This window comes from Muscardinus avellanarius (genome assembly GCF_963383645.1).
Source record: "Muscardinus avellanarius genome assembly, chromosome: 3".
NCBI classification, from domain to species: Eukaryota; Metazoa; Chordata; class Mammalia; order Rodentia; family Gliridae; genus Muscardinus; species Muscardinus avellanarius.
The window spans coordinates 26,317,896-26,451,084 of NC_137788.1; the positions used below are offsets into that span (position 1 = coordinate 26,317,896).

The following is a 133,189-nucleotide window of genomic DNA, read 5'->3' on the forward strand; positions in this document are numbered from 1 at the left end:
ACAAAGGCGGCCACAGGGAGGCGAGGTCTGCCAATGGGCTCTAATCGTGACCACCGGAGGCACCTAGGATCTCAGCCTTTCCACACACCTCCACCTCAGCAGCAGATACCCCAAGGCACTCTCCAGCACACCTGTCCTGGTCAGGGCACTTTGGGCTTCCAGGAATGAACCTCAAGCAAGCTTAAGGCAGTGGTTCTTCAAGTGTGGTCTCAGGACCAACATCATCACATCATATCAGTGGATTCTGATGCAAACTAAATTTGAGAGCACTTTTAAGATTTGTCTAAGCGGATATGGTGCCACATAGTTATAATCTCAGTACTTGAGAGGTTGTGACCGGAGGATCCAAGTTCGCAGACAGCCTCAGCTACTTAATGAGGTCTTCTGCAACTAAGTGAGACCTTGTTTCAAAATAAAGAATAAATTGGGAGGCTGAGACAGGAGAATCCGGGTTCATAGACAGTATCTGGGTTCACGGACAGCCTCAGCTACTCAGTGAGGCCCTTTGCAACTCAGTGTGACCCTGTCTCAAAATAAAGAATGAAAAAATAGGGCTGGGGATGTAGCTCGGAGATAGAATGCTCCTGAGTTCCATCCCCAGTACTGCAAAAAATAAAAAATAAATAAATAAAGACTAAAAAATAGGGGGGTATAGCTCAGAGGTAGAATGCCCCTGGGTTTCATCTCTTGTACCAATTAAAGGCATGATTTTATGAACATCCTAGGAGAGGCAATAAATAGATCACCTAGAATTAGAATATAAAGGGCTGAATGATTCACAAGAGTCAAATTACAGAACATCTGAGGTGTCCATCAACAGACAATGGGTAACGACAATGTCGTATGTACACAATATGGAATTTTACTGTGAAGAACAAAACATATAATTTTCAGGAAAACAGCTGGAAATAGAGAATATTATGCTGACTGAGATCAGTCTTAAAAAGTCAAGAGGGGAGCCGGGCGTGGTGGCGCACGCTTGTAATCCCAGCATTCGGGAGGCTGAGACGGGAGGATCGTGGCTCGCGGACAGACTCAGCTACTTAGTGAGGCCCTCTGCAACTCAGTGAGACCCTGTTTCAAAATAAAGAGTAAAAAATAGGGCTGGGGGTGTAGCTCAGAGGTCGAATGCTCCCGGGTCTCACTGAGTTGCGGAGGGCCTCACTAAGTAGGTGAAGCTGTCCGCGAACCGTGATCCTCCGGTCTCAGCCTCCCGAATGCTGGGATTACAAGCATGTGCCACCACGCCCGGCTTTCTTTCTTTCTTTCTTTCTTTCTTTCTTTCTTTCTTTCTTTCTTTCTTTCTTTCTTTCTTTTTCTTTCTTTCTTTCTTTCTTTCTTTCTTTCTTTCTTTCTTCCTTTCTTCTTCTTCTTCTCCTTCTTCTTCTTCTTCTTTTTTTTTAACTGGGGATGGAACCCAGCGGTATTGTATATCTGAGTGACACCCCCAGCCCTATTTCTTATTCTTTTGTACTCATGAAGGTTCTTATCTCCACAGAGACTGGCCTTGGCTGATTTTAGCAGAAATGAATGTATTAAAAGTTGACAGAAGCCAGGTGTGGTGGCACACTTGTAACCCAGTACTTGGGAGGCTGAGACAGGAGGATCGCAGATTCTCAGCAAGCCTCGGCAACTTGTGAGGCCCTTTACAATTTACTAAGATCCTATTTCAAAATAAAGAACAAAAAATTGATCTGGGGTGGAGCTCAGAGGTAGAATGCCCCTGGGTTCAATCCCCAGTCTCTCTGTCCTCTCTCTCTCTCCCTCTCTCTCTCTCTCTCTCTCTCTCTCTCTCTCACTCACACACACACACACACACACACACACACGTTGACAGCTTCTAGGTGCAGCGGCACATGCCTATTGCTATTACTGGGGAGACTGAGATAGGAGGATTGAAGGTTCAGAGCAATTTAGCAAGTGCTTCAGCAACTGAGACTCTGTTTCATAATAAAAAAACAAAACTGCTTAGGTGTAACTCAGGTAGAATGTCCCTGGGTTCAATCCTCAGTACCAAACAAACAAATTAAACATTGAGAGACTCACAGGAAGGGGCAGAGCACAAGACTTAGAAGGTGTGCCAAGTAGCCAGAAACAGTAGCCAAAGTTGCGCCTCAGAACTGGCCTGGAGAGGAAAGCAACAGAGAACTTGGTAGCCCACCTGAGAGTGCTGGACCTCCACAGTGGATATGCCCACGGGAAGCGCTGGCACTGTGGCACCAGGACATATTATCTTCCTGCAACTGCCACTACTGCCAGAAGAGATTCTTTGAAGTTCCTCTGTCTTCTTTCTTTCTTTTCTTTTCTTTTCTTTTCTTTTCCTTTCCTTTTTTTTTTTTTTTTTTTTTTTTTTTTTTTTTTTTGCGGTACTGGGTATGGAACCCAGCAGTATTCTATTTCTGAGTTACACCCCCAGCCCTATTTCTTATTCTTTGTTTTGAAAACAGGGTCTCAGCCAGGTGTGGTAGTGCATGCTTGTAATCCCCGTGCTTGGGAGGCTGAGACAGGAGGATGGCACAGGTTCAAAGCCAGCCTCAGCTACTGAGTGAGGCTATCAGCAACTTAGTGAGACCCTGTTTCCAAATAAAGTATAAAATAGGTCTGGGAGTATAGTCCGGAGGTAGAAAGCCTCTGGGTTCCACCCCCAGTACCACAAAAAAAGAAAAAAAAAAGAAAGAAAGAGAAAAAGAAAAGAAAAGAAAAAAGAAAAAAGAAAACAGGGTCTCACTGAGTTGCAAAGGGCCTCACTAAGGAGCTGAGGCTGTCCATGAACTGTGATTCTCCTGTCTCAGCCTCCCAAATGCTAGGATTACAAGCATGCTCCACCACTCCTGGCTTGCTCTTCATTTCCCCCCATCTCTTCTGCTTCCACTCTAGTTCAAGATCCCACTACCTATCAGCTGGGCCACTGTCACCTGCCCTTCACTCCCCCTACCTTATCCTCCACTCAGTCACCTTCTCATGTCACGTACACCCCACTCAGGTTAAAACACATTAATGCAGCTGGACATGGTGGCGCACGCTTGTAATCCCAGCATTGGAGAGGCTGAGACAGGAGGATCATGGTTCGAGGACAGTCTCAGCTACTTAGTGAGGCCCTCTGCAAGTCAGTGAGACCCTGTTTCAAAATAAAGAATAAAAATTAGGGCTGGGGGGGTTGCTCGGAGGTAGAATGCCTCTGAGTTCCATCCCCAGTACTGCAAAAACAAACAAAACATATTAATACTTCCAAAGTTCTCAGCATGGCCACAAAACCACGATGGTCTGACTCCTGTGTACCTCTCTCACCCCACCCCACTCTCCCTCCTCTGAATTCTAGGATCATAAGTCTTTATGCTATATTCTTCCAACCAACCACCTTTGGACATTCTACTCCTTCTAGCTAGAATGTTCCCGGCTGCTTATACCTTTGCTTATTAATTTCCAATCAAGATAACTTCTTAACTTCTTCCAGAGCCAGGTCTGGTGGCTCATACTTGTAATCCCAGTATTTGGGAGACTGAGACAGGAGGATCACAGGTTTGAGGACAGCTTCACCAAGTAGGAAACTCCCATCAACCTAACAAGAACCTGTTTCAAAATAAAAAAATAAAAAGGTCTCATGGTGTAGCTCAAAGGTAGAATACCCCTGGGTTCCATCCCTAGTACCGCCCCCAAAAAAAGGAATTTGGACTTCAGCCAGGTGTGATGGTACACACCTGCAACCCCAGTACTTGGGAGGCTGAGACAGAAGGATCACAGGTTTAAGGACAGCCTAAGTAACTTAGTGAGACCCTCTTTCAAAACAGAAAATATAAGAGGGCACACATACAAAAAATTGACCTTCAGGGGACTGGGGCTAGAGCTCCACAGTAGAGCCCTTGACTAGCATGCCGGGTTCAGTCCTCAGCAACATACACACACAGTGTTTGAACTGAAGGTGATCTCCCCGAAAAATTAACTCCCCAGAGTTTAAGAGAATAAGTACTGTTTGGTGGTGGAGCGCCAGCACTGAGCTCCTGAAGCTAGGAGGATGAGGGGAAGGGGACAACTCCTGTTACTTCTCACAACGCATCATTGATCACCAACCCGATGTGCTCTTAAGCAGCATGTCCGCAGAACTCTTGGATTCTTTTTTTTTTTTTTTTTTCGGGTCTGGGCATGGAATCCAGGGGCATTCAACCTCTGAGCTACACCCTCTGCCCCATTCTTTATTCTTTATTTTGAAACAGGGTCTCACCGAGTTGCAGAGGGCCTCACTAAGTAGCTGAGGCTGTCTGTGAACCACGATCCTCTGTTCTCAGCCTCCCAAATGCTGGGATAACAAGCGTGCGCCACCGCGCCCGGCCCTCTTTGGGATATTTTAATTCACTAAAACTGAAATAAAAGCTTTTGCACCAGCCAGGTGTGGTGGCGCCCGCTTGTAATCCCAGCATTTGGGAGGCTGAGACCGGAGGATCGCGGTTCGTGGACAGCCTCAGCTACTTGGTGAGGCCCTCTGCAACTCAGTGAGACCCTGTTTCAAAATAATGAATAAAGCCGGGCGTGGTGGCGCACGCTTATAATCTCCGTGCTTGGGAGGCTGAGACAGGAGGATCGCGCTGGTTCGAAGCCAGCCTCAGCTACTTAGTGAGGCTTTCAGCAACTTAGTGAGACCCTGTTTCCAAAAAAAAAAAAAAAAAAAAAAAAGGTCTGGGAGTATAGCCCCGAGGTAGAAAGCCTCTGGGTTCCACTCCCAGTACCACCAAAAACAAGAATAAAAAATTGGGCAGGGGGTGTAGCTCGGAGGTCAGATGCCTTTGGGTTCCATCCCCAGACCCACACACACAAAAAAAGCTTTTGCACCAAGCACAGGCACATGCCTAAAACTCCAGTTACTCGGGAGGCTGAGGCAGGAGGATGGTTTGAACCCGGGAGCTCAAGGCCAGCCTGGGCACCAGAGGAAGAACTAGTCACAAAAACCCTTTTGCTCTAACAATGTCCAGGTCTTTCTGGGGAACCTGAAATGGAGGTACGAGTAGAATCACTTGAGTCCATTTAACACTACTAATACCTAATGACTTTCTTTTCTTTTCTCCTTTTCATCTTTTATTTATTTTAGCGTGAGTGTGTGTGTGTGTGTGTGTGTGTGTGTGTGTGTGTGTGTGTGTGTGATGTGGTACTGGGGATTGAACCCAGAGGCATTCTACCTCTGAGCTATACCCCCAGCCCAGCCCTATTTTATTTTTTGTTTTGAAAAAGGGTTTCACTAAGTTGCTGAGGCTGGCCAGGAACCTGCGATCCTCCTGTCTCAGGCTTCTGAGTACTAGGAGCAGAGCTGTGGGCCACTATGCCCTGTATAATGGTTTTCAAATATGTTACCACTTACCTACACCGTCCAGCTTCCAGCGTGTTGGCGCACGCTTGTAATCCCAGCATTTGGGAGGCTGAGACAGGAGGATCTCATTTCCTGGCCAGCCTCAGCTACTACTTAGTGAGGCTCCATGGAACTCCATGAGACCCTGTCTCAAAATAAAGGATAAAAAATAGGGCTGGGCCGGGCGTGGTGGCGCACGCTTGTAATCCCCGCGCTTGGGAGGCAGAGACAGGAGGATCGCGCAGGTTCGAAGCCAGCGCGCACGCTGGCTTAGGAGACCCTGTTTCCAAATAAAAATGTAAAAAAAAAATAGGTCTGGGAGCGTAACCCGGAGGTAGAAGGGCTTCCAGGAACCCCAGTACCACCAAAAAAAAAAAAAAAAAAAAAATAGGGCTGGGGGTGTAGCTCTGAGATAGAATGCCCCTGGATTCCATCCCTAGTGCCGCAAAAAAAAAAAAAAAAAAAAAAAGTGAAGAAACACAACTAAATAGCAACATATTCTAGAACGTCACAGAAGAGAACAGTCAAGAGGCAGTCTTGAATATTTTGTATCCTTCTCACAAGGGAGGACCCCCAAATGCATAACAAGTTACTGATGAAACCAAAGTAATAGACTTTGCCCAACAAACATAGGAATAGAATCCATTACAATATTATATGTCTGTTTTGAAATTTTACGTCTTTTTTCTTAGCTGTGTTATACGCTCCCTTCCAATACCTGACCCCAGCCAAAGTACCTAGAGAACTAATTTAGTTTATAGAATTTACATTTTTGTAGTAGTAACCATGAACACTCGGGGACTCCCTGATGCTTGGGACAGGTAAGAAGAGAAACTTGATGTACAACGAATTTTTGTATTTGCAAACACAAAACCTGTTGTTGTTATTAATTTTATATTAACTAGGAATGACGCTCTCTTTCTCAGACTTTTTTTTTTTTTTTTTTTTTTTGGCTCTGGGGATGGGACCCAGGGGCCATCTACCTCCAAGCCACACCCCCAGCCCGATTTTTTTTTTTTTTTTTTTTTTTTTTTTTTTTTGCTTATTCTTTATTTTGAAGCAGGGTCTCACTGAGTAGCTGAGGCTGGCCGAGAACCGCGATCCTCTGGTCTCAGCCTCCCAAATGCTGGGATTGCAAGAGGGCGCCACCGCGCCCGGCGCCTCCTTGGGTTTTCCTCTTCAACTGAAATGCTTGTGCCCTGTAGAGGTTTCTAAAAGGCTGATCCCGCCTAAAAGAACCGCTTCCAGAAAGGGGGGAAAGCCTCCGGCGACGTCTTACTTTGACGTCGCTAAACTTAAGTACCCTAATGCCACACGTACTTCCACAGTAATGGTCGGCACGCCCACGCCCCTCCCTCCTTCCTAGGCGATCCCCACGGCCTCGCCCTCCAGCCCCCGGCCCTCCAGCCCTCGGCCCTCCAGCCCCCGGCCCTCCAGCCCTCGCCCTCCCGAGGCGCCTTCCCCCGCCGAGAGCGCGGCCGGGCGCAGCCGGGGCGGGTCCGGCGGGCGGGCGGGCGGGCGGCCGGGGGCGCCTGCAGTGCTGCTGCCCGTCATCGCGCCCGGCCGGCGGGCGTCCCTGCCCGGCGCCCACGTCAGCGAGCGCCTTTTGTTCCCCGCGGCCGGGCTGCGCGGGGCGCCGACGGCGGGAGGCGGCTGTGCCGGGCGCCATCCCCGGAGCCCGGCGGCGGTGAGTGCGGCGGGCGGGCGGGCGCGGGCGGCGCCATTGCAGCGGGCGCAGCCTGCACGGGAGGGGCCGCGGGACAATGGCCGGCGGGCGCGGGCCGGGCGGAGGGCGGGATGGAGCCGCCAGCGCCGGGCCCCGCAGCCCGGCTCCCGCCCGCGGCCCCGCGCCCGAGCGCCCGCGGCTCCGGGAGCCTTTGTATTTGCAGAACTTTAGCAAATGGAGCGCTGCTTTCCACCACGGAGAAGGTGGAGTCGTTTTATTTTTTATTTATTATTATTATTTTTGGTGGTACTGGGGATTGAAACCAGGGGCGTTCTACCTTCCAGCTACACCCTCAGCCCCCCCCCTTTATTTTATTTTATTTTTTTATTTTGAAACATGATTTCTGGCTAGGTTGCTGAGGCTGGTCTAGAACCTGTGATCCTCCCGTCTCAGCCTGCCCCCCCCCCTCTCGGTACTGAGGATTGAATTCAGGGGCATTCTATCTCTGAACCCCCAGATCTATTTTTGTTGTACTGGGGATGGAAACCAGGGACGTTCTACCTCCGAGGTACACCCTCAGCCCGCCTTTATTATTTTTTAATTTAATTTTATTTTTTTGCGGGTCTGGGGATGGAACCCAGGGGCACTTGACCTCCGAGCTACACGACACCCCTTGCCCTATTTTTTATCCTTTATTTTGAACAGGGCCTCACTAAATTGCGGAGGGGCTCACTAAATAGCTGAGGCTGTCCTCGAACCGCGATCCTTCAGTCTCAGCCTCCCCAATGCTGCCATTACAAGCGTGCGCCACCTCTTGAACCTGTGATACTCCTGTCTCAGCGTGCCCCCCCCCCCGTGCCTTTTTTTTTTTTTTTTTTTTTTGTTCTGAGGATTGAATCCAGGGACGTTTTATCTCTGAATCCCCAGACCTATTTTATTTTCAATTTTGAAACAGGGTCTCACTAAGTTATAGTGTTGGCATCCACCTGCCTCAGCCTCCCAAGTACTGGAATTACAGGCAGGGTACCAGCCAGTCTGGCTATGTAGAATCTTTCACTTAATTTCACATAAAAAAACTACCCAGTCAGGCTATTGGTTATTCCACTTAACAGAGAAAGGAGTGTGTGTGTGTGTGTGTGTGTGTGTGTGTGTGTGTGTGTGTTCCTGGGGATTGAACCCACAGATTCTACCTCCAAGTCACACCCCCAGGTTTTTTTTCTTATTTTTACTTTGAAACAGGGTCCTGCCAAATTGCTGAGGGTCTTGCTAAATTGCTGAGATTGGCCTCCAGCCTGCAACCTTTGTCTCAGCCTTTTAAGTACTGGGATTATAATATATCTTATTTTTAGGTAAAACACTTTTTTTCCCTTTCTTTTCTTTTTTCTTTTCCTTCAGTACTGTGGATTGATCCCAGAGTGCTCTACCATTGAGCCCAGCCTTTTTTTTTTTTTTTTTTTTTTTTGTCGAACTGGGGATGGAACCCAGGGGCATTTACCTCCAGGCTACACCCCAGCCCTATACTTTATTTGGAAACAGGGTCTCACTAAGTTGCTGAGAGCCTAAGTAGCTGAGGCTGGCTTTGAACCTGTGCGATCCTCCTGTCTCAGCCTCCCAAGCACTGGGATTACAAGTGTGTGCCCCCACGCCCGACTCCCAGCCATTTTTTTAATTTGTCATAGGGCATTGCTGAGTTGTCCAGGCTGCCCTGGAACTTGTGATCCTCCTGTCTCCGCCTCCCAAGTAGCTGAGATTACAGGTGTGACTAACAGACTTAACTCTTGCAGTGACATAGTTATATGTTAATATTTAAAGAGTGTGATGTCAGCCGGGCATGGTGGCGCACGCTTGTAATCCCAGCATTCGGGAGGCTGAGACAGGAGGATGGCGGTTCGCGAACAGCCTCAGCTACTTAGTGAGGCCCTCTGCAACTCAGTGAGACCCGGTTTCAAAATAAAGAATAAAAAATAGGGCAGGGGGTGTAGCTCGGGAGGTCGAATCCCCTTGGGTTCCACTCGCAGACCCGCAAAAAAAAAAAAAAAAAAAAAAGTGTGATGTCAATTTTTTGATGCCCTAAAGGGAAGTTTTTATTACTTCTCTGCTCAAAATTAGGCAATGGCTCCTCCTTTTATTCAGATTAAGCCAAGTGCCCAAGCAGTTTCTGTGGCCCTACAGGAACTGGTCTCACCATGTCCTACCCCAGCCCTCCCTTTCTGATCCCCTCTCCCACGCTCTCCCTATCCCTCCTTTGATGTTCCTCCAACGTCCACTTCAGGGCCTTTGCACAGGCTTCTGCACTGACCTGAAATGCCTTTCACCCCGACACCCACATGGCGCTCTTACCTGCTTTAGACAGGTGCCATCTTCGCAACGAGGCTTGCCCAACTATGGCTTTGATTCTATTAAGTTTTGATTTGTTTTGTTTTGTTGTTTTATGTGGTACAAGAGATGGGACCCAGAGGCATTCTACCTCCGAGCTGCACCTCCAGCCCTATTTTTTTTTTTATTCTTTATTTTGAAACCGGGTCTCACTGAGTTGCAGAGGGCCTCACTAAGTAGCTGAGGCTGTTCGCCAACCGCGATCCTCCTGTCTCAGCCTCCCAAATGCTGGGAATACAAGCGTGCGCCACCACACCTGGCTCTCTTAAGTGTTTTAATGCTTAATTTTAAATCTTTCCTGTCTCTGTCTATTTGTGCCGCTAAATATAAAAAAGACCCAAGACTGGGTAATTTATAAAGAGTAGATACTTATTACTTAATAGCTGTGGATGCCGGGAGTCCAAGATCAAGGCCTTGGCAGTGCTGCTATGTCCGGCAGAGGCTACTCTCTGCTTTCAAGATGGTATTTTGTGGCTCCATTCTCCAGAGGGGACAAATGCTGTGTTCTCATCTAGGAGGGATGAAAGGGTGAATTCGTTCGGGCAGGCTCTTTTATAAGGGCACTGTTCTAAGAGGGCAGAAATCTAGGGCGTAATAACCTCCTCGGGCTCCACCTCTCTTAATACTCTTGCACTGGGAATTGTTTCAACATGAATTTGGGAGGGAACGCAAACATTCAAACCATAACTCTTAAATGTTTTTGAGCTTAATTCGAAATCTTCCCAGAGTTAAAAAAGATGTTTATCCACCAAAGAATATAATTACCATTCCAGTTCGCTCAAGTTTATACCCAGGGATTTTTGCTAAGGTGGTTAACGAGGTTTGTTTTGGTGGCCCCAATGGGAGCGAATACTTAAATTCTACATGAATATGTATGTCTTTTCTTTTCTTTTTTTTTTTTTTTTTTTTGAGGGGGAGTAACTGGGGATTGAACCCAGGGGCATTCTACCTCCAAGCTCCACCCTCAGGGCTATTTTTTATTCTTTATTTTAAAGGCATGGTGGTACACATTTGTAATCCCAGAATTTGGAAGGCTGAGACAGGAGTTTGAAACCAGCCTCAGCTGCTTAGGCCTTTTGCAACTCAGTGAGACCCTGTTTCAAAATAAAGAATAAAAAATAGGGCTGGAGGTGTAGCTTGGAGGTAGAATGTCCCTGGGTTCCATCCCCAGTAGAAAGAAAGAAAGAAAGAAAGAAAGAAAGAAAGAAAGAAAGAAAGAAAGAAAGAAAGAAAGAAAGAGAAAGAAAGAAAGAAAGGGAAGAAAAGAAAAAGATTAAAAAATAGGGTTGGAGCCGGGTGTGGTGGCGCACGCTTGTAATCCCCTCGCTTGGGAGGCGGAGACAGGAGGATTGCGCAGGTTCCAAGCCAGCCGCGCTGGTTTAAGAGACCCTGTTTTCAAATAAAAAATATATATATTTAAAAAATAGGTCTGGGAGTGTAGCCCGGAGGTAGAAGGGCTTCCAGGAACCCCAGTACCACCAAAAAAATAAAATAAAATAAAATAGGGTTGGAGGTGTCGCTCGGAGACACAGAATACACCTGGGTTCCATCCCTAGTACCACAAAAAAAAAAAAAAAAAAGAGGTGGCCTTCTAGCCTACAACCTTAATTCAAGTTACATGTGTTTCCTAAATATTCAGTTTACTCATAGAAATGCATGTCTGCTCTTTCTAATCCAAAAGATCTTTAAATTTAATGTTTTCTAAAATATGTAATTGTTTTTTCCAACCACATTTTTTCCCCTCTAGAGGCATACAGATTCATTTAGGAAAGCAGATACTCACTCAAGCAAGAACACGGGCCATCTCCAGAGGGAGAGAGCCAAACTCCATGGTCTGGGCTGTTGACTTTGGGAAGGACTGCAGCTAGAGGAGTCAGGGTAGAGTTTTACAATTTTGCTCCAGTTTTTCTAGCACAAGTACACTGCCCTCCTGTTACTTTTGCTGGCCAGGGCTTGGGTCAAGGACACAGGCTGGGCTCCTCTGAGTGGCTTATTTTGCATTTCGAAGGTTGTTGGGTTTTTCCTTTGTTTCTATAGTTCTTTGTGTGTGTGTGTGTGTGTGTGTGTGTGGTGCTGAAGATGGAACCCAGCGGCAGTCTACTTCCGAGCTACACCCCTAGCCCTATTTTTTATTCTTTCTTTTGAAACAGGGCCTCACTGAGTTGCAGAGGGCCTCACTAAGCAGCTGAGGCTGTCCACAAACCGCGATCCTCCAGTCTCAGCCTCCAGAATGCTCGATTACAAGTGCAGGGGGTGTAGCTTATAGGTCAGATGTCCCTGGGTTCCTCCAAACTTGCAAAAAACAAAAACAAAAACTGAAGCCAGGCATGTACTTAGACCTGTTTCAAAATGAAGAATAAAAAATTGGACTGGGGGTGTTACTCGGAGATACGTATAATACCCCTAGGTCCAATTCCTAGTACTGCCGGAAAAAAAAAAAAGATTCAATCCCCACTACAAAAAAACAAAAAATGTTTTTTTAGCTGGGTAGGGTGGATCATGCTTATAATTTCAGTACTTGGGAAGCTGAGACTGAGGGATTGCAGGTTTGAGGACAGCCTCAGTCAGCAATTTATTCAGGCTTTCAGCAACTTAGTGAGACTGTTTCTAAAAAAAAATAATAAAAAGGGCTCAGAGATAGAGTGCTTCTGGGTTTAATCCTTCGTACCAAAAAAAGTGTTTTATTCTTTTCCTTTCTCTTGTCCTTTCTCCTTCCTTCCCTCCCTTCCAACCTTCCAATTTTTATTTTTAATTTTTTTATTTTTTTGCAGGTCTGGGGATGGAACCCAGGGGCATTTGACCTCCGAGCTACACCCCCTGCCCTATTTTTTATTCTTTATTTTGAAACCGGTTTCACTGAGTTGCAGAGGGTCTCACTAAGTAGCTGAGGCTATCCGCGAACTGTGATCCTCTGGTCTCAGCCTCCCAAATGCTGGGATTACAAGCGTGTGCCACCACGCCTGACTACCAATTTTTATTTTTAATTTTTTTATTTTAAGACAGGATCTTGCTGGGCGTGGTATACATTTGTAATCCCAGTACTTGGGAGGTTAAGACAGGAGGATCACAGTTCATGGACAGCCTCAGCTACTACTTAGTGAGGCTCTTTGCAACTCAGTGAGTGAGACTCTGTTTCAAAAGAAAGAATAAAAAATAGGGCTGGAGGTAGAATGCCCCTAGGTTCTATCCCTGGTACCAACAATAACAACAAAAAATTTCAAGTCCGGGGGTGGTGGTGCACGCTTGTAATCCCTAGTACTTGGGATGCTGAGACAGGAGGATCACATAGGTTCAAAGCCAGCCTCTACTATTTAGTGAAGCTCTCAGCAACTTAGTGAGACCCTGTTTCCAAATAAAATATAAAACAGGTCTGGGAGTATAGCCCAGAGGTAGAAGGCCCCTGGTTTCCATCACAGTACTACCAAAAAAAAAAAAGATGATTTAAGGCCAAAGATGTTTTTATTAATAATCTGTGCCAAATTATCTCAGTTCATTGGCTAAAAAATGATAGCCTGTAGATCTTCCATATAATTTATTTAAAGAAATATTAATTATGAGCTTTGCATGCTTGTAATCCCGACATTTGAGAGGCTAAGACAGGAGGATCCAGTTCACAGACAGCCTCGGCTACTTAGTGAGGGCCTCTGCAACTCAGTGAGACTGTGTTTCAAAATAAAGAACAAAAAATAGAGCTGGAGGTGTAGCTCAAAGGTAGAATGCCCTTGGGTTCCATCCCCAGTACCAAACACACAAAAAAGAAGTATTTTATTATGTTTCTGTCTCTTAATATGAGTGCTTTATAAATAGCTATATCCTCTTTCCACAGAACAGTTCTCCACATGAAGACTGTTTGACTTGAAATCTTCCCTTTTTACTCTGTTGAACTGATTTAACAGGGCTTCCAGAGCAGCATTCATACATTTCCAGGTATTAATTTTTTTCTCTTTCTTGCTTGTTTGCTTGCTTGAGACTGGACCCAGGGCCTGAGGATGCTAAGCACAGGTTCTACCACTGGCTACACCTTCAGCCAGGAAGAAAAAATTTTAAATATGTCTGTGTGTGTGTGTGTGTGTGTGTGTGTGTGTGTGTGTGTGTGTGAAGTATATTTTGCTACTGTAGATTTTTTTTCAGAAGTGGAAATTGAACCTAGGGGCATTCTACCTCTGAGCCACACCTCCCCAATACTTTTTTTTTTAATTAATTTATTTATTTGTTTATTTATTTATTTATTTATTTTTCGGTGGTACTGGGGATGAAACCCTTCTACCTCCGGGCTATACACCCGGACCTATTTTCTATTTTATTTGGAAAAAGGGTCTCTTAAACCAGTGAGGCTGGCTTCGAACCTGCGTGATCCTCCTGTCTCCACCTCCCAAGCATGGGGATTACAAGCGTGCACCACCACGCCTGGCTTTTATTCTTTATTTTGAAACAGGGTCTCACTGAGTTGCAGAGGGCCTACTCACTAAGTAGCTGAGGCTGTCTGCAAACCGTGATCCTCCTATCTCAGCCTCCAAAATTCTAGGATTACAAGCATGTGCCATCACACCTGCCTATTTTATCTTTGTTACTGGGGATTGAACCTAGGGGCTTTCTACCTCAAAGCTACATCCTTAGCCCTTTTTACTTGGAAACAGGGTCTCTGTAAGTTGCTGAAGCTGGCCTTGAACCTGCGATATCCTTTCTCAGCCTCCACAAGTACTGGGATTACAAGTGTGAACCACCACACTTGGCCTAAAAATATTAACCTTTCTTTCTTTCTTTCTTTCTTTCTTTCTTTCTTTCTTTCTTTCTTTCTTTCTTTCTTTCTTCTTTCTTTCTTTCTTTCTGCCTGCCTTCCTTCCTTCCTTCCTTCCTTCCTTCCTTTCTTCCTCCTCCTCCTCCTCCTTCTTTTTTGTGGTACTGGGGTTCCTGGAAGCCCTTCTACCTCCGGGCTACGCTCCCAGACCTATTTTTTATATTTTTATTTGGAAACAGGATCTCTTAAGCCAGCGCGGCTGGCTTCGAACCTGTGCGATCCTCCTGTCTTCGCCTCCCAAGCGTGGGGATTACAAGTGTGCGCCACCACGCCCGGCTATTCTTTATTTTGAAACAGGGTTTATTGAATTGCACAGGGCCTCACTAAGTAGTAGCTGAGGCTGTCTTCGAACCATGATCTTCCTATCTCAGTTTACCAAATGCTGGGATTACAAGCATGTGCCACCACACCAGATTCTCCCGTCTTTTTCTTTTATCTCCCAGGCCCCGGTTTGCAACTATTCTATGTTCTATGTTTCTTTTCTTTCTTTTTTTTTTGCAGTACTAAGGATTGAACCCAGGTGCATTCTACTTTCAAGATACACCCCCAGCCCTATTTTTTATTCTTTGTTTTGAAACAGGGTCTCACTGGATTGCAAAGGGTCTCACTAAATTGCTGAGGCTATCCATGAACCGCTATCCTCCTGACTCAGCCTCCCAAATGCTGGGATTACAAGCGTGTGCCACCACACCCAGATTCTAGGTTTCTTATTAATCCTTCCAGAATTTCTGATTATTTTTACCTTGTTTTTATATGTCTTTATATCTCAATGTGTGTTTGTGTGTGTGTGTGTTACTGGGGATTGACCCGTAAGGATTCTGAACCTGAGATCCTCCTGGCTCAGTCTCCCAAAGTACTGTAAATATAGGCATGTTTCACCACACCCAGCTTTGTTTTGCTTTTTTTTAAACTTCATTTTTATTCTAGCCATCTTTCATATCAGTAATATTTTCTCATCTTTGTTTATAGTTTTTAATAGTCCATCATATGGCACAGCATGTTGGCATATGCATGTAATTCCAGCATTCAGGAGGCTGAGACAGGAGTATTGAAGTTAAAGGCCAGCAGCCTCAGCTACTTAGTGAGGTCCTTTGCAACTTAGTGAGACCCTGTTTCTTTTTCTTTTTTTTGGGGTTGTAACCCAAGGGCCTTCTACCTCCAGGCTACACTCCCAGACCTATTTTAGATTTTTATTTGGAAACAAGTTCTCACTAAGGTGCAGAGAGCATCACTAAGTATCTGAGGCTGGCTTTGAACCCATGTGATCCTCCTGTCTCAGCTTTCCAAGTACTGGGATTACAAGTGTGTGCCACCATGCCTGGCCTGAGACCCTATTTCAAAGTAAATAAGCCAGGCATGGTGGCACATGCTTCTAATCCCAGCATTTGGGAGATGGAGACAGGAGGATCACAGTTTGAGGACAGCTTCAGCTATGTAGTGAGGCCCTCTGCAACTCAGTGAGACCCTGTGTCAAAATAAAGAATAAAAAGTAGGGCTGGAGGTATAGCTAGGGGGTAGAATGCCCCTGGGTTCCATCCCCAGTACTGCAAAAAAAAAAAAAGAAAAGAAAAGAAAAGAAAAAGAATAAATAAAATAAAATAAATAAGCTGAGCATGGTGGAGCACGCTTGTAATCCCCGCACTTGGGAGGCTGAGACAGGAGGATCGCACAGGTTCAAAGCCAGCCTCAGCTACTGAGTGAGGCTCTCAGCAACTTAGCAAGACCCTGTTTTCAAATAAAATATAAAATAAGTCTCAGAGTATAACCCAGAACCAGAAAGCCTCTGGGTGCCACCCCCAGTACCACTAAATAAATAAATAAGTAAGTAAGTAAATAGGGCTGGGGGTGTAGCACAGAGGTAGAATGCCGCTGGGTTCCATCCCCAGTATCGCAAAAAAAAAAAAAAAAAAAAAAAAAACTATCATATGAATGTAGCATAATTTATCCTTTATTGATGTGCATTTTAAGTACCTTTTGGTATTGCAAACAGTGCTGCAGTAGATACCCATGTATATATGTCAGTTGGGCACAGGCAGGTGTACCTGTAGGGATATGTTCCCAGATGTAAAGGAATGGGTTGGAGATTATATGCATTTGGGATTTTGAGAGATATTTCCGAATTGCCCTCCCTAGGTTTGCAGCACTTTATATTCCAGCCAGCAGTGACTGCACGTGCCAGGGTTGAAAAAGCAGTGGCTGCGAGCGCGCTCCCATGGCCTGGTCCATAGGGTCCATTTCAGGTTTAGTTTGCAGTGGTGAGGCCCAAACCAAGGCCTCATGTGTGCTAGGCACACGCTCTACCACTAAGCTCTGCCCATAGCCATTTTTTTTTTAATGAATTGAGAGGGAAAAATGATCTATATATAAGGTTGAACATCCTTTCATATCATTAAGAAACATTTATATTGTAATTTTTGCCCTGCCAAAGTTTTAATTTTTTTATAATCAAATATGTTAATATTTTATTTTATGCTATCTGTATTTGGGGGGGGGTTCTGGGGATGGAACCCAGGGGCATTCAATTTCCAAGCTACACCCCCAGCCCTATTTTGTATTCTTTATTTTGAAACAGGGCCTCACTAAGTTGCAAAGGGCCTCACTAAGTAGCTGAGGCTTTCCGTGAACTACAATCCTCCTGTCTCAGCTTCCCAAATGCTGGGATTACAAACATGTGCCACCACGCCCGGCTCCAGCTGGCTATCTATATTTTGAGTCAGTTAAAAAGTCCTTTCCTAGCTGGGTGTGATGGCCCATGCTTGTAATCCAGTACTTGGGAGGCTGAGACAGGAGGATTGAGGTTCTTGGACACTCTCAGCTCCTTAGTCAAGCCCTCTGTAACCTAGTGAGACCCTGTTTCAAAGTAAAGAATAGCCGGGTGTGCTAGTAATCCCCGCCCTTGGGAGGCAGAGACAGGAGGATCGCGCAGGTTCAAAGCCAGCCGCGTGTGCTGGCTTAGGAGACCCTGTTTCCAAATAAAAATGTAAAAATAGGTCTGGGAGTGTAGCCCGGAGTTAGAAAAGCCCCTGGGTTCCACCCCTAGTACCACAAAAAAACAAACAAAAAATTTTATTTACTTATTTATTTGCAGTACTAGGGGAGGAACTCAGGGGAGTCTACCTCCAAGTGACACCCCCAACCCTATTTTTTCTTTTGTGGGTCTGGGGATGGAACCCAGGGGCATTTGATCTCTGAGCTATACCCCCTGCCCTATTTTTTTATTCTTTATTTTGAAACAGGGTCTCACTAAGTTGTGGAGGGCCTCACTAAGTAGCTGAGACTGTGAACCACAATCCTCCAGTCTCAGCCTCTCATGCTGGGATTACAAGTATGCACCACCATGCCCGGCCAGCCTCAGCTACTTAGTGAGGCCCTTTGCAACTCAGTGAGACCCTGATTCAAAATAAAGAATAAATCCGGGCGTGGTGGCGCACGCTTGTAATCCCAGCATTCGGGAGGCTGAGACCTGGAGGATCACAGTTCGCGGACAGCCTCAGCTACTTAGTGAGGCCCTCTGCAACTCAGTGAGACCCGGTTTCAAAATAAAGAATAAAATATAGGGCAGGGGGTGTAGCTCAGAGGTCAAATGCCCCTGGGTTCCATCCCCAGACCCGCAAAAAAAAAAAAAAAAAAAAAAGAGAGAATAAAATGTAGGGCCAGGGATATAGCTTGGAGGTTGAATGCCCCTGGTTCCATCCCCAGTAACCCCCCCCCAATTTTTATTTATTTATTTACTCACTTATTATGGTACTTAGATTGAACCCAGGGGCATGCTACCTCCGAGCTCCATACCCAGCCCAATTTTATTATTTTTATTTTGAAACAGGGTCTCACTGAGTTGCAAAGGGCCTCACTAAGTAGCTGAGGCTGGCTTCATACCTGTGTGATCCTCCTGTTTCAGCCCCCCAATGCTGGGATTACACGCATGCACCACCATGCCTGGCTCCCCAGCCCAATTTCATTCCTTACTTGGAGACAAAGTCTCACTGAGTTGCGCAGGACCTTGTTAAGTTGCCGGAGCTGGCTTCAAACCTGCGATCCTCCTGTTTTAGCCTCCCAAATACTGGGATTACAAGTGTGCACCACTATACCCATCTTGAAACTGTAAACTGATATAATAATTTGGGAGGATAGTCTATCAGTGCCCACTTAGAAACTTCACTTCTAAAAACCATATTATTTTTACAAATGCTCAAGGATTTATGTGCAAAAGTATTTGTTTCAGAATTATTTGTTTATTTTTGTGGCTGTGGGGATTGAACCCAAGTGATTCCACCTCCAAGCTGTCAAGTCCTTTTATTTTTTTGTTTTGAAACAGGGTCTCACAAAGTTGCTGAGGCTTACCTCAACACTGGGATTCTCCTGTTCCAGCCTCCCATGCACTGGGATTACCGGTATGTGCCACCACGCCTGGCTCCAAAGTAAAATAAATTTTTTTTGCTGGTATTGGGGTTCCTGGAAGCCCTTCTACCTCCGGGCTACACTCCCAGACCTATTTTTACTTTTTTTTTAATTTGGAAACAGGGTCTCCTAAGCCAGCGCGCTGCTGGCTTCGAACCTGCACAATCCTCCTGTCTCTGCCTCCCAAGCGCGGGGATTACAAGCGTGCGCCACCACGCCCAGCTAAAATAAATTTTAAACATAACAGGTGGTCATGGTCATAGTCATGCACACTTGGTTTTTTTTTGTGTGTGTGTGGATGTACTGGGGATGGAACCCAGGGACATTCTACCTCCGAGCTTACAAGCGTGCAGTACCATGCCTGCTTGTTTCTGCAGTTGTCTGACATAATCCTAAATATATTCTACCTCTATTGGCAGAGTATGCTTGCTTTGTCTATACTCTGGAGACATGGTCATATAAGGAATCGGCAGGCCTGGGTCTTTGGGCACATAATGAGTACGTGAAGGCCTGAACCTCTAGCCAAGTGACCAAGTCCTTTTTTTTTTTCTTTTCTTTTCTTTTCTTTTTTTCTTTCTTTCTTTCTTTTTTTTTTTTTTTTTTTTTTTTTTGGTACTGAGGAGTGAACCTGTCAGGGGAAAACATAATTCTGTGGAGTCCTGAGGAGTTCCAAGGATTGGGGAAGGGAGACTCACCTCAGGACTTGGGGTCCTTGGCTTCTGTGGCAGAAAAAAAATTTCAGCATGTTCAAGTCAGAAACAAAGACAGAGGCCGGGCGTGGTGGCGCACGCTTGTAATCCCTGCGCTTGGGAGGCAGAGACAGGAGGATCGCGCAGGTTCGAAGCCAGCTGCATGTGCTGGCTTAAGAGACCCTGTCTCCAAATAAAAAAATGTAAAAATAGGTCTGGGAGTGTAGCCCAGAGGTAGAAGGGCTTCCAGGAACCCCAGTACCACCAAAAAAAAAAAAAAAAAAGAAAAAAAGAAAAGAAAGAAAGAAAGAAACAAAGACAGAGATTTACTTAGGAAAGTGAGAATACACATTCAAGGGAGAATGCGGGCCACCTGGGGGGCATGAGAGCAGCTTCTTATGGCTTCACAGTTATTTTATAGGGCCCAATGTGGCAGTGGGTAGGGTAGCACAGGAAGGGTGGAGGTCTGGACTTCCTCTTAATGTAGGTGGTGCCTGACCTTGACCTTCCTATGGATGAGGCTTCTACCTAAAGATTGAACATACCTAGTGGGGTAGAATTAAAGATTATGAAGTTTCTAGGTTAGAATTTCCCTTTCCAAGCCTGGTGTGGTGGTACATGCTTATAGTCCCGGTACTTGGGAAGCTGAGACAGGAGAATTGCAGGTTTGTGGCCAGCCTTAGCTAAGTGAGGCCATCCGCAATCCTCCTGTCTCAGCCTCCCAAGTGCTGGGATTATAGGTATGTTCCACCATGCCTGGCTTTAAGTCTTTATTATATAATAATTTTGGAGTGGTTTGTGATTGTGTGTGTGTGTGTGTGTGTGTGTGTGTGTGTGTGTGTGTATGATACTGGAGGTTGAACCCAGAGGCATTCTGACTCCAAGCTATACCTCCAAGCTATATTCCCAAACCTTTAGATTTTTGTGTTGAAAGAGAGTCGCGCTAGGTTTCTGAGAGTCTCACTAAATTGCTGAGGCTGGCGGTGAACCTGTGATCCTCTGTCTCAGCTTCCCAAATATTGGGATTACAGGCATGCACTACCACACCTGGCTAGGTTTATAATTTTGAAACCCATTATTAACTAGAACTTGGATTATATTAAATTTGGGAAAAACCTGATTATAGGCATAAATTCATCATAGTACTCTTCATCTCTATATCTGTTTATATTTATAAAATTGATACAATGCTGACTTGTACTTAATGAATTGTGAAAATAACTTACCAGAGCTGAGCATGGTGGCACACATCTTTTGCAGTACTTTTGCAGCTGAGAAAAGATTAAGGATTATGAAGTTTCTAGATTAGATTTTCCCTTTCCAAGCCTGGTGTGGTGGTGCATGCTTATAGTCCCAGTACTTGGGAAGCTGAGACAGGAGAATTGCAGGTTTGTGGTCAGCCTTAGCTAGTTAGTGAGGCCGTCCGCAATCCTCCTGTCTCAGCCTCCCAAGTGCTGGGATTATAGGTATGTTCCACCATGCCTGGCTTTAAGTCTTTTTCTATAATAATTTTGGAGTGGTTTGTGATGTGTATGTGTGATACTAGGGATTGAACCCACAGGCATTCTAACTCCAAGCTATACCTCCAAGCTATACTCCCATGTTTGAGGCCAACCTCAGCAATTTAGTGAGACACTGTTTTCCAAATAAAAAATAAAAAATAAAAATAGACTCAGGGTGTAGCTTAGAATAAAATATCCCTGGGTTCAGCCTCAGGTACAAAAATATATATATAAAATAAAATAACTTATCAGCCAGTTCGGTACAGTTTCGCATCAATTAGAGGAGGTTTAGTAGACTGTGCCAGAGATTAGGGGCCTCAGAAATTTATTTGTGTTCCTAAGCCATGTTCTCACTTTCTGCTATTATTTCATGTTCTGCTAAATGATTTTGACCCATAATGACTTAATAACAGGTTTGCGAGTGTTAAAATTACTATTAAACTGCTACACAAAAATCTTACTTTGGATGTTAAAATGGTGTTTTAGTCAGCTTTTCTGGCATTGTACTAGAATATCTGACAAGCACAACTTAGAGAAGGAAAGGTTTATTTGGTTGGCTCATAGTATGTATGTATGAGTGTGAGTGTGTGTGTGTGTGTGAGAGAGAGAGAGAGAGAGAGAGAGAGAGTGTGTGTGTGTGTGTGTGTGTGTGTGTGTGTGTGTGTGTGTGTGTTTGAGGTACTGGGGATTGAATTCAGGGGCATCCTATCTCCGAGCTGCAACTTCAGTCCTGTTTTATTTGTTAGTTTGAAACAGGGTTTTACTAAGTTGCTGAGGGCCTCACAAGTTGCTCATACTGGCCACAAACCTGTGATCCCCCCAGGAGGGCCTCTCGAGTACTGGTAGAATGCCCCTGGGTTCAATCCCCAGTACCACAAAATAAATAAATAAGTGAATAAATAAAAGCTTGCTAATGAGCCAGTGGTGGTGCACACCTGTAATCCTAGTACTTGGGAGGCTGAAGCAGGTTCTCAGCCAGCCTCACCAATTAAGTGAGCAATTTTAGTGAAAATTAAAAAACAAGTCAGGCATGGTGGTGTGCTTGTAATCCCAGTACTTGGGAGATTGAGAAGAGGGATCTGGTTTCATGGCCAGCCTTACCTACTTAGTGAGGAAGCCATTCACAACTCAATGAGACCCTGTAGCTCGGAGGTCGAATGTCTTTGGGTTCCATCTCCAGACCCGCAAAAATAAACAAACAAACAAACAAACAGCTGGGCTTAGAGGCACATGCTTACAATCCCAGCATTTGGGAGGCTGAGACAGGATGGGATCACGGTTCGAGGACAGCCTCAGCTACTTAGTGAGGTCCTTTGCAACTCAGTGAGACCCTGTTTCAAAATAAAGAATAAAAAATAAAACCAGGCATGGTGGTGCATGCTTGTTGTAATCCTAGTACTTGGGAGGCTGAGATAGGAGGATTGCACAGGTTTGAAGCCAGCCTCAGCAACTTAGTGAGACCCTGTTTCCAAATAAAATATAAAAAATAGGTCTGGGAGTATAGCCAAGAGGTAGAATGCCCCTGGGTTCCACCCCCAGAACCACAAAAAAAATAAATAAAATAAAAATAAAAAGACTAATAAATAGGGCTGAGAGTGTAGTTCGGAGGTACAATGACCCTGAATTCCATCCCCAATACTGCAAAAAAAAAAAAAAAAAAAAAGGGGGGAAGGGTATAGATCAGAAGTAAAATGAATGACCCAGGGTTTCATATCCAGTACCGCAAAAAAAAAAAAAAAAAGAACAAATAAAATAGGGCTGGGGGGTATAATGCTCCTAGGTTCAATGCCCAGTACAAAAAAAAAAAGGATTATGGACAAAACGTGTGTGTGTGTGTGTTACTAGGGATTGAGCCCAGGGGCATTCTACCTCCAAACTTTACCCCCCAGTCCTATTTTATCTTTTTCTTGAAACAGGGTCTCACTAGGTTGATGAGAGTCTCACTACTCCTGAGGCTGTCCTGAACCTGCAATCCTTCTGTCTCAGCCTCCCAAGTACTGGGATCATAAGCCTGTGCCACCATGCCCAACTGAAACAAACCGTTTTCTAAAATAATAATAACTAGTAGTTCTAATAATGTCTTAAAACCTATTATCTTCTGTATCTTGGAAACTATATTCTCCAAGAAAAAAAGTGGTTTTGATGGGGAGGGGGAGAAGCTTCTGGTCATGATGTCCATTTCCTCCTCCTAGGAAGGGATTATTGTCACTTGGGGGAAGCCTGAGCGTCTCCCCTGCAGGATGGAGATCTCCTCTCACCAGTCACACCTCCTACAACAGCTGAACGAGCAGCGCAGGCAGGATGTCTTCTGTGACTGCAGCATCCTAGTGGAAGGGAAGATCTTCAAAGCCCATCGAAATGTGCTGTTTGCTAGTAGCGGTTACTTCAAAATGCTGCTTTCTCAGAACTCCAAGGAGACAAGTCCGCCGACCACAGCTACATTTCAGGCTTTCTCCCCCGACACGTTCACGGTTATCTTGGACTTTGTCTATTCTGGCAAACTCTCTCTCACTGGACAGAATGTCATAGAAGTGATGTCCGCCGCTAGCTTCCTTCAGATGACTGATGTCATTAGTGTCTGTAAGACTTTTATTAAGTCTTCCCTGGACATTAGTGAGAAAGAAAAAGATCGCTACTTCAGCCTGTCAGATAAGGAGGCCTGTTCAAATGGCGTGGAGCAGCCTGCGTTTTATAGTGGCGGCTGGCAAGAAGAAGGCAGCTCCCCGCGTTCTCACTTCAGCCCGGATCAGGGAGTGAGCATGGTCAGTGGAAAGTCGTGGAGTAAATATAATTACCATCCAGCCTCCCAGCGGAACACTCAACCTGTGGTCAAGCAGGAGCAAAGGAAGGACCTGGTTAAGAAGACCAAACACCCGAGGCTTCCGCTGCCTACTGACGCCTCTCCCTATAAGTCCAGCAAACGCGAAGTGCGGCAGCCCGACTCCTCCAGCCGAGTTTCCCAGGCTGACGAGCTGGCACGCTCGGATGCTGAAGTGGACTCTGCTCCCGACAGCTATCAGTACGGGCAAGGACCTGACATCACGTCCAGGAGCTTCCCAGGTAACCAAGAAAAAATAAATAAATAAATGAATAGTAGAGCTGGGGTTATAGCTTGGAGGTAGAATGTCCCTGAGTTCAATCTCCAGTACTACAAAAAATAAAAAAATTAGCCAGGCGTGGTGGTGCACACTTGTAATCCCAGCGTTTGGGAGGCTGAGACAGGAGGATTGCACAGGTTCAAAGCCAGCCTCAGCTACTTAGCGAGGCTCTCAGCAACTTAGTGAGACCCAGTTTCTAAATAAAGTATAAAATAAGTCTGGGAGTATAGCCCAGAGGTAGAAAAGCCCCTGGGTTCCACTCAGTACCACACACACACACACAAAATAATAATAATAATAATAATTAAAAATAGGGCTGGGGGATGTAGCTCAAAAGTAGAATGCCAGCTGGGTGTGGTAGCGCACGCTTGTAATCCCAGTGTTCAGAAGGCTGAGGATCACAGTTCTCGGACGGCCGTAGCTACTTAGTGAGGCCCTTTGCAACTCAGTGAGACCCTGTTTCAAAATAAAGAATAAAAACTAGGGCTGGAAGTATGTGACTCAGAGGTAGAATGCCCCTGGGTTCCATCTCCAGTACAGAAAAAAAAAAAAAAAATGCCCTGGGTTCAATCCCCAGCACCACAGATTAACTAATTAGTTGATTAATTAATTAAAATAGGGCTGAGGGTATAGCTCAAAAGTAGAATGCCTGTGAGTTCAATCTGTAGTACCACAAAAAAAGTAAAATAAAATAAAACCTAATGTCTCGGTAAGATGTGGTACACATTATAATTATACACAATTGTAATCCCAGTATTTGGGAGGCTGAGACAGGAGGATACCAGGTTCAAGGACATCCTAAGCAAATAGTGAGACTCTCATCAAACTTGAGAAATTCCATCTAAAAATTAAAAAATAAAAAGCCAGGCATGGTGGGTCACACTTGTAATCCCAGCATTTGGGAGGCTGAGTTCGTGAACAGACTCAGTTACTTAGGCCCTTTGCAACTCAGTGAGACCTTGTTTCAAAATAAAGAATAAAAACTAGGTCTGGCTGCCAGGCGTGGTGGCGCACACTTGTAATCTCAGTGCTTGGGAGGCTGAGACAGGAGGATCACACAAGTTCAAAGCCAGTCTCAGCTATTTAGTGAGGCTCTCAGCAACTTGGTAAGACCCTTTTTCCAAATAAAGTATAAAATAGGTCTGGGAGCTGGGCATGGTGGCACATGCTTGTAATCCCTGTTCTTGAGAGGCTGAGACAGGAAGATCGCATAGGTTTCGAAGCCAGCCTCAACTACTTAGTGAGGCTCTCAGCAACTTAGTGAGACCCTGTTTCCAAATAAAATATAAAATAGGTCTGGGAGTATACCCAGAGGTAGAAAGCCTCTGGGTTCCATCCCAGTACCTCAAAATAAATAAATAAAATAAAATAGGTCTGGGAGTATAGCCCAGAGGTAGAAAAGCCCCTGGGTTCCACCCCCCCCCCCCGTACCACCAAAAAAAACCCAACTAGGTCTGGGGGTGTAGCTCAAAGGTAGAATAGCCCCGGGTTTCGTCTGTAGTACTGCAAAAAAAAAAAAAAAAGTAATAATAATAATAATGGTCTGGATATGGTGGCACATACTTGTAATCCCAGCATTCAGGAGTCTGAGACAGGAGAATATCAGTTCAAGGACAGCGTTAGCTACTTAGTGAAGTCACTTGCAACTCAATGAGACCCTGTTTCAAAGTAAAGAATTAAACCGGGCGTGATGGCGCACGCTTATAATCTCAGCATTTGGAAGGCTAAGACAGAAGGTTCTGGGTTTGGGGACAGCCTCAGCTACTTAGTGAGGTCCTCTGCAACTCACTGAGACCCTGTTTCCAAATAAAGAATAAAAAAAAATAAGGTTAGAGGTGTTGCTTGGAGGTAGAATGCCCCTGGGCTCCATCACTAGTACCACACACACAAAAATAATTTTAATAAAGAAAGAAAGAAAGAAAGAAAGAAAGAAAGAAAGAAAGAAAGAAAGAAAGAAAGAAAGAATTAGCCAGGAGTAGCCGGGCGTGGTGGCGCACGCTTGTAATCCCAGCATTTGGGAAGCTGAGACCTGGAGGATTGCGGTTAGCAGATAGCCTCAGCTACTTAGTGAGGCCCTCTGCAATTCAGTGAGACCCGGTTTCAAAATAAAGAATAAAAAGTAGGGCAGGGGGTGTAGCTCGGAGGTCGAATGCCCCTGGGTTCCATCCCCAAACCCGCAAAAAAAAAAAAAAAAATTAGCCAGGAGTGATGGCACATGGTTGTAATCCCACCTTTTGGGAGGCTGAGACAGGAGTATCACTGTTCATGGACAGACTCACTTTCTTAGTGAGGCTCTCTGCAACTCAGTGAGACCCTGTTCCAAAATAAAGAATAAAAAACAAAAATAGGGCTGGGGGTATAGCACGGAGGTAGAATGCCCCTGGGCTCAATCCCTAGTACCACAAATAAATAAATAATAGGGCTACAGGTGCAGCTAGGAGGTAGAATATACCTGGGTTCAATCTCCAGTATCAATAAATAAATAAACTCATAAAATAGGGCTAGGGGTGTAGATTGGAGCTAGAATGCCACTGGGTTCAGTCACCCAAACCACACACACAAGAAAACTAATGACTCTACTGTGTCAAATAAAAACTATGGCACTCCAGATTTATCTAAACTTTGTAAATATATCAAATGCAGGAGTTATAGTTCTGTACCTAGGATTATGTTGACAATCTAGTTGTGTGTGTGTGTGTGTGTGTGTGTGCGCGCGCGCGCACACTGGATTGTACCCAGGGGCATTCTAAGACAAGCTATACCCTCCAACCCATTTTTGTTGTTATTGTTGTTTGCAGTACTGACGATTGAACCTAGGGGCATTCTATCTCCAAGCTACATCCCCAGCCCTCTTTTTTTATTCTTTATTTTGAAATGGTCTCACTAAGTTTTGGAGGCCTTCACTAAGTAGCTGAGGCTGACTGCAAGCCTGGGAGCCTCCTGTCTTAGCCTCCCAAGTACTGGGATTGTATGTGCTTATAGGTGCATGCCACCATGCCTGGCTGACAATCTAGTCTTAATACGTTTTTTCTTTTTCCTTTTGTGTGTGTGTGTGTGTGTGTGTGTGTGTGTGGTACTGGGGTTCCTGGAAGCCATTCTGGGCTACACTCCCAGACCTATTTTTTTTGGTCGTATTGGGGTTCCTGGAAGCCCTTCTACCTACCTCCGGGATACACTCCCACGGGCTACACTCCCAGACCTATTTTTTTTTTAACTTTTTTATGTGGAAACAGGGTCTCTTAAGCCAGCGAGGCTGGCTCTGAACCAGTGCGATCCTCCTGTCTCCACCTCCCAAGCGTGGGGATTACAAGCGTGTGCCACAAGCGTGTGCCACCACGCCTGGCCTATTTTTTTTTCCTATATATTTTTTTTAATTTGGAAACAGGGTCTCTTAAGCCAGCAAGGCTGGCTTCGAACCAGTGCGATCCTCCTGTCTCCACCTCCCAAGCGCAGGGATTACAAGCATGCGCTACCACACCCGGCTTTTCCTTTATCTTTCTATGATGGGGCTAACAAGCTTCTTTGGGAGTGTGTTTGTGTGTGTTTATGTGTGTGTATATGTATTACTGGGGATTGAACCCAGGGGAAACCTACCTCTGAGCTACATGTACAGCCATATTTTATTTTTTATTTTGAGACAGGCCATCACTAAATTGCTGAGTCTGGTCTTGAGGCTGCAATCCTCATGTCTCAGCCTCCCAAGTACTGGGACTGCAGGTGTGTGTCAGCACACCTGACTTCTTCTGGATTCTTTATGTCAATGGAATTGTTATTATGATCTCTCTGGTGAATTAATCAAAGTATCTTGTGACAGATGACCTTCCCAGGATGCGATTCAAGTGCCCATACTGCACACACGTGGTGAAGCGGAAAGCAGACCTCAAGCGTCACCTGCGCTGCCACACGGGAGAGAGGCCCTATCCATGCCAGGCTTGTGGGAAAAGGTTCAGCCGGCTGGACCATTTGAGCAGCCATTTCCGCACAGTATGTATGACTTTTCAACATGTTACTTCTTGAGAAAAATGCTCATTTATCTGCCTTAGGATAATCTATTTATGGAGGGAAATCTTTTCACACAATTCTGCCATATTAAGATTCTTCCAAAGCCAGGCATGGTGGTGCACACTTGTAATCTCAGTACTTGGGAGGCTGAGACAAAAAGATCCGGTTTCTCCTACAGCCTCAGCTACTTAGTGAGGCCCTTTACAACTGAGACCTTGTTTTTTTTTTTTTTTTTTTTGTGTGTGTGTGTGTTGTTGTTGTTGTTGTTGTTGTTGTTTTGGTGGTACTGGGGTTCCTGGAAACCCTTCTACCTCCAGGCTACACACCCAGACCTATTTTATACTTTTATTTGGAAACAGGGTTTCTTAAGCCAGAGAGGCTGGCTTCGAACCTGCGTGATTCTCCTGTCTCCACCTCCCAAGCACAGGGGACGGGGGGGGGGGGGGGGGGGGGGGGATTACAAGCGTGCGCCACCACGCCCAGCTTGAGGCCTTGTTTCAAAATAAAGAATAAAAAATAGGGGTGGAGGTACAGCCCAGAGGTAGAATGACCCTGGCTTCCATCCCTAGTATTCCCCGCAAAAAATTCCTCCAAGTTATTAACTTTATACATAATGCATGTGTGTACACACACGCACACACACGCACACACATGCACACACACACACAATGTAGTGCCTTGTGATTAGAAAGGAATTATTTTTGTGGAAGTATTTTGGCATCATACAATTATACACTTTCCTACCAACAATTCATTTAATGGTATCAGCACCAACTGATAGTCTCTGTCAAAATTAGGATTAATAATTTTACTTAGAGTTAAGAAATGGTTTATGACTTTATCATTCCTTCTACACTATTAGCTGGAATTCTATAAAGCAAAGCTTTCCTTCATTACCTGTTATCTGTTTACTCTGAAATATAATGCCTACAGGAGAAGGATAAATGCTTTTTTTTCTCTCTCTCTTTTATTACTAATTTTCAAAGTTGACTTAAACTAGGTGCCTGGCTCATGCCCAGCTGCTGGAGAAGCTGAAGAGGAGGAGGATCTCAAGTTCAAGACCATCCTGAGCAATTTAGTGAAACTTTGTTTCAAAAGGGCTGTGCAAGCAGGGTATGGTGGTGCTTTTATAATACTAGTACTTGAGAGGCTGAGACAGAAGGATCACAGGTTCACAGCCAGATCAGATTCATCTACTCAGTGAGCCCCTCTACAACTTAGTGAGACCCTGTTTCAAAATAAAGAATAAAAAATAGGGCTGGGGTTGTAGCTCAAAGATAAGGTTCAATAATCCCCAGTAGCAAAAATAAATAAATAAATAAATAAATAAATAAATAAATAAATAAATAAATAAAGGACTGGATATAGCTAAAGAGTACCACTGGATTCAGCATCCAGTACCACATGCAAGCACACAAGGAGTTGTCTTACTTTTTTATTATTGGTACTAGGGATTGACCCAGAGGCTTTCTACCTCCAAGTTATACCCCCAACTCAATTTTATTTCTTATTTGAAAACAGGGCCTCACTAAGTTGCCGAGGCTAACTTTGAACCTGCCATCCTCCTGTCTCAGCCTCCCAACCCCATTATGTGTGTGTGTGTGTGTGTGTGTGTGTGTGTGTGTTACTGAGAGTGGAACCCAGGGGCTTTTTACATCCAGGCTACACTCCCAGACCTATTTTATGTTTTATTTGGAAATAGGTCTCACTAAGTTGCTGAGTGCCTCACTCAGTAGCTGAGGTTGGCCTTGAACCTGTGTGATCCTCCTGTGTCAGCCTCCCAAGTGCTGGGATTATAAGTGTGCACCACCACACCCATCTTATCCTTTATTTTGAAACAGGGTCTCACTAAACTGATGAGGGCCTCACTAAGTAGTTGAGGATGGCCCAGAATCTGTGATCCTCCTGTTTCAGCCTCCCAAGTACTGGGATTACAAGCTTGCACCACCACACCCTGTAAGCCTCGTTGTTTTACAATATCACAATGTCAGGAATTTTCATTGGTTCATTGTGTTTTGATTTACAATAATTATTCCATATATATATGTTCCGTGTATGTGTGTGTGTGTGTGTGTATGTATATACTTTTATATATATATACTTTTTTATATACTTTATATATATGTGTGTGTGTGTGTGTGTGTGTGTATATATATATATACTTTTTTTTTTGCAGTACTGGGGATGGAATCCAGGATTATTCTACCTCTGAGCTACACCCTCAGCCCTATTTTTATTCTTTAGTTTTAAAATTTTATTTATTTATTTATTTATTTTGCAGTACTGGGATGGAACCCAGGGGCATTCTATCTCTGAGCTACACTCCCAGCCCTATTTTTTATTCTGTATTTTGAAACAGGGTCTTACTGAATTGCAAAGGGCCTCACTAAGTAGCTATAAGTTGCAGAGGGCCTAAGTAGCTGAGGCTGGCTGTGAGCCATGATCCTCCTGCCTCAGCCTTCCCAAGTACTGGGATTACAAACATGCACCACCATGCCTGGCTTAATCTTTTTATATTTCACACGGTTTTTATTTTTTTTTCTTTTCTTTCTTTCCTTCCTTCCTTTCTTTCTTTCTTTCTTTTTTTTTTTTTTTTTTTTTTTTTTTTTTTTTTTTTTTGCGGTACCGGGGATGGAATCCAGGGGCATTCTACCTCCGAGCTACACTCCCGGGCCTATTTTTTAGTCTTTTTATTTTTTGAAACAGGGTCTCACTGAGTTGCAAAGGGCCTCACTAAGTAGCTGAGGCTGTCCACGAACTGTGATCCTGTGGTCTCTGCTTCCCAAATGCTGGGATTACAAACCTGTTTTTTGTTTTGGTTCTGGGGATTGAACCCAGAGGCATTCTACTTCCCAGCTACACCCCCAGCCCAATTTTATCTTATTGGAAACAGAGTCTCAGTAGGTTGCCTTGCTAAGTTGCCAAGGCTAACTTTGAACCTTTTATCCCCCTGTCTCAGCCTCCCAAGTACTGGGATTACAAGCATGCGCCACCAAGCCTGGCTCAATATATTTCACAGTTTTATCTGGTGAATTTTCTTTTGTTGTTGTTTTTTGTTTTGTGGTGTTGGGAATGGAACCCAGAGGCTTTCTACCTCCGGGCTATACTCCCAAACCGATTTTCTATTTTATTTGAAAACGAGGTCTCACTAAGTTGCTGAGAGCCTCACTAAGTAGTTGAGGCTGGCTTTGAACCTGCGCTATCCTCCAGTCTCAGCCTCCCAAGTACTTGGATTACAAGCGTGTGCCACCACGCACGGCTTGAATATTCTCTGTCTTGAAGTGGCTCTTGTGTCCTTTTATCACAACAATTTACATTTTGAAAGTTGCCCCAAAAGAGAGGCCTAGGTTCACCTTATACCTCCCGTACTATAAAACTATAGTCAGATACTTCTCAAGAAGTCTTGATGCCATGCAGGGGAATGAAATCAGAGATCAAACTTTGTTCATTCATTGTTATGGGAGTATAATTTCTTTTATACTATTTCAGTGGGCAGAACAGCGTGTGTGTGTGTGTGTGTGTGTGTGTGTGTGTGTGTGTGTACTGAGTTCACGTTGGTATTTTCAACTTAACATCATGCTGGTGTTTCACTATATTTTGTTAAGTTGATAATATTTCAGTTAGAGGGAGAGAGATGAATCTTATCATGGGAGGAATAAATATTCATTCCAATTGTATTTTCAGTATTTACTGATTAATATGTCAACAGTTAAGCAGAAGATAACCATATTGAATGTTGTTCCATACATTTTCTTAGATATTTACCAGACACTAAATTAGGTTTTTTTGTTTGTTTGTTTGTTTTCAGTACTGGGGAAGGAACCCAGGGGTATTCTACCTCTGAGCTACACCCCCAACCTATTTTTCAGTTTTTATTTTGAAACAGGGTCTCACTGAGTTGCAGAGGGCCTCAGAAGTAGCTGAGGCTGTCTGCAAACCGCGATCCTCCTGTCTCAGCCTCCGAAATGCAGGGATTACAAGCGTGCAGCACCACGCCCAGCTTCCTACGATCTTTTCTAATAATTTGGTGTGAATTTGAGTTTTATGCATGACTTTATGAACTGATAACCTACGATAGCCTAGTGTCCTGCTTTTGAAACAGCATTTTCATCACTGTTTAAATCTCTACACAGATTCACCAGGCATGCAAACTAATCTGCAGAAAATGCAAACGCCACGTGACTGACCTCACAGGGCAAGTGGTCCAGGAAGGAACCAGGCGCTACAGACTATGTAACGAGTGCCTCGCTGAAGTGGGCATAGACAGCCTCCCCATTGACCTGGAAGCTGAGCACCACCTCATGTCCCCAGCTGAAGGAGATAAGGACTCGCGGTGGCACCTGAGCGAAGATGAGAATAGATCCTATGTGGAGATCGTAGAGGATGGGTCTGCTGATCTGGTCATACAACAGGTTGATGATAGTGAAGAAGAAGAAGAAAAAGAAATAAAGCCCAACATTAGGTAGCTGTAACAGAACCAACAGAGCCGGCATGTCTGCAAGGCATGTCTGCAGTGTACACGCACTTCCTGTATCTCTCTTTTCCACAGTCAGAATTCGGTTAACAAACTATCATACTGACTGAAATGACTCAATATAACTTGCATGCTCTCTGGACAGGCCACTGTATCCATTCTGAACTGTCTTACTCAAACATGTTGCTGCACTGGAAAGTAAGACTTAGCTTGAGTTGGCATGATGAACAAACAACTATCCTCATACTTTACTACAGAGGTACTTTTTCTAAAAGATATTGGAAAATCTACTTAGCAATCTTTTTTTTTTAAAGAGAAATTTTAAATAAATTTATCACACCAAACTTTATGGAAGACAATTTTAAAGTGTTTTAAAAATATATGCAACTAAGCCGGGCATGGTGGCACATGCTTGTAATCCCTGCACTTGGGAGGCTGAGACAGGAGGATCGCGCAGGTTCGAAGCCAGCCTCAGCTACTTAGTGAGGCTCTCAGCAACTTAGTGAGACCCTGTTTCCAAATAAAATATAAAATGGGTCTGGGAGTATAGCCCGGAGGTAGAAAGCCTCTGGGTTCCACCCCCAGTACCACCAAAAAAAAAAAAAAAAAATTATACACACACACACACACACACACACACACACACACACACACACAACTACCAGTATTGAATTTTGCAGAGAACCAGGTAACAGCACATTCAAGGGTCTGAAAGTCAACCTGCCTGGACTAATAAATCTATTAATTTCAGATATAAAACATACATATCAGTATTCCAACCTCCTAAATGGTTTGGGATGATAGTGGCTAAAGACTAATCTAAAATGCTTGACTGGGCGTGGTGGCACATGCTTGTAATCTCAGTACTGGGACACTGAGACTGGAGGATTGCAGGTTCAAAGCCAGCCTTGGCAACCTTGTAAGCGCTCAGCAATTTAGTAAGACCCTGTTTCTAGAGAAGAAATAAAATCGGGGCCATGCGTGGTGGCACATACTTGTAATCCCCACACTTGGGAGGCTGAGATAGGAGGATTGCACAGGTTCAAAGCCAGCCTCAGCTACTTAGTGAGGCTCTCAGTAACTTAGTGAGACCTTTTTTCCAAATAAAATATAAAATAGGTCTGGGAGTATAGCCCGGAGGTAGAAAGCCTCTGGGTTCCACCCCCAGTACCACAGAAAGAAAGAAAAAGAAAGAGAGAGAGAGAGAGAGAAGAAGGAGAAGGAGAAGAGGAGAGGAAGAAAGAAAGAAAAAAGGAAGGAAGGAAGGAAAGAAAGAAGGAAGGAAGGAAGGAAAATCAGGCTAGGGGTGTAGCTCGGAGGTAAAAGCCTCTAGGTTCAATCCCCAGCACCACACACACACACACATACAACACACATACATAAACACACACGCGTGAAAAAAAAAAGTCAAGGTCTTTTTTAAATTATTTGTTTGTGGTACTGGGGATTGAACCCAGGGCATTATACCTCCAAGTCATATCCCCAGCCTTATTTTTGTTCTTTATTTTGAAACAGGGCCTCACTAAGTTGCGGAGGACCTCACTAAGTAGCTCAGGCTGGCAGTGAACTCTCAATCCTTTTAGCTCAGCCTCCTAAATACTGGGATTACAAGCATTAGCCACCAAGCCCAGCTTTATAGATTTTTTTTCTCTACATAACAAAAAATGAAACTAGGAGGTTCTTACTAATTCTTAAGAATAATTTCTTACTATATGTGTTGGTACATGCCTATAAACCCAGTGCTTGGGATTGGGAGGCTGAGACTGGAGCAGGCTTGAGACCAGCTTCAGCGATTTAGCAAAAATCCCAGTACCCTAGTAAGACCTTGTTTTTATTTATTTATTTATTTTGCGGCACTGGGAATGGACCCCAGGGACATTCTACCTCTGAGCTACACCCAAACCCTATTTTTATTCTTTATTTTGAAACAGGGTCTCACTAAGTTGCAAAGTGCCTCACCAAGTAGTAGCTGAGACTGTCTTCAAACCACAATCCTCCTGTCTCAGCCTCCTGAATGCTGGGATTACAAGTGTGCGCCACCATGCCCGGCAAGACCTTGTTTGTTTGTTTATTTATTTATTTATTGTGTGTGTGTGTGTGTGTGTGTGTGTGTGTGTGTGTGTGTGTGTTTGGGTCTGGGGATGGAACCCAGGGGCGTTTGACCTCCGAGCTACACCTCCTGCCCTGTTTTTTTATTCTTTATTTTGAAACAGAGTCTCACTAAGTTGGGAAGGGTCTCACTAAATAGCTGAGGCTGTCCATGAACCATGAACCGCAATCCTCCGGACTCAGCCTTCCAAATGCTGGGATTATAAGCATGCGCCACTACGCCAGGCTTGAGACCTTGTTTTTTGTTGTTATTGTTTTGTTTTTTTTTGTGGTACTGGGGGTGGAACCCAGAGGCTTTCTACCTCCGGGCTATACTCCCAGACCTATTTTATATTTTATTTGGAAACAGGGTCTCAATAAGTTCCTGAGAGCCTCACTAAGTAGCTGAGGCTGGCTTCGAACCTGTGCGATCCTCCTGTCTCAGTCTCTCAAGCGCAGGGATTACAAGTGTGTGCCACCACGCTGGGTTTAAGACCTTGTTTTAAAACAAAAATTTTAGCCAGGTATAGTGGTGTACACTTGTAATACCAGTACGTGGGAAGCTGAGACAGGAGATTGCAGGTTTGAGGCCAGCCTCAAGTACTTAGTGAGACCCTCTGCAACTTAGTGAGACAGACCCTGTTTCAAAATAAAGAATAAAAAATAGGGCTGGGAGCCAGGTGTGGTGGCGCATGCTTGTAATCCCAGCATTAAGGAGGCTGAGACCATGGTTCACAGACAGCCTCAGCTACTTAGTGAGGCCCTTTGCAGCTCAGTGAGAGCCTGTTTCAAAATAAAGAATAAAAGAAACAGCCAAAAAAGAAAACAAAACAAAAAAAAAAAGAAAGCAAAAGAAAAAAACAACAACAAAAAAGAAACAGAGCCAGGCGTGGTGGCGCACACTTGTAATTCCAGCACTTGGGAGGCTGAGATAGGAGGATCACCCCTGTTCAAAGCCAGCCTCAGCTACTTAGGCTCTCAGCAACTTACTGAGACCCTGTTCCCAAATAAAGTATAAAATAGGTCTGGGAGTATAGACCGGAGGTAGAAAAGCCCCTGGGTTCCACCCCCAGTACCACACATACACACACAAAACAATTTAGTTTAAAAAAAAAATCAGGCTGGCCGGGTGTGGTGGCTCATGCTTGTAATCCTAGCATTTGGGAGGCTGAGACAGGATGATCCAGGTTCGTGGCCAGCCTCAGCTACTACTTAGTGAGGCCCTTTGCAACTCAGTGAGACCCTGTTTTATTGTTTTATTTTTTTTTTTCTGGGTCTGAGGATGGAACCCAGGGGCATTCTTCCTCTGAGCTACACCCTCTGCCCTATGTTTTTATTCTTTATTTTGAAACCAGGTCTCACTGAGTTGCAGAGGGCCTCACTAAGTAGCTGAGGCTGTCTGTGAACCGCAATCCTCCAGTCTCAGCCTCCCGAATACTGGGATTACAAGCATGCGCCACCATGTCCAGCGAGACCCTGTTTTTGTTTTTGTTTTTGTTTTTGTGGTACTGGGGGTAGAACCCAGAGGCTTTCTACCTCCGGGCTATACTCCCAGACCTTTTTTACATTTTATTTGGAAACAGGGTCTCACTAAGTTGCTAAAAGCCTCACTAAGCAGCTGAGGCTGGCTTCGAACCCATGCGATCCTCCTGTCTTAGCCTCCCAAGTGCGGGGATTACAAGCATGCGCCACCACGCCTGGCAAGAGACCCTGTTTTATTTATTTATTTATATATTTTATTTTTTTATTTTTTGCGGGTCTGGGGATGGAACGCAGGGGCATTCGACCTCCGAGCTACACCCCCTGCCCTGTTTTTTTAATTTTCTTTATTTTGAAACCGGGTCTCACTGAGTTGCAGAGGGCCTTACTTAGTAGCTGAGGCTGTCCGCGAACCGGGATCTTCCGGTCTCAGCCTCCCAAATGCTGGGATTACAAACGTGCACCGCCACGCCCAGCCAACATGTATCTTTAATCTAGAGTTATTCAAATAGTACGGAGTAATGTCCCTGTGATACCTTTTGAAGTTTTGTTTTATTTGGTGGGATTGGGATTGAGCTCAGGGGCATTCTATCTCTGAACTACATCCCCAGCCCTATTTTTATTGTTTGAAACAGGGCCTCACTAAGTTGCAGAGGGAATCACTAAGTAGCTGAGATTGGCTGAAAACCCAGATCCTCCTATCTCAGCTTCCCAAATACTAGGATTAAAGTATTTGCCACCATGCCTGGCTTCTCTTGTATTTTTATGTCATGTTATGCATATTAATATAAAACATAACATTATGATAAAATGCTTTGAGCATTTTAGCTTATCTTTTTCTTTTCTTTTTTTTTTTTAGTACTGGGGATTAAACGCAGGGGAATATTACCTCTGAGCTACATTTCCACTTTTTTTTTATTGGTGCATTGTAATCATACATCACATTGGAATATAAGACTTGAGAGGATATACAAGCACATATCATCCAATTAGCCCTCATCCACTCCCCATCCCATTCCCTCCCCCTCCCTCGATCCCATGCTTGTTTGGTGATTAACTTTGATACATATGTTTATGTACCTCCTGCTTTTTAAAGAGGCTCCATCCTCCCCTTTTCCATACCCTCTGACTGGTCACCTTAATTGCTTCACTATAGGGCCCTTTCTATAGCTCGACCACTTCCTGTTGCCCCTTTTCTCCTAGTTATTGCTGATTAGGGGAAGCATCTGGTTTTAATTTTCTGCGATATTTCTCTGTGCATGCTGTGTTGCAAATACCGATCCCACTCTTGACGGCCCCAGTTGTGGCCTGGTTACCCGGTGGACTGATCCAGATCTTGCTGGCTCAAGCAGCGGCCTTGCCTCATGGGAGGCCCCGGTTCTGGCCTCACTGGCCCCGACACCGGCCTAACCCCTCAGCTGGCTCTGATCCCGGCCTCAGAGGCCCCAGCTCCGGCCTTCCTCACAGCAGGCTCCGATGTTAGCCGATGGCCCCGGCACCGGCCTAACCTCTCAGCAGGCTCATATCCCGGCCTCAGAGGCCCCAACACCTGCCTTGCCTCACGGCAGGCTCTGATCCCAGCCTTGCTGGCCCCAGCACCAGCCTAACCCCTCGGCAGTCTCCGATCCCGGCCTCGGAGGCCTCAGCACCGGCCTTGCCTCACGGCGGGCTCCGATCCTGGCTTCGCTGGCCCCAGCACCAGCCTAAACCCTCGGCAGGCTCCGATCCAGGCCTCAATAGCAGCCTTGCCTCACGGAAGGCTCCGATGCTGGCTAGTGGCCCTGGCACCGGCCGAACCCCTCAGCAGGCTCTGATCCCAGCCTCGGAGGCCCCAGCACCAGCCTTGCCTTGCAGCAGGCTCCGATCCCAGCCTCGCTGGCCCCAGCACTGGCCTAACCCCTTGGCAGGCTCCAATCCCGGCCTCGGAGGCCTCAATAATGGCCTTGCCTCACGGCAGGCTCTGATCCCGGCCACGCTGGCCCCAGCACCAGCCTTGCCTCACGGCAGGCTCCGATCCCGACCACACTGGCCCCGGTACTGGCCTGACCCCTCGGCAGGCTCCGATCCCGGCCTTGGAGGCCCCAGCACTGGCCTTGCCTCATGGTATGCTCCGATCCCGGCCTCGCTGGCCCCGGCACTGGCCTAACCCCTTGGCAGGCTCCGATCCCGGCCTCAGAGGCCCCAGCACTGGCCTTGCCTCACGGCAGGCTCCAATCCCGGCCTCGCTGGCCCCAGCACCAGCCTAACCCCTCAGCAGGCTCCGATCCCAGCCTCAGAGGCCGCAATAGCGGCCTTGCCTCACGGAAGGCTCCGGTGCCGGCCAGTGGCCCCGGCACTGGCCTAACCCCTCAGTAGGCTCTGATCCCGGCCTCGGAGGCCCCAGTACTGGCCTTGCCTCACGGCAGGCTCCGATCCCAGCCTCACTGTCCCCAGCACCGGCCTAACCCCTCTGCAGGCTCATATCCCGTCCTCAGAGGCCTCAATGACGGCCTTGCCTCACGGAAGGCTCCGATGCTGGCCGTTGGCCAAAGCACCGGCCTAACCCCTCAGCAGCCTCCGATCCCGGCCTCGGAGGCCCCAGCACTGGCCTAGCCTCATGGCAGGCTCCGATCCCGGCCTCAGAGGCCTCAATAGTGGCCTTGCCTCACGGAAGGCTCCGGTGCCGGCTAGTGGCTCTGGCACCGGCCGAACCCCTCAGCAGGCTCTGATCCCAGCCTCGGAGGCCCCAGCACCAGCCTTGCCTCGCAGCAGGCTCCGATCCCAGCCTCGCTGGCCCCAGCACTGGCCTAACCCCTTGGCAGGCTCCAATCCCGGCCTCGGAGGCCTCAATAACGGCTTTGCCTCACGGCAGGCTCCGATCCTGGCCACGCTGGCCCCAGCACCGGCCTAGCCCCTCGGCAGGCTCCGATCCCAGCCTCAGAGGCTGCAATAGTGGCCTTGCCTCACAGAAGGCTCCAGTGCCGCCCAGTGGCCCCAGCACCGGCCTGATCCCTCAGCAGGCTTTGATCTCAGCCTCGCTGGTCCAGCACTGGCCTAACCCCTTGCAGGCTCTGATCCCATCCTCGGAGGCCTCAATAACGGCCTTGCCTCACGGAAGGCTCTGATGCCGGCCGTTGGCCCCAGCACCGGCCTAACCCCTCGGCAGGCTCCGATCCCGGCCTCGGAGGCCCCAGCAACGGCCTTGCCTCACGGCAGGCTCCGATCCCAACTTTGCTGTGTCTGTCGCCAGCCTCAACCCTCGGCAGGCTCTAATCCGAGCACCCTCTTCGCCCAACTATTTGTCCCACGTTCTCGCGGGTGTGTGGTGGTGGTAGCATTCTGCCTCTGGGGTCATTACTTCAAAGGTTCCAGGTGTAATGCATCAGATTTCTGCCTCCCCTGAGTACTGGCCACTGCCATTGCCACTGCCTCCACTATTTCAAATCTTTCCCTAGTTCTTTTTCCACTCTGAATGTTGTCCAGTCTTCCTAGGCATGCGTGATGGTAGCATTCCACCTTTGGTGTAATTTCTCAAAAAAAAAAAATAATAATAAGGTTGGTAGGCTCCGATTTCTGCTCCTCCTGAATACAAGTCTCCACCGCCAACACGGAGACCACTTTCAGCACTGCCTTTCTCCTTGGTCTCTGCTAAAGTCTCTCTCCTTACAGGTGATGTCCAAGATTCCTAACAGTGTAGAGAAGAAACAGTCCTCCTTAGCGGGGAATTTTTCCAGTAATTCCAGTTCATTTGAATAAGTTTTGTCTGCATCTCCAGTATCCTGGCATCCGCCACCTCCTTGACCCCTCTCCGATATTTTCCTTTTTTCTTTTTCTTTTTTTACAGGGTACTTCTGGGTGGAAAGAGGGTCGCCTAGGGGTGCCCCCGCCAGCGCCTGCCCACCAGCCCAGGGTCGGGGCCAGGGGGCCCGGACCACGGTGTCCTTCCGGGTGGAGAGGGGGGTCGCCTAGGGGTGCCCCGCCAGCGCCTGCCCAACCGCCCAGGGTCTGGCCAGGGGCCGGACCACGGGGTCCTTCCGGGTGGAGAGGGGGGTCGCCTAGGGGCGCCCCGCCAGCACCTGCCCACCCGCCCAGGGTCCGGCCGGACCGCGGGGTCCTTCTGGGTGGAGAGGGGGGTCGCCTAGGGGCGCCCTGTCAGCGCCTACCCACCCGCCTAGGGTCGGGGCTGGACCAAGGGGTCCTCTACATTCCCATTTTATCCTTTATTTTGAAACAGAATCTCACTGCATTACAAAGGGCCTAAGTAGCTGAGGCTGGCCACGAACCCGGATCCTCCTGTCTCAGTCTCCCAAATACTGGGATTATAAGCATGAGCCACCACATCTGGCTTATCTTTATTTTTCTTTTCTTTCTTTCTTTTTTTTTTTTTTGTGGTATTGGGGGTGGGACCCAGGGGCTTTTCTACTCTACTTCCAGGCTATACTCCCCAGACCTATTATTTTATACTTTATTTGGAAACAGGGACTCACTGAATTGTTGAGAGCCTCACTAAGTAGCTAAGGCTGGCTTCGAACCTGTGCAATCCTCCTGTCTCAGCCTTCCAAACAGGGGGATTACAAGCGTGCACCACCACACCTGGCATTATCTTTATTTTTCAAAACATATGTTTCTCCTAGCATAGAAAGTTGTTTACTGCTGGGCATGGTGGCGCACGCTTGTAATCCCCGCGCTTGGGAGGCTGAGACAGGAGAATCAAGTAGGTTCGAAGCCAGCCTCAGCAACTTAGTGAGGCTCTCGGAACATAGTGAGACCCTGTTTCCAAATAAAGTCTAAAAAATAGGTCTGGGAGTATAGCCTGGAGGTAGAAAGCCCCTGGGTTCTACCCCTAGTACCGCCAAGAAAAAAAAAAAAAAAGTTGTTTACTATGAAATATTCCAAGATTATAGCAAAATTGGAGAAGCATTATTTGAGGTCGAAGGTTAAAAATATCAGAAGAACTGAACTTCATAAAGCTCTCTGCCAGTCAGGCGTGGTGGCGCTTGCTTGTAATCCCAGCATTCAGGAGGCTGAGACCTGAGGATCACAGTTCGCAGACAGTCTCAGCTACTTAGTGAGGCCCTCTGCAACTTAGTGAGATCTTGTTTCAAAATAAATAATAAAAAATAGAGCAGGGAGTGTAACTCAGAGGTAAAATGCCTCTGGGTTCCATCCCCAGACCCGCAAAAAAAGAAAAAAGAAAAAAAAAGGTCTCTGCCAATTATCACATTGAAACTTACTCTATGTATTATACTGTCTTTTTTTTTTCTTTTCAGTACAGGGGATTTAACTCTGATCTATACCTCCAGCCCCATTTTTATTCTTTCTTCTTCCCTCCCTCCCTCCTTTCTTTCTTTCTTTCTGGTGGTACTGGGGTTCCTGGAAGCCCTTCTACCTCCGGGCTACACACTCCCAGACCTATTTTATTTTTTTGAAAACAGGGTCTCCTAAGCCAGCGTGCGCGGCTGGCTTCAAACCTGCGTGATCCTCCTGTCTCCGCCTCCCAAGTGTGGGGATTACAAGCGTGCGCCACCACGCCTGGCTTTATTCTTTATTTTGAAACAAGGTCTCACTAAGTTGTGGAAGACCTCACTAAGTAGCTGAGGCTGTCCACGAACCTGCAATCCTTTTTCAGCCTCCCAAATATTGGGATTACAAGCATGCATCACCATGCCCTGCTTATACTGTATTTTTAAGTGTCATGATATATCTCAAGATGATACTTTTTGTTATCATTTATTCTTTAATGATTACCTTTGATACCAATTTTTGGGCTACAATGCTTAATTTCTCTAAAAAAATATAAATAGATAAATACTTTGTTTTATGATAATCAAGTCCAAGGCTTTTCCAAGATTCCCCTTGTGGCATATTTCCAGTTATTTCAAGTCTGGCTGGTACACATTAAGTTCATTGTTCTCCCAACAGGACCATTCCTAAGTCAGGATGCCTAACAAGCCATATCCTCCTGAGGGAGTCACTACCTTCCATTCTCTATTTTTTTTTTTTCTCTTCTTTTGGTACTAGGGATGGAACCCAGGGGCATTCTACCTCCGAGCTACACGAGCTACACCCCGCGCCCTATTTTGTGTGTGTGTGTGTGTGTGTGGTACTGGGGATGGAACCCAAGGGCTTTCTACCTCCAAGCTACACTCCCAGACCTATTTTATACTTTATTTGGAAACAGGGTCTCACTAAGTTAGTAGCTGAAGCTGGTTTCCAATCTGTGTGATCCTCCTGTCTCAGCCTCCCAAGCGCTGGGATTACAAGCGTGCACCACCACACCTGGCTCCCAGTCCTATTTTTTATTTTTATTTTTTTTCTTCTGGTACCAGGAATGGAACCCAGGGGCCTTCTACCTCCAGGCTACACTCCCAGATCTATTTTATATTTCATTTGGAAACAGGGTCTCACTAAGTTGCTGAGAGCTTCACTAAGCAGCCGAGGCTGGCTTCGAACCTGCGTGATCCTCCAGTCTCAGCCTCCCAAGTACTGGGATTACAAGCTTGCACCACCACGCCCAGCTTTTATTCTCTATTTTTTAAACAGGGTCTTGCTGAGTTGCAAAGGGCCTCACTAAGTAGTAGCTGAGGCTGTCTGCAAACCTCAGCCTCCCAAAGAATCTTATTTTCTCAGAAATCATCAATAGATAGTTTCACTCAAGATAATAATTGGTTTCTAAGGACTTAGATATCTATGACATGATAACCAAATCATTATTTAGAACTTGCACACACATCTTAAAAGTTCTTTTGTAGCTGGACATGGTGGCGCATGCTTGTAATCCCAGCATTTGGGAGGCTGAGACTGGAGGATTGTGGTTCGCGGACAGCCTCAGCTACTTAGGCCCTCTGCAACTCAGTGAGACCTTGTTTCAAAATAAAGAATAAAAAATTGGGCAGGGGGTGTAGCTCGGAAGTCAAATGCCTCTGGGTTCCATTCCCAGACCCACACACACAAAAAAATTCTTTTGTGCTGCTAAAATGACAGAGCAGATGCTCTGTTTGGTGACGTCCTTATCTGTTTTGTGGAAATTGTTTGATGCTCATTGTACGCTGGTGTGAGAAAGCATTATTTCTTAAAAGGCAACCACAAGTGCCATTAGCACTGTGTTCAGTGGACTTGACTGAAGTTCATGTTGATTTGTGTAAATTTTGCATGCAGAAGATAAGAGCACAAAATTGAGATTACAGACTAAAGTGCGTTAGGGTGTTCACATGTAAGTGCTACTTCATTTCTATGAGAAAAGCTCAAATCAATCTTGTGTGTGTGTGTGTGTGTGTGTGTGTGTGTGTATGTGTGTGTGTGTGCGGTAATAGGATGGAACTGAGGGGCTTTCTATCCCCGGGCTACACTATCAGACCTATTTGGAAACAGGCCTCACTAAGTAGCTGAGGCTGGCATCCAGCCTACGCGATCCTCCTGTCTCAGCCTCCCAAGTGCGGGGATTACAAGCGGTGCGTCTCCATGTCTGGCTAACCATTTTTCTTATTGGTTCCAACAACTAAAAACTAGGTTAGCATTTTGAAAGGTGTTAGTATTTACTCTGGTAAAACTAGAGAACGGGCCAGGCGTGGTCACGCATGTTTGTAATCCCAGCATTTGCCAGGCTGAGACAGAAGGATCACGGTTTGCAGACAGCCTCAGCTACTACTTAGGGCCCGGCAGACCCTGTTTTAAAAAGACTAAAAAGAGCTGGGCGTGGTGGCGCATGCTTGTAATCTCTGTGCTTGGGAGGCTGAGACAAGAGGATCGCACAGTTTCGAAGCCAGCCTCAGCTACTTAGTGAGGCTCTCAGCAACTTAGTGAGACCCTGTAGTACCACCATAATAAATAAATAAATAAATAAATAAATAAATAAATAAATAAATAAATAAAAAATAGGGCTGGGGATGTAATTCGGAGGTAAAATGCCCCTGGGTTCCATCCCCAGTACTGCTAATAATAATAATAATTAATAATAATAATAAATAAAATCACTTGTGAACTTTATTCCCCCTTTCATCGTGTTTGTGTGTGTGTGTGTGTGTGTGTGTGTGTGTGTGTGTGTGCGTGTTTTACTGGAGACTGACCTCTGGGACATTTTTACCTCGAAGCTATACCTCTTTATTTTTGCTTGTAGATTTTGTTTATTTTTGCTTGCCTCTTTATTTTGCTTTTATTTATTTATTTATTTATTTTTTTGTGGTATTGGGGATTGAAGCCAGGGCCATTATACCTCAGGGCTACATCACAGCCCTATTTAATTTCTTTTGGTTTCTTGAAACAGGGTCTCAGCTGAGCGTGGTGGCACATGCTTGTAATCCTATACTTGGGAGGCTGAGACAGGAGGATCACATGTTCGCTGTCAGACTCAGCTACTTAGTGGGGCCCTCTGCAACTTAGTGAGACCCTGTTTTAAAATAAAGAATAAAAATTAGGCCTGCGGGGGATAACTCAGAGGTAGAATGTCCCTGGGTTCCACCTCCAGTACTGAGGAAAAAAAAAAAAAAAAAAGACTGGGGGCATAGTTTGGAGGTAGAATGCCCCTGGGTCCAGTTCCCAGTATCCCTACCCCCTCTCACCCCAAAGGAACATTATCAAGCAACAAATGCTATAATCCCACAGCCCCAGGAGTTAAGACGATTACAGATGAACACACAGGTTTCGAGTGGTCAAGACCAGAGTTAGGAAGTTCCCAGGAGGAACTGGAAACAAGCTTTGGTTCTTACCTTTATGTAGAACACATGAATTCCCACCTTAAAAGGTGAAGCATGAGGTGGTGGTATGTGTTTGTTAATCCCAGTACTTGGGAGGCTGAGAAAGGGCAGGTTTACAGCCTGCCCTCAGCTACTTAGTAAGGTCCTTCACAACTTAGTGAGACCCTGTTCCAAAATAAAGAATAAAAAATAGAGCTGAGATTGTAGCTCAAAGGTAGAATGCCCCTAGGTTCAATCCCCCGCACCAAAAAAAAAAAAAAAAAAAGGTAAGGTTAAACATTTCTAGCACCGTGTACAGCAGAGGAATGAAGTCCTAAAGGAGCTTCACACTCAAGCTGGGTCAACAGTGACATGAAATTGTGATTGTTGCACAACTATGCCATTACCCATATGGAGTGCATTCCAAGATCACTGGAAAGTACCAATGCCAGAAGTACACCATTCCACACACCCCTCTATCTACTGCTTACAGCCACATCCAAGCACCCAGATCCCTGCATGGAATTCTAATAATTTGGCCAGGGGTTTAAAAACATTGGCTAACTCTTGGCATATGCTCATGAATGCTGTGTGTGGTATTAGGTATTAAACTCTAAAGTATTCAACCTCCATGCTATATCTCAAGCACTATTTATTTATTTGCTGGGGATGGAACCCATAGATATCTACCTCTGAGCTATCCCCTCAGCCCTATTCCCACCCACCCCCACCCCCAGTACTGGAGATGGAACCCAGGGGCATTCTAGCTCCAAGCTACACCCCCAAACCTATTTTTTATTCTTTATTTTGAAACAGGATCTCTCTGAGTTGCAAAGGACCTAAGTAGCTAAGGCTGTCTGTGAACCTGGATCCTCCTGTCTCAGCCTCCCAAATGCTGGGATTACAAGCATGCACCACCACGCCCGGCTATATTTTATGTTTTATTTGGAAACAGGGTCTCACTAAATTGCTGAGCCTCACTAAGTAGCCGAGGCTGACTTCAAACCTGCAAGATCCTCCTGTCTCACCCTCCTAAGTGCTAGGATTACAAGCATGTGCCACTGTACCTGGCTAGTCTTTTTCTTTTTTGCGGGTCTGAGGATGGAACCCAGAGGCATTCAACCTCCGAGCTACAGCCCTGCCCAATTTTTTCTTCTTTATTTTGAAACAGGGTCTCAGAGTTGTGGAGGGCCTCAATTAGTAGCTGAGGCTGTCCACAAACTGTGATCCTCTGGTTTCAGCCTCCCAAATGCTGGTATTACAAGCATGAGCTACCATGCCTATTTTTATTAAATTTATTTATGCAGTATTGAGGATTGAATCCAGATGAATTCTACCTCTGAGCTATACCCCCAGCCTATTTTTTACTCTTTAGTTTGAGACAGGGTCTCACTAAGTACCTGAGGGTGGTAAGTAGCTGAGGCTGGCCTGGAACCAGCGATTCTTCTAAGTACTGGGATTACAAGTGTATGCCACCGTGGCTGGCTTATTTTTTATCTTTTTGTGGTACTAAAAATTGAACCCGGAGGCATTCTAACTCTGAGCTACACGCCCAAACCAATTTTATTAATTTGGAAACAGGTTCTCACCAGGTTGATGAGAACCTGACTAAATTGTTGAGGCTGTCCTCCAACCTGTGAGCCCCCTGTCTCAGACTCCCAAGTATTGGGGTTGCAAATGTATGTCACCACACTTGCCTTTTTTGGGGGGTGGTGAGGACTGAACTCAGGGACATTCTACACCCAAACTACAACCCAGCCCTATTTTAATTCTTTAGTTGTAGAGGGCTCTGGTTGTCTCACTACTTTCAGAGGCTGTTCTGGCGCCTGTGATCCTCCCCTTTCAGCCACCCAAGTACTGGGAGTACAAGGGTTAGTTGCCACACCCAATTTCCTTCCCACCTTATTTTTTTTCCAGTACTGAAAATTGAACCCAGAGAGAGAGAGAGAGACATACACTAAGGATCAATCCCAGGGGCATTCTACCTTTGAGCTATATCCCCAGCCCTATTTTTAATTTTTACTTTGAAAGAGGGTCTTTCTAGGTTGATGAACATCTCATTACTTGCTGAGACTGTCCTCAAACCTGTAATATTCCTGTCTCAGCTTTCCAAGTACTGGAATTACAAGTGTGTGTCACTATGGCTTGGCTTAGCCCAATTTTTTGTTTTGTTTTTTTTCCAAAAAAGTTGAAAGTTTTCATGACTGTAATCCCAATACTTGGGAGGATAAGAAAAGAAGATCACAGATCCAAGGCCTGTGTGCAGTAACTTAGGCCCAGTAATTACACCTCCATTTCAGGGGAAAAAAAATTTTTTTTCCTATAGTACTATGAATTGAATCCAGGTATTTTCCACCTCTGATCTATACCCCCCAGCCCAATTTTATTTATTTTGAAAAAGGGTGTCACTAGGTTGATGAAAATCTCAGTACATGCTGAGGCTACCCTCTCACCTGTGATCCTCTTGTTTCAGGCTCTCAAATATTGGGATTACAGGTATGTGCCACCATATCCAGCTCAGTTTCAAAATTTAAGAAAATGCAAAAGGCTGGGTGTGCAGCTCAGTAGTAGAGCACCCATGGGTTCAATCCCTACTACCACCATAAAAAAAAAAAAGAAAGAAAAAAGACGGGCATGGTGTTACACACTTGTAATCCTAGTAGAGACAGGAGGACAGCAGGTTCAAGGACAGCCTCAGCAAGTAATGAGACTCTCATCAACATAGTGAGATCCTGATTCAAAATAAAACAACAACAACAAAAAAGAGGGCTGGGGTGTAGCTTGGAGGTAGAATGCCCCTGGGCATTCAATTCCCAATACCATTAAAAAAAACAAAATAAAAAAATAAAGAAGCCGGGTGTGGTGGCGCACACTTGTAATCCTTGCGCTTGGGAGGCTGAGACAGGAGGATCACACAAGTTCAAAGCCAGCCTCAGCTACTTAGTGAGGCTCTCAGCAACTTAGTGAGACCCTGTTTCCAAATAAAATAGAAAATAGGTCTGGGAGTGTAGCCAGGAGGTAGAAAGACTCTGGGTTCTACCCTCAGTACCACCAGAATAAATAAATAAATAAATAAATAAATAAATAAATAAATAAGAAAGAAAGAAAGAAAAGTCTTCTAATCTGTTCTTTTAAGAAAACTTACCCTGGAACACAGGATAACTCTGTCTCACAACAATCTAAAACACAACCTCCCTTAATATACATATAGAAATTAAATATTAAGCAGTTTAAAAAAAAGGCAAGATTGAAGGTGTAAAAATGTATTTTCTCAAATTAATTTTTCCAAACTGGATCCCATCCCAAATGCTGCCTACACTAGTGGTCCCCTCGGGGACGGGCTGGAGGCTGCATCCAATGGAAGTACACGGAGCGCCGGCTGCCGCAGCAGGGAAGTGATAAAAGAGAGAGTGCGATGCCCTCAAGAACTGAGGTATTCTTTAAAGTCTGAGTATGTGGGGTGCATAGAATAAGACTGTGTGCCCTGATTTTCCACTTCTGAAAGTCACACTTTAGAAGTTTTTGTTCTGAAAATTTCCTCAAAACACACCATAGACACACCATATTGTATCGTCTCAAAAATAGAAAAAGTTCTTCATGGAGTCTTTCCTTCCTCTTCCTTCTTCTTTTTTAGTTTTTTAAATGTCAATGATCACAAAAACTTCAGGCTTCTCTTCATTATAGACCTGCATTGCTGAATATGTTATTGCTTTGACTTCAGTTCCCTAAAGTTGGAGTTAGAGAAAATAGGAAAAAGAACATAGGAATCAGAACCATTAACTCTGGCAACGGTTGGCAAAAAGCCAAAAATGTATTATTCTGAGAAACTAAAACCCTGCATGAAACAATGACTTATCAAAGTAAGAAATTATTATATGCCGATCCACTGAACAGGAAAGGCAACACATCCACAGTAGAAAGCACACTAGCTTGGATCAGGAAACAGCTCCGGGCCAGGCTCTGGCACCTCGGTGGTGAAGCCGTCTGGGAACCAGCTTTTTACTCTTACCAAGAGGCATGAATCAAAGACCACAAGCTTTCCTACTCTTTGGCTTAGGGCTCCTCTTAGCCCCTTAGTTGCCACTCGTTCTCTGGCCCCGGCCCTCAAATTTCAACCTATTCTCTAATCATCTGTGAATATTCACTTCACCTCTTGGGATTCTTCTCTTTCCAAGTCTAGCTGGAGAATGAGACAGATGCCCAGGTCAAAGCTCTCCACATGATTCTGACACATGACACTCCCCCAGCCTGCCCCAGTTTAGATGTTCTCCTAAGCCCTTCCACTAAAAAAAAAACTAAAATAATTCTGTGTACCATAAAAGGTACAAGACATAGGTGAATGACATTTGTTAGCTCTCCAGCACAAAATAAACTTGAAGATTTTATTTTATTTATTCATTTATTTTTTTTTTGGTGGCACTGGGGTTCCTGGAAGTCCTTCTACCTCCTGGGCTACACTCCCAGACCTATTTTATATTTTTATTTGGAAACAGGGTCTCCTAAGCCAGCACACGCGGCTGGCTTCGAACTTGCGTGATCCTCCTGTCTCTGCCTCCCAAGCGCGAGGATTACAAGGTGCGCCACCACGCCCTTGCAAACTTGAAGATTTTAAAAGGATCTGAGTGGCTGGGCATGGTGGCGCACGCTTGTAATCCCCGTGCGCTTGGGAGGCTGAGACAGGAGGATCACACAGGTTCGAAGCCAGCCTCAGCTACTTAGTGAGGCTCTCAGCAACTTAGTGAGACCCTGTTTCCAAATTAAAAAAATATATATATATAGGTCTGGGAGTATAGCTCGGAGGTTCCACCCCCAGTACCACCAAAAAATAAATAAATAAATAAAAATAAATAAAAAATAAAATAAAAGGATATGAGTGGCCTCACCTTTGCTTTTGCTTCTGCAATAATCATGGGGCAAAACCAAAACCTAAATCACATCCACTTTCTGCCTAGGGTGTGTCCACAAATCTCAAAGAGGCGCTCAGCAGTGACCAGCAATCCTACATTCTACTAAATCCTCATTCTCCCCTCTCAGACAACTACTTCACATCTTCTCTAGCACCCCCCTCTCCTCCTTCAGTCAAGCCATGCTTCCAAGACAGAATAAGTGCAGTCAACAAGAACTGCCTCATCTTCTGTTTTTATTTTTTTATTTTTTATTTTTTTGGTGGCACTGGGGGCGAAACCCAGGGGCTTTTCTACCTCCAGGCTATACTCCCAGACCTATTTTATAATTTATTTGGAAACAGGGTCTCACTTAAATTGCTGAGGGACTCACTAAGTAGCTGAGGCTGGCTCTGAACCTGCGCGATCCTGTCTCAGCCTCCTAAGAGGTGGGATTACAAGCGTGTGCCACACACTCAGTATTGTTTTTATTTTTATTTTTTTGTGGTACTGGGGATGGAACCAAAGAGCATTGTACCTCCAAGCTACACCCCAGCCCTATTTTTCAGTCTTTTTATTTTTGAAACAGGGTCTCAATGAGTTGCAAAGGGCCTCACTAAGTAGCTGAGGCTGTCCACGAACTGCGATCCTCTGGTCTCAGCTTCCCAAATGCTGGGATTACAAGCCTGTGACACTGAGGCCTGGCTTTCTTGTTTTTATTTTTGAAACAATGTCTCCCTAAATTGCTTAGGTTTAATTTGAGGTTGGCCTCAAACTTTCAATCCTCCATTCTCAGTCTCCCAAGTACTGGGATTATAGGTGTATGTACCACCATAGTCACCTATAAATTGACTGTATATATTTGCAGTACCAGGAGCAGTCTGCCTCTAAGGTACACCTCCAGTCATATTTTTTATGCTTTTTTTTTCCTTTTTTGATGGTACTGGGGATGGAACCCAGGGGCCTTCTACCTCCGGGCTACACTCCCAGACCTATTTTATATTTTTATTTGGAAACACGGTTTCTTAAGCCAGAGAGGCTGGCTTCGAACCTGCGCCATCCTCCTGTCTCAGCCTCCCAAGCGCGGGAATTACAAGCTATATTTTTTATTCTTTATTTCGAAACAGGATCTCAATAAGTTGTGGAGAGCCTCACTAAGGAGCTGAGGCTGGCCTCGAACCTGCAATCCTCCTGTCTAAGCCCCTCAAGTACTGTGATTACAAGTGTGCACCACTACACCCATTATATAAATTAATTTTTAAGTCTCACAACAATCTATAACATACCTGACCCTAGAGCTCAATGCTGACTTCTACTCCATCTAATCAGATGTGTGATATCAGTGTTTTAACATTTCTAGACAGGTCACAAACAATTGAAAAAAAATTATCACATCATACCAATTATTAGACCAAGTTGTAGGTTACAGTCACATTTATAGACTTTATGTCAAGGAAGCATAAAATCTGTTTAATGGTTAGCCATTAAAACTTACCTGAGGGTGCTTGGACAATGAAAATTCTTCTCCCCACCTTAAGAAAAATTAAATCATGATTAAAATTTCTAAAATTCTACATTTGTTCTTTCTTTATATAGTTTAAAATAAGTCTTGCCAGGCGTGGTGGCACATACTTGTAATCCCAGCATTAGGGAGGCTAAAACCTGAGGACTGTGGTTCGTGGACAGCCTCAGCTACTTAGTGAGGCCCTCTGCAACTCAGTGAGACCTGGTTTCAAAATAAGAATAAAAAATAGGGCAGGGGCTGTAGCTCAGAGGTCGAATGCCCCTGGGTTCCATCCCCAGACCCGCAAAATACATACATACATACATACATACATACATGCATAAGCTGGGCATGGTGGCGCACGCATGTAATACCCGCGCTTGGGAGGCAGAGACAGGAGGATTGCGCAGGTTCGAAGCCAGCCGCGTTGGCTTCAGAGATCCTGTTTCCAAAAATAAAATAGGTCTGGGAATGTAGCCCAGAGGTAGAAGGGCTTCTAGGAACCCCAGTACCACACACACACACAAATAAAATAAAGTAAAATAAGTCTTGTAAATGTGATTCAGATACTAGATACTCAAAAAGTGATGGGAGGGGTAGAACAGCTAAACAGACTTCAGTGTGTGTGTGTGTGTGTGTGTGTGTGTGTGTGTGTGTGTGTTACTGAGGGTGGAACCCAGGGGCTTTTCTATGGGCTATACTCCCAGACCTATTTTATACTTTATTTGTTTTTTGGTTTTTTTTTTTTTTTTTTTTGGTGGCTTTATACTTTATTTGAAAACAAGGTTTCACTAAGTTGCTGAGAACCTCACTAAGTAGCTAAGGCTGGCCTCAAACCTGTGTGATCCTCCTGACTCAGCCTCCTAAACACTGGGATTACAAACATGCGTCACCACGCCCACCCTAGACTTTACTTTTTTTTTTTTTTTTTTTTTTGGTGCCAGGGTGGGGTACTGAACCCAGGAGCATTTTGCCTCTGAACTGAACTACACCTCTGTGGACTCACCAAGTTGTTGAGGCTGGCTTCAAAACTGGAATCCTCCTATCTCAGCCTCCCAGGTTCTGGAATTACAAGTGTGTTCCACCATACCTGGTTCAGATTTTACCTTGATTTGCCAGCCAACAAAGGTGTGGAAGGATTTGTTTAGTAGCTATTAACTGTTCCCAAGTACTGGGATTACAAGCGTGCACCACAACACCCAGCTTAATGAATATTATTTCATAATATAGTATAATATAGTATACTGTCCTCAAAAATGCAAACCCACAGGGGGGGAAAATATATATATATATATATATAATATATATATATATATATATACATATATATATATTTTTTTTTGGGGGGTGATACTAGGGATTGAATCATTGAATCCAGGGGCATTCTACTTCTGAGCTATACTCCCAGCCCCATTTTATTTTTATTTTGGACCAGAGTTTCACTACATTGCTGAGCCTGTCCTCAAACCTGTAATTCTCTTGTCTCAGCCTCCCAAGTACTGGGATCAAGGCATGCGCTACTACTCCCAGGTTACAGAGTGACTAAATATTCCCCATGGAGAAAGCAAGTCTGATTACCACAAACACAAAATACTAGATTCTGCAATATGGTCTGAACTTAGTTTGCATCTTATAACTTTTCCCAAAATATCCAGTCTGTATACAAAAAGCTCCCAGTACTTAAGAGAATTTTCATTCCTCTCCCCTTCACAGTAACACAGCTGAGTATCAGAATGTGGTATAGCACAAACAGCAAATATGTAAAATCCTGTTCAAGCTGGGCATGGTGGCGCACATTTGTAATCCCAGCATTCGGGAGGCTGAGAAGGAGGATCACCATTCACGGACAGCCTCAGCTACTATTTAATGAGGCCCTTTGCAACTCAGTGAGACCCTGTTTTAAAACAAAGAATAAAAAATAGGACTGGGGTTGTAGCTTGGAGGTAGAATGCCCCTGGGTTTCATAGTGCAAACAATTAAATTAAATCCTGTTCAATTACTTCTTCCTCCATTTATTTTTTGATACTGGGGATTGAACCCAAGGGCATTCTACTTCCAAGCTACAATCCAGCCCTTTTTATATTTTTAATTTGGAACAGGATCTCTCTATGTTGCTGAGGTTCTTCTCAAACCTGGGATCCTCTTGTCTTAGTCTCCCAAGTACTGGGATTCCAGGCATGCACCACCATCTCCAGCTAACAAATTTCATTATCTGCTACTTAAGAGTTTTAAGCTGGGTGTGGTGGCACATGCTTATAATCCCAACATTCAGGAGGTCAAGATAGGAAGGATTGCGGTTTGCAGACAGCCTCAGCTACTACTTAGTGAGGCCCTTTGCAACTCAGTGAGACCCTGTTTCAAAATAAAGAATGAAAAATAGGGCTGGGGGTGTTGCTTGGAGGGAGAATGCCCCTGGGTTCCATCCGTGGTACCACAAAAAAAAAAAAAAAAAAAGGAAGAGAGAGAGTTTAAAAACTTACCCGATTGATCGTAATTTAAAATTTCTTTGATCAATATTAAGTACTTTCACTTCCTATGGAGAAAAAAAATTCATCAAAAAATTTTATTTTTAAAATGGTCATATAAACCGTCTACTAGGACATTTTCTAGAAAATAGCATACAACTTCTCTAAAGCAAATTAAAGTAGAACAAGCTAAACATATTGAAGGAAACAAATTTTTTATTTTATATTCAAGAGAGGTCATCTTAAAAAATAGTTTAAAAACATGACTTAAGGGGCTAAGGGACTAGTTCAGTGGTAGAGCATGTGTTTAGTACAGGTAAGGCCCAGGGTTTGATTCCCCAGCACCAATAAATAAACTGAAAAAAGTGTCAAAAATATATCTGGCTGGGTATATTGGTACACGCTAGTAATCCTAGTACTTAGGAGGCTGAGACAAGAGGATTCCAGGTTTTGGACCAACCTCTGCAATTTAGTGAGGGTCTCAGCATCTCAGTGTGAAAATAAAAAATAAAATCAGGCTGAAAGTCTAGCTTAGAGGTAGAACACCCCTGGGTTTAATTGCCAGTACCGCACACACAAAACAAGTATCTGTAGCCAGGTGTGGTGGCACATGTCTGTAATCCCACTACTTGGGAGGCTGAGACAGAGGATTGAAAGTTCTAGCCAGGCGTGGTGGCGCACGCTGGTAATCCCAGCATTCGGGAGGCTGAGACCAGAGAATGGCGGTTCGCAAACAGCCTCATGTACTTAGTGAGGCCCTCCACAACTTAGTGAGACCCTGTTTCAAAATAAAGAATAAAAAATAGGGCAGGGGTATAGCTCAGAGGTCAAATGCCTCTGGGTTCCATCCCAAGAACCGCAAAAAATAAGTAAATAAATAAATAAAAAGAGGATTGAAAGTTTTAGATGAGTCTCAGCAACTTATCAAGACCCGTCTAAAAATAAAATAGGGATTGGGGCGGAAAGGTCTAGCTCAGAGATGAAACACCTCTGAGTTTGTTCCTTACTACCAAGAAAAACAAAAACAAACAAATAAACCAAAACAACAAACTGTGCCAGGCATGGTGGCACCACACACCTATAATCCCAGTACTTTGTAGGCTGAGATAGGAAGGTTACAGATTTGAGGCAGGCCTCAGCAACTTAGTGAGGCACTTATCAATTTAGTTAGACTCTTGTTTCAAATAAAATGAATAGGGCTGGGGACACAGATCAAAGGAAGAATGTCTCTGGGTTCAATCCAACACACACACACACACACACACACACACACACACACACACACACATCTCTGTAAAACCTATTTGGTAGAAACCAGGTGTGGTGGTGCATGCTTGTACTTAGAGGCTGAGACAGGAGTCTCAGAAGTACTTGGGAGGCAAGTTTGTGGTCAGGTTTGTGGATAGCAGGTTTGTGGTCTCAAATAGTGAGACCCCGTTTCAAAATAAAAGAATAAAAAGAACTGGAGGTATAGTTCAAAGGTAGAATACCCCTAGGTTCCATCCCTAGTACCACACACACCAAAAAAGGAAAAAAATATATAGTAGAGGAGGAGGATGTAAGATTTTAGTCATTCTCAGCCCATTATTACGATACTTTAGACACTTAGATTCTATAGAATGAGTGACTCAGTTGGTAGAGTATGTGTAGTGGAGCTGGTAAAGAAGATAATATAAGAATTACAGAAACAAGGAGGGTTAGGTAACAACGATGTTAGAGCAGTATCCCTTCTGGAAGCTGAAAGCAGAAGTAATCTTCATCTGGCTTTTCCTTTTTTTGAATTAAGATAAACTAAAAGCAGCAATTGTTGAAGTTGGACCAAAGTGACGGAGCTGCTAAACTTCAAATGGAACAAAAGAAACATATGGGTGAACATAAACAGCTCAAACTTGGGAGCCACAGAAAGTGTGAAGGAAGATTGTAGGTGAACTCTTATCAGACAATCCTGATTAGTGACAAGTGTCCATGATCAGAGGCCAAAATACAAAGGCCTCTGATCATGGTACTCAGGTTAACCAAGTGCTATGTAAGCAACATCTTACATATCTGTATAGACTTGTTTTGCATCACATATTCTATTTTAAATTATTTTAAAATTAGGAACTAAGAGCCCATTTGCTCCAGAGAAAAGAGAAAGCTTTGCTTACCCGGGGTATGAAGTATTCATCAGCACTGAACTTATAAAGCCACTCATCCAAAAAGTGAAACAGAAGAGATTGTAAGTCATCTCCTACAGGATCAAAAAGAGTCATAAGAGTATAATCTTTAATAATTCTGGTTTCTAAAAATTTGTATTTATTTATTTATTTATTTATTTATTTATTTATTTATTTATTTATCTATTTATGCAGTATTGGGAATTGAACCCCAGTGCATTCTACCTCCAAGCTACACCTCAGCCCTATCTTTAACTCTTTATTTATTTTTATTTCTATTTTTTGTGGTACTAACTTTACCTATTTATTTACTTATTTTGAGGTACTGGGGATGGAACCCAGGGGCATTCTACCTCCCAGTACACCCTCAGACCTAATTTTTTATTCTTTATTTTGAAACAGGGTCTCACTGAGTTGCAGAGAAACCCTCCTGTCTCAGCTTCCCAAATGCTGGGATTACAATCGTGTACCACTACCCTTGACTTTTAACTCTTTATTTTGAAATAAGGTCTAAGTTTGGAGGGCCTCACTAAAGAGAAGGGAGACTGTGATCTTCCCTCCTCCTGTCTCAGCCTCCAAAGTACTAGAATTGCAAGCATGTGCTGTCACACCAGGCTGTTTCTATTTATTTATTTATTTATTTATTTATATATTTATTTATTGGTGGAACTGGGGTTCCTGGAAACCCTTCTCTGGGCTACACTCCCAGACCTATTTTATACATTTTTAAATTTGGAAACAGGGTCTCCTAAGCCAGTGCGGCTGGCTTCGAACCTGCCCGATCTTCCTGTCTCCGCCTCCCAAGCGCGGGGATTACAAGCGTGCGCCACCACACCCAGCCAGGCTGTTTCAATTTAAAAGTACAATGAACTTCTCAGTCTAGCTTAAAGGAAAAAAAAAAAAAGGCTCATAATCAATTTTGTTGTTCTTATTGTGAAAATACACACAGATTCTGTAGAATACTACAAATCTATATAACTATGTTTCCCTCGTAACTAAATAAGTTACCTTGGGTTTCTACTTCTACTGTTTGCAGGGGCTCCACAGTTCCAGTATCTGTCATGTAACCAAACATGGCCATTGCACACTGTTCAAATGCTTCCTCCAGCGTGTCACCCCAGGCATGTAACCTAAAAAAATATATTTACACTCTGTAATATAATCTGCTACAAAAGAGAAAACGCCACAGCAAAGTAAAAAAAAAAATCAATTTGGTAAGCACGAAATTAAAGACCTCAATCAATTTAGTGGCACCAAAACTGGGTGCTTTTTTTGTTTTTTGTTTTTGTTTTTTGGTGGTACTGGGGGTGGAACCCAGAGGCTTTCTACCTCCGGGCTATACTCCCAGACCTTTTTTTACATTTTATTTGGAAACAGGGTCTCACTAAGTTGCTGAGAGCCTCACTAAGTAGCTGAGGCTGGCTTTGAACCTGTGTGATCCTCCTGTCTCAGCCTCCCAAGCGCGGGGATTACAAGCGTGCGCCACCACGCCCGGCTTAAAAACTGGGTGCTTTTACATTCGATCTTAATCAAAAGGCCAAGAAGCAATAACTGGGTGCTTTTAAACTATCATTTTCATGTTCAGAAGAAACCAAAATGAGAAGAGAAAGATAAAAACTAGAAACACCAGATCAAAACATTCAACCTTCTTATTTAAAGACATGATTTTGGAGGAGGAACTCCAGCTATACTCACTGGACATCTGCTGTATGATCCAAATCTGAGGAAAGGAAAAAATATTAATGTCACTAAACTTGACCCTCAAGCCATAAGAAAAAAATTTCAGTTTATTAAAAACATCATTCAGTGGGCATGGTGGTACAAATCTGTAATCCCAGTACTTGAAATACTAAAATAAGAGGATCACAGGTTCAAGGATAGCCTCAGCAAGTAGTGAGACTTGAATCAAGACCCTGTTTCCAAGCCAGGTGTGGTGGCGCACACTTGTAATCCCAGTACTGTGGAAGCTTGAGACAGGAGGACTGCAGGTTCATGAACAGCCTCAGCTACTTAGTGAGGCCTTCTGCAACTTAGTGTTTCAAAATAAAGAATAAAAAAGAGGGCTGCAGATGTAGCTTAGAGGTAGAATGCCCCTGGGTTCAATCCGCAAACAAACAAACAAATGAATAAAAAAAGAAAGAGAGAGAGACAGAAGAGAGAATTGAGATTTCTCTCTGTTTAACTTCTTACGAAGCCAGGCGTGGTGGCGCACACTTGTAATCCCTGCGCTTGGGAGGCTGAAACAGGAGGATTGCACGGGTTCGAAGCCAGCCTCAGCTACTTAGTGAGGCTCTCAGCAACTTAGTGAGACCCTGTTTCCAAATAAAATATAAAATAGGTCTGGGAGTATAGCCCGGAGGTAGAAAGCCTCTGGGTTCCACCCCCAGTAACGCAAAAAAAAAAAAAATTTTTTTTTCTTATGAATAACTAGTCTAAATCTAAGTAAAAACAATTTTACAAAGTAAATTCCACAATATATATTATGAACTTTTGTCCTAATATTCTCAGGGAGAGACCTAAAAATCCCAACTGTTACTATAGCACACTCCACTGGATCTGTAATCTCAACATTACCAGTCTATTTGTTCACATCAAGACTTCCATCAATTCTTCCCACTTTCCCATTTAAGATCACAAAATATTATGAATAAAAAATTCTTTGAGATTAAATACATTTCCTTAACTTACAAAAAGAAACCTAAAATCCAAATAGATTGTGTGATTTTTATTTTCTTTCAGGAATATACTGTGGTGTAGAGACAGAAAGGAGACTGGAACTGAGGTTTTCTTACTCCTAACAAGCTAATATGTTTTTTTTTTTTTACCATAAAACAGCATTCTTTGTGGCAAAGTTCAAATTCAACTCTTTTATTTATTTATTTACTTTAATTTTAATTTTTTTTGCAGTCAAATGCCTCTGGGTTCCATACACACACACACACACACACACACACACACACACACACACACGACGACGACAACGACGACTGCTGTGCTAGAGATCAAACCCAAGTCCTTGCGCATGCTAGGGGAACACTTTACCACTGAGTTACACCTCCAGCCCACACTCATAACTATTCTCAGATGATGGAACTGAGATGTAAAAACAGTAATATAATCTGCCTGAAATCACTAAAGTAAAAAAGAAAAAGAAAAAGACAAAGCCAGGTTGTTGTTGTTATTATTTTAATAACAACACGATCGAGATAAAACATCAAATTAGAAATTCCCTTCTTAAGTTTTCCCAGTTCTCTAACCCGGTCATACTCTATTCTACGACAACTCCCCAAATGCCTGAAAATACAACTATCTTTACAATTACTGCGGTAGTAAAATCCACAAAGGTAAGTGTGATTAGCTGCATGCGGAAGAAGATCAGGTGACTGTAAATGTGGGAGCCCAGGTATCCTGATTCTCAAGCCAGGTGGTCGTCCCCCCCCCCCAATACAAAACACACCACAATACAGGATGCGGTGTACAATGGGTTCAGGTATGCAGCACCTACGAGGCAAAGTAAAAGGCGAGGCCGGAACGCTCAGGTAAAAGGAGTCGGGGACGCTCGGGTGCCCACATCTGAAAAGAGAAGTGAGCCACCTACTCACATTCGTACTTCCGATCGACCGGAGGGTACTTGGCTTTGATCGCCTTCTGCTTCTCAGTCAAATTGTAATCTCTGTCCTCCCTCTCTTCCAAAGCCATGATTACACACCACACACTACTTCCGCCCTTCCTCCGCCTGACTTCCGCCAACATTACAACTTCTGCCCTAGACCCCGCCCACAGCCTGCTCCTTAAAGAACCAGGACCCTATTCTCGTCTCGGAACGTAGTTGGCCTCTCAGTCTCCATCACAGGCCTTTCCGCTTCAGTGGCATGTTTAGAAGGCCACGGCCCCACCTTTGCTTATCACTAGTTCTTTATAAGAAGTAGATAAACGAAATGGAGACATTGAATTAGACAACTTTAAGCCTGGATGGTGAGGCCTCTCCGCCTTGCTTCCAGAGTTAGACCCGGAAGCATTCCGTATTTCTCAGTATTCTGAGGGGGTCGTGAGCGTAACTGCACTTAAGAAAATGGCGGCCCCCAGAAGTGAGCCGACTAAGCCGTCACGTGACCCCGATGGGCACGAACCCCTCAGCCCGGGAGCGCGCGCAGCCTGCGGCCAGCGGCTCCCGCGGCGTGGGGGGGAAGGGGCGGAGCGCGCGCCTCGGCCTCGCAGAAAAGAGACTCTGCTCCTCGGGATAGGCCGCGGGCGCGGATACCCCGCCCACTCCGCCTTTCGCTGCGTTCCGATTGGCCCGCGTTGGCGCGAAGGTGCGCGAGCCCGCCCTCACGCAGGGGCCGCAGGAAACAATAGAGGCCGCGCGCGGGGAGCGAGCGCTCGCAGCCTCCCCGCCCCTCCCGCAACGTACGACCCCGGGATCCCAGAGTAGCCCGCCGCCATGGCCGACAAGGAAGGTGAGGGCGCCGGGGCCGGCTCGGTTGAGCGAGCGGTGTCGGGGCCGCGTCGCGGCCTCCATACGGCCTAGCAGGGAGGGCAGGCCCGACTCCGCCGAGCACAGCCCCGCGACGCTGGCGCGCGGAGGGCTCCGCGGGCGGCGAACGGCGCGCCCGGCTCCCGGGGGCAGACGGGGCGAGGCTGGCGGGGGCCGCCGCGCGGAGCGAGCCCTCCCGGCGCCCGGTCGCCCCTCCGCCCCCGCGGCCCGCCCGCGTCGCTCCCGGATCGCGGGGCCTCTTGGCCGGCGCTGCCGCCGGGCGGCGGGCGGGCGGGCGGCGAAGGCCCCGCGGATAACGGAATGTCCGCCCGGGTGGCCCGCGGACTTCCGGGCCGCGAGGCGAGCGCAGTGTGGGTTGTGCCCGCGCCTGGGAGGCCAGAGAAACCCCTCCATTGCCGTCGGGACGCAGGGGCCAGGCCGGTAGCTTGGAGAGGCTTATCCGGCTACCGTTCCTATTCGCTAACTTAATTTGTTTTAAAAATGTAGCCGCCTTTGACGACGCAGTGGAAGAACGTGTGATCAACGAGGAGTACAAAATATGGAAGAAGAACACCCCTTTTCTGTATGATTTGGTGATGACCCATGCTCTGGAATGGCCCAGCCTAACTGCACAGTGGCTCCCAGATGTAACCAGGTGACACGAATCTTTTGAAAGTTACTTTTATCTCCAGTGTACATTTCTCACGCTGATGTCCTCTGTTTTCCTCTCCTCTCTCTCTCCAGTTAGACCAAACTTAAAATTCGTTTCTCCCTTTTCCATCCTTTGCTTACTACTCAGTGAGGTGAACGGCTAGCCAGCCGGGGTCCATGCAGGGTCCCTGGGTTAGGAACTCCATATTACTGACATTTTTTTTTTTTTTTCTGTAGGCCAAAAAGTAAAGCTGAATGTAAAATGATCTTTTAGTTGGCAAGAGAAAAATAATGATTTTTTTCACTCGTACAGAATCGAGTAGCCGTATTACGATTGTAGCTGACCAAAGAATATAAAACTTCTCAGCTTTCAAAAAATTTTCTGAGCCCCGTGTGGTGGCCCACACTTGTAATCCCAGTACTTAGGAGGCTACAATGGGAAGATGGCAAGTTCAAAGCCAGCCTTGGCATCTTAGGTTTTCAGCAACCTAATGAGACCTTGTTTCCAAATAAAAAACCAGGGTGGGGTTATAACTTAAAAGTACTTTGCCTCTAGGTTCAATCCCCAGTACAAAAGAAGAAAGTATTCTGAGGGAAGTGAGTGTGGTGGCACATGCTTGTAATCCCAGTACTTAGGCTGAGACAAGAAAGATCACAGGGTCAAGAACAGCCTCAGCACCGTGAGGCCTTTTTTTTTTTTTTTTTTTTTTTTGTGGCACTGAGGGTGGAACTCAGGTGCTTTCTACCTCTGGGCTATACTTCTGTACCTATTTTTTTTAATATTTTACTTGGAAGCAGGGTCTCACTAAGTTGCTGAGAGCCCCACTAAGCAGCTGAGGCTGGCTTCAAACTTGTGCCATCCTCCTGTCTCAGCCTCCCAAGCGTGGGGATTACAAGCATGTGCTACCATGTCTGGCTCTTTATTTTTTATTTTGAAACAGGGTCTCACTAAGTTGCAGAGGGCGTTACTAAGTAGCTGAGGCTGTCCACAGCCTCCGAATGCTGGGATTACAAGTGTGCACCACCACTCCTGGTTCATGTTTCTAAATAAAATATAAAATATTAAAAAGAAATAGGTATATCCCAGACATAGAAGGCCTCTAGGTTCCATCCCCAGTACCACCAAAACAAAAAACAAACAAACAAAAAAACCCACAAATAAAGGCTGAGAGTATAACAAAATAGATTGCCTGTAATGGAGGGGATAGTATATCATTTAATTTGGCTTACATTTATTGAGGCTCTACTGGGCTTTACATATCAATGAATAGAAATTAATTAGAATGATAAATGAAATGGTCAAAGCAAGGTAAATGTACTTCCCTTTTATAATTTTTATTTTATTTGGAAACAGGGTATCACTAAGTAGCTGAGGCTGGCTTCAAACCTGTGTGATCCTCCTGTCTCAGCCTTCCAAGTACTGAGATTACAAGCAAGCGCTACCATGCCCAGTTCGTACCTTACTTTGAATATCAGGATTACATTCTACAAAGAAGTGACAATGGAAGGATGAAGGGGAATGCAGATGCTAAATATGGTACAGTTTTGGCAAAACCAATGTGCTTGTTGAAGTAATTGTTTCACTTTTCAAAATAACATTCTAAAATTGTTACACATAGTGCATATAACAATGAAAGTTAGTATGCACCTCTATAATCAGAATACTTGGGAAACAAGATGATTGCAAATTTGAGGCCAACCTTGGTAACTTTGTAAGATCCTGTTTCAAAAATAAGAATCAGGTGTGGTGGCAAGCTTGTAATCCCAGCATTTGGGAGGCTGAGACAGGAGGATGGTGGTTCATGGACAGCCTCAGCTACTTAGGTCCTTTGCAACCCAGTGAGACTGTGTTTCAAAAATAAAGAATAGTTTTGGGAGTGTAGTTCAGAGTTAGAATGACTCTGGGTTCCATCCCCAGTACCGGGGGAAAAAATAATAAAAAGGGCTGAGAAATTGGTAAAGTGATAATTGGGGTACTTAAAAAACACCTAGGGGCAGTATTTCTATGTATACCTAGAAATTTAGAATTGGAAGCTTCTTTATCCTGACCAGACATTCCCACATTTAGCTGACCACTGATCAGAAATACTTGGGGAATTCTGAATAAGTGGAATCATTTCTGTCAGGAGTTTTCAGTGGTAGCTAAGGCCATTTGAGAACATGTGTATAATACTTGTATGTGTGGTGTGGGGGGTTGAACTTGGGCATTTTACCTCCAAGCCCCAACCCAAGTTACACACCCAGCCCTATTTTTTATTTATTTTGAAACAGTGTCTAAGTTGCAGAGGGCCTCATTAAGTAGCTGAGGCTGGCTGCGCACCTGTGATCTTTCTGTCACAGCCTCCCAAGTGCTGGGATTACAAGCATGTGTCACTATACCTGGCTTCCATACTCTGTCTTTTTTTTTTTTTTTTTTTTTTTTTTTTAAGGATCTAACTAAGTTGTTAAGACTGACTTCAAATCAGAATCCTCCTGTCAGCCTCCCAGATGCTGGGATTACAGACCTGTACCACCACACCTAGCATGGTTAGTGCTTCATGAGAAAATAGTTGGTGATTCCAGGTTTAATCTATATTTAATGCTAAATTGTGTATGTTGGACTGCTGAGTCCCAAATACTGGCCACTATGTCTTTAAAAGCTTTCCAGGTAATGTAATGCTTTGTTAGGTTTGAGGGATTTGGTCTAATTTTTCCAAGATTGAATCTGGACTCTCAGCAGATTTCCATTTTAACAAAGCTAGGTAATAGGGTTTTATTGGGTGGTGGTGGTGTTTGTTTTGTTTTGTGGGTCTGGGGATGAAACCCAGGGCATTCAACCTCCAAGCTACACACCGTGCCCAAGTTTTATTCTTTATTTTGAAACAGGGTCTCACTAAGTTGCGGAGGCTGTCTGGGAATTGCGATCCTCCTGTCTCAGCCTCCCAAATGCTGGGATTACAAGTGTGAGCTAATGAACCCGACTATTTTGTTATTTTAAAATAGGGCTAGGTTGATGAGCGTCTACTTGCTGAGGCTGCCCTTGAAATTGCTATCCTCTTGCTTCAGCTTCTAAATTACTGGGATTATAAACCTGCAGGGTACCAGGCTTATTTATTTATGTAAATAAGTAGAACTGGGGGGGGTGCTTTACTATTGAACTACATCCCCAGGCCCCTCCCCCCCCCCTTTTTCCTTAAACTGGATTGGACCAAGGGGCATTCTACCTCTGAGTAGCATCCAGAACCCCACACACACCACCTTTTTTTAACCTGGGTCTCAGTAAGTTCCTAATGTTAGCCTTGAACCTGCAATCCTCATTCTCAGCCTCCCAAGTACCAGGATTATAGGCATGCATCACCATTTCCAGTCTTCTGCCCATATTTTTTTTTTTAGGGTAGATGCTGATAAATCTATACAGAGGAATTCAAATCCTATTGGTATATCTAGACCCAGCATCTGAGTTCTTCCTACATTTTGGCTGCTTACAGGTATCTTCTCTAGATTTTTATTGGCTTATTTAACTTGGCATGTTATTTTTTGGTACTGGGAATTGAACCCAGAGGCATTCTACCTCTGAGCTCTACATCCCCAGTCCTATTTTTTATTATTTTGATACAGATTCTCGCCAAATTTCAGAGAGCCTCATTAAGCAGCTGAGGCAGGCCATGAACCTGTGATCCTCCTATCTCAGCCTAAGTACTGGGATTACAGACATGCACCATCATCTCTGGCTTTTTATTTCTTATTTGGGAACAGGTTCTCACTAGGTTGCCAGGGCTGGCTTTGAACCTTTGAACCCCCTGTCTTGGCCTCTCAAGTACTGGAGATACAAACGTGCACCACCACACCTGGTTTGACATGTTCTAAACCAAGTGGTTCCTTCCACGATTGTTCCACTCAGCTTTGTCCTGTTATTCCTATTTCTCTGCCATAGTCAGCTTTTTAACATTTTCTCCTTTATCCCCTTGATAGGTGGTCAGTTAATAAACCTTTATGAATCTTGTGCAACATATTTTTCACCCAGACCAGAAGTTTTCAAATTATAATTTACAACCTAATCAGCTAGTGGACTCTGAAACAGATTGGCCCGCCTTCTGGGGTTTCTGATTTAGTTGGTTTGGAGTATAGTGAGAATTTACATTTCTGAGTGCTGAGTGTTGTGGCACATGCTTGTAATCCCAGTGCTTGGAAGACTGAGACGGGAGGATCTGGGTTCATGGCCAGCCTCAGCTACTTAGGCCCTGTTTCAAAAATAAAGAATAAAAAATCAGGTTGGGAGCTCAAGGATAGAATGCCCCTGGGTTCAATCCCCAGTACCGCAAAAAAAAAAAAAAAAAAAAAAAAATTCTGACAAGTTCCGAGATGATGCTGATACTGTCTAACCTGGAACAACACTAAGAAACCCTGCTTTGAGCCGGGCGTGGTGGCCCACGCTTGTAATCCCAGCATTTGGGAGGCTGAGACTGGAGGATCGCGGTTCACAGACAGTCTAGCTACTTAGTGAGGCCCTCCACAACTCAGTGAGACCCTGTTCCAAAAATAAAGAATAAAAAATTGGGCAGGGAGTGTAGCTTGGAGGTCAAATGCCTCTGGGTTCCATCCTCAGACCCACACACACAAAAAAAAACAAAAAACTTGCTTTATCCTGTTAAAATTATTCTAAGGAAACAACACAAGTGATAAGCTGTGTCCCGTCTTTGAAACTTTCCACAGTTCTTTGTTTCCTACAATACAGAATCCAGAATGCTTAAAACTTGCACTGCACAGTAAAAGATCTGACTTTCATCTTCTTTCTAGGCTCAGTGATAGAGCATGAGCATAACATTTGGGTCACATGATACTTTGTTTTTATCTAAAATCAGATTTGGAATTGGGAGGCTGAGGCAAGAGGATCCCAAATTCAAGGCCAGTGTGGTAGTAGCAAGACAGTTGTTTCAAGATTTAAAAGGAGGAGGGCTCAGTCAAGTGCCTTAGGGTTCACTAGAACCAACAGCAGCAGCAGCAGCAAAAAGCTGGGCATGGTGGGACATATTTGCAAGCCCAATACTTGGGAGGCTGAAATAGGAAGATCACAGGTTATAGGCCAACCTTAGCAAATTAAGGGGACCCTATTTCAAAAAAAAGGTTGAGGGATATGGCTCCAAGATAAAATGTCTGAGTTGAATCCCTAGCACCAATTTTGAAAAAGGCCAGATTTGGACTTTGGTTGGGCTTTGGTCCTAGTTCTTATAACTAAGTAGTTCCGTGATGTTAGATTGCTTAGTTTTCCAAAACTCAAGTATCTTCATTTTCAAGTTGGAATATACTTCACTGTGTAATTATGTGTATTTTGCTTTTCTGTTTGGTTTCTTTTGTTTTCGTGGTACTGAGGATTGAGCACAGGAGCATTCTACCTCTGAACTATAAACTCAGCCCGATTTTATTTTTTATTTTGAAACTGGGTCTTGCTAAGTTACCGCAGCTGTCCTTGAACCCATAATCCTGCTGAGTCATCCTCCCAAGTATTGAGGATTACAGGTATGCAGCATCATGCCCAGCAGTATTATCATTTTTGAGACCATATCTCTTTCATAAATGCGTTCTTAATTGGTAGGTGTCATCTTTTTACCTAAACTAATATTTTTTAAACTTTTGTTGTGTATTATATATTGTCTAGTGTCTTAATGACACCAAGTTGTTGGAGCTGGTGGTGATCCTCCTGTCTCCGTCTCCCAAGTACTGGTATTACAGGCATGCGCCACCATGCCTGGTGTCATTTTTTATTTGTTTCTTTTTATTTTATGGTGCTGGGGATTGAGTCCTGAGGCATTCTACCTCCGAGCTACACCCCCAGCCCTCTTATTTTTATTTTGACACAGGATCTTACTAGGTTGATGAGTCTCACTACTTCTGAGGCTGTCCTTAAACTTGTGGTCCTGTCTCAGCCTTCTAGTACTAGGATTACAAGGCATGTGCCATCACGCCCAGCTTATTTTTTATTTTGAAACAGGGCTGACTTGCCTACTTTTTGAGGACAGGAAGTAGGTTTCTGTGGTTGGTTGGGCTTTTTTGGTTCTAGAAATTAGACTGGGGGGGGGCATTCTACATCTCCAGTCCCCCTTTTTTGTGGTACTGGGGACAGAGCCCAGGAGCATTTATTTTTTTATTTTAAAGCAGTTGCTAAACTGGGCATGGGGGTGCACGCTTGTAATCCCAGTACTTGGGAGGCTGAGACATAAGGAACATATAGGTGCAAAGCCAGCCTCAGCTACTTAGGCTATCAGCAACTTAATGAGACCCTGTTTCCAAATAAAATATAAAAAGTAGGACTGCAGGTATAGCCCAGAGGTAGAAAGCCCCTGGGTTCCATCCCCAGTACCATGGGGGGTGGGGGGGGAGAACAGTTGCTAATCCAGGCATGGTGGTGCATGCTTGTAATCCCAGCATTTGGGAGGCTGAGACTGGAGGATAGTGGTTCAAGGACAGCCTCAGCTACTTAGGCCCTTTGCAACTCAGTGAGACCCAGTTTCAAAGTAAAGAATAAAAAATAGGGCTGGGGGTATAGCTTGGAGGTAGAATGCCCCTGGGTTCCATCCCCAGTGCCGCAAAAAAAAAAAAAAGTTGCTAAGACTGGGGTGTTCGGAACCTGTGGTTTTTCTTTTTTCTTTTTTTTTTCTTTTTCTTTTATTTTTTATTGGTGCACTGTATTCATACATCATAATGGGATAAAAAAAAATACTTTTGTAGACATACAGGCACACATTGCCCAGTTAGCCCCTACCCGATCCCCACCCCGTTCCCTCCCCATCCCTCCTTCCCATGCTTGGCTTAGTGGTTGACATCTAGTATTATAGCAATTTATCCAAAATTAACAATGATAATCTCACATAACAGTTTCATTTGTCTGATACCAAGCTTTTGATGACTTAAGATAACATTTCAATATTTCTTTTTGCTTTCTTTCTTACCAGAGAATATTTTTTCTTTTTTTTCTTTCCTTTTTTTTTTTTTTTAGGTGAAACTATCATACATTTATTATTTTTCAGAAAAAAACTATTCTAATATGGAATATGGACTCTAGGTACCTAAAACAATCTCGAAAAAGAACAAAGCTAGAAGATGTATATTTTCTGATTTCAAATGTTATAAAGCTACAATAATTGAAACCGTGTAGTACTGTTCTAAAGGCAGATATATAAACCATTGGAGTTAAATAAAAGCCTAGAGATAAATTCTTCCATATATTGTCAAGTTATTTTTGACAAGGTTTCCACAAACATTTGGTGGAGGAAATAATTATCTTTTAATTAAATATTGTTGAAAAATAATAATTACATGAAAAAGAATAAAATTGGACCCTTGCCTAACACCATATACAAATATTAATTCAAAATAGATAAAAGACCTAATATAAATCTTAAGACTATAAACTTTTAGAAGAAAATCTGGGTCATAAGACCTCACAACATTGAAATTGGCAGTGATTTCTTGGATATGATTTCAATGGCACAGGCAACAAAAGGGTAAACAAACTCCCCCAAAAATAAAAAATATTGTATATCTAAAGACAATGTAAACAGAGTTAAAAGTTACTGATAGAATGGGATAAAAATATTTCCAAATGCTATATCTGAAGGTATATTAATATTTCAACTAGAAATCCTAAAAATTAGCAACAATAAAAGCAAACAATACAATTTAGAGATAGGTAAAAGACTAACATAAATAATGAATCTCCACAGATAACCAATCTTAGTTGTCTCTTGGATGGAAAATCTTGTTTCTCTGGTTCTGGTGTGTGTTACCTATTTCTTCTTTGTAGTTAATCTCTTTTGAGTATTTTCTCTAGCGCTGGTTTTGAAGACATAAATTCCTTCAGTTTCTGTTTGTCGTGGAAGTTTCTTATTTCCCCATCTATTTTGATAGAAAGTTTTGCTGGGTAGGGAATTTTTGGCTGGATGTTGTTTTCTTTCAGAGTTTGGAATATATTACTCCAAGCCCTTCTGGCTCTCATGACTTGGTTTGGGAAGTCTGGAGTGATTCTAATTGGTTTGCCTCTGAATGTCACTTGGCCCTTTGTTTTTGTTGCCTTTAAGATTCTCTGCTTGGCTTCCACATTGGTCATTTTAACAGTTATGTGGCGTGGGGATCATCAATCCTGTCTAAAGGGAGTTCTATAAGTTCCCTGGACCTGTGTATCGACCTCTTGCTCTATGTTTGGAAAATTTTCTGCTATTACTTCCTTGAAGAGATTGTTGATCCCTTTGGTTTTACTTTCTTTTCCCTCCTCTATTCCAATTATTCTTAGGTTAGCTTTCTTAAAATGGGCCCATATTTTTTCAATGTCAAATTCCTGCTGTCGGATTTTTTTTTTCTAAATTAGAAACTATGCGTTCATTTTTTGAATGATCATCTTCTAAGAGCGAGATTCTATTCTCCATGTGGTCTAATCGGTTGTTTGTACTTTGAATTGAGGCCTTTACTTCATTAATTGCATCCTTTATCTCTTTTTGGCTCTCTCTGAATTCTTTTCGAAACACCTCTATTATTTCTACAGTTATTTTCCTGATTTGATCTTCTAGAAATCTCTGATTTTCTGTTTTATCAGGTTCTGATGTTGTGGGGTTGTGGGTATTCATTCCTCCATTGTTATTCCTCTTTCCCATGATTTCGGAAGTTTGTGCCTTCTCTGGGTTCTTCCCTTGGTCACTACGACTTGATTTAAGGTGCTCTGGATCTCGAGTCTGTGGTATCTCGGTACCCACTACTCCTTTACTGGGTTGTATGGCAGAGTCTCAGACCCAGGGAGTCAATCGAGGCTGCTTTAGACCATGGAGGGTGCCAGGTTGGGCGTTCTCCTATGGTGTGATATCTCTGCCACTGCCACTCCCCCACTGGGTCAAGTCCCTGGGAGTACAGTACTGGGATTTCTCCTCTAGGGGCCACAATTTGACTCACTGTTGTTGAGTGTGCAGATGGAACTGTAGTGGACTTGTTGAATTCGCTGCTGCTGCCACCGGTGACAATATGGCACCGCTGCCATGCCTTCGGCCGCGGGGCTGGCGTATTTCTTCTCTGTTTTTGAGCTCTGCTCTGATTCCCTGCAGAGTGTGCTGAGCCCAGCCACTGGGAGCTTTAGATGCTCCCTGCACCGAGAAATCTGCCGAATTCCTCCAGGCTGATCTGCAGCGGCTCACCTTGGCTCGCTGTCCGCCGCTCCTCTCTGGAGCCTGGTGGGCTGTTGAGTGCTTTGGTCTGGAGCCGTTCGGTGAACTCGCCGCTGTCGCCAGCAGTAAGGCACTGCTGCCTTGTCCTCGGGCATGAAGCCAGCGTATCTCCTCTGTGGCTCTGAACTCCGTTCTGAGTCCCCCTCCTCTCTGGGGCCTGGTGCTGCTGATTTTTTTTCTTTCTTCTTCTTCAGACTCCCAAGTAGTTAAGATTATAGGTGAACACCACCACACCTGACTCCCATTCCTCCCCTCCTTTTTTTTTTTTTTTTTTCTTTTCTTTTCTTATTTTGGAACAGGGTTTCACTGGGTTGCTGAGAGCCTCGTTAAATTGCAGTGGCTGGCTTTGAACCTGTGATCCTCCTGTCTCACCCTTCCAGGCACTGGGACTATAAGCCTATGCAGTCACTCTCATGCACAGGTCCAAATTCCCCCTGGGATTGAACCCAGGGGCATTCTCCCTCCAAGCCAAACCCCTATCCCTTCTTCATTCTTTATTTTGAAACAGGGTTTCACTAAGTTATGTAGGGTCTCACATGTTACTGAGGCTGGCCACAAACTTTGCACCATGCACCACCACACCTGGCTCATATATATATGGGATGGAACCCAGGGCATTCTATCTCCAAGCTATACTCCCAGCCCTATTTCTTAATTATTTTGAAACAGAGTCTTACTGAGTTGCAGAGCACCTCACTAAGTAGCTGAGGCTGTCCTCGAATTGCGATCCTCCCGTCTCAGCCTCCCGAATGCTAATTACAAACTTGAGCCACTGTGCCCAACTCCAGCTATATTTTTTTTATTCTTGAGGTGGTATCATGCTAAATTTTGGAGGCTGGCCTTGAATTTGAGGTTCTCTTGCCTTAGCCACTCTAGTAGCTGGGATTACAGGCATATGCTACCATGCCCAGCCAAGAATCATGTCTTAATCGTTTCTGTACTTTGATGCATTGGGAGCATTACATCTATTGATTGCTTAGCAAATATTTAAACCATTAGTTTACCTGATGTCCTTTCTATCTTTTCTTTGGGAGGGTGGTGATCAGAGTACTGGGGTTTGAACCCTGTATCTCACAAAGGCTAAGTACATGCTCTCTAACTGAGCAACATACACCCTAGGCCCTCCTTTCTCTTTGCACCCCTCCCCAACTTGGAGTCATTATTTATTTATTTTAATGGTACTGGGGATTGAACCCAGAGGCATTCTACTTTTTAGAGCTACACCCTCAGTCCAATTTTATTTCTATTTGAACAGTCTTGCTAGGTTGATTTGAAACGGTCTCAGCCGGGCGTGGTGGCGCACGCTTGTAATCCCCGCGCTTGGGAGGCGGAGACAGGAGGATCGCGCAGGTTCGAAGCCAGCCATGCTGGCGTAAGAGACCCTGTTTCAAAAATATAAAATAGGTCTGGGAGTGTAGCCCGGAGGAAGGAGGGCTTCCAGGAACCCCAGTACCATCAAAAAAAAAAAAAAAAGAAAAAAAGAAACGGTCTCACTACTTGCTGAAAACTTCCAGTTCTCCTGTCTCAGCCTTCTAAAGTACTGGGATTATAAATCTGGGCCATGATGTGTGGTTTATTCTTTATTTTGAAAGTGGGTCTTAATAAATTGCAGAAGGCCTCACTGAGTAACTGAGGCTGGAAGTAAACCTGCAATCTTCCTGTCTCAGCTTCCATAGTACTGGGATTACAAGTATGCGCCACCATACCTGCCTATTTTTTTTAATTTTGAAACATGGTCTTGCTAGGTTGCTGAGAGGCTCAATACTTGCTGAAGCTGCTCTACAACCTGTGACTCCTAGCTCAGCCTCCCAGGTACTTATAGGTGCAGGCCACCACACCTACCTAGCCTCCCTTTCCCTTTTAACAGGTTTTAGTAAGCAAAAGAATTAGTGTATATATAGTTGTTTCCTTTTAATACTTTGGAAAGAATAAGGAGTTATCCCAGCACCTGCTGAGACTATAAGGTTGCAGAATCAAGGATATCCTCAGCAGCACATAACTACACTTGGCCAACCTAGTAAGACCCAGTTTTTAAAAGGAATTGAACTCAGGAGTATAGTACCTCCAAGCTACATCCCCAATCCTGTTTGTTTTATTTTATTTTTTTATTTATTTGTGGTACTGGGGATGGAACTCAGGGTCATTCCACTTCTTGAGCTATAGCCCCAGCCCTATTTTTTTATTCTTTATTTTGAAACAGGGTCTCATTGAGTTATAAAGGGCCTCACTAAGTAGTTGAGGCTATCCGCGAACTCCTCCTGTCTCAGCCTCCCAAATGTTGGGATTACAAGTGTGCACCACCACATCCAGCGTTTAATCTTTATTTTTGAAGCAGGTCTAAGTTGCAAGGGCCTCACTAAGTAGTTGAGGCTGGTCTTGAACCTGTGATCCTCTGGTCTCAGCCGCCCAAGTACTGGGATTACAAGCTTGAGCCACCATACCCAACAAGACCCTGGTGAGACTGAGACAGGATGAAGGTTCAAGGCCAGCCTCAGCTACTTAGTGAGGCCCTCCACAACTTAGACCCTTTTAAAAATAAAAGAATAAAAAATAGGAGGTTGTAGCTTGGAGGTAGAATGCCCTTGGTAATCCTTAGTACTGCAAAATAAGTAAGTGCTGGGTGTTTATCTTAGAAGGAGAATGCCCCTGGGTTCAATTCCCAGTACCAAAAAAAAGTACATAGCTAATTCACTCTCTGGTGCTAGTGATTGAATTTGGTGGCATTCTACTTCCTACATATACCTCTGGCCTGGTTGGTTGAGTCTTCCTGTGTTTACCAGTCTGGTCTTGAATCTGTGATCCTCCTTTAGAAACTTAGCAAAACCCAGCCGGGCATGGTGGTGCACGCTTGTAATCCCAGCATTTGGGAGGCTGAGACTGGAGGATTGTGGTTCTCGGACAGCCTCAGCTACTTAGTGAGGCCCTTTGCAACTCAGTGAGACCCTGTTTCAAAATGAAGAATAAAAAATTGGGCAGGGGGTGTAGCTCGGAGGTCAAATGCCTCTGGGTTCCATCCCCAGACCCACAAAAAAAGAAAGAAAACAAAATAAAAAAAACTTAGCAAATCCCTGTTTCAAAATTAAAGGGGGAAGCCGGGCGTGGTGGCGCACGCTTGTAATCCCTGGGCTTGGGAGGCTGAGACAGGAGGATCACGCAGGTTCAAAGCCAGCCTCAGCTACTTAGGCTCTCAGCAACTTAGTGAGACCCTGTTTCCAAATATAAAATAGGTCTGGGAGTATAGCCCGGATGTAGAAAGCCTCTGGGTTCCACCCCCAGTGCCACCAAAAAAAAAAAATAATAATTAAAGGGGGTGTTAGAGGTGAGGTCAGTGGTAGAGCACCTCTAGGTTCAATCTCCAATACCACAAGAGGGAGAGAAAGAGTAGGAAATCGGTCTTTCAGTGACTTTATTCTCTCAAAAATTGGTTGTTATGGTGCCTTTTGCGTGTATGTATGTCACTAACTTTGTAGTTTCACTTGGTGTTGCTTATTTGACTAGTGACCTTTTATTACTATTACAGACCAGAAGGGAAGGATTTCAGCATTCATCGACTTGTCCTGGGGACACATACGTCGGATGAGCAGAACCACCTCGTGATAGCCAGCGTACAGCTCCCTAATGATGATGCGCAGTTCGACGCATCACACTACGACAGTGAGAAAGGAGGTAGGGATATTAAAGGTGAAAGACTTTATGATATGTGGGATATATATTTTGTGTTTTTAATTATAAAGGATACCCAATTTGGTAAATAGCCTCAAATTAGAAATAAGATTAAAGCTTAGGAAAGCTGAGTTTGTAATGTAGACGAAATACTTATAATTGGTTTTGCATCTTTACTACAAACTTTACTAAACTGGTGACAGAAATTTCTACAATTTAAAGACGCAAAGCTAGTCATGGTAGTGCATACCTGTATTTCTAGTAGTTGGGAGGCTGAGAATGAAGGTTTGAGGGCAGCCTTGGCAAGTAATGAAATTGTCAACTTAGACCCTGTTTTTAAAATAAATGAAATAAGCCGGGCTTGGTGGCACAAGCTTGTGCTCCCAGCACTTGGGAGGCTGAGATAGGAGGATTGTGGTTTGCAGACAGCCTCAGTTACTTAGACCCTTTGCAACTCAATGAGACCCTGCTTCAAAAAATAAAGAATAAAAAAATGGGGCTGGGGTGTTGCTTTGAGGTAGAATGCGACTGGGTTCCATTCCAGTACCACAAAAACAAAACAAAAAAAATCAATAAATAATACCGGGCTTGGTGGTTCGGGCTTGTAATCCCAGTGCTTGGGAGGCTGAGACAGGAGGATCACACAGGTTTGAAGCCAGCCTTAGCTACTGAGTGAGGCTTTCAGCAATTTAGACCCTCTTTCCAAATAAAGTATAAAATAGGGCTGGGAGTATAGCCCGGAGATTAAAAAAAAAAAAAAAAAAGCCCCTGGGTTCCACCCCCAGTACCACCAAAAAAAAAAAAAAAAATAGGGCTGGGGGTGTAGCTCTGATGCAGCTCTTAGATAGAATGATCCTGGGTTCCATTTCCGGAACCACAGAAATTAAAAATTACAAAAATAGTGTTGGAATTATAGCTCAGAGATAAAATACCCTTGGACTCAATCTCCAGTATCTCACAAAAAGCGTGCGTGCGTGCGTGCGTGTGTGTGTGTGTGTGTGTGTGTGTGTGTGTGTGTGTGTGTGTGTGTGTGTGTTGCTAGGGATTGAGTCCAGGGATATTCTACCTCTGAGCTATACACCCCCAGCCCTATTTTTTATTCTTTATTTTGAAATGGGGTCTCACTAAATAGCAGGGGGCCTCACTAAGCTGAGCTGGCTGTGAAACCGGATCCTCCTGTCTCAGTCTCCAAAGTACTGAGATTACAAGCGTGCACCACCACAACCCAGCCATATATATATTTGGTACTATTAAATTGTACTCCAAGCTGGATATAGTAGCACATGCCTATCATCCCAGGACATAGAAGGCTGAGACAGGAGGATCACAGTTTAGAGGACAGCCTCAGGAATATGGTGAGACTCTCCGCAACATTGCAAGACCATCTTTCTAAACAAAATAAAAAGGGCTAGGGGTATAGCTCAGATGTAGAATGCCCCTGGGCTCAATGCCCAGTATCATAATATATAAATAAGCAATTACACTTCAAACACTTCAAAGAATATTCATAATCCCATCGAGAGTATAATACAGACTTATGTTTATGCCCCTGCCAGTATTGGACATAATCACTTCCAATCTCTCTCTCTCTTTTTTTTTTTTTTTTTTTTTTTCTTTTGGGGTGAGATGGAAGCCTTTCTACCTCCGGGCTACACTCCCAGACCTATTTTATACTTTTTTATTTTTGGAAACAGGGCCTCTTAAGCCAGCGCAGCTAGCTTCGAACCTGCACGATCCTTCTGTCTCTGCCTCCAAGTGCAAGGATTACAAGCGTGCACCACCACGCCCGGCTTTCCCATCTCATTTTTGTTTGCTAAGTTATTGTGATGTTAGCTATTTTGCTGTAGTTCCAAACAGGGTCTGGCCAATTGCTAAGATTGGCCTTGAACCTGTGTACCACCACAGTACTAAGGATTGGACCCAGAGGCATTCTGCCTCCATGCTCCACCCTCAGCCCTATTTTATTCTTTTTTGGTGGTACTGGGGTTCCTGGAAGCCCTTCTACCTACCAAATGCTGGGATTATAAGTGCGTCACCATGCATGACTTCCTGTTTTTACTTTTTTTTTTTTTTTTTTTTTTAACTTGGAAACAGGGTCTCCTAAGCCAGCGTGCGCGGCTGGCTTTGAACCTGCGCGATCCTCCTGTCTCTTCCTCCCAAGCGTGGGGATTACAGGCGTGCGCCACCACGCCTGGCTTATTCTTCATTTTGAAACAAGGTCTCAGTAAGTAGCAGAGGTTGGCCATGAACCTATGATCCTCATGTCTCAGCCTCCCAAGTACTGGGATTATAAGCACGTGCTGACACAATGCCCGACTTCTTTGGAACTTTTTTTTTTTTTTTTTTTTTTTTTTTTGGTGGTACTGGGGTTCCTGGAAGCCCTTCTACCTCTGGGCTACACTCCCAGACCTATTTTTACATTTTTATTTGGAAACAGGGTCTCCTAAGCCAGCGCGCGTGGCTGGCTTCGAACCTGCGCGATCCTCCTGTCTCTGCCTCCCAAGCGCGGGGATTACAGGCATGCGCCACCATGCCCGGCTAGGAACTTTTCTAATTTATGGTGTTTTGTTTGGTTTGTGGTACTGGGAATTGGGCCCAGAAGCCTCCAAACTATTTTCCCAGTCCAATTATTTTGAGCTTGGCGAGGTGGCACATGTTTGTAATCCCAGCGTTCGGGAGGCGGAGACCTGAGGATTGCAGTTCAGGAACAGCCTCTGATACTTAGCGAGGCCCTTTGCAACTCATTGAGACCCTGTTTCAAAAATAAAAAGACTAACAAATGGGGCTTGGGGTGTCGCTCAGAGGTACGATGCCCTGGGGTTCCATCCCCAGTACTGCAAAATAAATAAATCGTTTTGAAAGAGTCGCGCTAGGTTGTTGAGAGTTTCAATACTTGGTGAGGCTGTCCTTGAACCTGCAATCCTCCTATCTCAGCCTCCCAAGTACTGGGATCATAGGCATGCACTATTATTCCTGGCTTGTAGGCTTGTATCATTTTTTGATCATTTATACCTATGTATGGCCTTACCAAGACTTCCAGGATCACAAGTAATACTGTACCTTTATGGGGGGGAGGGTCCTGGTGAGTGAACCCAGGGGCATTCTGAGCTATACTCACAACCCTATTTTATTTATTTTGAAACGGTATCCCACTACATTGAGGAGGCCTCACTAAATAGCTGAGGTTGTCCTTGAACCTGTGATCCTCCTGTGCTGTGATTTGCAAGCAACTTTTTTTAAACAGGGTCTCACTGAGATGCAAAGGGCCTCACTAAGCCGTGCATGGTGACACACATTTATAATCCCAGCATTCGAGAGGCAGAGATGGAGGATCACAGTTCACGGCCAGCCTCAGTTACTTAGTGAGGCCCTTTGCATCTCATTGAGACCCTATTTCAAAAATAAAAAAGACTGGCTGGGCGTGGTGGCACATACTTATAATCCCAGCATTTGGGAGGCTAAAACAGGAGGATTGTGGTTTAAGGACAGCCTCAGCTATACTACTTAGGCCTTTTGCAACTCAGTGAGGCACTGTTTCAAAATAGAGAATAAAAAATAGGGATCCAATCGTAGTGGCACACGTTTGTAATCCCAGCTTTTGGGAGGCTGAGACAGGAAATTCGCAGTTGGCAGACAGCCTCAGCTACTCCTTAGTGAGGCCCTTTGCAACTCAGTGAGACCCTGTTTGAAAATAAAAGGGCTGTGGGTGTAGCTCAGAGGCTGTGTCCTTAATATATATGTATGTGAAATACTTCTTATTTAATCCTCACAATTCATCTTTGACAGAATTTGGAGGCTTTGGCTCGGTTAGTGGGAAAATTGAAATAGAAATCAAGATCAACCATGAAGGAGAAGTAAACCGGGCCCGCTATATGCCCCAGAACCCTTGTATCATTGCGACAAAGACTCCATCGAGTGATGTGCTTGTTTTTGACTATACAAAACATCCTTCTAAACCAGGTACGTCCCATTTTCTAATCAGATGCAAGTTCTACTTATTCCAGTTTTGCTTGTTATTCTTTGCATAATTTAACACTTAGTGAGTTATATTGTGTGGATATATTCCTTCATGCGTCTTCCTGTAAGTGGAAAAAAGCTTTTTTAGTGGAGAGGGTGGGTGTGTGTGTGGTTCTGGGGAAATAACACAGGCCTCTACCTCTGGGCTATGCCCCCGACCTATATTTTATTTTGAAACCCGGTCTCTAAGTAGCTGAGGCTGGCTTCAAACCTGTGTCAGCCTCCCAAGTACTGGTATTACAAGCATGTGTCATCATGCCTGGTGTTTTTGCTTTTGGTTTTTTGTTTGTTTTTCCATAATTATTTTTTTGTGCGTGTGGTACTGGGGGTGGCACCCAGGGGCTTTTCTATCTCTGGGCTATACTCTCAGGCCTATTTTATATTTTTATTTGGAAACAAGGTCTCACTGAGTTGCTGAGAGCCTCATTAAGTAGCTGAGGCTGGCTTTAAACCTGTGCAGTCCTTGAGCCGGGCGTGGTGGCGCACGCTTGTAATCCCCGCGCTTGGGAGGCTGAGACAGGAGGATCGCGCAGGTTCGAAGCCAGCCGCGCGCGCTGGCTTAGGAGACCCTGTTTCCAAATAAAAATGTAAAAATAGGTCTGGGAGTGTAGCCCAGAAGTAGAAGGGCTTCCAGGAACCCCAGTACCACAAAAAAAAAAAAAAAAAAAAAAAACCTGTGCAGTCCTCCTGTCTCAGCCTCCCAAGTGCTGGGATTACAAGCATGCGCCACCATGCCCGGCTAATGTATAAGCCCTTTTTCTTTTACTTTTTTCTTCTTGTGGTGCCAGGGATTGAACCCAAGGCCCTATACATACTAAGCAATTTAATAATGACTTTTTCCAAAATAAAGGGTACAGGTGTAGATCAGAGATAGAATGCCCCTTGGTACAATTCCCTAGTCTTTATTTATTTTGGTGGTACTGGGGTTCCTAGAAACCCTTCTACCTCTGGGCTACACTCCCAGACCTATTTTATACTTTTTTATTGGGAAACAGGGTCTCTTAAGCCAGCACAGCTGGCTTTGAACCTGCGTGATCCTCCTGTCTCCGCCTCCCAAGCAAGGGGATTGCAAGCGTGCGCCACCATGCCTGGCCTTTTTTTGTTTTGTTTTGTTTTTGTTTTTGTTTCTTTTTGGTGGTACTGGGGATGGAACCCAGGGGCCTTCTACCTCCAGGCTACACTCCCAGACTATTTTATATTTTATTTGGAAACAGGGTCTCGCTAAATTACTGAGAACCTCACTAAGTAGCTGAGGCTGGCTTCGAACCTATGCGATCCTCCTGTCTCAGCCTCCCAAGAGTGGAGATTACAAGCGTGCGCCAACACGCCCGGTGAAACAGGGTCTCTTAAGCCAGCTGTGCAATCCTCCTGTCTCAGCCTCCCAAGGGTGAGGATTACAAGTGTTCACCACCATGCCCAGCTCTTATTCTTTATTTTGAAACAGGGTTTCACTAAGTTGCAGAGGACCTCACTAAGTAGCTGGGGCTGTCCGAGATCTGCAGTCCTCTGGTCTCAGCCTCCGAAATGCTAGGATAACAAGTACGCCACCATCCTGGGCTTTTTTTTTTTTTAACTTTGCTTAGCAAATTGCTGGGGCTGACCCTGAATTTGTAATCCTCTTTCAGCCTTCCAAGTACTAGAATTACAGCCATGCATCATGGTCCCTAGCTTGCTTGTTTGTGGTACATGGTGGCACACGCTTATAATCCTAGTACTTTGGAGGTTGAGACAGAAGGATTGCAGGTTCAGTCAGCCTCAGCAATTTAGTGAGGCCCTCTGCAACTTAGACCCTATTTTAAAATAAAGAATAAAAAATAGGGCTGAGGGTGTAGCTCATAGGTAGAATCCCCCTTGGTTCAATTCCCAATGCTGCAAAACAAAGTTTTTATCTTTAATCATAATGGATTCTGTGTTGTTAATAAATGTTAGGAGGTTGTTTTTGTTGTTGTTGTTGTTGTTGTTGTTGTTTGTTTTTGTTTTGTTTTGGTACTGGGGATTGAACCCAAGGCATTCTATTTCCAAGCTGCACCCCAGCCCTATTTTGAAACAGGGTCTTACTAAGTTGAAAGTAACCTTGCTAAGTAGCTGAAACTGGCCGTGAAACCTGCTATCCTGTCTCAGCCTCCCAAGTACTGGGATTACAAGCATGCATCATCATGCCCAGCTTTTAGGAGCTTTAAATAGGATCAGCATTTCACTTTTGTTACTAGACCCATAGAGACAGTGGATTGGATGGTCTTGATGTGCCTGTTATTTTCCAGACCCTTCTGGAGAGTGCAACCCAGACTTGCGTCTCCGTGGACATCAGAAGGAAGGCTATGGGCTTTCTTGGAACCCAAATCTCAGTGGGCACTTACTTAGTGCTTCAGATGACCACGTGTGTATCCTTTCAATTTTTAAGTAAATCTGGGCTAGTTACCATTTGGCTTCTTTTTTGGGATGTGTATGGGGGTGAGAATCTTTTACATAATGGTTAATTTTACATTTAAGACCATCTGCCTATGGGACATCAGTGCCGTTCCAAAGGAAGGAAAAGTGGTCGATGCAAAGACCATCTTTACAGGACATACAGCAGTAGTAGAAGATGTTTCCTGGCATCTGCTCCATGAGTCTCTGTTTGGGTCAGTTGCTGATGATCAGAAACTTATGATGTGAGTAGAAGCCAGTGTTTGGGGTTTTTTTTTTTGTTTTTGGTGTGTGTGTGTGTGTGTGTATTAATATTTAGTTACTATTTTTAAACTATTACCATGTTTGCCTTTTTTTTTTTTTTTTTTTTCTTTTTTAACTAAAGTTGGGATACTCGTTCAAACAATACTTCCAAGCCAAGCCATTCAGTTGATGCTCACACTGCGGAAGTGAACTGCCTCTCTTTCAATCCTTATAGTGAATTCATTCTTGCTACAGGATCAGCTGACAAGGCAAGTTTGACTTATTTTAAGAGTATACATAGCTGGGCATGATGATACATGCTTGTAATCCCAGTACTTGGGAGTCTGAGACAGGAGGATCACAGGTTCAAGGCCAGCTTCAGCTACTTAGTGAGGCGCTCTGCAACTTAGTGAGAGACCCTTTTTCAAAAATAAAGAATAAAAATCGGGCTAGGGGTGTAACTCAGAGGTAGAATGCCCCTGGATTCAGTCCCCAGTACTGCAGTGAAATTCATCCCAGTGAATTTCTTCATCTTAAATGTGCAAAGATCTTTCAGTTAATAGTTTTGGGTTGGGTGTATTCATTTCAAGTCACCCCCTCATATGCCATTTTGGCATGGGGCTGTATTTCTATTCTGTATTTCTATCTTTCTAATAAACTTCTTTAAATCTTCAAAAAAAATAGTTTTGGGTTTTTTTAATGTGTGGGGAATACTAAAGATTGAACATTGAACCAAGGAGCATTTTATATCTAAGTTATACTCCCAGTCCTTGAAACAATCTCACTAAGTTGCTGGGGTTGCATATTATAGGTATGCCCTGCCATACCCAGCATGGTTTTCCTCTTTTGTTTTGTTTTGGTGGTACTGGGGGTGGAACCCAGAGGCTTTCTACCTCCGGGCTGTACTCCCAGACCTTTTTTATATTTTATTTGGAAACGGTCTCACTAATTTGGTGAAAGCCTCACTAAGTAGCTGAGGCTGGCTTTGAACTCCTGCGATCCTCCTGTCTCAGCCTCCCAAGCGCAGGGATTACAAGGGTGCGCCACCATGCCCAGCTTCTGTTTTGTTTTGTTGGTAAAGATGGAGCCCAGAGGCATTCTACCTCCAAGTTATACCCCCAGCCCAATTTTACTTCTTGAAACAGAGTCTTCCTAAGTTGCCAAGGCTGGCTTTGAACCTGTGATCCTCCTATATCGGCCTCAGAAGTATTGGGATTACAAGTGTGCACCACCATGCCCAGTAGGGTTTGTTTTTTGTTTTGTTTTTTGCGGGTCTGGGGATCGAACTCGGGGGGCATTCAACCTCCGAGCCTTGCTACATTGCTGAGATTGGCTTTGATCCTATAATCCTCCTGTCTTAACCTCCCAGATCCTGGGATTACAAGTGTATGCCACCGTGTGTGTGTGTGTGTGTGTGTGTGTGTGTGTGTGTGTGTGTGTGTGTGTGTGTGTGTTTTCGTTTATTTATTCCTGGGGATTTAATTTAAGGGTGTATACCTCTGAACCTCTGAGCTACATCCAGGTTTTGTTTTGTTTTATTTTAAAGAGATACTAAATCAGGCATGGTGGTGCACGCTTGTAATCCCAGTACTACAAAGGCTAATATAGGATCACACAGGTTCATGGCCACCCTTGGCTGTTTCCCAATAAAAAATAAAATCAGGCTGGGATTGTAGCTTAGAGGTACAATGACTCTGGGTTTAGGGCACAGTGCCACATTTCTGTTAATTCCAGCTGTTTGGGAGGCTTAAGCAAGGAAACCAGATGTGTCTGGGCAATTTGGCAAGACCTGGTCAAAAATAAAAAGGTCTAAGATATAACTCAGTTTGTGTGCCTATATGAGCAAAGCCCTGGGTGTGATTCCTAGTATTTGGGGTGGGGAGGGATTGCTCGTTCTTACCTTTCCCTTTTTTTTGTACATAGACTGTTGCCTTATGGGATCTGAGAAATCTGAAGCTTAAGTTGCATTCCTTTGAATCACATAAGGATGAAATATTCCAGGTAAGAGAAACCAGTGCTACTTTGCTGCTGTTACTGTTGTTAAAGGAAAATTAGGATTTGTGAGTGGGCACACTTGTGCTCTATCCATTGCTAAAAATAATACTAAGCCGGGCATGGTGGCACACGCTTGTAATTCCAGCATTCGGGAGGCTGAGATCTGAGGATTGTGGTTCACAGCCAGCCTCACCTACTTAGGTCCCTTGCAACTCAGTAAGACCCAGTATCAAAGAATAAAAAGTAGGGCTGGGGGTGTAGCTTGGCAGTAGAAGGCCCCTGGGTTCCATCCCCAGGACCGTTAAAAAAAAAAAAAAAAAATAGGGCATGGTGGTGCATGCTTGTAATCCCAGTGCTTGGGAGGCTGAGACAGAAGGATCGCACAGGTTCATAGCCAGCCTCAGTTACTTAGGTCCTCTGCAACTTACTGAGGCACTGTTTCAAAAAAGAAAGGGAGTAGGGCTGGGAGGGTATATCTCAGAGATTGAATGCCCCTGGGTTCAATCTCCAGTACCAAAAAGTAAAAAATAAAAATATAAAATTCCAAGCTACACCCCCAGCCCTATTTTTTATTTTTTAATTTGAAACAGGGCCTCACTAAGTAGCTGAGGTTAGCTACAAACCAGTGATTTTCTTGTCTCAGCCTCCCAAGTACTGGGATTACAAGCTTGCGCTGTTGCCACCACTCCCACCCCGACCCCCTTTCATCATCTATATTTTAGTGCTTAGGTTAGAATTGGATTGCATTTGACTAAGGGCCTGAATAAAGCATGAAGGATAAATATGATGTAATGGGCAGGGTGTTACATTTCTGTAATCCTAGCTACTGGGGGCTAAGGCAAGGAGATCCCAAGTTCAAAGCCAGCCTTGTCAACTTAGCAAGATCATGTTTCAAAATAAAGGAGTTGGGGCCGGGTGTGGTGGCGCATGCTTGTAATCCCTGCGCTTGGGAGGTGGAGACAGGAGGATCGCATAGCTGCGAAGCCAGCCTCACTGTCTTGAGACCCTGTTTCCAAATAAAAATATTAAAAAAAAAAAATAGGTGTCTGGGAGGGTGGCCCGGAGGGAGAAGGGTTTCCAGGAATCCCAGTACCACCAAAATAATTAATTAATTAATTAATTAATTAATGGGTTGGGATATAGTAAGAGTACTTGCCTAATGTGTAAAAAGCCCTGTTTTGTGTTTTTTATGATGAAAATAATAAACATGACCTTCAGAAATAAAAGATGAAATGGAACAAAAGCTGGTATTTTAGGTTTAGTAATGGATAAATTCATGTTTTCTTAATTCTTATTTGTAGGTTCAGTGGTCGCCTCACAATGAAACTATTTTGGCTTCCAGTGGTACTGATCGTAGGCTCAATGTCTGGGATTTAAGGTAAATCTTGTATTACTGTCTCCATGGAATTATTTTTTACACTTTACAAAGATAGCTACTGTCTGTTTCGCAGACAGCCTCAGCTACTTAGTGAGGCTCTTTGCAACTCAGTGAGACCCTGTTTCAAAAAATAAAGAATAGAGCTGGGCGTGGTGGCGCACATTTGTAATCCCCACGCTTCGGAGGCTGAGACAGGAGGATCGCACAGGTTTGAAGCCAGCCTCAGCTACTTCGTGAGGCTCTCAGCAACTTAGTGAGACCCTGTTTTCAAATAAAATAATTAAAAAAAAAAAAAGGTCTGGGAGTATAGCCCAGAGGTAGAAAGCCTCTGGATTCCACCCCCAGTACCACCAAAAATAAAAAAAACACAAAAATAAATAAAGAATAGAGCCATGTGTGGTGGCACACGCTTGTGATCCCAGTATTCTGGAGGCTGAGACGGGAGGATCGTGGTTCGCAGACAGCTTCAGCTACTTAGTGAGGCCCTCGGCAACTTAGACCGTGTTTCAAAATAAAGAATAAAAAGCAGGGCAGGAGGTGTAGCTCGGAGGTCAAATGCCCCTGGGTTCCATCCCCAGATCCACAAATAAAAATAAAATAAAGAATAAAAAATAGGGCTAGGGGTGTAGCTTGGAGGTAGAGTGTTCCTTGGTTCTATACTCAGTACCCCTCCCCCCCAAAAAAAAAAATCAAACAGCCACTTAGGGTAAATCTATTTTAACATTTAAAAATTTTTTTGTGTGTGCTAGTAAAATTGGAGAGGAACAGTCCCCAGAAGATGCAGAAGATGGCCCACCAGAATTGTTGGTATGTTGCGTGCATTGAGCCATACTCACATAGCCTGTGACATTTTAGTAGTCTGTAATTTAATGTTCTTTCTCTGCATTTCATCTTTGTGTTCTTCCCTATTTCAGTTTATTCATGGTGGTCACACTGCCAAAATATCTGATTTCTCCTGGAATCCCAATGAACCTTGGGTGATTTGTTCTGTATCAGAAGACAATATCATGCAAGTATGGCAGATGGTAAGTGTTGGGGGATGTTAAATGAGATAACATCATTTCATATTCATATACTTTATGAATGCAATTGCTATCCCTGTTCAGTCACATCCCAGATGTGACTTTAGTGTTTATATGCACTATATCATTTTCAACTGCCTGTACTTTACTGTCTCTCTGGTTATTTTAAACTCAGGTAATTAAAGCATACTATTATTTTCTTTATTTTTCCTTATTCCCTTTTCCTCTTTTTTTTTTCTTTCTCTTCCCCTCTAATTAGAATTATTGCTAACTGGACTTGAAAACTTAGTTCTTCAGTCTCTACCTCTAGTTCTAATGTACTTAATAGATTTCATATAGTCTTTCTCCCATCTGTCTTCATCTAACAAATATAAGTGCTTCATATGTTAGACACAGCATGAAATACTACCTTTGCTTTCTTACTAGACTTCAAAAATATTCTCTACCTCTATACCCCAATTCTAAGTGGTTGTCATTACAAAGCACTTAATTTTTTTTATTTATGTTTTTACTTATTTTTTGCATTGTTGGGGATGAAACTCAGGGGCATTCTACCTCCAAGCTTCACCCCCCAGCCCTATTTTTTATTTATTTTGAAACAGGGCCTCACTAAATAGCTGAAGTTGTCTGTGAACCTGGATCCTCCTGCCTCAGCCTCCCAAGTACAAGCATGTGCCACCAGGGCTGGCTAAAAGCACTTAATTTTTTAAAAGTAACTAATATAAGTGAAGACCCGGTTCAGTATCCAGTATGATCAAGCAAGCCAAAAAAAAAAAATGTATAATAATATGCAGTAATATAAGAAGTAATTGTTTTTGTGTGTGTGTGGTGCTGGGGGTGGAACCCAGAGGCTTTCTACCTCCGGGCTATACTCCCAGACCTATTTTTGGAAACAGGGTCTCACTAAGTTACTGAGACCCTCACTAAGTAGCTGAGGCTGGCTTCGAGCCTGTGTGATCCACTTGTCTCAGCCTCCCAAGTGCGGGGATTACAAGCGTGCGCCACAACACCCGGCTGTAATTGTATTTTAGATGGATGGCAGAGATAGTTACACAACATTGACTATACTCAATGTCACAGAATTACACAAAAAAATGGCTAATTTGGGTGTTTTGTTGTTGTTGTTTTTGGTGGTGGTGGTGGTACTAGGGATTAAGCCCAGGGGCATTCTACCTGTGGGCTACAGTTCCAGCCCTTTTTTTTTTAAGCAGGTCTGGGGATGGAACCCAGGGGCATTCTACCTCCAGGCTACACCCCTTGTCCTATTTTTCATTCTTTATTTTGAAACCAGGTCTCACTGAGTTGCAGAGGGCCATACTAAGTAGCTGAGGCTGTCCACGAACTGCAATCCTCCGGTCTCAGCCTCCCAAATGCTGGGATTACAAGCGTGCGCCACCATGCTCAGCTTGAAATGAGTTATTTTTTATGGGTTTTGATTGTGTTAATTATACTGGGTATTGAACCCAGGGGCATTCTATCTCTGAGGTATACTCCCAGCTCTATTTTATTTTTTCTTTGGAAGCCAGGTCTCACTAAGTTGCAGAGGGCTTCAGAAGTTGCTGAGGCTGAGTGTGAACCTGTAATCTTGCTTTAGCCTTCCAAGTATGTCTCAGAGTCCCAAGTACTGGGCCTATTTTTATTTTGCAAGAAGGGTCTCCATAGGTTGATGAGAAGCTGTGTGTGTGTGTGTGTGTGTGTGTGTGTGTGTGTGTGTGTGTGTGTGTGTGTGTGTGTGTGTGTGTGTAAGCTGTGTGTGTGTAAGCTGTGTGTGTGTGTGTTACTGGGGATGGAACCCAGGGGCTTTCTACCCCCGTATTGCACTCCCAGGCAAGTATGCACCACCATGTCTAGCATTTTTTATTTTAGTTTATAATTCAGTGGTTTTTGTCATATTCAGAGTTGTACAGTTGTCATCATAGCTGATTTTTGGGTGTTTTCATCATCACAAAAAGAAACCCTGTTTTTTGTTTTGTTTTGGTTTTGTTGTTGTTGTTGTTGTTGTTTGTTTTGCAGGTCTGTGGATGGAACCCAGGGGCATTTGACCTCAGAGCTACACCCCCTGCCCTATTTTTTATTCTGTTTTTTGAAACCGGGTCTCAGTGAGTTGCAAAGGGCCTCACTAAGTAGCTGAGGCTGTCCGCGAACCACGATCCTCTGGTCTCGGCCTCCCGAATGCTGGGATTACAAACGTGAGCCACCACGCCCAGCTCAAACAGAGGGCCATTCTACCTCCAAGATCTACCCACACACACACAGCCCATTAATTTTTGTTTTGAAGCAGGGTCTCACTAGGTTGCTCAGGCTGGACACCTGTAATGCTAGTACTAGGGAGGCTAAGACCAGAGGATTGCAGGTTCAAGGACAGCCTCATCAAAAAGTGAGGTTTTCATCAAACTAGCAAGACCCTGTTTGAAAACAAAATTAGAATAGTCTTGGGTGTAGCATAGAGATCATACCCCTGGTTCCATCTCTAGCAATACACACACATACAACAAGCAGTATTGAGCTGGGTGTAGTAACACACCTATAAAATGTAGTACTTGAGGCTAAGACAGGAGGATCACACATTCAAGGCCAGCCTCAGCAACTTAACAAGACCCTATTTCAAAATAATACATAAAAGCCGGGCATGGTGGTGCACACTTATAATCCCAGCATTCAGGAGGCTGAGACTGGAGGTTCGTGGTTCACAGACAGCCTCAGCTACTTAGTGAGGCCCTCCACAACTTATTGACATCCTGTTTCAAAATGAAGAATAAAAAACAGGGCAGGGGGTGTAGGTCAGAGATCAAATTTCCTGGGTTTCATACCTAGAACAACAATAATAATAGTAGTAATAGTAATAATACATAAAAAGGGTTAGGGATGTAGCTGAGGTAGAATGCCCTTCAATCTCATGGTACCAAAAAAAAGACAAAACAGTAGCTAAACTTTTACTTTTGTAGGTATTTTCTAATCCAGAGGCCTCTGGCCTTCCACCTGTTTTTAGTGAACTGCAGCTATACTCGAGATTCATGCCTATTTTAGGTTATCTATGATTGCTTTTATCCAACAGTGGCAGAGTTAAGTAATTGGAACAGCAAGTATATGATCCACAAACCTAAAATGTTTATTATCTGGCTCTCTAACTTAAATTTTTGTGGAAACTGACTTGAGAGACAGTAACCTTCATGTTCACTAAATATATTTTTCTTATTTTTGGACAGGCAGAGAACATTTATAATGATGAAGATCCTGAAGGAAGCGTGGATCCAGAAGGACAAGGATCTTAAATGTCTGACCTTGTGATTTTTAGACTCCCCTTTTTTTCCTCTCAACCCTGAGATTGATTTAACACTGGTTTTGAGACAGACTTTGTTCAGTGATCCCTTTATTACAAGTACCACCGACAATGCTATTAACCCAAACAGTGGGTGTTTTCTAAATATTAACTTGGGTACTTGATTCAACAAAGCCAGACTTATATTTAAATTTTCTTTAGGAATTTTGTAGTAAAAAACCCAGGTCTAAAGTAGCTACAGAAAGGGGAATATTATGTGTGGTTATTTTTCTTCTCAAGCTATATCCCCAAGTTTGTCAGACTCATTTAAGTAAAGGCTAGACTGTAAGGAATAGAGCCAGGTGAGGTGGTGTCTGAGCCATGAAGTATAAATACTGCAAGATGACATTTTTATTCAGGAATTAGGGGAGATTCAAGTCAGTATAGATTCTTACTCTAAAATTGTCATATCTGACTTTCCAGAACGCACATTTTCCTATAAAAACCAGTCTTTTGGTTTCTTCAGTTAAGTCAAAACTACATGTACCTCCTTCCCCATATATTTTTGCTTGTTAGTGTATTTCTTGCTGTTTTCATATTATTCATTTCCTATCTGTGAAATGGTTTTTGTTGTGTTTTTTTTAACTTGGGACCACCAAGTTGTAAAGTTGTATGTTTTTACCTGACAGTTGTACCACAGGTGGACTGTCATGTTGAGAAGGGTGAATTGATAGCTTGTATTTGTTTTGAAAATTAAATTAATCCTTGATAAGAGTTGCAATTTTTTTAGGAGTTAGTCCTTGACCACTAGGTTTGATACCATCTCCATTTTGGGTGACCCGTTTCACCAGCAGGCCTGTTACTCTCCATGACTAACTGTGTAAGTGCTTATAATGGAATAAATTGCTTTTCTACATAACTCATGCCGATGGGTTTTATTTAGTATATAACATTAATTGAACACCAGTCTCTGGCCTCTTAAGTCTGTCCTAGAGAACTATATAGGCTTTGAAGTGTCAAAGGCAGTGTGGTAGAGAAAATTTAAGGCAGAATTTAAATTTGGAAAAGGTGCTTAGACTTTTCTCACAAAAATGGTGAATGTCCCCACTATATTTTTCACTGGGGCCTGCATTTGCAGGTTAGGTAGGCTGGGAAAACCTTTATCTGGGGATTAAACCCAGATGGACATTCTACCTCTAAGCCATACCCCCAGTTCTATTTGAAACAGGGTCTCACTAGGTTGATGAGAGTCTCCCTACTTAACTGAGGCTGTCCTTGAACCTGCAGTCCTATCTCAACCTCCCAAGTACTGGGATTACAAGTGTGCCTCACCACACCCGGCAGGAAAATCTTAATTCTAAATTTTAGGTTCAAATCTGGATTGGCTCCTTTTATCCAAGTTAGTTTATAGAGTATGGTTGGAATTATCTAGGCACAGTTTAAGAGAGTGCTTTATGAGTCTGTGTAGCCCTTAAGAAAAAGACTCATGGCACAAAAGAATTCAAGTTGCGAACCCCATATAGGAGAAATTGGGTGCCTTTTGACCCCAGTTTGTCTCCCAAAATGTTTTTGGCTTAGATAAACATAAGGCAAGATAACTTCTTCACAATATTGCAAAATGAGTCCATACATTTGTCCTTTACTCCGCGCACGTGTAGAGTCGCTGCTGGAAGATGGGAAGCACTTTTCCATCTCAGTGCATTGTAATCCCGGACCAGCCACCTACAAACCAGAACCCAACAAAGACGGCTGGCTTTTCTTCTAAAATCTCTAAACAGGCCCTCCAGTATTCACAGTTTTCATAGGGTTACTTGCTTGCCAAGCTCTAGCACTCCTCTGTTGGGGAAAAAGTCCAAAGGGTACTTAGTGATCCTTTGCTAAGAAGGTTTTTCTGTCGTTTCTGGGTTACAGATTTGGCCATATATTTCTAAACAGCCCCTGTAAAGTAAAAAAAAAAAAAAAAAAAGTTTATACTTTCTTGAAGTAATAGCAGTAAAAAGTTTCTAATGAACTTCAAGGTTTAAGTTAGTATAAGTTATGTTGGGAGTGTGATTTACGTATGACTGGAGATGACTATCCTAGCATATATTTGGTTGGGTACCTCTTTTTTACAAAACAGTGTGAATGGTTACCTACATGATGATGAGTAAAAATTTTTGTGTTCGGGTAAACCAAGTATTACTAAGATACTTACATTTTATTTCTTCAGGTTAATCATGGGTTTGTTTTTGCAGTACTAGGGATGGATCCCAGGGGCATTCTGCCTCCAAGCTATATCCCAGCCCTATTTTTTACTTGTGGGGCGGGGTACTGGGGATGGAACCCAGGGGTATTCTACCTCTGAGCTACACCCCAGCCCTATTTTTTTATTTATTTTGAAACTGGGTCTCACTGAGTTGCAAAAAGTCTTAAGTAGTTGAGGCAGTCGGCGAACTGCAATCCTCCTGTCTCAGCCTCCCTAATGCTGGAATTACAAGCATATACCACTGCCAGGCTTTATTCTTTATTTTGAAACGGTCTCACTGAGTTGCAAAGGGCCTCACTAAGTAGCCAATGCAGGCCACAGACCGAATCCTTCTGTCTCAGCCTCCCAAATGTTTGAGATTTCAAGCATCCACCACACCTGGCTTAGGTTTGTTTTTCTGTGCACGCATTAGCAGGTAAGTAATCCCAATTATAGGATTATAATCTCCCAAATAAGTCATAAATTCTATCTAAATATGTATGAGCTGGACATGATGGCATACGCTTGTAATCCAGCATTCAGGAGGCTGTGACCGGAGGATCACGATTTGGGACAGCTTCAGCTACTTAGACTCTTTGCAACTCAGGGAGACCCTGTTTCAAAATAAGAATACAAAATAGGGCTAGGGGTGTAGCTTGGAAATCGAATGTCCCTGGGTTCTAACCCCAGACCTGCCCCAAAAACATGTAAGGAGAGGAAAGTGGCACATGCCTATAATCCCAGTACTTGGGAGGCTGAGGCAGGGAGTTCACAGATTTTTTTTTTTTTTCCCCCTTCAGGAAATTGGACCCAGGAGCATTCTTCCTCTGAGCTACACTCTGGCCCTATTTTTTTTATTCTTTATTTTGAAACAGGGTCTCACTAAGTTGCAGAGGGCCTTTAAAAAAAGACCCTGTTTTGAAATAAAAAGGGCTAAGGGTACCAGGAGGGTACCCTTAAGCTTGTAATGAGACTCATCGAACTAGCAAGAGCCTCTTTCAAAATAATAGGGCCGGGTTGGTAGCGCATGCTTGTAATCCCCACGCTGGGGAGGTGGACACGGTAGGATTGCACAGCTTTGAAGCCAGCCTCACTGGCTTAAGAGACCCTGTTTCCAAACAAAAATATATTTAAAAAAAAAAAATAGGTGTCTGGGAGTGTAGCCCAGAGATAGAAGGGTTTCCAGGAATCTCAGTGCCACCAAAAAAATAAAATAGGGATGGGGGTATAACTCAGAAGCAGAATGCCCCTGGGTTCAACCCCCAAAACTAAAGAAAAAAAAAGCTGAGGGTGTGGCTCAGGTAAAATGCCCTGGGTTCAACCCCAATTGCTAAAAAAAAGCCATCAAAATTGAGCTAGGCATGGTGGCACATGCTTGTAATCCCAGCATTTGGGAGTCTGAGACCTTAGGATAGCATTTTGTGGACAGCCTTGGCTACTTAGGCCCTCTGCAACTTAAACCGTTTCAAAATAAAGAATAAAAAATATAGGGCTGGGGGTGTAGCTCGAGGGCAAATGCCCCTGGGTTCCATCCCCAGACTCTCAAAAAAGAAAAAGAAACTTGTGGATTTGTATCCAGAGATGTAACTAGGGAATGAAAAATGCATAATTACAGCGTTCAGTAGGCTGAGGCCAGAGGATCACGGTTTGCGAACAGCCTCAGCTACTTAGGCCCTTTGCAACTCAGTGAGACCCTGTTTAAAAATAAAAAATAGGGCTAGGGGTCTAGCTCAGGTAGAATACCCTAGGGTTCCATCCCCAGTACCATAATGGGGGGGGGGCAATGTATGTGTATATGCAGTATACAGGTTGGCACAGATCTTTATCCCTTTTATCTTTGCATGGGGGGCTACTGGGGATTGAACCCAGGGATGCCCCAGCCCTTTTTATTTTTTGTATCTCACAGCCAGGCTTGGTGGCATATGCTTGTGATCCCAGTACTTGGCAGGCTGAGATGAGGATCACAGGTTCAAGGGAGGCCAGCCTCAATGACTTACTGAGGCCTTCTGCAACTTAAGACCCTATTTCAAATAAGATATGCAAATAGGGCTGAGGGTGTAACTCAGAAGTAGAATGCCCCTGAGTTTAATCCTCAGTACCACACACACACACACACACACACGGCATCTTGCTTGTGTTGCTGAAGTTATTCTCAAACCTGGGATTCCAGGCATGTCCCACCATGCCTAGCTTTTTTTAATTTTGAAATAGGTCTCACTAAGTTCCTGATGGTGGTCTTAAAACTTCAGTTCTGTCCCAGCCTCCTAAGTGCTGAGATTACAGGAATGGATCACAACACCTGGCTCCTTAGTTTCTTTAGGGTGTTTATAGTGCTGGGGATTGCTCCCACGGCTTGGCACATGCAAGGAAGGAGAGTGTTCTACCACCAAGCTTCGCCCACAGCCCTATCCTGAGTTTCTTTATCAGGGAATCTAGGACTCTATAAAGAATATGAGAACATATGGTAGAGAGTGACATGGTGAAGCTCAGGGATCCTGAGTAGATCTCTGGTCACAAAGATGCTTCAGTTTTGTCAGCCCAAAAAGTCTGTGAAATAGGAACAGGTCCCACTTGTCTTTATTTTTTTCTTTTTTACATGGTACGGAGGATTGAAACCAGAACATTCTACTCAGAGCTACGTACTAGCCTTTTTTATTGTAAAGCGGCCCCAAGTTGCTGAGGCTCACTTTGAACCAGCAATCCTCTTGTCTCTGCCTCCCAAGTACAGGGATTACAGGCATGTGCTATTAGATCTCTTATGAGATTTACTTTAACCTAGTGGCTGCCTTTGTCATAGTCTGAATTTGATATCACAATTGCCTTCTTTGCTATACTAAGAAAACTGAATAGCAGGTGGGTGGGATAAAGAACCGAGAATGCCCAGTCTAGGTGCTTTATCTGCTGGAGAGTTCCTGGTGACAAGTGGTTCATATTTTGGGTCCTACTACAAACTGAAACATTCCATTGAAACAAACATTGATACAGGCTTGGAGGCATGGGTTATGACTAAATGACTTGTCACTAGACACTTAAATTAGAAAAAAGCAGTAGTTAGTATTGTTAAGAAAGCAGTACCAGTGCAAACACCACTCTCCCCACAAAGATCACCTTGAGACTGTGTCTCCAGTCCACCTGCCTGGGAAGTGGGAGCATCAGCCTGTTCCTGGCTCTGGGGAAGCATAGCCCTTTAAAGAGAGAGAGCTATTTTCCATCTGTTCCTAAATGAGCACAATTTGAAAATGTTTCCCAAATGATTTTTATCTGTTTTCCACCGTGAAATGTTCCCTGAGGCCTCCCACCATCCATCCCCTAAGCCAATGTTCGGTGACATTTGGCCGGTAACAAATACTGACTTGTAAGTTGAGAGCTCTTCTGCGAGACTGATCCTTAGCTGTTCCATCTCTTTGTTCTTCTGTTGCTGGAGTTGGACCCCGCTTCTTAACTGCCTCTGTCGTTCTTCCATTTCCTCCAGCTGCTCCTGCATCATGAGATAGCATGAGATAGCCAAGAGCTCAAGAGCTTTTTTTTTTTTTTTTTTTTTTTTTTTGCAGTACTGGGGATGGAACCCAGGGGCATTCTACCTCTGAGCTATACCCTCAGCCCTATTTTGTGTTCTTTATTTTGAAACAGTCTCACTGACTTGCAAAGGGCCTCATTAAGTAGCTGAGGCTGTCCTCGAACAGCGATCCTCCTGTCTCAGCCTCCCAAATACTGGGATTACAAGTGTGCGCCACCACGCTTGGCCAGCCAAGAGCATTTCTAATGAGCCAACCAACATAACCCAATGTCCACTATACTTTATAAAGCACTTCCAGCTGGGTGTGGTAGCCCATGCATTTGGGAGGCTGAGACAGGATAGCGGATCATGGACAGCCTCTGCTACTTAGTGAGGCCTGGCCCTTTGCAACTCAGTGAGACCCTGTTTCAAAATAAAGAATAAAAGCCGGGCATGGTGGTACACACTTGTAATCCCAGAATTTTGGAGGCTGAGACTGGAGGATCGCGACAACCTCAGCTACTTAGGTCCTCTGCAATTTAGTGAGACCCTGTTTCAAAATAAAGACTAAAAATTAGGGCAGGGGATGTATCTTGGAGGTCAAATGCCCTGGGTTCCATCCCCAGACCCACAAAAACAACAAAAAAAATGAAAGAAAGAATAAAAAATAGGGCTAGTGGGTATTGCTGGGAGGCAGAATGCCCCTGAGTTCAATCCTCAGTATCGCAAAAAATAAATAAATAGGGATAGAAGTGTAGCCTGGAGGTAGAATGTCCCTGAGTTCAGTCCCCAGTGCCACAAAAGTAAATAAATGAATAAAAGTGCTGGGTCGGGCATGGTGGTGCATGCTTGTAATCCCCATAATCTGGAGGTTGAGACTGGAAGATTGCAACCTGGAGCCTCAGCTACTTAGGCCCTCTGCAATGTAGTAAGACTGTTTCAAAATAAAGAACAAAAAGTAGAGCTGGGGATGTAGCTCGGAGGTAGAATGCCTCAGGGTTCAATCTCCAATACCACCCAAAAAAAAAGAAAAAAGAAAAAGAAAGGGCTGGGGGTATAGCTCAGAAGTAGAATGCCTCTGGGTTCTATCTCCAGTACCACAAAATAAAAAATAATTTAAAAATTTTAAAGGTGGGCCTGGGATGTAGCTCAAGGACTCCTGGGTTCACTCCTCAGTACTAGGAAACATTTCTAGTTGGCATGCTTGTAATCCTGGTACTTGGGAGGCTGTGACAGAGGATCATAGGTTCGTGTCCAGCCTCAGCTACTTAGGCCCTCGCAACTTAGACCCAGTTTCGAAATAAATGAGTCTGGGGATGTAGCTCAGGTAGAATGCCCCTACATTCAATCCCTGGTACTGCAAAAAAAAAAAAAAAAAAAATTGGAAGATGTGGAGTTTCGTTCTATAAAGTGTCCCTGCCTGGGAAGAAGGAAAAAAACGTCTGCAAGTCAGTCTCTGGCTTAGCTGCTAACTGGCTTCCATCTTAAAACAAGGGTACGGGAGAGACTGTTGATGTGGGAAGTTACATTGTAAACGGGCAGTGGGTTCACCTCTGATTTTGAAGAATACTAAATTGGAATCCTATTGGGTACATGCTGCTATTAGAAGAATAGAAATAATCTGTTCTTGGAGTCAACCTTGATGTACCCATGGCCCGTCCATCTTTAGCATTTGGTACTTTGGCTAAATCTCAGCTCTCATCAACATTGTGAAAAGGCCTTTTTTGTTGTGGGGCTGTGCCTGGGCACCACACAGACAGCTGTACCACCCAAGAGTGGCTTGTGAGAGCAGAGTCTGCACACTGCTGCCCCAGCTTCCCACTCTCCTGTCTGGCAAACCTCCCTTCCTGAAGCATAAAAGTACATGGTTGAGGAAACAGTCTGTACCATCAGCTGGAACTGGAACGGTCTCCGCAAAGTAAAGGAGGGATTACTGCAGTGACAGAAGGACAGCTTCCAGCCCTAATCTTTTTCCTTTTTTTTTTTTTCCTTCTGTACTAGAGATTGAACACCTGGGGTTGTTCTACCTCTTGAGCTACACCCTCAACCCTTTTTAATTTTTTTTTTTTTTTTTTTTTTTTTTTTTGGTGTGTGTGTGTGTTACTGGGGATGGAACCCAGGGGCATTCGACCTCCAAAGTATACCTCTAGCCATAATTTATTCTTTTTTATTTTGAATCAAGGTCTCACTAAGTTACAGAGGGCCTCAAAAAACAGCTAAGATTGGCCACAAACTTGTGATCCTCCTCTCTCAGCCTCCTAAGTACTGGGATTACACGTGTGTGCCACCACACTTGGCTCCTTTTTTTTTTGTGTGTGTGTGTGGTACTGGAAGCCCTTCTACTTCCGGGCTACACTCCCAGACCTATTTTTACATTTTTATTTGGAAACAGTCTCCTAAGCCAGCGCCGCAGCTGGCTTCAAACCTGCGCAACCCTCCTGCCTCTGCCTCCCAAGTGTGTGGATTACAAGCGTGCGCCACCACGCCAGGCCACCTGGCTCCTCTTTTAAAGTTTTGAAACAGGATCTTTCTAAGTTGCTGAAGCTAGCTGCAAAACTGTGATCCTCCTGTGTCAGCCCCCCAAGTACTAGGATTACAAAAGGGTGCCACCACGCCTGGCTTTTTTTTTTTTTAACCTAGAGGCATTCTACCTCAGAGCTATACTACCAGTCCTATTTTTTTTTTTTTTTTTAATTTTGAAACAGGGTCTTTCTAGGTTAATGAGTCTCATGAGTCTCACTACTTGCTGAGGCTGTTCTTGAATCTGTGATCCTCCTTTCTCAACCTCTCCAGTAATGGGGTTATAGGCATGTACCACCATTCCAGGTTTATTTTTTATTTTGAAGCAGGGTATCTTTAAATCTAAGGCTGGCCTTGAATCTATGATCCTTCTCTCCCATCTTCCCAAGTACTGGGATTACAGGCATGAGCTACCATGTTCAGCTTGGGTTTAAAGTATGAGTAAGGAGCTGGGTGTGGGAGCTCACACTTGTAATGCCAGTACTTGGGAGGCTGAGACAGGAGGATCCCAGGTTCCAAACCAGCCTCAGTAACATAGCAAAGTTCTCAGCAACCATAGTGAGACCCTATTTCCAAATAAATAAAATTGGGCCAGTGAGCAATAGTAAAGCCAGGCATGGTGGCACACACTTGTAATTCCAGTATTTGGGAGACTGAAACAGGAGGATCGCGATTTGTGGACAGCCTCAGCTACTTGGTGAGGCTCTTTACAACTCAGTGAGACCCTGTTTCAAAATAAAGAATAAAAAAATAGGGCTGGGGGTGTAGCTTGTGGTCGAATGCCCCTGGGTTCCATCCCCAGGCCCGCAAAAAAAAAAAAAAGAAAGAAAGAATAAAAAATAGGGCAGGGGGTGTGGCTCAGAGGTTGAATGTCCCTGGGGTTCCATCCCAGACCCATAATAATAATATTAATAATAAAGAACAAAAAATAGGGCAGGGGGTGTAGCTCGTGGTTGAATGCCCCTGGGTTCCATCCCCAGATCTGCAAAAATTAAAAAATAAAGAATAAAAAATGGGGCTAGGGGTGTAGCTTGGAGGTAGAATGCCCCCGGGGTTCCATCCTCAGTACCGCAAAGAAAACAACAAACAAAACTTTTATATCATTCTCAGTAAATCCTCTACCCACCCACAGCAAGCAGTCGCAAAATTCTACCCACTTCAGAAATCTCTCGTTTTCTCCTTCATAAGGTGCAAGAGTTCTTTTTGGGCTCTCAATCTACTTTCCGTACTGTGACCTAATGTGTAACTGTGCCAGGGACTATTGCAAGAGCTTTACAGATGCTAACTAGCTTTTCTCGCACGCCTAGGATGTGTTAGTGCTTTTAACTCCATTTTACATGGGAGGGAGCCAAGCCACAGAGGCCAAGTGCTTGTCCAGGCTCCCAGTTAGTAAGTGGTTGAGCCAGGATCTGCAACCAGCAGAGCCCACACACCTCCAACTCCACTTAGCTGCCTTTATAGATGGGCTCTCTTTCGGCAGAATATTTTTTCTGCGAAAGCAAGAAGGCCAAACTGGAGTAACCTTGCTACTCTTCAGTTAGACAATAATTTTTGTGTGAGTGTGTGTGTGTGTGTGTGTGTGTGTGTGTGTGTGTGTGTTGGGATGGAACCAAAGGGCTTTCTACTTCCGGGCCAATTTTATTATTTATTTATTTATTTATTTATTTATTTGGTGGTACTGGGGGTGGAACCCAGAGGCTTTCTACTTCTGGGCTATACTCCCAGACCCATTTTATATTTTATTTGGAAACAGGGTCTCACTAAGTTGCTGAGAGCCTCACTAAGTAGCTGAGGCTAGCTTCGAACCTGCGCGATCCTCCTGTCTCAGCCTCCCAAGCGCGGGGATTACAAGCGTGCGCCACCACACCCGGCAATTTTATATTTTTTAAATTTATATTTATCTCACTAAGTTGCTGAGAGCCTTGTAGCTGAGGCTGGCTTCGAACCTGCACGATCCTCCTGTCTCAGCGCTGAGATTACAGGCATGCGCTACCATGCCTGCCTTTCAGTTAGAGAATAATTTCACTTTTACCAATTTTATTTTATTTTTTTACTTATTTTGCAGTAGTGGGGATTGAACCCAGGGGCATTCTACCTCTGAGATACACCCCTAGCCCTATTTTGTTTTGTTTTCTTTCTTTCCTTCCTTTTCCTTCTTTCTTCCATTTATTTATTATGTGTGTGATCCTCCTGTCTCAGCCTCCTAAACACAGGGATTACAAGCATGCACCACCACGCCTGGGCCCCAGCCCATTTTTTATTCTTTATTTTGAAACAGAGTCTCACTGATTACAAAGGGCCTCACTAAGTAGCTGTCCGTGAACTGCAATCCTGTCTCAACCTCTCATGCTAGGATTACAAGTGTGTGCCACCATACCCCGATTTTCCTATTTTATTTTTTGTTTGTTTGTTTGTTTTTGAGAGTCCGGGGATGGAACCCAGGGGCATTCTACTTTCGAGCTACACCCCCAGTCCTATTTTTTTTTTATTCTTTATTTTATTTTATTCTTTTGGTGGTACTGGTGTTCCTGGAAACCCTTCTACCTGCGGGCTACACTCCCAGACCTATTTTATGTTTTATTTGGAAACAGTCTCTTAAGCCAGAGAGGCTGGCTTTGAACCTACGTGATCCTCCTATCTCCGCCTCCCAAGCCTGGGGATTACAAGTGTAAGTGTGCACCACCATGCCCGGCCTTGATCCTTTATTTTGAAACAGGGTCTCACTAAGTTGCAAAGGGCCTCACTAAGTAGCTGAGGCTGTCCACGAACTGCAATCCTCCTGTCTCAGCCTCCCAAATGCTGGGATTCAAGCGTGTGCCACCACGCCCAGCCTGCCCTATTTTTTTTATTCTTTATTTTTTTGAAACAAGGTCTCACTAAGTTGCGGAGGACCTCACTAAGTAGCTGAGGCTATCCACGAACTGCGATTCTCTGGTCTCAGCCTCCCGAATGCTGGAATTACATCCTTATTTTATATACTGAAATTCCCCATAAAATTCTGGGGTTGGAGGGTGTAACTCAATGGTAGAATGCTTGCCTAATAAAATTCTGTTTGGGAACCAAGTATAGTAACAAAAACCTGTAATCCCAGTACTTCCAAGACAGGAGAATCACAGGTTGAAATTCAGCTTCAGCAATTTAGCAAGATCCCATTTCAACATAAAAAAAAAATGAAAAGGGCTAGAGGTGCTGCTCCTCTAGCTCAGGTAGATGCTCCTGGGTTCAATCCACTGAACCAAAAAACAAATCCATTTTGGAAAGAGTCTGTGGCTTTAGAGAAAATCTTTTTACAATCTGGTCAGAATCTCCCTCTCCAGCCTCAGATGTCTAATCCCTTAATGATTCAACCACACTGAGGTCACGTCCCAAAACACAGCGTCTTTGTATACTCTGCTGTTCTATGATCTGTTCCCTCTGGCGGGGAATACCTTTCTTGCCTGCTCAATTAATTCACTCCTCAAGGCTCAGCTCCAGCTCCCTACAGCAGTAAAGTGTGGACTCCGAGCTGGATTGCTCACGGTTATATCCTCTGCATCACGGCCCAGCTGTGTAACCCTGGACAAAGGACTTCTCTTTCTCACCTGTTTTCTTATTTTCCCTTCTTCCTTTCTTGGTGTGTGTGAGTGTGGTACTGGGGGTTGAACCCAGCAGCACTAACTGGGCAAGTCCCTGAGAGGCAGAGAATACAGAACTAAGTTAAACACAGCCCCTACCTTCTGAAAGCCCGCGGCCTGGGGGAGAAGCAGACGTAATTGTTTATTCACTTAGTAGTTATATTCCACTGTGTTCTAAAAAGGGATTAGAACTGGCTCACACTTAATCAGAAATAACTTGAATAGAAGGGAGATGGTGACGTGCACAAAAAAGGAAAACGAGGAATAGAGATTTACAGATCTCATCCCAGTTTAAGAGTGGACAGCTTAAGGTGGAGACTGGATGGGTGGGGCTTGAGGGGGAACGTGGGGTGCAGAGGAGGGGAGTTCATTTCACCTGCTCATTCCCTCGCCCTCTCCACACCCCCGAGTGCCCTTCACTGGCTCTTCAGTTAGAATTAGAAAGTGGTGCGCCGGGCGTGGTGGCGCACTCTTGTAATCCCCGCGCTTGGGAGGCTGGGACAGGAGGATCGCACGGGTTCGAAGCCAGCCTCAGCTACTTAGTGAGGGTCTCAGCAACTTAGTGAGACCCTGTTTCCAAATAAAATATATAAAAAAAAAGTCTTGGAGTATAGCCCAGAGGTAGAAAGCCTCTGGGTTCCTCCCCCAGTACCACCAAAAAAATAATAATAATAATTAGAAAGTGGTGCTGTGGAGCCGGGCGAGGGGCACATGCCTACAATCCCAGTACTTGTGAGGCTGAAGCAGGAGGATCACAGGTTTGAGCCTAGGGGACTTAGCAAGACCCTGTCTCAAAATTAAAAAAAAAAAAAAAAGTGGGCCAGGCATGGTGGCACATGCCTGCAATCCCTGCACTTGGGAGGAGGAACACAGGTTCCAGGCCAGTCTCAGCAATAGTAAGACTCTTCAGGAGTGACTCTCATCAACCTAGTAAGACCCTGTTTCAAAAATAAAGTATAAGCCGGGCGTGGTGGCGCACGCTTGTAATCCCAGCGCTTGGGAGGCAGAGACAGGTTGAAGCCAGCCTCAGCTACTTAGTGAGGCTCTCAGCAACTTAGTGAGACCCTGTTTCCAAATAAAATATAAAATAGGTCTGGGAGTGCAGCCTGGAGGTAGAAGGCCCCTGGGTTCCACTCCCAGTACCATAAAAGTAAATGAAAGCCCTGGCTCCCTTCCGCGGCCAGCGGGCCTACCCTGTACTGCTGCACCTCTTCGTCTCGCTTTTGCCTCACGAGTGTGATCTGGTCCTCCAGGTTTCTGTTTTGCAGGTGGAGCCGCCGGGCCTCTGCTTCCAGGGGTCTCAGCATCTCCTTCATCTCCTGGATCTCGGCCTGGGTTTTCTGCAGTGCTTTGGCCCCCGCCTCTTTCCTCTCCAGGAGCCGCAGCAGCTGAGGCTCATACTCCTCCTCCAGGCCCTGGCGGTTCTCTGCCATGAGATTTTCAAACTGGGCAGACAGCCGCCGGCTCTCTTGGAGAAAGTGCCCATCGCTCTGGCTTGGGGGGGCTTCTAGCTGTTGCCGTAGCTGCTCCTTCTGCTTCTGATAGGCCTCCCGGAGCTGAGTCAGTTCTCCCGAGAGCTGGGCTGCCCGAGCAGTCAGGACCTCCCGGAAGTTGACAAACTGTGCCACGTCCTGCTGGCGGCACTCCAGCTGGTACTGGTAGGCGACACATTCCTTGGTCACCTTGAACAACTTCTGCTTGACCAGTCGGATCTCCTCCTTCAGCCCATCCCTCTCCAGCTCTGCCTGGGCCTGCAGCTTGTAGGCAGCCAGGATGTCCTGGTGGACCTGCTGCACCTCCTGCAGGGCAGGTTCTCGGAGCAGCACGAGCTCGTGCACCAGCTGGTCCCGCTCCTCTTCCAGCTGGGCCACCGCTTGCACACACTGCTGGAAGCGGCCCTCTAGCCGCTCCAGGTCCTCCATGCTCAGGTCCTCCTCTGTGCCGGGGCTGGGTGCTGCTCCAAGGCTCTCCTCGGGAGGAGAGTTCTCCTCCCCTGCGACCATTTCTCCCTCACAAACACCCTGCCCTGGGCTCGGGCTCTCTGCAGGCTTCAGCGGCTGAGCTGCACCTGGTGTCATGGTCTCTTCCACACACCCCGTCTCCTGTGGGCCGGCAGGTTCCACCACGTACAGAGTCTCCTCCGGCTGCCCAGCCTCCTCAATAAACAGTGTCTCCTCTGGCTTCTCAGTCTCCTCTACATAGAGGGTCTCTTCAAAGTCACCTGTGTCCCCAAGGAAGAGAATGTCTTCTAGGTTCACGGTTCCCTCCAAAGACAGAGTAACTTCTGGGTTCAAGGTCTCCGCTTCATTCAGGGATTCAGAGTTCCCCTCTGGAGGAGAATCAGCCTCTGCTCTTGTTTCCCTGCAAGAGAAATGGTTCCAAGTAAAAGGGCAGCCATGGTGCTAGGAGGGTCGGGACCAGAGCCATTAGCCAGGTCCCCAGATCTTGGCGGTCACTTGTCTTTTCCCTCCCCTTTGCTGATCTACCCCCTCCACACCCTGCAGTGTGTGTGTGTGTGTGTGTGTGTGTGTGTGTGTGTGTGCACGTGTGTGTTTATGGTACTGGAGATGGAACCCAGGGGCATTCTACCTCTGAACTCCCAGCCTGATTTATCTTCTTTCTTTTCTTTTCTTTTTTTTTTTTTTTTTTTTTCAGTACTGGGAATGAAACACAGGGGCATTCTACCTCCAAGCTACACCCCCAGCCCTATTTTTTAATTTTGAAACAGGGTCTCACTGAGTTGCAAAGGGCCTCACTAATAGCTGAGGCTGGCTGGGAACCCACAATCCTCCTGTCTCAGCCTCCCAAATGCTGGGATTAAAAGCGTGCACCACCATCCTAGCTTATTCTTTTATTTTGAAACAGGATCTCACTAAGTTGCATAGGGCCTCACTAAGTTGCTGAGGCTAGTTGTGAACCTACAATCTTGTCTCAATTTTTTCAATTTTTTTTCCTTGTGGTACTTGGGGGTAGAACCCAGGGGCTTTCTACTTCTGGGCTATATCCCCAGCCCTATTTTATTTTATTTTATTTTACTTTTTTGCAGGTCTGGGGATGGAACCCAGGGGCATTTTACCCTCGAGCTAGACCCCCTGCCCTATTTTTTATTTTTTTGTGGGGGGAGGTACTGGGGATGGAACCCAGGGGCCTTCTACCTCCGGACTAAACTCCAAAACCTATTTTTTTATATTCTTTTATTTGGAAACAGGTCCCTTAAGACAGCAGAGGCTGGCTTCGAACCTACACAATCCTCCTGTCTCAGCCTCCCAAGCGCGGGGATTACAGGCATGTGCCACCATGCCCGGCTTATTTTTTATTCTTTATTTTGAAACAGGGTCTCAGTTGTGGAGGGTCTCACTAACTAGCTGAGGCTGCCTGCAAACCGCGATCCTTATGTCTCAGCCTCCCAAATGCTGGGATTACAAGTGTGCGCCACCATGCCTGACCCCAGCCCTATTTTATAATTTATTTGGAAATAAACCTGTGTGATCCTCCTGTCTCAGCCTCCCAAGCACGGGGATTACAAGCGTGCACCACCACACCTGGCGAAAGACCCTATTTCAAAATAAAGAATTATTCCGGGCATGGTGGTGCATGCCTATAATCCCAGTATTTGGGAGGCGGAGACAGGAGGATCACAGGTTTGTGGCCAACCTCAGCTACTTAGTGAGGCCCTCCACAATTTAATGAGACCCTATTTCAAAATAAAGAAAATAGGGCTGGGGGTATAGCTCAGAAGTAGAAGGCCCCTGAATCCAATCCCCGGTATCACAATCTCAGCCTCCCAAATACAGGGATTACAGAACAATCGTGCACCACCACACCCAGCTGGTTAATTTTTATTTTGAAACAGGCTCTTGCTAAGTTTTTGAGTCTCACTACTTGCTGAGGCTTGTCCTTGAACCTGCGATCTTCCATCTCTGCCTCCCAAGTACTGGGCATACAGGTGAGTGTTACCACACCCAGTCAGGTTTTAAATTCTGTCTCATGAACCAGGGGTGGTGGTGCAGTCTGTAATCCCAGCATTTGGGAGGCTGAGACTGGAGGATCGTGGTTCACAGACAGCCTCAGCTACTTAGTGAGGCCCTTTGCAACTCAGTGAGACCCTGTTTCAAAAAAAAAAAAAAATAGGGCTGAGAGTGTAGCTTGGAGGTAGAGTGCCCTGGGTTTCATCTCCAATACTGCTAAAAATAAATAAATATAATAATAGCCAGGCATGGTGGCGCATGCTTGTAATCCCAGCATTCGGGAGGCTGAGACCAGAGGATCATGGTTCCCAGACAGCCTCAGCTACTTAGTGAGGCCCTCTGCAACTCAGTGAGACCCGGTTTTCAAAATAAAGAATAAGAGCCGGGTGTGGTGGCGCACGCTTGTAATCCTCGCGCTTGGGAGGCTGAGACAGGAAGATCGCACAGGTTTGAAATCAGCCTCAGCTACTTAGGGAGGCTCCCAGCAACTTAGTGAGACCCTGTTTCCAAATAAAAATATAAAATAGGTCTGGGAGTGTAGCCCGGAGGTAGAAAATCCCTGAATTCCACCACCGGTACCACAAAAAAAAAAAAAAAAAAAAAAAAAAAAAGAATAAAAAATAGGGCAGAGGTTGTAGCTCAGAGGTTGTAGCACCTGGGTTCCATCCTCGGCCTGCAAAAAAAAAAAATAATAATAATAAATAAATAAATAATAAATTGTGTCCCTTTGTATGTGTGCCTGTGCACAATGCTGAAAACTGAACCACAGGCTAAACGTGCTCTGTGTTGAGCTACACCCCAGGCCCTAAACTTTATCTTATCTCCAAATTCCCAATAAAGATAATTTTAAGTCTTATGTAGAGTACCTGCATCTATATCTACCACCTCCGGAGTCTCGGGTTTCCCTTTCTGCTTGTTGGAGAGGCCCTCGGGAAACCATCAAAGGACACTCACCTCAGACATCACCGGGCTCTGCCCAAACACAGCACCTGCTCCAAAACTAAACTCACGCCGACCTCAGCAGCCCCAGCTCAGTCGCATCGCTTTGCCATAAAGGAAGTCCTTTGGGTCATTCCCACCCGTGTCACTTGGGGCCTTAAACCCAGCTGTCCCCAAGCTGGGGTTCTGGAGGTGCTGAGTGTATATTCTGAGAATACACACTGCCATACTCCAGGTTGACTAGAAACCTTTACTTTTTCTTTTTGCGGTACTGAGGATGGAACCCAGGGGCATCCTACCTCTGAGCTACACCCCCCAGCCCTATTATTATTTTTTCATTCTTTATTTTGAAACAGAGTCTCACTGAGTTGCAAAGGGCCTCACTGAGTAGTAACTGAGGCTGTCCTTGAACCCGTATCATCCTGTCTCAGCCTCCCAAATACTGGGATTACAATCCTGCGCCACCACACCTAGCATTTCTTTTCTTTTCTTTTTTTTTTTGCAAAACTGGGGATCGAACCCAGGATCATTCTACCTCTGAGCTACACCCCCCAACCCTATTTATTTTTTATTCTTTATTTTGAAACAGGGTCTCATTGAGTTGCAGAGGGTCTCACAAGTTGCTGAGACTGGCCATGAACCTGTGATCCTCCTGTCTCAGCCTCCCAAGTATTGGGATTATAATCATATGCCACCATGCTGGCTCTTTTTCTTTCTTTCTTTCTTTCTTTCTTTCTTTCTTTCTTTCTTTTTTTTTTTTTTTTTGTGGTACTAGGGATGGAACCCAGGGGCATTCTACCTCTGAGCTACACCTGTAGCCCTAGTTTTTGAGTTGCAAAGGGCCTCACTAAGTAGCTGAGACTGTCCTCCTGTCTCAGCCTCCCAAATGCTGGGATTACAAGCATGTACCACCACACCTGGCTTTTTTCTTTTTCTTTCTTTCTTTCTTTTTTTTTTTTTTGTAATGCTGGGGATTGAACCCAGGGCCTTGTGCATGCTAGGCAAACACTCTAACGCTGAGCACTGAGCCACTTCCCCCAGCCCACAAGAGATCTTTTTTTTTTTTTTTTTTTTTTTTGGCAGTACTGGGGATGGAACCCAGGGACATTCTACCTCCAAGCTACCCCCTCAACCCTATTTTTTAGTCTTTTTATATTTGAAACAGGGTCTCACTGGGCTGTGATGGGTCTTGCTAAGTAGCTGAGGCTGTCTGAGAACCATGATCCTCCAGTCTCCGCCTCCTGAATGCTGGGATTACAAGGTCTCAACCTCCCGAATGCTGAGATTACATGCCTGTGCCACCATGCCCGGCTCACAAGAGATCTTTAGACAGCTCTTTCCCTTATTAGGGAACTTCTTTCCCCTATTAGCCAATTCACTGAGAACTGATCTTTCTACCTGAAAAAGTCTCTAGTCATCCACCCCCCCCCTTCTCCATCACCAGGCACTAGTCCAAGTCACCATCTCCCCCACACTTTGTACCAGCCTGAAATGGGTCTCCTTCCTTCCCCACCTGTCTACTTTCTACAGTGCCACAGTTTTCTTGAATACAATATGTTTCTCCTCTTCATGATTTCAGAGTCTTGAACAGGTGGCCCCAACTCACTTTCACTCACCCCCATACTGGGAATTGAACTCAGGGGGGCTCTACCACTGAGCTACATCCTCGGCCCTTCTTGTTTTGAGACAGGCTCCTGCTAAGTTACCCAGGTTGGCCTCAAACTTGTGATCCTCCTGCCTCAGCCTCCCAAGCAGCTGCATTTATACCAACTTACCTTTTTTAGCCTCAGCTCACATTCTGCAATCCACCACCCAGGGCCTGACAATCCAGAACATGTGTCGACTTTCCACACCTCCCACACTGTGCCCACAATGTCTCGGGATGCAATGGTGGGGAGTGCAGCCACCTGCATCGACAGCAGCCCTCTACTCTTTGGGAAGGAAGAGCTCCTGGAGCCAGGACGGTGCACCTGCTCAGCCAGCCAAGCCGCCCTGCTCCTCAGCAGAGTCCCTGCCTTCCCAGCCAGTGGTCCTCTGGTCATTCTCCACCTTGGAATGACTTAACCATGTTCAGGGCGCTGTTCTGAGCATCGTACCTGAGTACGCACTGATAGGATGCTCGTCTCTTACCCCATGTATAGACAGACGGAGTGGAGCACGCTCGTAAGTCCCATACTTAAGAGGCTGAGACAGGAGGACTGCAGGTCAAATGCCACCCTCAGCAACTTAGAGAGACCCTGTTTCAAAATACAAAAAGGGCTGGGGGTGTAGCCCAGAGGTAAAATGTCCCTGTGTTCCATCCCCAGTACCACAGTAAATAATAAATAAATAAATAAATAAGGCCGGGCGTGGTGGCTCACGCTTGTAATCCCAGCATTTGGGAGGCTGAGACCTGAGGATCGCGGTTTGCGGACAGCCTCAGCTACTTAGTGAGACCCCTTGCAACCCAGTAAGACCTGGTTTCAAAATAAAGAATAAAAAATAGGGCAGGGGGTGTAGCTCGGAGGTCGAATACCCCTGGGTTCCATCCCCAGACCCGCAAAAAAAAAAAATAAAATAAATAAATAAATAAATAAATAAGGAAGCCTAAGAACAAGGAGTAAAATGCTCACTGGAAGTTCTACAACTCCTACACGTAAGTCCTAAGTGGTGGATGGGGCTATAGAAGGCCTTAGGCCAGGTGTGGGGCATGCCTGTAACCCCAGTACTTGGGAGGCTGAGACAGGAGGATCACAGGCTCAAAGCCAGCCTCAGCAACTCATTAAGGCTTGCATCAACTTGTGAGATCCTGTTTCGAAATAAAAACAAATAAAAAAATAGGGTTGGGAGTGTAGCCTGGAGGTAGACTGCCCCTGGGTTCAATCCCCAGTACCACACACACTGACACTCTTTTCCTAGGGTATTCCTGAAGTCTAGAAGAAGAAACTACTGCATAATACATTTTTCACATAGGAGTTTTCACACAGGAGTTAAAACATCTTTCTAAGCTTGGAGGTGTATTTCAGGGCTATAGATTGTTTGCCTAGCATTCAGAGAGCCCTTGGGTTTGAGTCCCAGCCTAGTGCTGCAAAAAAGAAAAAGAAAAAACTTAAAATGTTTTTCTATTAACATCTTTCTTTCTTTCTTTCTTTTTTTTTTTTTTGGTGGTACTGGGGTTCCTGGAAGCCCTTCTATCTCCGGGCTACACTCCCAGACCGATTTTTACATTTTTATTTGGAAACAGGGTCTCCTAAGCCAGTGTGCGCGGCTGACTTCGAACCTGTGCGATCTTCCTGTCTCTGCCTCCCAAGCGCGGGGATTACAAGCGTGCGCCACCACAATCCGCTTCTATTAACATTTCTACTCACCATTCAGTCCCTGCTCAAACCGTATCTCCTCTGGGAAGTTCTCAAGCTCCCCTGCAGCCCACAGCACTCTGTGAGCAGCTCACCTCAGCCGAGCGCTGTGCTGGAGAAGCGCGTGGCACTCTCACTCACAGTGACTTTCTCAGGGGCAAGGACAGCGTCCTAGGGGCAAGCCTAGGCTCCACATCCCAGGGTGCGGCCCTTAGAAAGAAGGCAGGCAGGCCAGCTGCCCAGGCCAAGTGGCAAAGCTGGAGGCAGCTCTGCTCCTGACTTCCAGGGCGTGCTGCACCCCACCCAGAGCGCCAGAGGCTGCCTCACAAGGGTCTCTCTATGGAGCAAAGAAAGAAGCGGAGGAGAGAGAGCGTGAGCTCAGCAGGGACCCCCGACCTCAGGCTTCCTGAGCCCCAGGCAGCCTGCCTGTGCCACCCAGGCCAGGTCCTGGAGGACTCCAGCAGCTCCGTAATGGCCATCAGAGCTGCGGCTGGGACTATGTGACACCATGCACGCAATAGCCCATGAGTCTGACTCTGTCTGGCTCTGTGTAGAGCGCAGTACAGGGGGGTGTATACACAAGACTGCTGTCCCTTCACAGGGCAGTGGGTGGGTGTCGAGAGGTGGGTATCTGCATCTCCACCTCTACTACGCTGGGAAGTCCCAGGGCCACAGTCCGCTGTGGGGCAGAAGTACTCTCCACTCACCCAAAGTCCCTTGGCCACAGGTCCCTTTCCCCTAACCAGTGGTAAACCACCCAGAGTGTGGACAGATGAGGGTCCTCCTGCCGCTGGGGGACCTGAGACCCTCCCCAACCCCTCCCATCAAGCAAGACCAGCTGCCCGAGCAGTGGAACAGTCTCAACTTCAAGTTGGCAGGTGCCCCACCTTGCACCAAGTGGCTTCCTGCAGCAAATTCGCAGCTGGCTGCCCCCATCCCCAGCTGACATTTGGAAGCCCGGCAGAAAAAAAAAAAAACGAGGACTGTTTGGGGACAGATGGGCCAAGTGGAATTTGAGTGTTTTACAGCCGGAAAGGGTTAATTCTCACGCGGTCGTGGAGGGGGAGGGGTCCATACCTAAAGAGCCACAGACCCACGGCAGAGGCGCCCGGACCGGGGGGCCCGGGCTCCCCATCCCGCCCCGCCCGCCCGGGCCACGACCCCCGCCTGGGAGAGGGGCCCGGGGGAGGGCCCGGCCCACCCCGGCCCGGGCGGCGACGGGGGCCCTGCCCTCCTACCTCGCGGCCTGGGCGGCGCCGTCCCCGCCGCGCCGGGGCTCCGGGCTGGCCATGGCTGCGCGACCCGAGCTCGCGGGGTGGCGGGCGCGTTATTAATAGCCGGGGCCGCCGCACCCCGGCCGCAGCGACACCGGATCCCGGCGGCGCCCACTTGGCGCGGCCCGCGGCCCTCCCAGGGCGGGCGCCCGGCCTCCCCTCTCCCCTCCCCGGCCCCGCGTCCCCACCGCCCGCCGCGCGCAGCTGTCCCGAGGGTGGGGCCGGCGCCGCTGGGGAGGCTGGACCGCCACGCCCGCCCCCCCGCCGGCCTCGATGGGCTCGGGGAGGACGCGGCCGCCGGCCTGCAGGGGTTAGGCCGTGGGGGTGAGTCCAGGTCTACACCGCTGGGTGGGGGTGGGGGGCTGGGGGATGGAGCCCAGGGGCCTTGTACCTCCAGGATATGTCCTCAGACCTATTTTATTTTTTACTTGGAAGCAGGGCCTCGCTAAGTGGCTGAGAGCCACGCTAAGTTGCTGAGGCTGGCTTCCAGCCTGCGATCCTCCTGTCTCAGCCTCCCAAGTACCTGGGATCAGAAGCCATGCCACCACGCCCGCCTTAGCCCCACTTTGTGCCCCCCTCCCGGAGACTTTTGGGGTCTCCCCATTTGCTCCAGCTGTCTTCCCCACTCTGCTGGCTGCTGTAAACGTCAAGTCCTCCTGCCCACTGGTGTCAAGGTCACACTGGACACTGAAGCCTCTCTGTCCCGAGGAAGGCTGCTGGGCCCCTTCCAGACCTGGCCCGGGCTTTTTTCCACTCGGTCCTGGGGCCTGAGGGCCTTTGACTCAGTGGCCCCAGGGGCTGGAGTTATGTGTGTTGAATGAGAACCCTGGGACGGTGGGGTGGGGAATCATGCACGGGGTAAATGTGTGTGGTCTGTGCACGGTGACCCACGCCCTCATGGTGGCAAGAACGTATGGTCATGGTCTGGTGTGCGGCACTGGGACTGTGGAGTTGTGTGTCCTGTGTGGGCTGTGGCTGTCACTGATCACAGGATGGACGTGTGTGGCAGCTGTGCCTGCCGCGGCTGGCGGCAGTGACCGGGACACGTGTCTGTCCTGTGTGTGGCTGCGATTCTGACTGTATGTCTGACTGATGTATAACCACAGTGTTGTGTGGCTGTGATTCTGACTGTCTGTCTGTGGTTGTGTGTCTGACTGACGTGTAACCGCAGCGGTGGGGGTGGGAGTGCTCGCAGCCGTGTGTGGAGCTCTGTGACTGGGGTGTGAGCGTGCATTCATCCACCATTTGTATATTTATATCTCTCTGTCTAATGCAAGGGGGTGGAGGATTAACACCCAGGCTAGCCCAATATATCCTTGTAAGGCATGAATGAGAAAAAGTCGGGTTTTGGAGGCGGCTGGTCATTTTCTGACTTACCCCTGAAATATTCCAGGGGAGGAGGTTGGCAGCGCCTCCGCTGGTCCTTCAACAGCTGCTGCCAGTCAGAGGGGGTGAAGGAGCTTGCACCAGGCCTGCCAGCGGGCGCTGTTTGCCCGGGGTGCTAGGCAACAGGCAGCAGGGGTGGCTTTAGACGGGCCATCCGTCTCCTCCAAACCCCCTGCCCAGAAGCTGGCCCTGTGCAGACCCCCAGGACTAAACTCGTAACCCCCCTTAGCTTCCCTTAAGACTTTTTGGGGCCAGAACATTTATTCCCCCCCAGGTGTTACGGTTTGAAATGGTGGGGTTCTTTTTCTTATTCAACGAAGGTTGGTTGAATAGAAAAATTAACGGGCAGCTCAGTGCAGCAGCTTTAACAAATCTTTCTTACAAAATTAGTAGGAAATAGAGAAGAGAGAAAAGCAGCATGCTGACCCGCGTGCTGGGGAGCCCGAAAATAGAACTGCGGCCCCTTTTGGGGACCCCAACCCTTAAATAGATTTTGTGTTGGTATCTGTCTCATCAGCGTTACCAAAGCAATGGGCTAGTTACTTATTCCTTAGCCAGGTGGTGCCTCTTTGTCTCTGGACAGTGCACTTCCTAAGTGCAAGGGTCAAGAATCTACCTGGCCCTTGTCTCTGTTGTACTGGGCAGTATTAGTTGCTCATCAACTAGAGTGCTTTGAAGCCACACACAAAGTTTACCTTTCCTATGCCCAAGCCAGATCCAGAGGAGAGGAGGTAAACAGAGGCACCGATTGCCTCTATTGTAGTTTTAGGGCTAATGGCTTCAGTTGACTCTAAGGCTTTCACTATAGGTCAATGATTAGAATGAAGGCCAAAGACAGAGCGGTACTCTGCATTGTAACAGCTGCAGCCCCCTCCCTGCCTGAGTGCCTGCACAGCACCCAGGCTCTGACTATATTTTACACTTTGGAAATTATCAAAGCAATTTTCCAGTACTGGCACATTAATACATTTTGATGCCTCTTCCCAATACTGGTACACCAGGGGCCCAGAAACTGTTCTCTCCGCTCAGAGCACCCTTTCTAGCTCTTTACACCCAGCTTCTAGGGTCCTTCAGGTCTCAGCACACGTGTCATCGCCTCAGAGAAGTCTACCCACCCACTGCTCACCCCATCGCCTCTTAGTCCTCTGTGTAGCTTTTATCACCATCTGCAACAACATGGCTTAGTTCAGTTCCTTCTCTGCTTTTCCCACTAGCCTGGAAGCTCCATGAGGAAAGGGATTTTGTGTTAGACAACTGTGTCCCCAGGGGTCGGCACAGGGCATGCAGCAGGAAAAATGAGGCATGATGACCTCTGCAATCCCAGTACTTGAGAGGCGGACACAGGAGGACTGAAAGACCGAGGCCGGCCTCAGCAACTTAGCGAGACCCTGTTTAAACATCAAATCAAATAAACCAGACTAAAGTGTAGCTCAGAGGTAGAATACCCCTGGTTCATTCCTCAGTATGAGAGAGAGAGGGAGAAAGAGAAGAGAGAAGTAGGAGGAGGGAGGGAGGAGGGGGAGGGAGGAAAGGAGGAGAGAAGAGAAGGAAAGGAAAGAGATAAGAAAATTCGTTGGATGAAGGAAGGCAAGGATGATCACAGCTGGGCCGATCCAGGCAACATTCGATGCCTGTGGCGTGCCTGGGCCCCCACCACCAAGGAGCCCTAGTCTACTCTAAGAGACATGGGTGTGCACCCAGATGGCATCCACCCAGGCACAGTGCTGTAGGTGAGGCTGTGGGGACTGTGTCCGAGCAAACAGCCTTATTTGGCCCAGGCCTGCAGGAAGCTCACCACATGCAGGAGTCTAGAACTCTCCCCTGGGGAGACAGCAGGGATGGAGGTAATGCCAAGTCCCCGGGGCCAGGGGTGGGAGAGATTAACTCCAGGACTGGGAGGCTGGCGGCCCAGGACAGAGTAACCCAGCCCTGGAGGACAGAAGATAAAGGGTGTTTCAGAGCCAAGCACAGATAGTGCTTGGAAAGATAAGCACAGCCACTCTCTGCCCCTCCACAAAGCGAACGGTCCTCTGCTGCCCCGCACTGTGGGGCTGCATCCTGCTGCCTCTCAGCGCCCTCGCCTCTGACTTCACTGACTCTCAGCCCCCTGGCCTCTGGCTTCAAGCCGGGCTTGGCCAGGAGGGATCACTGGCAGGAGATGAGAGGAAGGGAACAGCAGGATTCCCGTGCTTATAATGCCTCCTTCTTTCTGTGATTTTGGTAGTTAATATACTTCTCCACCTGTAATCCCTGTACTTGGGAGACTGAGACAGGAGGATCACAGGTTTGAAGCCAGCCTCAGCAATTTATGAGGCCCTTAGTGAAACTTGAAACTGTTTCAAAATAAAGAATAAAACCCAGTGTGGTATCCTGCACAGGCTTGTAACTCCAGCACTTGGGAGGCTGAGATTGGAGGATCGCAGGTTCAAGGACAGCCTCAGCTACTTAGTGAGGCCCTCTGCAACTTAGTGAGACCCTGTTTCAAAATAAAGAATAAAAAATGGGGCTGGGGGTGTAACTCAGAGGCAGAAGGTCCCTGGGTTCCATTCTCAGTGCCACAAAAAATAAATAATAAAATAGGGCTGGAGGTGTGGCTCAAGGGTACAGTACCTCTGGGTTCAATCCCCAGTACCACACAAAAAGAAAAAAGGAGCCGAGTGTGATGGCACATGCTTGTAATCCCAGCATTTGGAGGCTGAGACAGGAGGCTCACGATTAGAGGACAGCCTCAGCTACTACTTAGTGAAACACTTTGCAATTCAGTGAGAACCTGTTTCAAAATAAAGATTAAAAATAGGGCTGGGGGTGTCGCTCAAAATAATGCCCCTGGGTTCTATCCCCAATACTGGGGAAAAAAAATAGCCAGGCTTGGTGGTGCATGCCTGTAATCCGATTACTTGGGAGAATAAGACAGGGTGATTGCAGGTTCAAGGACCATCTCAGCACGTAGTGAGACCTTGTTTCCAAATAAGAAATAAACTCAGTCTGGGAGTATAGCTCAAAAGTAGAATGCCAGGCTGGGGGCAATCAACTTTGTTGACCAGGGTCACAATACAGGCAGCCCGGCGGCACCCACGATTCCACACATTGACTCTATTTCAGACTCCAGAGACTTGTAGGCAGTCTAGTGGGGACGCCGTGCACACTCCTCCTCTGTCGCACTGCCTAGGGCCCAGGCATGACCAGAGACTTTGTATCTCTGAGCAGGTCTGCTTCTGGGAAATGAAGTTGGATGCGCCTTTGAGAAAAATGTAGAGGAAAACCCCAGCACGCTGCCCAGTTGACCAGAGGTACTCAAAAGTGTTATTCTCTTTATTTTCTCCTTTCTCCTCGGCCTCTGGAACCGTTGCCTGAGGCCATCGGTTGAAACCCGTGCTGACCACCAGGCAGAAGTCACCCCAGGATTCAAGATCGCCCCTGCGCAAACTGGGCTCCCCGCAATGCCGATTGCAGCCTCCAGGGGGCGTCGTCGCGCCGACCCCGCGCCCCGGGGTGCGGTTCCCCGCGAGGCCGCGCGGGGCCGCCCCTGCGCTCGGTAATCAGGACCCACTGCGGCCCACAGCCAGGGCAGAGCCTGAGCAAGGGCGTTCTTGAGCGCCAGGGCGATCGTTAGTAATAAACACCAGACTCTCTGGGGTCCTTTAGTGTGTGTGGTACTGGGGATGCAACCTAGGGACATTCTTCTATCGAGCTACATCCCAGCTCTATTTTATTTTATTTTTTATTTTATTTTATTTTTGGTGGTACTGGGGGTGGAACCCAGAGGCTTTCTACCTCCGGGCTATACACCCAGACCTTTTTTTATATTTTATTTGGAAACAGGGTCTCACTCAGTTGCTGAGAGCTTCACTAAGTATCTGAGGCTGGCTTCGAACCTGTGCGATCCTCCTGTCTCAGCCTCCCAAGCGCGGGGATTACAAGCGTGCACCACCATGCCCGGCTCTATTTTATTTTTATTTTTGAAACAGGGTAGTGGGGTGTGGTGGCGCACACTTGTAATCCCCGTACTTGGGAGGCGGAGACGGGAGGATCGCAGGTTCATGGTCAGCCTCAGCTACTTAGTGAGGCCCCCTGCAATTTAGTGAGACTTGTTTCAAAATAAAGAATAAAAAATTGGGCTGGGGGTGTAGCTTGGAGGTAGAATGACCTTGGGTTCCATTCCCAGTACCTCAAAAAAAAAAAAAAAAAAAGGAAAAAGAAAAGAAAGAAAGAGGGTCTGGCTAAGTTGACGAGAGTCTCACTACTTACTGAGACTCTCCTTGAACCAGCGATCCTCCTGTCTCAGCCTCCCAAGTGCTGGGATTACAGGTCTGTGCCACCGTGCCCGGCTTCAGTCTCAGCAGTTTAATGAGACCTTATTTCAAAATAAAAAAGAGAGTTGGGCGTGATGGCGCACGCTTATAATCCCAGCATTCTGGAGGTTGAGACCGGAGGATCATGGTTTGCAGACAGCCTCAGCTACTTAGTGAGGCCCTTTGCAACTCAGTGAGACCCGGTTTCAAAATAAAGAATAAAATACAGGGCCAGGGGTGTGGCTCGGAGGTAAAATGCCCCTGGGTTCCATCCCCAGACGTGCAATAAAAAAAAAAGAAAGCAAGAAAGCCCTTAGGTTCAATTCCCAGTACTACAAAAAATTGGCAATCATTTTTTTTCTTTCTTTCTTTGTAGAAAGAAATTATCTGAAGAGCACCTTGGACCCTGTGGGGGCCACCATAGGCGTCCTTCGTCAGGTGGGGGCTGGGGCCTTTTCCCGGGCTCCACGGGCTCCCGTGGGTTTCTGTCTCCCAGCACAGCCCAGGGGCTCTCGGCTGAGCCCCCACGCAGCAGCTTCTACTCCTGCCTGGAGGAGCCGCCAGTCACTTCCAGACCCTCCGGCTGCTCTAGGCAAAGTCTTTCCAACTCTGCTTGCAAGTTCAGGCCTGGAAAGCGCTGTGGCCACTCCCAGGGCACTCCTTCATCTGGGGCTCCCTCCAGCTCTGCTCCAGTTTCCCCAGAACCTTTGCTGCTGCTCTCCCCAGGCCCGTTGTCTCCGCTACATGGAGCAGCCTTTCTCCAAGCCCTAGGGGCTGTCACTCCTGCACAGCTTAAACATCACTTCAGCCATGAAGGCTCCTCCCCTGGTTCCTGCAGGACCTGTCATAGGGTAAGGGGTTTTTTTTTCTTTTTTTTTTTTTTGTTCTGGAGTTTGAACCCAGGGGCATTCTACCTCCAAACTACATCTTTAGCCCTATTTTAATATTTATTTATTTAGTAAGTTAGTTATAGTTAGTTATTTGGAGTGTTAGGGATAAAACTCTGGGATCTTCTACCTTCAGGCTACACCCCTTTACCTTCTTTTTTTTTTTTTTTTTTTTTTTTTTTGGTGGTACTGTGGATGGTACCCTTCTACCTCCGAGCTACACTCCCAGACCTATTTTATAATTTTTATTTGGAAACAGGGTCTCTTAAGCCAGCGAGGCTGGCTTCAAACCTGCGCAATCCTCCTGTCTCCGCCTCCCAAGCACAGGGATTATAAGTGTGCACCACCATGCCCGGCTATCTATTTTATTATTTTATTTATTTATTTATTTATTTATTTATTTTGGTGGTACTGGGGGTGGAACCCAGAGGCTTTCTACCTCCGGGCTATACACCCAGACCTATTTTTTATATTTTTTATTTGGAAACAGGGTCTCACTAAGTTGCTGAGAGCCTCATTAAGTAGCTGAGGCTGGCTTTGAACCTGTGCGATCCTCCTGTCTCAGCCTCCCAAGCACGGGGATTACAAGCGTGCGCCACCATGCCCGGCTACCTATTTTATTTTTTATTTTGAAACAGAATCTTGCTAAGTTGCTGAGGATCTTATTAAGTTGCTGAGACTGGCCTTGAACCTGAGATCCTCCTGTCTCAGCCTCCTAAATGCTGGGATTACAAGGATGCGCCACCACGCCCGGCTACTGGCCATTTTCTGAATCCTTAATATAGTCTCCCTTGTCTGATCAATAGATAACACTGAAAAGCCAGCTATTACAGGTTTCTCAAGGTATCATATCTCTCTTGCTTAAATTTTCTTGCTTAAACAGTGCACAGTAAGTGAGTGACTTTGAATTATTGGTTAACTGTAAGGTTTTTAGATTTCCAGGAATTTGGGAGTGATGGGTCTGGGAGAGACACTGGCTTAGGGAATAATAAGCCTATGGAAAATTATGTGGAACTTCTTTATTCTTTTTTTGTGTGTGTGGTACTGGGGATGGAACCCAGGGGCTTTCTACCTCCGGGCTATACTCCCAGACCTCTTTTATATTTTATTTGGAAATAAGGTCTCACTAAGTTGCTGAGAGCCTCACTAAGTAGCTGAGGCTGGCTTCGAACCTGTGTGATCCTCCTGTCTCAGCCTCCCAAGTACTGGGATTACAAACGTGGGCCACCATGCCTGGTTTGAAACTTCTTTTTATTTTTATTTTTTATTGTGTGGTACTGGGGATTGAACTCAGGGACATCTATACCCCCAGCCCTTTTCATTTTTATTTTGAAACAAGGACTCAGCTGGGCAGGGTGGTATACACATGTAATCCCAGTACTTGGGAGGATGACTGAGGATTTCAGGTTCAAAGCCAGCCTCAGCAATTTACTGAGACCATTTCAAAATAAAAGAATCAAGCCAGGAGCAGTGACACAGGTCTGTAATCCCAGTACTTGGGAGGCTGAGACAGGAGGATTGTGGTTTGCGGACAGCCTCAGCTACTTAGTGAGGCCCTTTGCAACTCAGTGAGACCCTGTTTCAAAATAAAGATTAATGAGCCGGGCGTGGTGGCACATGCTTGTAATCCCAGCATTTGGGAGACTGAGACCAGAGGATCACGATTCTCGGACAGCCTCAGCTACTTACTGAGGCCTGCAACTCAGTGAGACCCTGTTTCAAAATAATAAGCCGAGCCGGGCGTGGTGGTGCACGCTTGTAATCCCCGTGCTTGGGAAGCTGAGACAGGAGGATCACACGGGTTCGAAGCCAGCCTCAGGTACTTAGTGAGGCTCTCAGCAACTTAGCGAGACCCTGTTTCCAAATAAAATATATTAAAAAAAAAAAGGTCTGGGAGTATAGCCCGGAGATAGAAAGCCTCTGGGTTCCATCCCCAGTGCCACCAAAATAATAAACTGGACGTGGTGGCGCATGCTTGTAATCCCCACGCTTGGGAGGTGGAGACAGGAGGATCACGTAGGTTCAAAGCCAGCCGCACTGGCTTAAGAGACCGTTTCCAAATAAAAAGTATAAAATAGGTCTGGGAGTGTAGCCCAGAGGTAGGGCTTCCAGGAACCCCAGTACCACCAAAAAAAATAAAAAATAAAAATAAAAATAAATAAATAAATAAATAAATAAATGGGCAGGGAGAGTAGCTCGGAGGTCAAATGCCTCTGGGTTCCATCACCAAACCTGCAAAAATAAATAAATAAATAATAAATAAATAAAATAAAGATTAAGCCGGGCATGGTGGCGCATGCTTGTAATCCCAGCATTGGGAGGCTGAGACCAGAGAATCACGGTTCGCGGACAGCCTCAACTACTTAGTGAGACCCTTTGCAACTCAGTGAGACCCTGTTTCAAAATAGAGAATTAAAATTAGGGCAGGGGGTGTAGCTCAGAGGTCAAATGCCCCGGGTTCCATCCCCATTAAAAAAAAAAAAAAAAAGGCTGGAGGTGGAGCTCAGGTAAAATGCCCCTGGGTTCAATCCCTGGGTGCTCTAGAGGTAGAGCTGAGCTGGGTCTCCCCCATTGACTGGTGGCTCCATGGAGTGGACATGACTGTGTCTCTGCCACCGGCCCCCAACACCCAGACCTCCTCCCACCACAAAACGGTGTGTGACCAGGCTGGGCTGGGCTGCCACAGCTCTGGGAGCAGCAACAAACTCAATAGCAAACGTTTGGTGAGAAGCTAGTCCTGCGGGATCCCTCATTTAATTCACCAGCCCACAGGAAGGTGTGCTGTAGTCCCATTTATAGAGGAGTGACTTGCCCTGGGTCACATGGCTGGGAAGTAGCCAAGCTGGGCTGCTCCCTCCCAGCCGGCTTTGGGAAACAAAATCTGTCTTAAAAGACAAATTCTGCCAGGAGAGAGGGATTGAGGGGACACCCAGGTCCCTGGCTCGAGGCCCAGAGAGAACTGCCGGAGGGTGGGAGCGCCTGCCCAGAGGAACTGAGATGAGAAGCAGGCTCCACAGGAGGCCTGGCCTGGCTCTGGGCGTCCCCACTGCCTGCGTGACTGTCCGCCCCCGTTGGGCTCAGGCGCTGGAGTCCGGGCGGAAGTCCCATTCACTAGCTGACCTGTCTCTGGCCTCACTTTCTCTGTCTAAAAAGGAAGGGCACAGGCGAGGTGGGGCGGGCACCTGGGAGTCCTGCTCCTTTAAGCCTTTCCCATCGGAGGGTGTGGTGGTTGCAGGAGGCTGTTGCCACATCACCTGGGCCAGGTGTCCCATCCCTGAGCTCCTGTGGAAGGCCCCAGAGGCCCTGAGCTGGTGGAAAGAGTGTGAGGAGGAAGAGCCAGTCTAGTTGGCCAGGGCTTCTCATGCAGGGGACGGCCACAGGCGCTGGAGTGTGTGTGTGTGTGTGTGTGTGTGTGTGTGTGTGTGTGTGTGTGTATCAGGATGTATGTGAAGGTTCCAGAGTGCACAGCAGTGTGTACAAAATAGTGTACATCTTGACTGTCAAGATTCACTTAAGTATCCAAATGTGTTAAGTAACAATGTGTGGATGGCCAGGTGTGGTGGCCCATACCTGTAATCCCAGTACTTGGGAGGCTGAGATAGGAGGATCGTGCAGGTTCGAAGCTAGCCTTGCTACTGAGTGAGGCCCTTTGCAACTCAGTGAGACCCTGTTTCATTTTATTTGTTTGTCTGCTTGTTTATTTGTTTATTTATTGATTGGTATTGGGGGTGGAACCCAGGGGCTTTTCTACCTCTGGGTTATACTCCAGTCCTATTTTATACTTTATTTTGAAACAGGGTCTCACTAAGTTGCTGAGAGCCTTACTAAGTAGCCGAGGCTGGCTTTGAACCTGTGCGATCCTCCTGTCTCAGCCTCCCAAGCGCTGGGATTACAAGTGTGCGCCACCTCGTCCAGCTTGAGACCCTGTTTCAAAATAAAGAATAAAAAATCGAGCCGGGCGTGGTGGCACACGCTTGTATTCCCCGCGCTTGGGAGGCGGACACAGGAAGATCATGCAGGTTCAAAGCCAGCCGCACTGGTTTAAGAGACCCTGTTTCCAAATAAAAATATAAAAAATAGGTCTGGGAGTGTAGCCCGGAGGTAGAAGGGCCTCCAGGAACCCCAGCACCACCACCAAAAAATAAAATAAAATAAAAAAATCAAGCTGGGGGTGGATCTCAGAGGTAGAATGCCACTGGGTTCCATCCTCAATACCACAATCAATCAATCAATAAAAGCCAGTGTGGTGGCACACACTTGTAATCCAGCATTTGGGAGACTGAGACAGGAGGATCTCCTCAGCTACTACTTAGTGAAGCCCTTTGCAATTCAATGAGACCCTGCTTCAAAATAAAGAATAAAAAATAGGGGTGGGGATGGATCTCAGAGCTAGAATGCCCCTGGGTTCCATCCCCAGTACTACAATAAATAAATAAATATAAATAAAATAGGGCTGGGATGTAGCTCACAGGTAGAATGCCCCCGGTTTGAATCTCTAGCAGCGCACTTGTACACACACACAAACACACAGAGTGTGTGAATGTCTCTGGATTCTGTTTTTTCTCCTTTTTGGTGGCGGGAATTTACTAGGCATTGAATCCAGGGGTCCAGGGTTGCTTTACCACTGAGCTACATTCCTAGGCCTTATATTTGTATTTTATTTTTGTGTGTGTATATATGTGTAGTGCTGGGGATTGAACCTAGGTACGTTTTTACCTCCAAGCTACATCCCTACCTCCATTTTTTAAATTTTGAAACAGAGTCTCACTAAGTTGCAAGGGCCTCACTAACTAGCTGAGGCTGGTTGCAAACCAGATCCTCCTGTCTCAGTCTCCCAAATACTGGGATTTTGAGAGTGTGTTACCACACTCGGCCTCATATTTTTATTTTTATTTTTTATTTTTTTTATTTTTTGCAGGTCTGGGGATAGAACCCAGAGGCATGTGACCTCCAAGCTACACCCCCTGCCCAATTTTTTATTGTTTATTTTGAAACTGGTCTAAGTTGCGGAGGCTGGCTATGAACCTGTGATCCTCTTGTGTCAGCCTCCCTTTTTTTTTTTTTTTTTTTTTTTTTTTTTGAGGTACTGGGGATGGAACCCAGGGGCATTCTACCTCCAAGCTACACCCCCTGCCCTATTTTTAATTCTTCATTTTGAAACAGGGTCTCACTAAGTTGCCAAGGGCCTCACTAAGTAGCTGAGGCTGTCCGTGAGCCACGATCCTCCAGTCTTAGCCTCCTGAATCCTGAGATTATAAGCATGTGCCACCACACCTGGCTTTCATAATGTTTCACTGTGGCCCTTTCCAGTGTCTCCTTACCCCCAAGACAATTGCCTTTCTGATTTTTTCACCATAGGATAGTTTTGCAAAGGGCCTCACTAAGTAGCTGAGGCTGGCTTCAAACCTGTGTGATCCTCCTGTCTCAGTCTCCCAGATGCTGGTATTACAAGCGTGCGTCACCACGCCCGGCTTGTTGTTCTACTTCTGAACTGCATCCCCAGCCCTATTTTACTTTGATTGTTTGTTTGTTTTGTGGTACTGGGAGTAGAACCCAAAAGCATTCTAGCTTCCGGCTATATCTCAGCCTTATTTTATTTATTTATTTATTTATTTATTTATTTATTTATTTATTTTGCGGGTCTGGGGATGGAACCCAGGGGCATTCGACCTCTGAGCTATACCCCCTTCCCTATTTTTCTTTATTTTGAAACCAGGTCTCACTGAGTTGCAGCGGGCCTCACTAAGTAGCTGAGGCTGTCCCCGAACCATAATCCTCTGGTCTCAGCCTCCCAAATGCTGGGATTACAAGCATGCGCCACCACGCCCGGCTCTTATTTTATTTTTTATTTTGAAACAGGGTTTCGCTAAGTTGCTAAGAGTGTCACTGAATTGCTGAGGCTGGCTTCAAACTTGTGATCTTCCTGTCTCTGTGTGTGTGTGTGTGTGTGTGTGTGTGTGTATGTGTGTATGTATGCATGTGTTACTTCCAAACTGCGTCCCCAGCTCCAGCTCTATTTTTTTTTTTTTTTTTTTTTTTGGTGGTGGTACTGGGGTTCCTGGAAACCCTTCTACCTCTGGGCTATACTCCCAGACCCATTTTTTATATTTTTTATTGGAAACAGGGTCTCTTAAGCCAGCAAGGCTGGCTTCAAACCTGCGCGATCCTCTTGTCTCTGCCTCCCAAGTGCTGGGATTACAAGGGTGCGCCACCATGCCAGGCTTTATTCTTTACTTTGAAACTGGGTCTCTTGGCGGGGCGTGGTGGCACACGCCTGTAATCCCAGCATTTGGGAGGCTGAGACTGGAGGCTCGCGGTTTGCGGACAGCCTTAGCTACTTAGTAAGGCCCTCTGCAACTCAGTGAGACCTGGTTTCAAAATTAAAAATAAAAATTAGGGCAGGGGGTGTAGCTCGGAGGTTGAATGCCCCTGGGTTCCATCCCCAGACCTGCAAAAAAAAAAGGAAACTGGGTCTCACTAAGTTACAGAAGGCCTCAGTAGCTGAGGCTGTTTGCAAACTGTGATCCTCCTGTCTCAGCCTACCAAGTACTGGGATTACAAAGGTGCGCCACCATGCCCAGCTTTTTCTTTATTTTGAAACAGTCTGACTAAATTGTAAAGGGCCTCACTAAATTGCTGAGACTGGCTGCGAACCTGTGATCCTCCTGCCTCGCATCCCAATTAGTGGGACTACAAGTGTGTGCCACCATGTCCAGCTTTCTATTTTTATTTTTATTTTTCAGTACTGGGGATTGAACCCAGAGTCATTCTACCTCTAAGCTATACCTCCAGCTATATTTTTTTAGTCTTTATTTTTGTTTATTTATTTATTTATTTATTTAGGGTGGTACTGAGGGTGGAACCCAGAGGCTTTCTACCACTGGGCTACACTCTCAGACCTACCTATTTCGTATTTTATTTGGAAACAGGGTCTCACTAAGCTGCTGAGAGCCTCACTAAGTAGCTGAGGCTGGCTTCGAACCTGATTGATCCTCCTGTCTCAGCCTCCTGAGCACTGGGATTTACAAGCTTGTGCCACCACGCCCGCTGCTATTTTTATTTTAAAACAGGGTCTCAGCCAGGCATGGTGGTATATGCTTATAATCCCACTACTTGGTTGTCTGAGACAGAATCACAGGTTCAAGGACAGCCTCAGCAACTTAGTGAGAGTCTGCTTCAAAAAGACAATAATAATAATAAAGCCGGGCATAGTGGCACACGCTTGTAATCCCAGCATTTGGGAGGCTGAGACAGGAGAATCGTGGTTCAAGAATAGCCTCAGCTACTTAGAGAGGCCCTTTGTAATTCAGTGAGACCCTGTTTTTAAAATAAATAATAAAAATAGAGCTGGGGGTGTAGCTTGGAAGTAGATTGCCCCTGGATTCCATCCCCAGTACTTAAATAAATAAACAAATAAATAATAATAAAAATTGGACTTAGGGTATATAGCTCAGAGGTAGAATGCTCCTGGGTTCAATTCCCAGTAACCAAAAGAAAAAAGAAAAAAAGAAAAAAGAGAAGAAAAAAAAAAAAAAGAGAGAGAGAAACAGGGTCTTACTAAGTTGCTTAGGGCCTCACTAAGTTGCCGAGTCTGACCTCAAACCTGAGACCCTCCTATCTCAGCCTCCCAAGTACCAGGATTACAGACATGTGCCACTGCGCCCGGCTGAGTATGTGTATTGATTCTATGACTCCCGAAGCTGGGGTAGGAAGGACTGCCTTGTCCAGATCCATCAAAATGGCCTCGGCGCAGAGCTCTGGGCCTGGGGGGGGAGGAAGGGAACTGGCGTTTGGTAACGTCCCCCTTCCCCAGGGGCCACTTGCTTGGCCTTCCCATGTTGCAATTTCTTTTCCTTCAGCCTTGCTCAGAGAGATGTGTGTGTGTGTGTGTGTGTGTGTGTGTGTGTGTGTGTGTGTGTGCGCGTGTGTGCGCACGCGCGTCGCGGCACTGACTCTCCCAAGGCCCTTCGCGAGCCAGGGCTGCACGCGGCCACCGCCCGGTCTGGCTCGGAGCTGAGGCAGCCCGAGCAGCATCGCACCGTTAGGCAGTAGCCGAGTGAGGATCCGAACCTGGGCCTCTGGCTTTGGAACTCAGTCCACTGGGGCGGTACCGGGAGACGGTCGGGCCAGGGCTGACCAGCCTCTAAGCCCACAGGAGACAGGCTCGAGGGGGGAGAGGGCGCCCAGGCGGCTTCATCACGCAGAGCCAGGTCACTGGTGATGCAGCCTCAGGTGAGCGGGACAGTCCCGAGCACTTCCTGACAGCCAGAGCCCCGCCCCCGACCCCCCCAGGCCCCGGAGTTGGGGGAGACTAAGTGGGCTCAGGCTGGCTGGTCACAGGGTCCGAAGTTCCACCATTCCATCCACCTCCCTAGGCTCCTCTTTCAGAACGGAACTTCCCGCTCCCTTCTGGAGTGCGGATGGAAGCACTGACAAGGTGGTGGTGCGTATCTAAAATCCTAGTCCTTGAGGCTAAGCCCAGAGGGTCACGGGTTCAAGGACTGCCTCAGCAAATAGACTTTCAGAAATCTAGCAAGACCCTGTTTCAAAATACGATAGGGTTAGGGGTGTAGCTAAGAGGTAGAATGCCCCGGGGTTCTATCCCCAGTGCCACAAAAAATAAAAAATAAAAAAATGAGAAAAAAAGAAAGAGGAGGAGGGCCAGCAGCGAGCGTGAAGGACAGGCCTCTGGGCCTCTGGGGAAGGCTCCAGCCTGTTCTTCTCACCAGTTGCTCCAGTTTATTCTCCGATCGCCTCCTAGCAGAGAGGGTCGGCGAGATATGGGGAGCAAAGGCAGGACGCGGGCCTCATCTCTGGGCTGCAAGCCCGGGTTCTCGCAGCCACGCGGCTGGCCTCGGCTAATGGAGGCCCGAGAGGCAGGGATGGGAGAGCCGGGGTTCCTGTGGCGCCTACCGCTGGTGAAGCCAGAGACACACTCACCAGGCGCTGCAGGAGACAGGGGCTTGTCATGAGGTGACATGGAGAAGCCAGGAGGAGATGGACAGCGGCCTCGTGCAGTCTCCACCGGTGGTCGGGAAGCGGCTCAACCCCACTGCCCTGGGGTCTCCTCTCCCTAAGTGCCCGATATTCCCTACTGTGTGTATGGGTATTACTGGGGATTGAGCCCAGGGACATTCCACTTCTGAGCTTCACTCCAGCCCTATTTATTTTATATTTTAGAACAGAGTCTCATTAAGTTGCAGAGGGCCTTGCTAAGTTGCTCAGGCCAGTCTCCAACTTGTGGTCCTCCTGTCTCAGCCTCCCACATACTGGGATCACAAGCATGCACCACCTCACTTGGCCCACACTCCGTACCTGACATCACAGACACCATCCTACTAGGTGTATTTATTTATTTATTTATCTATTTACTGGGCATTAAATACCAGGGGCATTCTACCTCCGAGTTACACCCTTAACCCTATTTTTTCTTTCTTTTTTTTTTAGGGGGGGGGCACTGAGGATGGAACCGAGGGGCATTCTACCTCCGAGCTATACCCTCTGCCCTATTTTTTATTCTTTATTTTGAAACAGGGCCTCACTAAGTAGCTGAGGCTGTCCGCAATCCACAATCCTCCGGTTTCAGCCTCCCAAATGCTGGGATTACAAATGTGGACCATCATGCCGGGCTCCTCAGCGCTTCCTTTTTTATTTGAAACAGAGGCTTGCTAAGTTGCTGAGATATCTTTGAACCCAGGATCCTCCTGTACTGCGGTGACAGGCACACACTACCACTCCCGTTTACTTCTCTTCTTCCTGCAGGTCCTGCCTGCCTAGGGTCCTTCTGCCTGTGGCATCTGCTGCCTCGTGATCCTGCCCACAGCCTTCTCTGGGTCACTGCCCTCCTCCCCCAAGATCCAATCAGCTCGGTTCAGTGAGTCTGATTCCTAGAGGCAGCTTCAGCCAGACCTCACCCGGGGCCATCTGGCTGCAGGCAGGGCCGGCGCAGGGAGGCCCACTGCTCCTTGTAGTTAGTAGCTGGGCAATCGGGTAACTGGTTCAGAATATCGGTGACCTAGGAAGCCCTCAGGAAGGACATAGGAACGGCAGCCACCAAGTGCATAACCACTCCTTGAATCCAGACCCTAATTACAACTGCTTCCATGCAGGTGGGAAAAGTACCTTTTCTTCTCTTTGCCCGGGTGCCCAGCATGGGGCTGGTGGATGGAGTCTCAGAGGCTGTTAATGGACAGTGAATAAAGTCAGCCTGGGGTGCTGATGAGGGCCATGATGCTGCAGCGGGGCCTGTGATTCCTGTGCCCTTGCCTAGGATGTTCCAGGATCGCCATCATTCCAGCCTCCCTGTTTCCATGGGCCCCTCACATGGGTCTGCTCTGCATCCTAGAAACACCAGAGACACCTGAAGTTCTCTGCTCCCACTCAGACTCAGGGGTGCATGCCAGCAGGTGGGCTGGAATGGCACTGGCCCTGGGTCTTACCGCCTCTCCCTCACTGCCTGGGTGTCCTGTTTCCAGCTCCATGGGTGGCCTCACCTGACCCTGGCCTGGCCTACAGGTTGGGTGGGGGTGGACGGTGTGCACAGTGCCGCTCTTGTTCAGGGGACCAGGGTGGGGCCAGGCCTGCTCTGGGCTCCCGTCTTGGCAGGCTAGAGGGAGCAGCATCCTCCCATCTGTGTGCCTGCCTTGAAATCTGCCAGACGCCTTTGGCTGGGCTCCCGCCCCTCCCCCCTTATTGATCCCTTCGCCTCTGGCTCCTCATCTTCCGGCCTCAGCCCTGGGCTATGACGGAGGCAAGAATGTGGCTGGCATGGCTATGGCAGAGCAGGTGACCGGCCCCGCCCAGCTGTGTTCCCAGTGCCCTATCTGGGGCTGGGGCTGGGGCTGGGAGCGTGGCTCAGTGCTCCAGCAGCTGCCTGGCACATGGGCCGCAGCACCACAGGCACACACACAAAAAGCCTCACTGAGGCAGGTTAGGGTTAGTATGCCGGCTGCTGACAAGTTCAAGGTCAGCATGGGCAATTTACTGAGACTTTTTTTTTTTTTTTTGCAGTGCTGGGGATGGAGCCTGGGAGCACTCTACCTCTGAGCTATACCCCCAGCCTTATTTTTGATTCTTTATTTTGAAACAGGGTCTCACTGAGTTGCAAAGGGCTTAAGTAGCTGAGGCTGTCCGTGAACCTCGATCTCCGGTCTCAGCCTCCCAAATGCTGGGATTACAAGCGTGGGCCATCACGCCCGGCTCTTTCATTATTTTCCTGTGGCACTGGAGGTTGAACCCGGAGGCATTCCACCTCTGAGTTAAACCCGCAGCTCAATTTTCTTTCTTTTTTGGAAACGGTCTCACCAAGTTGCAGAGGGCCTCCCTAAATTGTAAAGGCTGGCTTCAAACCTGCGATCCTCCAGCCTCCCAAGTAATGGGATTACAAGTGTGTGGTATGAGCCACCACCACGCTCAGTTTATGCTTTTTTTTTTTTTCTTTTTTTTGCACTACTGGGGATTGAACCCAGGGGCATTCTACCTCCAAGATACACCCCCCAGCCCTATTTTTTATTCTTTACTTTGAAACAGGGTCTCACTAAGTTGCGGAGGGCCTAAGTAGCTGAGACTGGCCACCAACCAGGATCTTTCTTTCTTAGCCTTCTAGTACTGGGATTACTTGTGCCACCATGCCCAGTTTTATTTTTATTTTATTTTATTTTATTTTGCGGGTCTGGGAATGGAACCCAGAGGCATTGGCCACCAACCAGGATCCTTCTTTCTTAGCCTTCTAGTACTGGGATTACCTGTGCCACCATGCCCAGCTTTATTTTTATTTTATTTTATTTTATTTTATTTTATTTTATTTTATTTTATTTTATTTTGCAGGTCTGGGAATGGAACCCAGAGGCATGCAACCTCCGAGCTACACCCCTTGCCCAATTTTTTTATCTTAATTTTGAAACAGGGTCTCACTGAGTGGCAGAGGGCCTCACTAAGTAGCTGAGGCTGTCCACGAACTACTATCCTCCTGTCTCAGCCTCCCAAATGCTGGGATTACAAGTGTGCGCCACCACGCCTGGCTCAATTTTTATTTTAAAACAGGGTCTCACTAGGTTGATGAGGGTCTCACTACTTGCTGAGGCTATCTTCAAACCTGTGATCCTCATGTCTCAGCTTCCTCAATTCTGGGATTATAGATATGTTCCACCACACCTGACTCGCCTTAAAAAACTTAAAATTTATTTATTTATTTATTTATTTATTTATTTATTTATTTTGTGGTACTACATCCCCAGCTTAAATTTTTTTTTTAACTTTTTTTTTTTTTAGCCAGGCGTGGTGGCGCACACTTGTAATCCCAGCACTTGGGAGGCTGAGATTGCACAGGTTCAAAGCCAGCCTCAGCTACTTAGTGAGGCTCTCAGCAACTTAGTAAGACCCTGTTTCCAAATAAAGTATAAAATAGGTCTGGGAGTACAGCCGGATATAGAAAAGCCCCCGGGTTCCACCCCTAGTACCACCAAAATATTAAAAATAATTAAAACCTTTTTCTATTTATTTATTTATTATTTATTTTGTGGTACTGGGGATGAAACTCAGGAGCATTCTACTTCCAAGCTACACCTCCAGCCCCATTATTTATTCTTTATTATGAAACAAGATCTCACTGAGTTGCAGAGGGGCCTCACTTAGTAGTTGAGGATTGCCGCAAACATGGGATCCTCCTATCTCAGCCTTCCAAGTACTGGGATTACAAGTGTGCACCATCACACTCAACTCTCCTTAAAAATATTTTAATTAATTAATTTATTTATTTACTTATTTCTTTTGTGGTACTAGGGATGGAACCCAGGGATATTCTACCTCTGAGCTACACCCCAACTCTATTTTTTATTCTTTATTTTGAAACAAGGTTTCACTGAGTTGCAAAGGACCTCACTAAGTAGCTGAGGGTGTCTGAGAACCAGGATCCTCCTGTCTCAGCCTCCCAAATGCTGAGATTACAAGTGCACACCACTATACCTGGCTCCTTAAAAAACTTTTTAAAAGGCTGGGAATGAGCTGTGCATGGTGGCACATGCTTATAATTCCAGTACTTGTGAGACTGAGATAGGCAGATTCCAGGTTCTCCACCAGCTTCAGCTACTTAGTGAGGCCCTCCTCAACTCAGTGAGACCCTGCCTCAAAATTAAAGAATAAAGCTGGGCGTGGTGGCGCACACTTGTAATCCCAGCATTCGGGAGGCTGAGACCCGAGGATCACGGTTCTCGGACAGCCTCAGCTACTTAGTGAGGCCCTCTGCAATTTAGTGAGACCCTGTTTCCAAATAAAGAATAAAAAGTAGGGCAGGGGGTGTAGCTCGGAGGTCGAATGCCCCTGGGTTCCATCCCCACACCTGCAAAAAAAAATAAATAAATAAAGAATAAGCTGGGCATGGTGGTGCATGCTTGTAATCCCAGCATTTGGGAGGTTGAGACAGGAGGATGGTAGTTCGTGGCCAGCCTTAGTTACTTAGTGAGGTCCTTTGCAACTAACTCAATGAGACCCTGTTTCAAAATAAGGAATAAACCAGGCATAGTGGCTCACGCTTGTAATCTCAGCGCTTGGGAGGCTGAGACAGTAGGATCGCACAGGTTTGAAGCCAGCCTCGGCTACTTAGTGAGGCTCTCAGCAACTTAGTGAGACCCTGTTTCCAAATAAAGTATGAAATAGGTCTGGAAGTATAGCCAAGAGGTAGAAAGCCCCTGGGTTCCACCCCTAGTAATACAAATAAATAAATAAATAAATAAATAATAGGGCTGGGGGTGTAGCTCATAAGTAGAATGCCTCTGGGTTCCATCCCTGGTACCGCAATAAATAAATAAATAAATAAATAAATAAATAAATAAATAAAATAAAAAATAGGTGTAGCTCTGAGATAGAATGTCCCTGGATTCAATCCCCAGTATTAAAAAAAAAAAAAAAAAAAAAGCCAGGCATGGTAGTGTACCCTATAATTCCAGTACTTGAGAGGGTGAGACCAGAGGATCACAACAAGTTAGTAGCCAGCCTTGGCTACTTAGTGATACCCTGTTTCAAAATAAAGAATAAAATCTGGCTGGGGGTGTAGCTCAGAGGTAGAATGTCACTGGGTTTCATCCCTAATACCACACACACACACACACACTACATACTATATATAATCAACAAGAACAAAAAAGGCTGGGGGTGTAGCTCAGTGGCAGAGAACCCCTGGGTCAATCCCCAGTACTGGAAAAAACAAAAACAACAAAACCCCGGCATCTGGGAACTGGAGGTTAATGCCAGCATGGCCTGATTAGGGAGATAGCACCTGGTGAGGAGATGGAACTCAGGAAGGCCATGAGGGCCCAGTGAAAGCTCAATCGGAGGAAAACCGAGAGGTGGTGGCTGCAGTAGGGCACGCCTGTCATCCCAGTACTTGGGAGAGTGAGACAGGAGGATCTCAGGGCCAAGGACAGCCTCAGCAAGCAGTGAGATTCTCATTAACCTAATGAGACCTTATTTCAAGATAAATAAAAATAGGCCGGGCATTGTGGCACAGATTTGTAATCCCAGTACTTGGAGGCTGAGATAGGAGGTTTGAAGCCAGCCTCAGCTACTTAGGCTCTCAGCAACTTAGTGAGACCCTGTTTCCAAATAAAATAGAAAATAGGTCTGGGAGTGTAACCCAAAGGTAGAAAGCCTCTGGGTTCCATCCCCAGCCCCATAAATAAATAAATAAATAAATAAGCCTGGGGTGTAGCTCAGAGGTAGAATGCGCCTGTATTCAATCCTCAGTGTCACAAAAAACAAACAAACAAAAAAAAACAAAAACAAAAAAAACAACAAAGAAACAAGAAAGGAAGGAAGAAGGAAAGAAAGGAAGAATTGATGGGTAGGGTGGCACAGGCTTGCAATCCCAGCACTTGGGAGGCTGAGACAAGAGAATCTCAGATTCAGGCCAGCCTCAGCTACTTAGTGAGGCCCTCTGCAACTTAATGAGAACCTGTTTCAAAAATAAAGAATAAGCCGGGCGTTGTGGCGCACGCTTGTAATCCCAGCATTCGGGAGGCTGAGACCTGGAGGATCGCGGTTCGCAGACAGCCTCAGCTACTTAATGAGGCCCTCTGAAACTCAGTGAGACCCTGTTTCAACATAAAGAATAAAAAATAAGGCAGGGGGTGTAGCTCGGAGGTCAAATGCCCCTGGGTTTCATCCCCAGACCCGCAAAATAAATAAATTAATTAATTAAATAAAATAAAGAATAAGCTGGGTGTGGTGATTCACCCTTGCAATCCCAGCATTTGGGAGGCTGAGACAGGAGAATCGTGGTTCTCGGTCAGCCTCAGCTACTTAGTGAAGCCCTTTGCAACTCAGTGAGACCCTGTTTCAAAATAATAAAAAATAGTGCTGGGGGTATAGGTCAGAGGTAGAATGCTCCTGGATTCCATCGTCAGTACTGCAAAAAAAAAAAAAAAAAAAAAAAAGAATAAAAAATAGGCTGGAGATGTAGCTCAGAGGCAGAATGGATCAATAAAGCTCTAAGGCTAATTACCTTAAGGGTTCCTTTCTACCCAGCTCTAAGCCCAGTGCCTACCAGGTCTGGCTGAGGAGCATGGCTGGGCAATGGGTGTCAGACACTGGTCTGAATATAGCTTCGTGGAAACTAAACCCTGTGTGATGGGGAGGGACCCACAGACCGTCCCACAGTCCCAGGCATTGGAATGCAAGGCGTTAGGGTTAAGAGCCAGTGCTGGGAGTGTGGGCTAGAGGCCAGGAGGCTGGCTGCCCAGGGTCCCGACTGCAAGGGAGCCCTTCCCAGGTGGTTCTTCTCTTTCTCCCTGTGCTCTGGATGGCACCTGGGGCCTACCGTGCACTTGCAAAGTACCACTCTGCCTCTGAGTTGTACTCCCAGCCCTCCAGGTGTTCTGGTTTCCATAGAGGTTCGTTCTTTCTTTCTTTCTTTCTTTCTTTTGGGGGGGGGGTGGTCCTGGGGGTGGAACCCAGAGGCTTTCTACCCCCAGGCTATACTCCCAGACCTTTTTAATATTTTATTTGGAAACAGGGTCTCACTGAGTTGCTGAGAGCCTCACTAAGTAGCTGAGGCTGGCTTCGAACCTGCGCGATCCCCCTGTCTCAGCCTCCCAAGCACGGGGATTACAAGCGTGCGCCACCACGCCTGGCTGAGGTTTTTTCTTTCTTTATTTTTATTTTTGTGATACTGAGGATGTACCTCTAAGCTATATCCACAGCCCTATTTTTTTTTTTTTTTTTTTTTTTTTGCAGTACTGGGGATGGAACCCAGAGGCACTTTACCTCCGAGCCACACCTCCCACCCCATTTTATTCTTTATTTGGAAACAGGGTCTCATAAGATGTAGAGGGCCTCACCAAGTAGCTGAGGCTGCCCTCAAATCCATGGTTCTCCTATCTCAGCCTCCCAAGTGCTAGGATTACAAGCCTGTGCCACCACGCCAGGCTTTACTTTTTTGTTGTTGTTGTTGTTGTTTTGTTTTGTTGGTACTGGGGTTCCTGGAAGCCCTTCTACCTCCGGGCTACACTCCCAGACCTACTATTTTATACTTTTATTTGGCAACAGGGTCTCTTAAACCAGCGTAGCTGTCATCGCACCTGCGCGATCCTCCTGTCTCCTCCTCCCAAGCGCGGGGATTACAAGCGTGCGCCACCACGCCCTGCATAAATTTTCGTTTTGATATAGGTTGCTGAGAGTCTTGCTAAATTGCTGAGGCTGGTCTTAAACTTGCGATCCTCCTATCTCAGCTTCCCAAGTACTGGAATTACAGGCTTGTACCACCACAACTGGCTTAGAGATCCCTCTTCTCTCTCCTGTTCTGTGGGCTGGAGGCAGCTTCCAGGGAAACATTTGGGATCCTGGGAGCAGAGGGGCTCCTCTTCAGGCCTTCAGGGATGCCCACTTGAACCCTGAGAAGAGAGCCCTTAGCAAGCTTTCAGAACTGGGAGGGGAGGATGGAAGGAATAGCAGTCCACGCCTCCCATTCCTGGGGCAGGGCAAGAGTCAGTACACAGGCTTCAGCCAGGCGTGGTGGTGGTTTTGTAATCCCAGTCTCACCTGTGGGAAGGGATGTCTGGACACTGGCCCTAACCACTCTGCAGGGGCTGAGGCGCTTTGCCTAAAGAACCGCTCATTTACATTCGTTTGCATAGTATCATTTAATATTCAAATGCCAGAGCCTGGCTGGTGAGGAACAGCTCCAGTGCTTTCTATTTATATGCGTCTTTTGTGCTTGTGTGTCTGGTACTGGAGATTGAACCTAGGGGTTCTCTATCACTGAGCTGTATCCCTGCCCTGACTCTTTATTTTCAATTTTGGAACAGGGTCTTGCTAAATTGCTCAGGTTAGCCTTAGATTTCCTTCCTTCCTCCCTCCCTCCCTCCCTTCCTTCCTTCCTTCCTTCCTTCCTTCCTTCCTTCCTTC

General features: G+C 45.7%; 4 protein-coding genes across 4 annotated transcripts; 2 read left to right on the plus strand and 2 right to left on the minus strand.

Annotated features, from left to right (window-relative positions):
- Positions 1–23,004: 23,004 nt before the first annotated feature.
- ZBTB8A (zinc finger and BTB domain containing 8A) lies at positions 23,005–32,330 on the plus strand (the record flags this gene model as incomplete). The annotated part of the gene is made up of 3 exons (XM_080693471.1): positions 23,005–23,824; positions 27,677–27,846; positions 31,998–32,330. The coding sequence occupies 3 exons, from the start codon at positions 23,005–23,007 to the stop codon at positions 32,328–32,330; spliced, it is 1,323 nt and encodes a 440-aa protein (XP_080549597.1).
- Positions 32,331–48,194: 15,864 nt separating this feature from the next.
- On the minus strand, positions 48,195–59,263 carry ZBTB8OS (zinc finger and BTB domain containing 8 opposite strand; the record flags this gene model as incomplete). The annotated part of the gene is made up of 7 exons (XM_080693327.1): positions 48,195–48,281; positions 50,935–50,971; positions 53,424–53,476; positions 55,556–55,638; positions 56,573–56,694; positions 57,260–57,284; positions 59,167–59,263. 7 exons carry the CDS (start codon positions 59,261–59,263, stop codon positions 48,195–48,197), a joined length of 504 nt encoding a protein of 167 aa, XP_080549453.1.
- Positions 59,264–60,005: 742 nt separating this feature from the next.
- On the plus strand, positions 60,006–87,870 carry RBBP4 (RB binding protein 4, chromatin remodeling factor; the record flags this gene model as incomplete). The annotated part of the gene is made up of 12 exons (XM_080692792.1): positions 60,006–60,021; positions 60,546–60,693; positions 73,395–73,540; positions 77,324–77,497; positions 79,816–79,931; positions 80,045–80,205; positions 80,346–80,472; positions 82,127–82,204; positions 83,500–83,576; positions 84,326–84,383; positions 84,491–84,601; positions 87,805–87,870. The coding sequence occupies 12 exons, from the start codon at positions 60,006–60,008 to the stop codon at positions 87,868–87,870; spliced, it is 1,278 nt and encodes a 425-aa protein (XP_080548918.1).
- Positions 87,871–89,734: 1,864 nt separating this feature from the next.
- On the minus strand, positions 89,735–109,244 carry SYNC (syncoilin, intermediate filament protein; the record flags this gene model as incomplete). Its single annotated transcript, XM_080691177.1, has 4 exons — positions 89,735–89,795; positions 93,435–93,559; positions 100,905–102,072; positions 109,192–109,244. 4 exons carry the CDS (start codon positions 109,242–109,244, stop codon positions 89,735–89,737), a joined length of 1,407 nt encoding a protein of 468 aa, XP_080547303.1.
- Positions 109,245–133,189: the final 23,945 nt, after the last annotated feature.